General features: G+C 38.7%; 5 protein-coding genes and 1 pseudogene across 7 annotated transcripts in view; 4 read left to right on the top strand and 2 right to left on the bottom strand.

The window, feature by feature from the left end:
* Window positions 1-9,613, top strand: part of LOC311299366 (perforin-1-like) — a 10,768-nt pseudogene extending 1,155 nt beyond the window's left edge. The window contains exon 2 of the transcript in view: window positions 8,593-9,613. The product of the transcript in view is annotated as a perforin-1-like (transcript). The remainder of the gene's footprint in view (window positions 1-8,592) is intronic.
* A 37,731-nt stretch (window positions 9,614-47,344) lies between these two features.
* LOC311299229 (perforin-1-like) lies at window positions 47,345-61,834 on the top strand. Of its 2 annotated transcripts, XM_084422693.1 has the most exons (4): window positions 47,345-47,669; window positions 47,778-47,939; window positions 59,838-60,358; window positions 60,476-61,834. In XM_084422693.1, the coding sequence occupies exons 2-4, from the start codon at window positions 47,802-47,804 to the stop codon at window positions 61,680-61,682; spliced, it is 1,866 nt and encodes a 621-aa protein (XP_084278819.1). In that variant the 5' UTR covers window positions 47,345-47,669; window positions 47,778-47,801; the 3' UTR covers window positions 61,683-61,834. The 2 variants fall into 2 exon arrangements, with proteins under 2 accessions (XP_084278819.1, XP_084278820.1); XM_084422694.1 differs by lacking the exons at window positions 47,345-47,669; window positions 47,778-47,939 and adding an exon at window positions 59,588-59,632.
* Window positions 61,835-62,938: 1,104 nt separating this feature from the next.
* On the top strand, window positions 62,939-67,941 carry thap7 (THAP domain containing 7). Its single transcript, XM_084422785.1, has 5 exons — window positions 62,939-63,050; window positions 63,800-63,879; window positions 64,607-64,762; window positions 64,911-65,039; window positions 65,756-67,941. The coding sequence occupies exons 2-5, from the start codon at window positions 63,800-63,802 to the stop codon at window positions 67,284-67,286; spliced, it is 1,896 nt and encodes a 631-aa protein (XP_084278911.1). The 5' UTR covers window positions 62,939-63,050; the 3' UTR covers window positions 67,287-67,941.
* Window positions 67,942-69,678: 1,737 nt separating this feature from the next.
* Window positions 69,679-71,781, top strand: LOC311300489 (ras-related and estrogen-regulated growth inhibitor-like protein). The gene is made up of 4 exons (XM_084424782.1): window positions 69,679-69,841; window positions 69,926-69,979; window positions 70,080-70,156; window positions 70,479-71,781. Exons 1-4 carry the CDS (start codon window positions 69,727-69,729, stop codon window positions 70,893-70,895), a joined length of 663 nt encoding a protein of 220 aa, XP_084280908.1. The 5' UTR covers window positions 69,679-69,726; the 3' UTR covers window positions 70,896-71,781.
* A 23,489-nt stretch (window positions 71,782-95,270) lies between these two features.
* pex11b (peroxisomal biogenesis factor 11 beta) lies at window positions 95,271-100,318 on the bottom strand. Its single transcript, XM_084422906.1, has 4 exons — window positions 100,012-100,318; window positions 98,556-98,671; window positions 97,473-97,674; window positions 95,271-96,807 (listed from the first exon to the last, which is right to left on the bottom strand). Exons 1-4 carry the CDS (start codon window positions 100,065-100,067, stop codon window positions 96,381-96,383), a joined length of 801 nt encoding a protein of 266 aa, XP_084279032.1. The 5' UTR covers window positions 100,068-100,318; the 3' UTR covers window positions 95,271-96,380.
* A 285-nt stretch (window positions 100,319-100,603) lies between these two features.
* On the bottom strand, window positions 100,604-118,565 carry rit1 (Ras-like without CAAX 1). The gene is made up of 6 exons (XM_084422907.1): window positions 118,408-118,565; window positions 116,348-116,437; window positions 110,615-110,671; window positions 109,407-109,480; window positions 104,709-104,900; window positions 100,604-102,463 (listed from the first exon to the last, which is right to left on the bottom strand). Exons 2-6 carry the CDS (start codon window positions 116,427-116,429, stop codon window positions 102,233-102,235), a joined length of 636 nt encoding a protein of 211 aa, XP_084279033.1. The 5' UTR covers window positions 116,430-116,437; window positions 118,408-118,565; the 3' UTR covers window positions 100,604-102,232.
* Between the last annotated feature and the right edge of the window lie 2,703 nt (window positions 118,566-121,268).

The following is a 121,268-nucleotide window of genomic DNA, read 5'->3' on the forward strand; positions in this document are numbered from 1 at the left end:
TTATTTAGAGAGTAGCTGACCAGGATTTAGATATTTAATTTAATTTATTCTCAACATTTTACTATAAGCTGTGTACAATATGATAGGCTACTCTAGGTTTCAATGTAGTTTGGGACATTGGGACATGTTACTGTCAATTTAAATACAGTAGTACGCGTGAAATGACCGCGAAAAATAACCACAAGCTGCCGTTTTATGAATAACTCTTCAGTTCCCTGAGTAACGTTGAGAACGCAGGCCTTTGCATTGTCGCTGTGTCTGTCGGCGAAGTTTTCGCCATAAATATCTGGTTAGTGATGAATCTTTATTTTTTATTATTACGCAAACTAAATAGTAGCAGCCAGGTTAATGTTAGTTTAGAAGAACTGCCCGCGGCTTATGTTCTATAACGCCTGTAACGTGGATTTCCTTCATGTTGATAGCTAACGTTAGCCTACTTGATTAATAAATGCAATTTTATAAACATAGATTGCATATGTAGCCTCTTATAAGGTCAGAATGATCTAATAATTGTGTTATTTACCATTTTAAGTCGGTGGAAGCGCCTGCGCGTTCATTATTTTATATCATACGGTTGGGAATTGAAAATCGATCATTGTATCCTGAAATCGGATACCCATGGTTAGGATTCGGATTCTTGTTATAAAATTTAATTTTCGATTCCTCTTATTGATTTATTCGCAATTATTTTTGTCTAAATCAGAATTTTCTTTTACACGTCTGTGAAGACCTGACCTGGCGATCTGCCAGGACCTTGTGCAGTTACCTCAGTCTATGTTCATTCATACACTTTTGTTACAAATTGATTTCTATTAGTAACACCAATGGCTTTTTATTTTGCACAAGTGATGGTTTAGAGCCTATCCTATTGTGATGTGACTTATTACAGATGATATTGTGATCACTCTTGATTCAGTTGGAATATATATATATATATATATATATTTTTTCTGTGTATTTACAGGTTTTTTGTCAGGATAAATCCTGAAAATTCTAAATGAACATCACAGTTCCAGGTGAGCAGAAAGAGTGGGAAGGTTGTTCGGAGAAAGACCATGGCCTTTAATCCACACGTTGCATCTTACATCAGGGACTTTGCAGAATATGATTGGCAAAATCATTAAGGTAAGAGTAATATTAGGGATGTGCAGCGGAGCCCATATCTGTAGAAATGATTTGTGTCTGAATCTGTATTTAGAAAAATCCAAAAAGGGTGGAAATGACTTAAACCATACATTTTCCAAATTGTGTCACGGTTGATAATTCATCGTTTCCTCTGTGTCTCGTGTAACTGTTTGTTTACATGTCTGTGAGTTTGCGTGAGTGGGCGTTGTCCCGCTCGCGTGTTTGTTCAGTGCTCCAGCTGTCTGCAATCATCTCATTCCCCACCTCAGCTGTTTCCCATTACCATTCTCTACATATACTCACTCATCTCTCCATTCCAGTGTCCATCCGTTGTTGGTAGTCCTGCATGTGTGTTCGTGTCGTCTTCCGGGTTGTCGTCGTCTTCAGTGGATGTTCCTGTTGTTTCACCGCACCCGAGCACCGATCACCGAGCACCAGACCATCGAAGTCCCTGTGTGACCGAGCTTGAGCGTCTTCCCCTGAGAGTACCCGTCAACAGTGTGGAAAACGAAGCGATTTCGCGAGTGCACCCGGAGAAGGAACTTCCTCATTGACTTTGAGTGATATTCATGTTTTGAGTGTTGAGTCCTAATAAACACTTGTTCACCTGCTATTGCTTCCAGTGATTTATCATGACAGAACGGATGGACCAAGAAACGGGAGCAGCGGGTGATTCATCTGCTTCATTGGAGGAATTCATTCGCGCGTGCATCGGCCGGATGGATGCACAGGATCGCAACCAGGGGGAGACAGGACGTGCTATTCAGGCTCTTGTCACACAGGTGTCCGAGCTCACCCAGCGATTCCATCAGCTGCAACCTCCCACTGCGCCAGCACCTCCGGAAGCACTTGCAGTTCCCCCCACACCAGCCGTGCCTCTCTCCTAGTCTGAGCCCAGATTGCCCACTCCTGAGCTGTACTCTGGTGAGCCTAACTATTGTCGTCCGTTTCTAACCCGTTGCAGTATGCATTTCTCATTACAGCCCAGAACCTTTGAGAGGGAGGAGACAAAGGTGGCATTCGTGCTCACGCTGCTGACTGGGAGAGCGGCGCTTTGGGGAACTGCAGTGTGGGAGAACCAAGACCAGTGCTGCTCCTCGTTCCAGGCACTCGCGGCGGAGATGAGACGCGTCTTTGATCGGGCCGTCGCGGGGAAGGAGGCTGCCAGGGTCTTGGCGGATCTACGCCAAGGAGATCGTTCCGTGTCTGATTATTCCATCGAGTTTAAGACCCTGGCGGCCGAGTGTCGCTGGAACGAGGAGGCGCAGTGGGATCATTTCCTGCATGGGCTGGCCGAACGCGTCCAGAGAGAGATCTACGCCCTGGACCTCCCATCTTCTCTCAATGAGCTCATCGACCTGGCCTTGAGGGTGGACGCCCGACTGTCTCGGATTGGTCAGAGGACGTCACCCAACCCGGTTCGCGGCGGGATGGAGAACCAGCGGTCCAGCGGCCTGGACGCGTTCGGTCCCCACGATCCCGAGCCCATGCAGGTAGGGCGAGCTCGGCTTTCCCGGGAGGAGAGAGAAAGGCGGAGATCCTAGGGCCTTTGTCTATACTGTGGTGGCACCGGACATTTTGCTCATGGTTGTCCGGTAAAAGGCCCAGCCCGATAGTAAGTATGAGGCTACTATCGGGTGGGATCTCCGCAGGAAAGACCTCATCCACTTCCACCATCCTCCCGGTAAGACTGAGATGGTCTACTCACGATCACCACTGCAGTGCACTCATAGACTCTGGAGCCGAAGGTAACTTCATGGATCACCGGTTTGCACTACAGTTACAGATTCCCTTCCGAACACTTCCCCAGAAAATCACAGTCAATGCACTTAACGGACAAACTCTACCTACCATCTCTCAAGCAACCGAAAGACTTACCCTCATCACATCAGGAAATCACGCCGAGACTATTTCATTTTACATTACGGACTCACAACTCACACCCATAGTTTTAGGACACCCCTGGCTGAGCTTGCACAACCCACGTATCGATTGGAAGAGGAGAACCATCTCAGCTTGGAGCACTGAGTGTCATAGTTCGTGTCTAGTGTCTGCTTGTTCTGTTGTTTCTGTCCCTGTGTTTCAGGAGGAAGCAGTGGACTTATCAAACGTGCCCGGGGAGTACCGGGACCTGAGTGAAGTGTTCAGTAAGTCAAGGGCTGCTTCTATCCCTCCGCATCGTCCCTATGACTGTGCAATAGATTTACTGCCAGGTAAGTCTCCGCCTAAGGGCAAGAGCTATTCACTCTCAGTTCCGGAGAGGGAGGCTATGGAGAAATATATTTCTGATTCTCTGGCAACCGGGTTCATCCGTCCTTCCTCTTCTCCAGCGGGGGCGGGGTTCTTTTTTGTGGGGAAGAAAGACGGATCTCTGCGACCTTGCATTGATTACCGAGGGTTGAATAACATCACGGTAAAGAATACTTATCCTTTGCCGTTGATGTCTTCAGCCTTCGAGAGGTTGCAGGGAGCCTCACTCTTCACAAAACTGGACTTGCGTAATGCTTATCATTTGGTCCGCATCAGGAAGGGGGATGAATGGAAGACTGCTTTTAACACCCCTAGGGGACATTTTGAATATTTGGTTATGCCATTTGGGCTTTCCAATAGTCCCGCAGTCTTCCAGGCACTAGTCAATGATGTGTTGCGAGACATGATCGATCAATTCATATATGTTTACCTGGATGACATATTGATTTTTTCTTCGTCTCTCCAGGAACATGTGCAACATGTACGACTAGTGCTTCAAAGGTTGTTAGAGAATGGGCTTTTTGTCAAGGCGGAGAAATGCGTTTTCCATGCACAGTCGGTTCCTTTTCTGGGACACATCGTGTCGGCTGAAGGTATGCTTATGGATCCTGACAAGGTTAAGGCTGTGGTAGAGTGGCCAATCCCAGATTCCCGCAAGGCCCTGCAGCGGTTTTTGGGATTCGCCAACTTCTATCGGCGTTTTATTCGCAATTTCAGCCAACTAGCCGCACCTCTGACTGCCTTGACCTCTCCCAAAACTGCGTTCAGGTGGTCAGACGCAGCTGAGGCTGCGTTTGCCAAACTCAAGAGCCGCTTTGTTTCAGCTCCAATCTTAATTGCCCCTGATGCTTCACGTCAGTTTGTGGTAGAGGTCGATGCGTCAGAGGTGGGGGTAGGTGCAGTTCTTTCACAACGCTCTCCTTCAGACGACAGAATGCATCCCTGCGCGTTTTTGTCACATCGATTATCTCCTGCTGAACGTAATTATGACATTGGTAACCGTGAGTTGTTGGCAGTCAAGCTAGCATTGGAGGAATGGCGTCACTGGTTGGAGGGTTCAGGGGTACCCTTTATAGTCTGGACTGACCACAAGAATTTGGAGTACATTAGAACCGCCAAAAGATTGAACTCCAGGCAGGCTCGGTGGGCACTTTTTTTCGGCCGTTTCGATTTTACTCTTTCCTATCGTCCGGGTTCCAAGAACATCAAACCCGATTCTTTGTCGCGTATTTTTGATCGTCCCGAACACGAATCTACTCCCGAGCGCATTTTTCCTGAGACCCTAATTATCTCTTCGCTCACTTGGGAGGTCGAATCGAAGGTCAAGAAGGCCTTAGAAGGGGTAACGCCTCCGATCCGGTGTCCACCTAACCGTTTATTTGTGCCGGAGGGATTACGATCAGACGTTATCCAGTGGGGTCATTGTTCCAGTCTAGCTTGCCATCCAGGGGTGAGTCGTACCATATTTCTAGTTAAGCAGCGATTCTGGTGGCCTCTTATGGCTCGTGACGTTCACAATTTTGTTTTGGCTTGCTCTAGTTGCGCCACTGGTAAGTCGTCCAATCGACCCCCAGATGGGTTACTTCAACCGCTGTCGGTGCCTTCGAGACCTTGGTCCCACATCGCTCTAGATTTTATCACCGCCCTCCCACCCTCCCAGGGTAACACGGTTGTTTTGACCGTGGTGGACCGATTCTCGAAGGCAGCCCACTTTATTCCCTTGCCCAAATTACCTTCAGCCAAGGAGACAGTGGTGGCAGTCGTTGACCACGTCTTTCGGTTACATGGCCTCCCGACAGACGTGGTTTCTGACAGGGGACCCCAGTTTGTGTCCAGATTTTGGCGAGAGTTTTGTAGATTGCTGGGGGCGACGGTCAGTCTGTCCTCTGGGTTCCATCCCCAGAGCAATGGTCAAACTGAGAGAGCCAACCAAGATTTGGAAAGAACGTTACGATGTTTGGTCTCCAGGAATCCTTCCTCCTGGAGTCAACAACTTTCTACGGTGGAGTACGCCCACAATACGTTGCCAGTGTCATCCACGGGCCTATCTCCGTTTGAGTGTAGTGTAGGGTACCAACCACCTGTTTTTCCTAGTGCTGAATCCGAAGTCGCGGTCTCCTCCGCCCACGCCTTCATCCAGAGGTGTCACCGTACTTGGACGAGGGCCCGAGAGACACTCCTCCAAGTGCGGGAGCGCACCAAGGCCAAGGCCGATCGCCACCGGTCAAGGCCTCCCGTATACGTCGTCGGTTCCAAAGTGTGGCTTTCTACCAAGAACATTCCTCTCCGTTCCGTGTCGAATAAACTAGCTCCTAAATTCATTGGCCCGTTCTCTGTCACCAAGATTGTTAGTCTGGTGGCAGTCCGCCTCAATCTTCCTCCGGCGTACTGGAGAATTCACCCCGTCTTCCACGTTTCTAAAGTCAAGCCTGTGTTTTTTTCACGTATTAATCCGCCAGTCCCGGTTCCCCCACTGCCGCGACTCGTAGACGGGGAACCATCCTATTCGGTCCGTCGCATCCTGGATTCTAGGCAGAGGGGACGCGGATTTCAGTACTTGGTGGATTGGGAAGGTTACGGTCCGGAGGAGAGGAGTTGGGTTCCTGCTCGTGACATCCTGGATCACTCCCTTATCGATGATTTCAATCGACAGGTAAGGAGGTCTGGGAATGCCGTGAGGCATTCCTAGGAGAGGGGGTACTGTCACGGTTGATAATTCATCGTTTCCTCTGTGTCTCGTGTAACTGTTTGTTTACATGTCTGTGAGTTTGCGTGAGTGGGCGTTGTCCCGCTCGCGTGTTTGTTCAGTGCTCCAGCTGTCTGCAATCATCTCATTCCCCACCTCAGCTGTTTCCCATTACCATTCTCTACATATACTCACTCATCTCTCCATTCCAGTGTCCATCCGTTGTTGGTAGTCCTGCATGTGTGTTCGTGTCGTCTTCCGGGTTGTCGTCGTCTTCAGTGGATGTTCCTGTTGTTTCACCGCACCCGAGCACCGATCACCGAGCACCGAGCACCAGACCATCGAAGTCCCTGTGTGACCGAGCCTGAGCGTCTTCCCCTGAGAGTACCCGTCAACAGTGTGGAAAACGAAGCGATTTCGCGAGTGCACCCGGAGAAGGAACTTCCTCATTGACTTTGAGTGATATTCATGTTTTGAGTGTTGAGTCCTAATAAACACTTGTTCACCTGCTATTGCTTCCAGTGATTTATCATGACAAATTGATAGTCTGTTTTAAAATGTAATTATGTTCCCTTCACAGTTTACATTTAACAAATATGCCTTGTATAAGTCAAATAATTTGTATTTTTATATTATAATTGTAACATCTCTTTAAATAAGTTTTAATTAAAACATGAAATGGTAAAAAATAGGGTTGAGTGATATGGTAAAAAATCATCTTGATAAAATGTTTCATATCAGTCTGTATTGATAATTATCACAATCAATGTCAAATATTTATTTATTTTAAGTTTTAAATGTTCTCAAACATACATTAAATAATGAAGACAACAGGTAAAGTTAAAATATAATGAAATGTAATGGGGGGGGAATCTTTTGATTCAATGATTGGATTCAAATCGATTCTTTGGGTCACGATTTGTTTCAAAAGAGGCGGTACTTTTGAAATTGGGAATTCTCTTTTGAATCAAATTTCAATTTGATATATGCATAGAATCGATTTAAAATCTCTGATCAAATCTAAAATCAAATCTATGCATATATCTAAATGAAATTTAATTCAAAATCGAGAATTGAACAGAAGAGAAATGATCAGCAGCTACTGTTAGCCCTAATCAAGCAAGCGGGAGTTATTTAGTTTAAATTATACACACCTCATATCTGCGTTAATTTAATCTAACCCGCTGCCGCGCAGCGTTCACATTCGCCTCTCACGGCGTGAGCTCACGCACGTCTTTTTCATCATTAAAATTAGTAAGCATAAAGTCGACAGACATATACGAAAGGAACTGACTATCGTAAGCATTGTAAGCCTAATTGATCGTAGAGACCATTGGTGGTAATTGCTCTATAATCAATTTAAGGTTACAATACTTTGGGGAAACGCAGCCCTGGTCAGTGGCCGATTGTTTGGAGTCAGAGATATAGAATACGGGCCATTGCCTTCTCAATATTTATTACTTCAGCTTCTGATACAGGACATGTTCATTCTCTTTTATAGAGTATTTGTTCGTTACCACAGAAAACCGCTTCCGTGTCCATGTTGAACGCGTTTCTTATATGTAAAAACTAAAGTAGCCTACCTAACCTATTTTCTGTGCTACAAACTAGTGTTTACAATTATGACAAATTCAATACATCAAAATATCAAGAAGCATAACAAGCTTTTTTGTACAGCTAGAAATAACTATAAGCGGATGATACCGGAAGCCAGACACATTTCATTTATAAATGGCCGTGCCACTCTTCCGTGAAAAATAAGGTGGATACCATAGGAAAAACAAATTCTCCTAAAAAGGTGTTGATAATGTGAGTTAGGTTTTTTCTATTATTAGTTGTTTGTATTATTATTTTTTGCCTCTGATTGATTTGTGCTTATCATTCCTTTGCAGGATTATCAGAAGTGTTGTCGCTCTTCTACCACTTGACACCATCACTACCCTCCTCACCTGGCCTTCATCCTCACCTGTCTTGCTTTCTTTCTAAGTTTCTTTTTTACCTGTTCAGGATCATTTTTGCATGAATTGAAATACATGAATTCTTCACTGATCTTAATTATTAAATATATATTGTTCATTAGTCTTCTTTTAAAGAGATTGTTATTGTTGTATTATATTACATTATTATTATTACTAATGTATTGTTTAAAAATACACAATAAACCTTGTTGTGCAGTTAAAGCTTCAATTGTTCTTTTTTCTATTTCCCATTAACAGTTAAAATAATATTCCTACAGATTTTCTACATATTCTACAGGTAACACAGTAGCCCTATAAAAGTAAATAAAATAACATTTCATAACTGTATAATACTATACAGTATTATTAAAAATCAACGGTGTAATACTGTGTTTTAACGTGGTAAAAAATTACAGTAAAATAATGTATTTAATTTTACAGTATGCTTAACAGTACTGTATTTAGTGTTACAGTAATTTTACTGTTGAATGAAATACAGCATCTACTGGATAATTGTTGCCAGTAAGTTACTGTTAATTTGACAATACATTTTTTTACAGTGTGTCTTTACAGATATCGTCTAGCTAAAAAGCCTCCTCTTGATGAAGAGATTCTTGAAGCAATTAAATCACTCCCTGCATCCTACGATCCAGATGCCTACCTGATCACCACATATGGCACTCACTTTACCACAGGGGCAAATGAAAGCCATGACAGCCATCAAAACCTGTCAGGCAACAGTAAGTGGGCTTACAGACACTGCAGTGAAAGACTGTTTGGATATAGAAGCATCTGGTTCATCACACCCAAATTCCCTTAAGACCTGGCTTGAGTCTTTGAAGAGTCTTCCTGACATTGTGCACTACTCTCTGAAACCCCTCCATTTCTTACTGAGTAAAAAACACCCTGCCAGGAAAGGACTGAAGAGAGCTGTTGAAGAATATATAACAGAAAATATGCCCTCATGAAGGTTTGCTCAGAGTCTTGAAAGATTGGCAGGAAGTGCAGTGCAAGAGACCGATGTGCTTGTGTTTGTGAAAGTAGTCAAATTATAAAGTCTAACTGCTGTCCACCTGAAAAAGGACTTGCTACCCTGAAAGTCTACAGCCTCAGACCCAATGGTCTGTATGAAGATACATTTTTCACAAACCGAAGGCAGTAGCATATGGCACATAAACCAAGCACACTGCGACTATTGATAATAATGACAATCCACATTGGCCAGAAACATTTGAGTTTGTTCCTATTAAGATTAGCATGGCCAATAAACTAACTTTTGAAGTGTTTGATGCAGACAGCTACTGGAACAGCGACCCCCTTGGTACATGCTCTTTTGAAATTAGAAGTGGAGTTGTGAGTGACACTTGTGGTTTTAAACATGACACCTTCTTTTTTACCAGTGAAATGTGCTCCCAGTCTAAATGGCCCACAGTGTAATGAACACAAACCTTCTCCAATGGCTTCCCCTCTGGCTAACATTTTCAGCTCAAGAAATTGTGTTCTGGTTAAAGACATGCCCAGGCTTGAATTAGCTCACAATAACTCAAATAAGTTAAACTTCAAGAGTACTCATGGAAGGCTATTTCTGCTGTGACCTGCATCTTGAATCCATTCTTTCTGCATGAAAAATAGCCTTAATATAGCCTAACAGCACTTTCATCTGCAATAGAACATTTTTGCATTAAAAAGGCATTCTTAAAGATAGATCTGTGTGTTGTGTTCTTTTGGGTTTATTATTATTATTATTATTATAATTATTAGACTTGCAAAATGTAACTTACAATGCACTAACTACAGGCAGCTGATCCTTCCCCAGAATTAATTTTTTATACATTTCACTACACAGTCATATTTCGTTATCACAGTTCACATTTGCAGAAAGAGAGAAATAGGTTGAATTTGGAATAGCATACTTCTCTTACTATTTGTGCCATATAAAAATATGGGAGTTTGCTAGTATGATATTTTGAATTCAGCCACAGACTCATTTTTTTCAATGTCGGTTGCAATGAGTTCTAATATACCTCATTATGATCACTCACATGACACTTCTCAGGTGATGGCTCAAAATACATTTTGGAATTGTACATGCAAAGACAACAACTTTCATCTTGTACATGTATATTGCTAACTAATTTTTGAGATGGAATTAGAATGCTAACAGATAGCTCTCTCCAGATATTTTACATATGCAGCTGAAATAGAATACAAGTTCATACATTTATTTATAATCTTCAACCATTTGAAGAATATTATATTAAATCAATCAAGGACGGTTATGTGGACTGGTCAGTTATGTGGAAGGGATTTGTTACATTCAAGCGCATAATCTTCTGGATGCATGTGCTTTACGATCTTCCTTTGGTTAACAATATTCACAGCAATTATGAAATGAATAAAAATGTAATTAATAAATGATGCTAGTGCTGGATAATTAAGTTTAATTCTCATTACTGTAGTGTTTATATGCCTACTTATGCCTAAAGTTTATGTACTCTGACCTTAGTTGTGCTCCTTAAATCAGTAAATATTATTTAGCTTCATCCATCACATCTCTTTTTCAATGCAAGACAAACCAAACCACTATGCAATTAACATAATTGCTAATGCTCATGTATTAAAACTACAGGATTTCCTGAGCATTTCCAAAAGGCCTGTTGATGTGATTTCCAGTATTTAAGTGTCTGTGGTTTGTGATTAAGTGTGATTCTGAGCTGTGGCATTTCACACATCAGCTGAGCTTAGCTGAAGTGCATTTAGCAACCTCTCCGTATCACGCACACCACTTTAAGACTTAGGCTAAGCTAGCACAATGTTTTTTTGTTTTGTTTTTTTAACTGTGTTCTAAGTGCTAAGAAATACAAACAACCAAATATATGTGAGAATCAATAGCCACACGTGCTCATGTTTATATGAAAATAACTGAGTCTCACAAAAGATTTACCATCACCGAGTTTGATGGCAAATATTACAATGCCGCCTTCAAATGACTGGTTTGTTAGGTTAGAAAGTAGGTAAGCCTACAGGTTTAGAGTCCGGTCTGTTCATCAACATGGCCTTACAATCCTTAAAAATCCAAAAGGAATGCTCACAGATTTTTGTTAGACGTTGGGACCAATCCCAGTGGGATCAAACAAAAGTTTGTTTTATTTTTGTCATTATTTCAAATGTAATAAAGTTCCACAGGGAATTATTTTTAATTGCTGTGGTTAATGCAAGCATATAGCCTATTTCTGTAGTTCCTAAACAACATTTAAAAACCATTCCAAATTAACAAGCCAATCACATGGATTGAGTTGTTTCAACTGGTACAGAGCCACAACATTGTTACGAGCCAGGGTAGTGGGTCTGGATCAAAGACCTCAGACGTAAGGCGTGGAACAACCCGAGGTGGCTGGATCCGAACAACATTCTAATTGTTGAATGATTCTTTTAGTCCATTCTAACAACAAATACAGCAATCAAGGTTGCTGAGCGTGACACATTGTAAGCCCCACCAATCTCCAGCGTCAAGTGGAAATATAGGGGAAATCAGGGTGTACTAGTGACGGCCCTCCTCTGGCAACGAGGGAAAGCCCTTGCTACAGCTCGCAAAGAGTCATTAACCCTCTGGGGTCTGAGGGGTTTTCTGGGCCCTGGAGGTGTTCTGACATGCTCTGACATTTGTGCTTTTTTCAGTTATTTATAAACATGTTAATGGCAAAGGTGTAAATTCACTCTGTATAGCACAAACAGGGCTACCATAATATGTGATCAACATGCATGTATATGTTTGAATTTTTAAGAGAATAATGTTTATGCGTGGTTATTGAAAAAAATAAAAATGAAAGTTGCTGAAATAAGACCACAAAACACATACTAAATATGTGTCAATAAGACTTTTGACTAATGAATGTTGTCGCTTTGAGTTCTGGCTTCAAAATGATGTGAAAATCATCCTGCCTAATCGTTCACATAACACAATACATTGATTTACACTTTGTAAAACATTTTTTTTGTCAGAAGAGGTTTATGCATGGGAGTGGTAATTGCCTATCAATATTAATGAGATTCAGACCAGGGGTGTGACAGACACTCCCCACATTCCTAAAAAACAACAACAAAAAAAACTGTTAGCATACATTATCCAAAGTAAACTGATGGGCAATTAATTGTTATGGACGCACAATGTATGTATATATCTGTTGATGGTCCATAGGACAGAGAAATATCACTGCGAGTATCTGTTTATGGGCCATGACCGCACGTATTTAGTGACGCACGCAATGAACGGATCGTTCGCGAATGACACATCAATACATTTCAAACATTTACACCTGTATTCACAAACATCTGTGCATAAGGCAGTATGGAAGCATGATAAGCAGTGTCATAGTCTAACCAAAACCATACGTTTATATATATATATATATATATATATATATATATATATATATATATATATATAATGTCTAGTATTTAGACAGTAGGCCTAGGCTATCACATATTTTACCGGAGGCTGAAATATATTTAGACTAAATCACATTACACTTAAGCAGATATTCGCAAATAAGCTACATTAAACATAAGGCAGTATTTTAGCATGATAATCAGTGTTATAAGCTAATCAAAACTGAGTGAAATATATTTAATATACAAATATGTTTAGAGAGTAATAGCCTATCACATTGAAAAAGTTTACACTTGAGCATATACACGAATGTTAGGGATATAAGGCACGAATGTAAGGCAATCTTTCCTGTAAGATGTCAAAAGCTAGCCAAAACTAAGCTAAATATAGTCTGAAAATTCATATGAGTTCTATATTATCAGAAAAATAATTATATAACAGTAAAACTTACTCCGAAATTGTGTCCTCGGCGGGATCAATTCGCTCTTCAAAATGCTGCCGTTCGTCGTCCGAGTTACAATCTTCCTCTGAGGAAAAGGTGCATTCTTCCTCGCTGTCCAGAATCATCTGAAGGGCGTCTTTACCGGAGAAGCGTGCCATACTCAAAACGCGATGAACTATCAGTGAGTCTGATGAAGAAACTGTGTTTGTATGGCATTGATCGGGGGGCGTGTGCGATGCATAGATCACCTAAACTATTTACCATGTGAATAGTGCCGGGGGCGGGGCTGTACCTCTCCTTGCTTTTAAAGGGACTACATAAGCTGAGAATATTTGTTTTTTATATAAATTACTTAATTTAAAAGAAGAGATTTCAAGCTTCATAAAGACATATCTCACGTGTCTGTGTGAGAAGTATTCGCTGAGTTATGGTTCATTTTCGGACGCGTTTCAGAATGGACTTAACTGACAGAGAGAAGGCAGAACTCGCTTCGTGTTTATTTTTCTTTATTTGGCGAAAAGCACAACACTTTGTTTTTATTGTGAGTATACACAAAAATAATACACATTTAACAGGATCGATTGATGTATGAAACTCCTATGGAAAATCAAAGTCAACAGAGTATTTATGAGTTTCTTTTACACTGATAAAAAAAAAAGCGAGCAGATCACGCCGGCGTGATTGCCGACCTCAGAGGGTTAAGGTGAAGATGGAGCATTTCAGTCATCTATGGGGCCAACGGGACAACCAGCGCACCTGGGAGCGAATGTGGGCTGACAGGATGTTTAAGTATAGCATATGTGTTGTTATATTCATTAGTGTGTTGATTTTGATCATGTTACTGCTTCTGTTTGAATTTTCGATAGTTCAGAATGAGGGGAAAAGAGAAGTGCCTGTTCATCATGACTAGTCATCTGACACCGACCAGCATCACTATGGGTTAAATTTGTTCTGGAAATTTGCTGATTACACAGCTAAAAACTTGCACCCAACAAAGATTGTTATGTCTGAGCACATGCCTCCTTTTCTGCCGCATATCCGTATCCTCTGTTCCCAGAGCCAGTAGAGGGTCGCCAATTAAAGTGTATTTTGTCTCATGTTGCTGGACCGAAAAGCCCAGCCCTTTTCCGAAAGAAAAGTCCTCTTGAATGTAACAATGTAAGACATCTCAGTTCGGGAAGGCTTTTCTGATCCACAATGCTGTAACTGACTCAATGAACTGGATTAATAGAATCCATTATGAATTATTCCGATTTGCAAACGATGCCCAATTGGCTTTGGCATTTTTGAAAACTGAACCTAAGACAAATGACTGAGAATTATTGATTGCAATTCTTACAGAAGAGGGAGGGAGTTTATGTAAAAATTGTCAAGGAATGTTGTACTTTCGCTAGTATCTCGCTAGCCTGTTAACCTGCCATCCGTGCTTGCCGTCTCATGTGCACTCGCACCTTTTACGAGTCCATCAAACAACTGTGGTGAGTAGGATCAGTCAACAAACACGGTGAGTAATGTCTTCTCCTGTTATTGTCACTTGCACTTCGTGTCACATGTGTAGCATAGCCTTCTCTGTCAGCACAGAGGGCTTTTCATGTGATAAATGCAGGGAGATAATCAGGCTGACGGAGAAGATTTCTAAACTAGAGACACACATTGTTGTGGCGAATTCATGATCTTTGGTTCAAGTGTTCAAAATCTGGTTCAAGTCTCAGAAGAAATCTTTCAGAGTCTAAGTTTCAGGTCTCAGGAGAAATAACTTTATTGACAAACAATAAAGTGAGAAGCCGGCTGGCCATCCGGACATCTGATTTTACAATGGTCTGCATTGGGGTCTTATACCTAAATTTACGTCACTTAATGTCCATTCTGGTATCCAATTAACATTCGTACAGTTATCTTTTTCTCTTTGCTCCTCCTTATCACTTCACCACGATTAGAAACACCTGCATTAATGTCTAATTTCTATTGGTGGCCATACTGGCGCATGCGCTTTATTAAATATGATTTCATATATGGTTTTTTGGGTACTTTTCCACTCTCGTCCTTAGACACCCTTTCACCCAGTTTTTCTGTCCTGTCCTCAGACGACTCCTATCCTCACATACACTTTTGACAGGTTCAGTGTTTCCCATCATTTTGTCCCCTTTAACCTGTTTTCTCTGTTTCCTGTAATTTTGGGCCTCTCATATTTTAGGTCTAGTTCCTTTAATATTAGTATCATGCATCTGGACTCATGTATGAGACAGATGAAATTCTCCAACAACATCCAAACTTTAATCGAGGATAGTAAGAATGCAAGGGCTTTAGATACTGCTTTGGATGTGACTACCTTAGTGAACTCTGTACATTGTTTAGTTCCGGCTGTAGAGCCCGTGCAGCAGGGGAACTGGGTGGCCGTGAGACGCTGTAGTCGCGGGACAAAACACCGCTCTTCCGTTCTGATTACCATAACAAATAGATTCTCCCCATTTAGTGAAACACCCACTGAGAATCCTGTTGAAAGTGCCCTAGTTATTGGTGATAATATTACACGGAACGTGAAAATAGAGAAACCAACCACCATAGTCACATGTTTGCCAGGAGCCAGAGCACCTGGCATCAAAGCAAATTTAAAAGTGCTGGCTAATGCTAATCGTAAATTCTCTAAGATTATTATTCACATCAGCACTAATGATGTTCGACTTCGCCAGTCGCAGATCACTAAAATGAACGTTAAAGAGGTGTGTGAACTCGGAAGTATTATGTCAGGCATTGTATATTGCTCTGGCCCCCTTCCTGTTCGCCGGAGTGATACTTAGTAGACTGTCCTCACTCAATGGCTGGCTGTCTAAGTGATATCCGCAAAATAATATAGAATTCATAGACAACTGGAAAAGTTTTTGGGGCAGACCTGACCTGTTGAAAAGAGATGGTATTCATCCCTCCTGGGATGGTGCTGCTCTTCACTCTAGTAATATGGCACATAGTCTTTGAGCTCAAACATAAATTGGGGCTCAGGTCAGGAAGCAGACAGACTGGCTAAACCGACCGTCTGCTAGCTGTCTCACGTCACTGAGGTGAGATAAATCCCATCACATAGAGACTCTTTCACCTAAATATCATCATAATGAGACGGTGTCTGTTCCCCAAATTAGGAAATACAAAAAACTCCCCAAAACCATTTAAGGGTAAAAATTGTATCGATGTTCAACAAATAAAAAATAGATATAATACAGATGAACAAATGATAAAGCTCGGGTTGCTGAAAATTTGATCCCTTACTTCAAAAGCACTTATTATTAATGATATGATTACAGATTATAACCTAGACATGTTGTGTTTGACAGAAACCTGGCTAAAACCAGACAATTACATTACTTTGGCCATTAAAATTACGACCAGAGAGGGGAATTTGTAATGGATTTTTAAAATAAAATAAAAAACTGTATTATAAACTAATCATAATTTCCCTAACATCTAACATTCTAACACTTGAAAAACTTGAAAAACAAAAATACTCTGAGGCTGATGTGTTGAAACCAGTGGAAACTTTGAGATGCTATAGATAATATCAAGAATATAATAGTCTATAATAGTCCCTGTAGCAAGGTATGTTGTTCAGGGAAGAAGGAGGCGGGAACCGGCAAACGTTTCACAGACTTTAATATATAAACAAACACAAAATGAAAGTAAAGGTGGAAGCCCCTCACGGACAGCTTCCGCACACACATAACATAACATAAATAGTATAGGCCTGGTCCTCTCTCGTCCTTCACTGACGTCACTCCTCCTTTTAGGCTTCCGTGGCTCCTCTTATCCTACTTGCCCCTCCGGGGGGGCCAGTAACGGCAGCCACGGCAACTGGGGGTAAGGACAGACGAGGCGAGAGAAAAGGAGACTGAAGCATGAGGAGCAACAAGAGAGGGGAGAAAAAAAAAAAAATCTTGGTCCGGTTCCCGGACATAATGCTGCTCAGTCCTCAACCAGACGAGAGACTCTCAATCGCGGTGCCATGCAATGGTACTGGACATCCTTTGGTGGACGGCTCGCCGCTCCTCCGCCTCCTGGCGGATGGCAATGGCTCCTCCTCCTCCTCTGGTTGAGGGCAGCTAGTGTTGTGGTTTCTCTCTTTTGTGAAATCACTTCTCAGAGATCTTTGATGCCAGAAATATTAGACTTTATTTTACAACAAAGCCGATCATCTTCTGCAGAAGATGACTCCAGATTTTTGCCCAGCTCACACATATATACCATACATCCTTTTCCAAAGATGGTAACACACCCTATCTAACACACCCTATAGATATTTTTGGGTAAGAGATATTTGTACCATGTGACATACTAGAATAGAATTTTCTGCTGCAAGTAACATTCCAGGCCTTTCTTCAGGTTTCAGAAAGTCAAACCAAAGTCACACCCAGCGGAAATAATAGTGTACAAATATACAGCTAAATTGCTTATTTTCTAAATAATAGAATCTTCTACACTGGCAACGAGTCCCCTGTTCCCTGCTCCTCCCTCATCATGGCGGACAGCAGCAGGCTCCGGCCCATGGCTAACGGGAGCGACTCCTCTGCTCCCTCTCGGACGGCAGCCACCCCTCTTCGACCCAGAAGCACAGTAACAAGCTCTCCGTACCACCTGCTGTTCAATCGCTCCAGCACCACTGCCTCGGGCAGCCACTGACCACCTCAGCACTGCGATCCCCCTCAGCAGTGAGGGCTCCTCGACAGTGTGTCCCTCCTTCCTCCCAGGCTTCGACACCTCCTTTTATGCTTCTGTAGCTCCTCCTCCATAAAAAAGGACTTGCCACCCTGAAAGTCTACAGCCTCAGAGCCAATGATCTTTATTAGGGGTGGGGGAAAAAATCGATTCTTAGATGCATCGCGATGCGGACGTGGAAGATTCTGAATCGATTCACAAATGTCAAAAATCTATTTTCTAAAAATATATATATATTTTTCTAATAACGTAATATTGACGGAACACAAAAGGCGGAACTCTAAAGCGGACGTGCAGTGTGCGAACAGTCTGTGGCGTGCACATAACAGAGACGCACACATAACAGAGATGCATGATGGCTGAGCGCCAAATTCGAACGGCACCCTCTTCGTTAAAAGCTAACGTATGGAAAATTGGCAATTTCATTGTGACCTATTTAGTATTTTCTGTATGAGAGCTGCTTTCTGTATTGTTTAGTTTTCACATCAATATGCTGTAAACCGATCTGTTATACGTACGTTATACGGCACTCCACACTCACAGTGTGTATCAGTTCAATGCCAGTCACAAAAAGTTACATTTTGACTGTGCTCTCTGCAGATGTTCATTCACTGAAATAATGTGAATGAACGATGAATGAATGATGTTTTTGATTGTGGTATACAGCAAACATTTCAAGTCATAACTCTTTATTATTTAATTGTGTATAAGAGCGGCTTTGTATGTTACTAATTATTCAGAATATGCGTCCACAAGCATTATGTTTGTATGAGAGCTGCTGGTACATAATTCTATATTTTTGAACGAAAACTGTTTGTGATTTTGGAACAGCAAAATGTTTTTTTGTCTTAAAGTCCCTGTAAAGTCAAAATTAAGTGTGTGTTCTGAGTTTGTCATACCACCGAAAAATGTGTTATTAGCCACCCAGCCCAATTTCAATGATTAAAAAAGCCGCCAAGTAAATAAAATAAGCTATCAAAATCTCGAAAAAATGAGCAGTAGTCTCAGCTCTCAAACGCTGGGGGCGTGTCCGCTGGCTGCGCTGAAACCACGCCCACTCGCGGGAAATATGACTCGCGCACAGCTCGTGCATGTCGGCGCGACGGGAGGATGAAGGCCGAAGCGGACAGCGGGAGATAGTCGGTTCGGCCCCATTCACCAGTAACAGCGGATTATCAGTGAATTCCAGTTGTCTCCAACGAAAGTAAACTATCCTGATCTCTACAGAGGCGGGTGTGGTGGTGATCATCAGCTCTCCATCAAGGTAACGTTAGCTCTTCACAAGATAAATCCACCTCCTCTTGATATGATCATTTTTCGGAAATTTAAATAAGGACACCGATCTGTTTTCTAAGTGATTGCATCCAGGGAATACGCATTTACATGACGAAGGCATAGCCAGAGCCGTGGGCATAGTAGCTAGCAAACTGTAGGCTGTCTGATAGTAACTCGCGATTGAGCGATAGGCTTAGTGACTCCGTGCGTCATCAAGTAGGGGCCCAATCAAGCTCAGGGGGTCGCAGTGCGTCATCGAGCCCCCGTTTTAGCCCCGCCCAAAAAATCCGGCTCACAGCAAGGGTGAAAAACTGTTAAACGGTCTAACTCCACAATTTAGTACTTCACAGTTCTCAGTCTTTGTAACATGTTTTAGCAATACATTTCTAGCACTTATAATGTGTTTAGAATTTTTTTGTAGAATTGCCTTTACAGGGACTTTAAGGATTATATTGCAACAGGAGGATGTTGGTTAGAAGTCTATTATTAAATGCCAGAGATTCAGAATATGCTGAAGTTTGTAATCATTTACTACAAGTACGCTGCTAGTACAGGCACACATTTATTTTCCTGTTGGTTCTTTGCAATGTTGGGACATGTGCTGGCAAATGTAACCTTACAGTTGACTTGCCAAATCACTTCAATTTGTCTTATTAATAAAATAAAATTAATATAGGAAGTATTGGAAGTAAATTATTTATGGGTCATCATAAATACTTTGCTTTAAAAGTACCAAGTAAAAAAAAAAAAAAAAAAGATGCATCAATAATCGTTACCCTCTAGCCTGACTTCGTCATACTCATATTCTAGTCAGAATGTGAGTCTGATACTGCTCCATAGGGCTTTGATTATGGGGCGTGTCTCAACTGAACCAGAAAAAAAATAAACTCTGTTGGATAGACCTACAACCAATCAGAGCAACGGAGTAAATGACGCATGTTCTTCATTCATATTTTCAACCAACAAAATGTCGCGGCTCTCTGTTCCTCTTTTAAAATGAATGCGCTGTGGATATCTTCTATAACAGACGCGATGGCGGAATCTACACATGATGTTTCATAAACAAAGTTCGGGAGGAGCACGTACAAATAATCAATCCAATATCAACTTGTCATCAAACAATACCATGTCTAACGTTACCCTATATCAGCATGAGGAAGCATATTCACTCTGTCAACTTACCTAACACTCCTTGACAGTTTTTCAGCATCCCTCCACCACCCCGAATCCTCACTCTTGTCTTGGCTTGTTCTCTCACAACCAGGAATACCGGGGGGAGTATGGCTACCGAGCCCACAGCCCTCTCCTCGGACAGCACGTCATATACGCATCTGACTTATTTGTGTGAACTCGTGAAATCTCAATTCTCCAGCGGCAGTCTTCTTTGTTGTAAACTAATTCAAATCAAGCACTCTTTGGTGACGTGGGTGATTACGTAACCGCAGATCATCTGTCCATCATTGATTAAAGCTCGCCCTGGCAATTTGATTGGCCCGGCTTTCTGGGAGCCGAGCATAATTACTCCTCAACGGATCGAGTCCAGACCGAACTTCCCGACCAAAAAATGTTGTGGGCGGGGTTCGGGCTGGCACCCAGGCTAGTTACCCTCTGAATCGTAATCGAATCGAACTGTGAGGTGCCTAGAGATTCCCACCCCTAGTCTTTATGGAGCTAGATTTACGCAAACAGATGGATTTGTATCACTTACATACAGTGGGTACGGAAAGTATTCAGACCCCCTTAAATTTTTCACTCTTTGTTATATTGCAGCCATTTGCTAAAATCATTTAAGTTCATTTTTTTTCCTCATTATTGTACACACAGCACCCCATATTGACAGAAAAACACAGAATTGTAGACATTTTTGCACATTTATAAAAAAAGAAAAACTGAAATATCACATGGTCCTTAGTATTCAGACCCTTTGCTGTGACACTCATATATTTAACTCAGGTGCTGTCCGTTTCTTCTGATCATCCTTGAGATGGTTCTACACCTTCATTTGAGTCCAGCTGTGTTTGATTATACTGATTGGACTTGATTAGGAAAGCCACACACCTGCTATATAAGACCTTACAGCTCACAGTGCATGTCAGAGCAAATGAGAATCATGAGGTCAAAGGAACTGCCTGAAGAGATCAGAGACATAATTGTGGCAAGGCACAGATCTGGCCAAGGTTACAAAAAAAATTCTGCTGCACTTAAGGTTCCTAAGAGCACAGTGGCCTCCATAATCCTTAAATGGAAGACGTTTGGGACGACCAGAACCCTTCCTAGAGCTGGCCGTCCGGCCAAACTGAGCTATTGGGGGAGAAGAGCCTTGGTGAGAGAGGTAAAGAAGAACCCAAAGATCACTGTGGCTGAGCTCCAGAGATGCAGTCGGGAGATGGGAGAAAGTTGTAGTAAGTCAACCATCACTGCAGCCATCCACCAGTCGGGGCTTTATGGCAGAGTGGCCCGACGGAAGCCTCTCCTCAGTGCAAGACACATGAAAGCACACCTGAAGGACTCCAAGATGTGCACTCAGTCTAAAGATCAGTGATCGTGATCAGTTTGAAAAGATATGGCAACCTGAGTTAGCCAGGAAATCCAGACTCAAATCCGAAAGATTAAGGGTCTGGCATTGAATAATGAAAATCGGCCCAACTCGAGGGGCGGCACCAAGCATGCATTTGAAAATCTCACTGCACGCAATTGGATAACATTACGACCAATCACAACAATACACGGGGTGATGAATCCAGAGCGACGGAAACAAGTTTGTTTTGGAGAATAGTTTGATCAACGTAAATGGAGCCTAATGGAAATGGAGCAACAAGACGACTTTTGCCATTTTTTCAAGGAGAATATGAAAATAGTTGGTTTGCACAAATACATTTTCAATCAATTTGGGAAACCAAGTATATCCGAAAGACTTTTTCATGTTGGCGTGACGATAGTAAACAGACCAGTTTCGAATAGGATTTGTCGGCGGTGTGTCACCGTTTTAACAAGACTGGAACGAGATTTGCCTGTGTATAGGAGATGGATAGAGAATAGAGGATGAGAAACACAATGAAGCCTCAACAAGTCGTTCTGATAAAAGAGGCCGAGAGCCTATCCACCCAAAACACCAAGGGCTCTGAAAAAGTTGTGCCACAACTCTGCAAGTCCTGGTAGAGCTAATGTTCGAAGGAATATTACGGAGGTAAGTTTGTTGTACTACCATGTATTTTAACAATTTTAAGGCTAACTGTATAGAACATCCTGGTCTCTATCAGCTTCTTCATAGCAGCCGTTTCGTATTAACCTACTCGTGGTCATGCTTTGTTATGATGGTGTGTTTCACACTCTTCGTCATGTGTGTCATGCGTGTCATGCAGCCCCTTCCGATTATTTAACAGCTAACCGGTTGGCAAAACAGCAAAAACTTCCTTCTTGCAAAGGAACGATTCGAGCGCCACCGTTCATTGTATAACGGCCAAAGCCATTTCAGACAACTGGTGTTCATCCATGGCCATCTTGCAATGTTTACTAATGACTTCGACGTTGCAGTGCTGTCGTCATCTGTTTAGCTCGCCTCTGGCCCTCCTACAGTATATCAGATAACCTCGGCTACAAGGGCATAGTTAATGAGCATCAGTACTCAATGCCAGAGTGACTCGCTGAGCAAATTCAAATTGTACTCTCGCGAGAACTCTGGATTTCCAGAGTAAACCTGAGTCAGAACAGTCTGAAAATCTGAAGTTTGGTGATTGTAGCTTTAAAACTCTATGAGGAGATACTGTTTAAATGTTTGGCTCAGAAGAAGAAGCTTAAATAGTAGATAATTATGCTGGCTTTGTCAAGCACATAGATATATAAAATACATAAACACCTCGTTGGCCCTTGGAACGTGCGTCAGCTCAGGCTGTCAGAATAACAGATAGAGCTAAACCGACTCATCTCTGCAAAGAGGAGGTGTTTTGATTGCTTGTCATCTAATTGTGGCTCATTTATATTTGTTCCCCATTTTAGCCAGGGAAACCAGGACATCACAAACCTCAAGGCTGCCTATTACACACACACACATATTGTTACGGAAGCAGACGGACAACAAGGTAAGTAGTTGTTGAATGACGAGCGGCAAGGCAAAGGTTTGTTTAACAACATATAACTTTACTAGAGGAGATGCAGAAGTTCAATATACAAGCATATAACTTCATCACCATATCACATACCCGCGCATGCGTAGAAAACAGCTTTTACAACTTAGTCTGTTGGATTTAAAGCAACAGAGCACTCTGTTCTACATCCTCCTTCTTTAATTGTGACAGATATTCCTTAATGAAAAGTTCCCTACGAAGTTCCTTAAATTGTAAGTTAACGCAAAGCCTTTATCTTTATAAGCAACACATTTAACAGGTTAGTTAAGCTGAGAGTAACAAAATCTTTTACACTTAACCTCTTTTTTTCCAAAATAACCTCAACATTTACAAATTGAACATTTTGTTACTAAATTGAACTGTTTCCTCTGTCTTTTTTTTCTTCTTCATTCCATGTATTTAGGGTTTGGTTTGCAAAGGCGACCTGCTCTGGTCACATATGGAACTGTGGAAGGAATTCTTGTTGAATGTTCATTCAGCGGCTTTTTCTCGGCTCCTTGTGGGGTGCATTGTTCTTTGACTTCACTTGGAGTGGAGTATTTGTGCTTAGATTCAACAGAGGGGGTCTGGACAAAGGGAAATGTCACATCGCTGTGCTCGAACCGTTGTGGTTGTGGCTCCGCGACAGGAAGGATATGTTTTCGGTTTCGTCTGTATTCTTTTCCTTCAGTCTCCACAAGATATGACCTTGGTTCATCACAGAGCTGTTTGACGAGTCCGATTCTGTTATGGCCTTTTGAAGTTGCAAGTCTCACTATCTCACCTTGTATGAGTGGCCGGAGAGCTCTGCTGGACTTGTCGTAGTATCTCTTTTGACAGTGTCTCTTTTTTGAGAGTTGAGTCTTGACAGCAACGTTGTCCTTTGAGGCTGGCACCAGAATGGACTTGCTGATTGGCAGAGTTGTGCGCGTCTGCCTCGACATTAATCTCTCCGCTGGCGAACCCAGTGTCTCATCGCGTGGAACATTTCTGAGGTTGAGCAAGTTTTGAAACACATCCGAGCCATCCCTTTTGGATTTCTCCATTAGATGTTTTGCACTCCGCACTGCCCTCTCGGCTAGCCCATTAGCTTGTGGATACTCAGGGCTACTGGTAGTGTGTTTAAAATCCCAGGCAGCAGCAAATTCTTTGAACCGTTGGCTTGAAAATTGGGTACCATTGTCTGAAAAGACTTTGTGTGGACTCCCATGAACTGCAAAGTGCCTTTTGAGTTTTGTAATCACTGTACTGGAGGACAGGTCACGAAGCAGATCAATTTCGAACCATCCTGAAAAAGAGTCAACTAGTACGAGATAGTGTTGACCATTCCACTCAAAGATATCTGTAGCTACACTTGACCACGGAAGTTCAGGGATGTCGTGTAAGTGAAGAGGCTCTTTTTGTTGATGGGGCTTCATACTATTACAGACGGAGCACGACAGTACCTCCTTTTCTATGTCTTTGGTAAGAGAAGGCCAGAACACAATGCCTCGTGCCCTGCGTTTAGTTGCATCAAGGCCGGGGTGACCTCTGTGAATTATGGTGATATACTCGCTGCGCAATGATTCTGGAACAACTGTTCTCGACCCCTTCATGAGCACATCTTCATCGACTGTGAGCTCATCCCTGAACGGAAAATACTCACGAATTTCTGCTGGCAGCTTTGATTGGCTAGAGGGCCATCCTGACTTGATAATACTGCAGAGCCGTTGAAGGGTCGGATCTTGTGTTGTGTGAGTTTGAAGCTCTTTCAGTCTGGAAGATGAGATGTGTTGAATTGACATGACCTCGAAGTCAGCTCTGTCATCAGTGTGTTCGTCTGGTGAGTCTCTGGGGGAACGTGACAATGTGTCGGCAAGGAACATATGTTTTCCTTTCTTGTATGTGATTGTGAAGTTGTATTTCTGCAATCGTAGCATCATGCGTTGCAGCCTTGCTGGAGCTGTGTGGATAGGCTTGTTAAGGATGGTTACCAATGGCTGGTGGTCCGTTTCAATGTGAATTAGTTTACCATATATGTAGTCATTGAATTTGGTGCACGCGAATACCACAGCCAGAAGCTCTTTTTCAATCTGCGCGTAACGCACTTCTGTTTGCGTCAGAGTGCGAGAAGCGTACGCGACAGGTGCATCTTCTTGAAGACATGCAGCTCCGAGTCCAAACTGGGAAGCATCACAGGTGAGTGTGACGGGTTTCTGGACGTCATAGTATTTCAAGGTAGGTGGACTGGAAATCCTGTGCTTCAGATCCTCGAAAGCATCCTGATGCTGTTTAAACCAGCACCACTCTGTGTTTTTACAGGTCAGCTCACGCAGGGGTGCAGACAACTCACTAAGGTTTGGTATGAATTTTCCTAAATAGTTTATCATACCCAGGAAGCGCTGCAGTGCAGTAACATTGTCTGGCAGCAGCATTTCTGTGATTGCTTTTGTTTTAGCAGGGTCAGGTTGTAGTCCCTTGCTTGTGAAAATATGTCCAACATAGCTCACCTCATTTAGGCGGAATTTGCACTTTTGAGGATTCAGTCTCAAGTTCACTTCACGAGCACGGTCTAACACTTTCTTCAAATTTACATCGTGTTCCTGCTCGCCGTTACCCCCCACAATGATGTCATCAACTATGACTGCGCACGGGTAGCCAGCGAAGATCTGTTCCATAGCACGCTGAAAGACATCGCTGGCTGAATTAATGCCAAAGGGCATCCGAAGAAATCTAAATCTTCCAAATGGCGTACTGAAAGTAGTCAGTAGGGAAGACTTATGATCCAGTGAAATCTCCCAGAGTTTGGCATCTGCGCTGCCACTTCTTCCACTGTGCGCATAGGGTGATGTGGACGTTTTAGAAATTTGTTCAGGTCTCTAGGGTCTATACACAGTCTTATTTCATCTGAGTTTTTCTTGTGAGTGGCCACCATAGATGACACCCAATCGGTTGGCTCAGATATAGGAGTGATAACGCCGATAGCAACCATTCTTTCCAGCTCTGCTTTTACCTTGTGTTGCATTGCTGCAGGAATTCTCCGTGCTGGACGGACGACAGGTTGAGCTTCTTTGTCAAGTTTCATGCAGTATGTTACAGGAAGCCTTCCTACTTCATCTAGGAAAAGATCTGCATATTCTGTGTTAATCTCCTGCGCAAAACTTGAGCTCTCTTTTAGACTGACCTGATGCACTGCGTTATTGAGAGAAATGAGGCCCATCCGAAGACAGTCATATAGCCCAAGCAATGGCTGTACATTTTTTTTCACCACGTAGAACTGTAGAGAATAGTTCTGGTCACTCAGGTTGCATGACAACACAGTTGAACCCACAGTCTGGATCTCCTCTCCACCATACGCAACAAGCTTCACATGGCTTGATAACTGAAGATTCTCTTCTTGTGAAATGTGCAAATGTCTGCATAGACATGATGTTGCATGATGCTCCTGTGTCGATCTTTAGTTCGAGAGGCTTTCCATTGGTTTGGACTGTGCAAGATATTGCGGTTTTCTTTGACTGTAATGCATCAATTTCTGCCACCTTCTGGTGATTTAAGGAAACTCCATCTATAAAGAATGAGTCTTCACTGCTGTTTGAAGCTCTTGCAACATCAATTTGATTCACAGTCTTTTTTAGATTCCGTGTATGATGAATTTTCATAGATTTGCAGCATTTTTGGAAGTGGTTCCATTTGTTGCACCTGTGACACTGCTGGCCATATGCAGGACATTTCTCCCGTTTTGCCTCATGGTTGCTTCCACAATTGCTGCAATTATTAATTTGTTGTGGGGCAAACTTGTCTGATTTGTGTTTGGGAGCACAACACGTTTTTCTTTTTACCGTTTGTTGAACACTGTCCACATTTGCCAAATTATGCTTTGGTCCAGCTAGTGTTTTAGTGTGCTGATCTGTCAGTTCATGTATTTGACATGTTTCAATGGCTTTTGTCAATGTTAGCTCATTGTCACGCAGCAGGAGTTTTCTCATTCCATCATTGAGTATCCCACACACAAGTCGATCCCTTATCAGTTCCTCTTGTAAATCTCCAAACCTGCAACTCTGCGCCTTGTTTTGTAGGTCGGTTACATATTCTTCTATTGTCTCTCCTGGCCTTTGATTTCTTTAATTAAATGTATGTCTTTCCATCGTTATGTTTGTTTGTGGACTACAAAGTTCGCGAAACTTGCGTTTTAGACATTCCGGGTCCTCACGTGACTCAGCCGGAGTAATTATTCGTCGGTTATCTCCCTCACCCGTGTAAACAGCGGGTGCATAGACGAACGTTCGTTCGCGCTCAATGGCCTCCGAGCCAGCCAGATTAAGCAGTATGAAAGCTTTTGTGCGAGGCTCTTTTTCTGAGTGTGCAGCAGCAATAAATATGTCAAATTCCTGCTCAAACACACGCCAATTTTCGGCGATATTGCCATCAAAGACAAGTGGATCAGGTCATGCTTCAGCCATGTTTTATTGTGCGATGAACGATGGTGGCTTACTGTGTGAATGTTCGTTGGAAGAGTATCTTCTTTTCTTCGCTGCATTCACGATTCCGTGAGGACCACTTCTGACACCATGTTGAATGACGAGCGGCAAGGCAAAGGTTTGTTTAACAACATATAACTTTACTAGAGGAGATGCAGAAGTTCAACATACAAGCATATAACTTCATCACCATATCACATACCCGCGCATGCGTAGAAAACAGCTTTTACAACTTAGTCTGTTGGATTTAAAGCTACAGAGCACTCTGTTCTACAGTAGTGATGTAGAGTTTATTTACAACAGCAGAGTATAAAGATGATTCAACGTGCAGTATTCGGTGAGTATCAGAGTTCAGAGGTGAAGTATTCTTGAGTGCAATTCGTGAATGAATAATCAATGTTTCTTTTGCAGGCAAGGTGAGATGAGACTTCCAGAGTGAACGTGAACTTGAATGAAGAGGATGACGGGCTGACAGCGCACACTCACGCACCACTCGATGGATCAGAAGGCTTACGGCTCGCACACCACTCGAGATGATAACTGGACCGACTGGGACAGACTGGAATCGGCGTAGAGAACTGGTAAGTAAACACAGGTCAGTTTAGTTAGTGAAACTCGCAGAGAGAAGCACTATGTGTCCGCTTCGAATGAACAAGAAATATATGACTTATACTATTATATGATTGTACTATTAACTACTATTTTATTTGCTATTTTTATTCATAGTTATATTACTGCTATACTATACTCATACTCAATTGTATTTTAGGCTATTATTTATAATAATAATATGCTATAGAATAAAGTTCCATACTGTATATTGAACTATTATATCTGACCTTATATTATTTCATAGTTTATTCTGTACTGTAGTTGTACTATAAATGTTTTACCACTGTAACAAAAATTATTACTGGATCCATTAAGGATGATCTTATAATTAGTGGTCCAAGCTTTGATATTAATGTTCCTTTCCTGTCTGTTTCCATGCATTTTCATTTCTATAATTATGGTGTACTGACAGTCAATTTTTTAAATGCTTATGTTTAACTTTTTTAGACCCCAATAATACACCTTTTTTTTTCACATCAAGTTGCCAGACACAATAAAATATAATGCTGTCCATTTAAAATGAAGAGACAATTGTATGTCTTTTTTTACTATATTATAAAACTTCTATAAAGGCATTTATTGTTGTGGAATGAATAATAAAACAAACATTTGTGAGTTAAACTGCAAGCATAAGGTTAGGAGGCAATCAATTATAAAAAATGAAAAGGTAAAGATAAAGATAAATAAGGTTTTGAGCTGCAAATTATCTTTACATTCATTTGAAATTGTCCTGTGACAATTCTATGGGGTGATTGAAGAGAAAAAGTTAAAGGCTCAAAAAGCTAAAATGACAGAAAAAGCCATTTCCACAATTAGAGGTGCACATTTCACATTAAATTATATTATTAGGGACGTCTCCACAATTATTAAACAAAAAAATAAACCAACTCTATACTTGCTTATACTATACTCTATACAAGTGTGCGTTTTCACAATTCCTTTTGACAATGAATAATTATCAAGTTCTAACTAGCGAGATTCTGAGTAGGGGTGAGCGGGGCAGAACCTAACACAGGGCTAGTTGTAACACACATGGTTAAAAACTAAAAACATAGTGTATTTACTAGTTTCCATATTAACACTATATAGAGGAAAATTGCACAAAATTAACAAATCTTTGGAAGATCTCACTGAACATTTATTTAACCATAGCAAAAGTACATTTCTTACTGAAGTAAATTTTTCATCTCTTTTGTTTTGTGTTTATTTTAATATAATATATATCTTATATCTGTTATTTAACAGTTGAGATAGTTCTTTAATGCTGATCTAACCAGCAGAAGACACTAACCGGGTTTAAATCCTAGTTGCGCAGGTTGGGCATGTTGTAACACTGTGTTACAATGTGCCCCTATTAGAACAATGAATTATATTGAGAAACCATGAGAAAAAAGGTCAATGTTCCGAAATGAAATTAATAATTATGTTTTGAACCATGCTGTATAGTTGTGCTTTTTGTGGTGTGTTTGTTGTCAATCTCAACTTGTCTGTCTTTCCATCCATCCATCCATCCATCTTCTTCCGCTTATCCGTGCCAGGTCATGGGGACAGCAGTCTTAAGCAGAGATGCCCAGACATCCCTCTCCCTAGACACTTTCTCCAGCTCTTCCGGGGGAATACCGAGGCGTTCCCAGGCCAGCCGGGAGACATAATCCATCCAACGTGGTGTTCCTTTCCGGGAAGGCATCCAGGAAGCATCCGGAACAGATGCCCGAGCCACCTCAGCTGGCTCCTCTCGATGTGGAGGAGCAGCGGCTCTACTCTGAGCTCCTCCCGAGTGACCGAGCTCCTCACCCTATCTCTAAGGGAGCGCCCAGCCCCCCTTCGGAGAAAGCTCATTTCAGCAGTCTGTATCCAGGATCTTGTCCTTTCGGTCATGACCCACAGCTCATGACCATAGTTGAGAGTAGGAACGTAGATCCACTGGTAAATCGAGAGCTTCACCTTGCAGCTCAGCTCCTCCTTCACCACGACAGACCGGTGCATTGACCGCATTACTGCAGAAGCTGCACCGTCTGTCAATCTCCCATTTCATCTTTCCCTCACTCGTGAACAAGACCCCAAGATACTTGAACTCCACCACTTGAGGCAGGAACTCTCCACCAACCTGAAGCGGGCAAGCCACCCTTTTCCGACTGAGAACCATGGCCTCGGACTTGGAGGTGCTGATTCTCATCCCAGCCGCTTCACACCCGGCTGAAAACCGTCCCAGTGCACGCTGAAGGTCCTGATCTGATGAGGCCAACATAACAACATCATCCGCAAAAAACAGAGACGGAATTGTGTGGTCCCCAAACCGGAGAGAACTAAGGTCTTGCTCCAATCGTACAGAGACCGGACAACCCTTCGCAGAGGGCCCCGGACCCCATACTCCCAGAGCACTCTCCACAGGACGCCGTTCAACGCCATATCCAAATCCACAAAGCACATGTGGATTGGTTGGGCAAACTCCCATCAACCCTCCAGCACCCTGGAGAAGGTATAGAGCTGGTCCAGTGTTCCACGAATGGGACAAAAACCGCACTGTTCCTCCTGAATCTGAGGTTCTACTATTGGCCGAATTCTCATCTCCAGTACCCTGGCATAGACTTTCCCGGAGAGGCTGAGAAGTGTGATCCCCCTGTAGTTGGAACACACCCTCCTTGAAAAGAGGGACCACCACCCCGGTCTGCCAGTCCAGAGGTACTGTCCCCGACCGCCATGCAATGTTGCAGAGGCGTGTCAGCCAAGATAGCCTCACAACATCCAGAAACATGAGGTACTCAGGGCGGATCTCATCCACCCCCGGTGCCTTGCCACAGAGGAGCTTTTTGACTACCTCTGTGACTTTGGCTTGGGTGATGGATGAGTCCACCTCTGAGCCCTCGGCCTCTGCTTCCTCAATGGAAGACGTGTCGTGGGATTGAGGAGATCCTCTAAGTTTTCCTTACACCGTCTGACGATATCCCCAGTTGAGGTCAACAGCTGCCCACCTCCACTGTAAACAGTGTTGGTAGGGCACTGTTTCCCCCTCCTGAGGCGCCGGACGGTTTGCCAGAATCTGTTCGAGGCCAACCAACAGTCCTTCTCCATGGCCTCACCGAACTCCTCCCAGGCCCGATTTTTTGCCTTCACAACCACCGGGGCTGCAGTCCACTTGGCCTGCTGGTACCCGTCAGCTGCCTCAGGAGTCCCACAAGCCAGCCTGATATGACTCCTTCTTCTGTTTGACGGCATCCCTTACTTCCGGTGTCCACCACCGGATTCGGGGATTGCTGCCTCGACAGGCACCGGAGACCTTACGGCCACAGCTCAGAGCGGCCGCATCGACAATGGAGGTGGAGAACATGGTCCACCCGGACTCAATATCTCCAGACTCCCTTGGGATCCGGTCAAAGCTCCGCCGGAGGTGGGAGTTGAAGATCTCTCTGACAGTGGACTCGGCCAAACGTTCCCAACAGACCCACACAGTACGTTTGGGTCTGCCGAGTATGTCCAGCTTTCTCCCCTGTCATCAGATCCAACTCACCTCCAGGTGGTGATCTGTTGACAGCTCCGCCCCTCTCTTAACCCGAGTGTCCACGACATACGGCCGGAGGTCGGATGAAACGACCACAAAGTCGATCATCGACCTCCAGGGTGTCCTGGTGCCACGTGCACTGATGGACACCCTTATGCTTGAACATGGTGTTCGTTATGGACAAGCTGTGACTAGCACAGAAGTCCAATAACAGAATACAGCTCAGGTTCAGATCAGGGGGGCTGTTCCTCCCAATCACACCCCTCCAGGTGTCACTGTCGCTGCCCACGTGGGCATTGAAGTCCCCCAGTAGAACGACGGAGTCCCCAGTCAAAGCACTTTCCAGCACCCCTCCCAGAGACTCCAAGAGGGCCAGATACTCTGCACTGCCATTTGGCCCGTAGGCACACACAACAGTGAGAGACCTGTCCCCGACCCGAAGGCTCAGGGAAGGCCCTCTCGTTCAAACTCCAACACATGGCAGCTGAGCTGGGGGGCTATAAGCAAACCCACACCAGCCCGCCGCCTCTACCATGGGCAACTCCAGAGTGGTAGAGAGTCCAGCCTCTCTCAAGGAGTGTGGATCCAGAGCCCAAGCTGCGCGTGGAGGTGATCCCGATTATCTCTAGTCAGTACCGCACAACCTCCCGCACAAGCTCAGGCTCCTTCAAGGTTCAAGGTTCAAGGAGTCTTTATTATCCCAGAGGGCAGCTGCATGTGACATAAGTAACACACAAAAACAACAACCATACAATCAATAAAAAACAAAATAAATACATACTACACAGAAGTCCACACCTCACATTGACTTATTTAAACAACCTATAGCAACAGGGACAAGAGTTTTTATGTCTGTTTGTCCTGCATTTAGGCAGACTGAATCTGCGGCCCGACGGCAACAAAATGAAACAGCTGTTCAGGGGGTGACTTGGATCAGCCAGGACTGATTGTGCCTTCTTGAGGGTCCTTGTCTCATATATAGAATTTAAATCAGTCAGAGAGTTGTGGGAAATTTTGCCACACACATTAACTATATATTGCAGCCTATTCTTGTTTTTAAGCGTAAGGGGCCCAAACCAACTCACAAGGGCAAAAGAAAGAATGGATTCAATAAAACAACAATAAAACATCCTCATAAAAGTCTTATCGACATTAAAATTATGAAGTTTACGATAAAAAAACATGCGTTGATGTGATTTCTTACAGACAGCGTCAACTTGTGGCTCAAAGGTAAGTTTGTCATCGATTATAATACCAAGGTATTTATATTGCTTCACCACTTCTATAGCATGATCATTAATAAGGGTAGAAGAAAGTGGGGGGTTCTTTCTAAAATTGATCAGCATTTCTTTAGTTTTTGCCACGTTAATGTTAATAATAAAAGACGACTTACACCACTCTGTAAAATCATTCAAAATAGCACCATGTTCAGGGTCCTTGTGTGTCAGCAGCGACACTATTACCGAATCGTCGGCAAACTTAATGATATGACGCCTAGTGTGCTGGCTTTGGCATGCATTTGTATATAAAATAAATAAGATTGCGGAGAGGACGCAGCCCTGGGGGGAACCAGTGGAAGAAAATAGGACATCGGATAGAATACTATTCACTCTCACGCGTTGAGACCTGTTAGTTAAAAAGTTCGTCAACCAACAGATAAGACAAGGATCGATATTAAAGGTACTCTTTAAAATCCCTGCTAAGATATGTGGTTGGATGCAATTAAAAGCGGAAGAAAAGTCAATAAAAAGCAGCCGCACAAAGCTCTTTGCACCCTCAAGATGTGTATAGATCAAGTTAAAAAGAGTACATGCTGCGTCTTCCACTCCCCGGTTCGGTCTGTAGGCAAATTGAAACGGATCTAGTAGATCCTGGACAGAGTTCAAAAGTTCGTCTTTCACAATCTTCTCTAACGTCTTCATAGTGAGGGATGTAAGCGCCACGAGAGGGCAAGATCTGACATGCCATTTAGGGAAATCGGACACTTCTTAGGCTGCATCCCCATCATGGCTTTCACACCCTCCCATGCAGGACGTGATTTACCTGTGCTCAGCATGTTCTCAACTTTGTCCTTATAATTAAGTTTTGCAAGCTTAAGTTCCTTTTTAGCTTGTTTTTGAAGTACTCTGTATTGAGTCATATTACCTTGATTGGAACTAATATTTCGAAGATTAATTATGCTTTTGACAGATTTGGAGACCCATGGTTTATTATTTGGATATATGGAAATGGGTTTACGAGGGATGACTGAGTCCTCACAAAAGGTGATGTATGCGGAAACAGTTTCTGTAAGCTCATCAATGTCTTTACATTCATTTTTGAATAGATCCCAGTCAGTGCATCCGTAACATTCCTGTAGACACTGGATTGAATCTTCTGACCAAACTGGAACCCACTTCCGTTCCTGCTTGTTTCTCTTCAGTACCGGTTTGTAGGACGGAACCAAATAAACAGAGTTATGGTCAGACATGCCGAGTGGAGCTCTGCTGTAGGATTTATAAGCACCTTTGACGGATCCATAACAGAGGTCCAAACTTTTGGTCCGTCGTGTTGCGCAGGTGACATATTGATAAAAATTACACAGGGACTTCCCTGGTTTACAGTTATTAAAATCACCCATAATGAAATTTGGTGCTTCCGGTGAAATGCTCTGAAGCCGCTGCACGCACTTCAACATAGCCCGAGTTGCTAAATCTGCATTAGCCTTCGGATGAATGTAAACAAGTGTGATGAATATCTGTGGGAATTCCCTGGGCAGATAAAAGGGGCGTAAAGACACAGACAAAAGTTCTATATCAGAGGTACACAGTGTTTCTCTGATGATCACCGTATTTCTTACATTTTCTTCCGTTCCACGTCCCTAAAGGCAGTTTCTGTGTCCAGAGATCGGGTCGTCGGGGCCCTTGCCTTCGACTGCCGCCCGATCCACTATGCACCGGCCTCTTACGGTCCCTCCTGCAGGTGGTGAGCCCACGGTAGGGCGGCCCGACGTCATTCGTTCGGGTTGAGCCCGGCCGGGCCCCATGGTGGGAGGCCAGGCCAGGCCACTAGGTGCATGCAAGCCCCAACCCCGGGCTTGGCTCCAGGGTAGGGCCCTGGCTGCGCCTTGCCGGGCGACGTCTCGGTCTACATGCTCAATTTTACTTGCTTCATAATAGGCTTCTTAACAGCTCTTAGTCTGACCCGTCACCTAGAACCTGTTTGCCTTGAGAGGAGCTACCTGGGAAATATATCTTTCATATTATTTATAATAATAATATGCTATTAAATAAAATCCCATACTGTAAATTGAACTATTATATCTGACCTTGTATTATTTCATACAGTTTATACTGTACTGTAGTTGTACTAGAAATGTTTTACCGCTGTAACTAAAATGATTACTGGATCCATTAAGGATGATCTTATAATTAGTGGTCCAAGCTGTTATATTAATGTTGCTTTCCTATCTGTTTCCATCCATTTGAATGGATATAAATGCATTTTCATTTCTATAACTATGGTGTACTGACAGTAAATTTGTGAAATGCTTATGTTTAACTTTTTTAGAACCCAATAAAACACCTTTTTTTGCCAGACACAATAAAATATAATGCTGTCCATTAAAAATGAAGAGACAATTTTATGTCTTTTTTTACTATAATATAAAACTTCTATAAAGGCATTTATTATTGTGGTATGAATAATAAAACAAACATTTGTGAGTTAAACTGCAAGCATGGTTAGGAGGCAATAAATGATATAAATGAAAAGGTAAAGATAAAGATAAAGATAAAGATAAAGATAAAGATAAAGATAAAGATAAAGATAAATAAGGTTTTGAGCCGCAAATTATCTTTACAATCATTTGAAATTGTCCTGTGACAATTCCATGGGGTGATTGAAAAGAAATTGTTAAAGGCACAAAAAGCTAAAATGACAGTGTTGATGACAGAAAAAGCCATTTCCACAATTAGAGGTGCATATTTCACATTAAATTATATTATTAGGGACATCTCCACAATTATTAAACAAAAAAATAAACCAACTCTATACTTGACAAGTGTGCGTTTTCACAATTCCTTTTGACAATGAATAATTGTCAAGTTCTAACTAGCGAGATTCTGAGTAGGGGTGAGTGGGGCAGAACCTAACACTAAACTTTTCACACTGTGGCGAGCACGACGAGGTCGAGGGCCGTGGGAGGACGGCGCGAGGCCGGTGGCGTGATTATTAATGAGCGACACGTGCGCGACGCACCGGTCTCGCATCTCTCACGGAGGAGCGGAAGCATAAAGGAGGAGCGACGACAGTGAAGAGCGAGAGAGGAACAGGCCTGTGTTTTAGTTGATGTTTTGTTTCTGTTTTGTGTGGCCAGCAGTCGTCCGTGAGGGGCTGCTGGCTTTTACTTTCATTTTGTATTTGGTTTATTTTTATCATTAAAATATGTTGAATGTTCGCCGGTTCCCGCCTCCTTCTTCCCATAACATCTGAACCTCGTTACACACACATGCCAGCATGGCGAAACATAGTGTATTTACTAGTTTCCATATCAATACTATATAGAGGAAAATGGCACCAAAATTAAAAAATCTTTGGAAGATATCACTGAACATTTATTTAACCATAGCAAAAGTACATTTCTTACTGAAGTTAATTTTTCATCTCTGTTGTTTTGTGTTTATTTTAATATAATATATATCCTATATCTGTTATTTAACAGTTGAGATAGTTCTTTAATGCTGATCTAACCAGCAGAAGACACTAACCGGGTTTAAATTCTAGTTGCGCAGGTGGGGCATGTTATAACACTGTGTTACAATGTGCTAGCCTGGAAATCCAGGACAAATCTAAAAGATTAATGGTCTGGCGTCAACTAATGAAAATCGGCCAGCTCGAGGGGTTAATCACAACAATAAACAATAAACCCCATCCTGCTGGTACCTGACTTTTCCTAAAAGTGTCTGTATTTTCATTTAAAATGTTTTTCATATAAATTACACATAAGGCAAAAAAACAAATGAACATATTTACCTATTTCGGCCATAGACGGTCATATTGACCGCACTGAATTTCGCAGTATTCTTTTGTTACATTTCCCCCGGTTGACCTTTGTCTCTCAGCAACTTGCAGAGGAGCTGGCACTTCTAGTGTTAAAGGGATAGTTCACTTTGAAATTAATTTTTGATATGTTTTAGCTTACCTCAAGGGCATCCAAGATGTAGGTGTCTTTGTTTCCGCAGTAGTTTCAATTTTGATATTTTTAGGTCAAACCGTTCTTGTCTGTCAGTCATATAATGCAGGTCTATGGTCACTGGCTCAAAACACAAGCACAGAGTCCAAATTAAAACAATTCCCCATCGTCCAAATTAAACAATTCCCCATCATAAGTACACATTGATGGCCTAAGACACGAAACGAGCGGTTTGTGTGAGAAAACGAACAGTATTGACTTATTTAAACAACCTATAGCAACAGGGACAAAAGAGTTTTTATGTCTGTTTGTCCTGCATTTAGGCAGACTGAATCTGCGGCCCGACGGCAACAAAATGAAACAGCTGTTCAGGGGGTGACTTGGATCAGCCAGGACTGATTGTGCCTTCTTGAGGGTCCTTGTCTCATATATAGAATTTAAATCAGTCAGAGAGTTGTGGGAAATTTTGCCACACACATTAACTATATATTGCAGCCTATTCTTGTTTTTAAGCGTAAGGGGCCCAAACCAACTCACAAGGGCAAAAGAAAGAATGGATTCAATAAAACAACAATAGAACATCCTCATAAAAGTCTTATCGACATTAAAATTATGAAGTTTACGATAAAAAAACATGCGTTGATGTGATTTCTTACAGACAGTGTCAACTTGTGGCTCAAAGGTAAGTTTGTCATCGATTATAATACCAAGGTATTTATATTGCTTCACCACTTCTATAGCATGATCATTAATAAGGGTAGAAGAAAGTGGGGGGTTCTTTCTAAAATTGATCAGCATTTCTTTAGTTTTTGCCACGTTAATGTTAATAATAAAAGACGACTTACACCACTCTGTAAAATCATTCAAAATAGCACCATGTTCAGGGTCCTTGTGTGTCAGCAGCGACACTATTACCGAATCGTCGGCAAACTTAATGATATGACGCCTAGTGTGCTGGCTTTGGCATGCATTTGTATATAAAATAAATAAGATTGCGGAGAGGACGCAGCCCTGGGGGGAACCAGTGGAAGAAAATAGGACATCGGATAGAATACTATTCACTCTCACGCGTTGAGACCTGTTAGTTAAAAAGTTCGTCAACCAACAGATAAGACAAGGATCGATATTAAAGGTACTCTTTAAAATCCCTGCTAAGATATGTGGTTGGATGCAATTAAAAGCGGAAGAAAAGTCAATAAAAAGCAGCCGCACAAAGCTCTTTGCACCCTCAAGATGTGTATAGATCAAGTTAAAAAGAGTACATGCTGCGTCTTCCACTCCCCGGTTCGGTCTGTAGGCAAATTGAAACGGATCTAGTAGATCCTGGACAGAGTTCAAAAGTTCGTCTTTCACAATCTTCTCTAACGTCTTCATAGTGAGGGACGTAAGCGCCACAGGCCTGAAGTCATTAAGAGACTCTGGAGCTTTATTTTTAGGCACCGGAACAATAATTGAGTCTTTCCAAATACGAGGAACGGTGTGGAGATGTAAGGACATTTTGAAAATAAAACATAAAATGTCTACCAGCTGTTCAGCACAGTTCTTTAATATAAGTCCTCCAATGCCATCGGGGCCGGGACTTTTCCTTTCCTTTATACCTCTGAAGAGTGTCAGGACCTTGTTTCTATCAACCTGGACTTTACCTTGCCCAGGAGCAACGTTATTAAAAACTGACAGCTCCTCACTAAAATCATGAACATTAAAACGATTATAAAAAGTATTCAGGTCGTTTGAGAGGGCAAGATCTGACATGCCATTTAGGGAAATCGGACACTTCTTAGGCTGCATCCCCATCATGGCTTTCACACCCTCCCATGCAGGACGTGATTTACCTGTGCTCAGCATGTTCTCAACTTTGTCCTTATAATTAAGTTTTGCAAGCTTAAGTTCCTTTTTAGCTTGTTTTTGAAGTACTCTGTATTGAGTCATATTACCTTGATTGAAACTAATATTTCGAAGATTAATTATGCTTTTGACAGATTTGGAGACCCATGGTTTATTATTTGGATATATGGAAATGGGTTTACGAGGGATGACTAAGTCCTCACAAAAGGTGATGTATGCGGAAACTCATTTCTGTAAGCTCATCAATGTCTTTACATTCATTTTTGAATAGATCCCAGTCAGTGCATCCGTAACATTCCTGTAGACACTGGATTGAATCTTCTGACCAAACCGGAACCCACTTCCGTTCCTGCTTGTTTCTCTTCAGTACCGGTTTGTAGGACGGAACCAAATAAACAGAGTTATGGTCAGACATGCCGAGTGGAGCTCTGCTGTAGGATTTATAAGCACCTTTGACGGATCCATAACAGAGGTCCAAACTTTTGGTCCGTCGTGTTGCGCAGGTGACATATTGATAAAAATTACACAGGGACTTCCCTGGTTTACAGTTATTAAAATCACCCATAATGAAATTTGGTGCTTCCGGTGAAATGCTCTGAAGCCGCTGCACGCACTTCAACATAGCCCGAGTTGCTAAATCTGCATTAGCCTTCGGATGAATGTAAACAAGTGTGATGAATATCTGTGGGAATTTCCTGGGCAGATAAAAGGGGCGTAAAGACACAGACAAAAGTTCTATTCACCTTATTCCGCCCCGCCCACTTTTACTTCTGTCCAGTACTTCCGTTGTAAACCAACTTCCGGTTTAGCGGACCCTCATTCAATTTCGAGGAGAACTGCAGAGAAGTCTCACTGATAAAATGTCACATAAGATAAGCTAATTTGTGCCAAATGTGCTATGTACGTGTGTACCAACAGCACAGCAATGCACTGTTTCTCGGGGTAATTTTTAAACGACTTTTAGGTGTTTATATGACCCGTCTGCCTGTCTGATCGCAGCCCGGCCGATGTGTAGTGTTTAGCCTACATTAGCCACAAACATCTAATGTTGTAATGGTCTCACTACAGGACACATACACATGCTATACCTTGTTTGAAAGCTATGGTCCTCTAGAATTCAGTCGCTGGATTTATTTTACAGCCATTACTTGTGTTAGAGATCAAACCATAAGAAATTGCAGCTAGCAGTTAGCTAAGCTAACGTTACCCTCTTGTTCATCTAGTTGAGGCTCTATCTTTCTACACCAGTTCGTGGCTATTTTTTTCTCATCTGTTGGCTATACACTGCAAATGTATCTGGTGATTAAGCAAACAAACTGTGGTGTAATAATGTTTCAAACTTTACATGTAGTAGTGTTTGTGCACATCTTCATAACTAAGTAATAGCTATTAGAAAGACACAGCTATTAAATAATTTGATTGTGGCATTGTTTCAAAAGCTTCAAGTGAAATGTACTTTAGTACGTTGCAGCAGTTGTTAATAACCATAGGCCAACGCATTTGGCTATAATATTATAGTCTATCTACTTATATCAAGACAGATAACAGATTGGACCAGGGCAAACAAAGCGTTAAGTAGCTAAACCAGGAAGTGAGATTACGCGGATGGCGCCACCCAGTGCTACTTCCGGAATAAGGTGAATATCAGAGGTACACAGTGTTTCTCTGATGATCACCGTATTTCTTACATTTTCTTCCCCACCAGAGAGGTGACGTTCAGTGGTGTAGTCTAGTTTTTTGTAGTGGGTATACTGTAATATAAACCCCCCCCCCCCCCCCCCCCCCCCCCCCCCCGCCTCATACTCACCCATCCCAGAGCGTCACCCCCCCCATAAGCACCACCATTGTTTTGGCAAGTTTACTGTTTAAAATTAAAACATGTATGAAAACTTGTGTGATATTCCCTTAAAATAACGTTTTAATAGATTTTATTATTATTATTATTATTATTATTATTTTAAAATTAATTTTACTGTGCAAATTCTTTCTAATTTCTTTGAGTTAGACCGAACTTTTATTTTGGTGGGTTGTAGACATTTGAGTTTCTGTGTGTTTTAATAAACTATTATTATTATTATTATTATTATTATTAGGCCTACTTGAAGTATACTCTGTGCAATAGTAATATATTTCTGTTATAATTTCTTCAAGTTATACCGAACTTTTATTTTGACAGGTTGTTGTGAAGACATTACAGTTTCTATGTGTAGGCTAACTTATGAAACTATAAGATTGAATGACGATAGTTTTATCAAATGAAATGGTGAAATTCTCGTGCAGTGACTCTCATAGCAGCTCTGCGATGAAAGTGCACATGTGTATCCTATCCTACATGTCTCAATACAGTGAAACGCTGAAAAAACCACGAGCGTGAGTCACGCGTGCTTCAGTGTGTGTGTGTGTGTGTGTGTGTGTGTGTGTGTGTGTGTGTGTGTGTGTGTGTGTGTGCAACTGTGCGAGTGCATAGTGGAGCACACATTGAGCGCTCATTCCCAGAGACGCGTAGAACAATTGCAGTCTCTTTTAACTTCAGTATTCACAGACGTTAGTCCATATCGAGATTTGATTCATTGTACAGCCCTACTTTTGATTTATTTATTCAAAAATAGCAAAATTCCGTGACGGTCTGCTTAGCAAGCTCCATTTGTGACTGGATTCCGCGATTCGGTGTCGCTTCACAAACACTGACGGGGTGAATTTATGAATGAAAGTGAAAGTTCTGACACAAAACGAAGTTGTTACGTATCCTCACGATTTTTTAAGTGGGTATACGGAAATCCTTGGCCTTTTCTAGTGGGTATACGGCGTATACCTGCGTATCACGTAGACTACACCACTGGTGACGTTCCACGTCCCTAAAGGCAGTTTCTGTGTCCAGAGATCGGGTCGTCGGGGCCCTTGCCTTCGACTGCCGCCCGATCCACTATGCACCGGCCTCTTACGGTCCCTCCTGCAGGTGGTGAGCCCACGGTAGGGCGGCCCCACGTCACTCGTTCGGGTTGAGCCCGGCCGGGCCCCATGGTGGGAGGCCAGGCCAGGCCACTATTGCATGCAAGCCCCAACCCCAGGCTTGGCTCCAGGGTAGGGCCCTGGCTGCGCCTTGCCGGGCGACGTCTCGGTCTACATGCTCATTTTTACTTGCTTCATAATAGGCTTCTTAACAGCTCTTAGTCTGACCCGTCACCTAGAACCTTGTTTGCCTTGAGAGGCCCTACCTGGGGCATATATCTTTCATATTATTTATAATAATAATATGCTATTAAATAAAATCCCATACTGTAAATTGAACTATTATATCTGACCTTATATTATTTCATACAGTTTATACTGTACTGTAGTTGTACTAGAAATGTTTTACCGCTGTAACTAAAATGATTACTGGATCCATTAAGCATGATCTTATAATTAGTGGTCCAAGCTGTTATATTAATGTTGCTTTCCTATCTGTTTCCATCCATTTGAATGGATATAAATGCATTTTCATTTCTATAACTATGGTGTACTGACAGTAAATTTGCGAAATGCTTATGTTTAACTTTTTTAGAACCCAATAAAACACCTTTTTTTGCCAGACACAATAAAATATAATGCTGTCCATTAAAAATGAAGAGACAATTTTATGTCTTTTTTTACTATAATATAAAACTTCTATAAAGGCATTTATTTTTGTGGTAGGCTATGAATAATAAAACAAACATTTGTGAGTTAAACTGCAAGCATGGTTAGGAGGCAATAAATGATATAAATGAAAAGGTAAAGATAAAGATAAAGTTAAAGATAAATAAGGTTTTGAGCTGCAAATTATCTTTACAATCATTTGAAATTGTCCTGTGACAATTCCATGGGGTGATTGAAAAGAAATTGTTAAAGGCACAAAAAGCTAAAATGACAGTGTTGATGACAGAAAAAGCCATTTCCACAATTAGAGGTGCACATTTCACATTAAATTATATTATTAGGGACGTCTCCACAATTATTAAACAAAAAAATAAACCAACTCTATACTTGACAAGTGTGCGTTTTCACAATTCCTTTTGACAATGAATAATTGTCAAGTTCTAACTAGCGAGATTCTGAGTAGGGGTGAGTGGGGCAGAACCTAACACTAAACTTTTCACACTGTGGCGAGCACGACGAGGTCGAGGGCCGTGGGAGGACGGCGCGAGGCCGGTGGCGTGATTGTTAATGAGCGACACGTGCGCGACGCACCGGTCTCGCATCTCTCACGGAGGAGCGGAAGCATAAAGGAGGAGCGACGACAGTGAAGAGCGAGAGAGGAACAGGCCTGTGTTTTAGTTGATGTTTTGTTTCTGTTTTGTGTGGCCAGCAGTCGTCCGTGAGGGGCTGCTGGCTTTTACTTTCATTTTGTATTTGGTTTATTTTTATCATTAAAATATGTTGAATGTTCGCCGGTTCCCGCCTCCTTCTTCCCATAACATCTGAACCTCGTTACACACACATGCCAGCATGGCGAAACATAGTGTATTTACTAGTTTCCATATCAATATAGAGGAAAATGGCACCAAAATTAAAAAATCTTTGGAAGATATCACTGAACATTTATTTAACCATAGCAAAAGTACATTTCTTACTGAAGTTAATTGTTCATCTCTGTTGTTTTGTGTTTATTTTAATATAATATATATCCTATATCTGTTATTTAACAGTTGAGATAGTTCTTTAATGCTGATCTAACCAGCAGAAGACACTAACCGGGTTTAAATTCTAGTTGCGCAGGTGGGGCATGTTATAACACTGTGTTACAATGTGCTAGCCTGGAAATCCAGGACAAATCTAAAAGATTAATGGTCTGGCGTCAACTAATGAAAATCGGCCAGCTCGAGGGGTTAATCACAACAATAAACCCCATACGCTTAGCTACCAGCGGAGCTAACTGTTAGATTATACTCTTACCGTATCCGGTCGGCAAAACAGCAAAAACGTCCTTCTTGCAAAGGAACGATTCGAGCGGCGTCTTCTGTTCCTGTTTTAGGTAAAAAGCCAAGTCTAACTCGTTCATTGTAGCGGCTAAAGCCGTTTCAAACAACTAGTATTCATCCATAGCCATCTTGCAATGTTTACTAATGACAGCGCTGTCATCATCTTTAGCTCGCCTCTGGCCCGCCTATATCAGATAACCCGATGTGATTGGTGCAGCTCAGATCGAGGGGCATATTTAACACTAGAAGTGCCATGACGGTCATTTTGACCGTTTTGAATTTTATATCTGCAATAACTTTGTTGAAAAAATAAATAAAATCCTGCTGGTACCTGACTTTTCCTAAAAGTGTCTGTATTTTCATTTAAAATGTTTTTCATATAAATTACACATAAGGCAAAAAAACAAATGAACATATTTACCTATTTCGGCCATAGACGGACATATTGACCGCACTGAATTTCGCAGTATTCTTTTGTTACATTTCCCCCGGTTGACCTTTGTCTCTCAGCAACTTGCAGAGGAGCTGGCACTTCTAGTGTTAATGAGCATCATTTCTCGACACCAGAGTAACTCGCTGAGCAAATTCAACTTGTGCTCTCGCGAGAACTCTGGATTACCAGGGTAACAATGTGCCCCTAAAACTATGAATTCTATTGAGAAACCATAAGAAAAAAAAGTCAATGTTCAGAAATGAATAATAATTATGTTTTGAACTATGCTGTATAGCTGTTTTTTTATTATTATTATTATTTTTGTGTGTTTGTTGTCAAACTCAAAAATTACTTTATTTTTAATAATTAAAAATGCCATTATTTTATATGAAAAAGGTAATAATTGTATTTTATTGACAAAATATTTTAGTACAATACTATAATACTTAGTATTATTTAGTACAATACTCTAATACTTAATATATATAATAATTATTATAATACTTTTTGATTAGATCAGATAACATTTTAATTTCATGTTACAATGTTCCCCTCACATGTTACAATGTACAGGGCATGTTGTCACATTTCACTTCCATTCTTTAGGGGTAAATCAATAAATAAAATAAAAAGTATACACTGTATTAATGAAACAAAACCACATAGTTGTAGGCCTACTAGACATAGAAAAAAAATACTCTGAACCCCAAGTGAATTTTACGGAGCCCCTGAGTGGACCTTTGCAAAAAAAAAAAAAAATAATACAGACTTTCGTGTGCGCACGAGAAACTATTGCGTGCGCACGGGAAACTATCGCGTGCTCACGCGTTACAATTTCCGGTTTGCATTATAGCGTCATTAATAGAGAGCCTAAGTCCCTCCCCTCCGCTTCCGGCTCATGGGACCTTATTTCGGAAAAAATATGTATGTAGTCAATGGCGAGAGACAACTTATCTTTTTATTCCGTCTGAACTGTGCCCTGAATTACACATATGATGTTTGTCAATTTAAAAGATAATTATGAAAGTCAAGAAAGTCGCAGTTTGTCATAAAACAGAAGAGTAACATTTAGTTTTATGTGAAAATCGCTCAATGAACTACATCTCTCGTCTCGCACTATGTACGTCACCAACCTGGTCTCATATGTGTGCAGTCTGGTACTAAACACTCAGGCATGACGGCGTAACGTTACGATTATAACATAAGACTATAGAAAAAATGACAGACGTTAGCTACAGTAAAGTTAGCTTCATTCATTGAGAGAAAAGGTATGACGTCACATGTGCGCCTTTTGGGTGTGTAGTCTTTGTAATTACGTATTTTCACAGTCTTATACCTCAACAGTTTTACATCAAACTGCGACTTTCTTGACTTTAAAATGTATCTTTTAAATTGACAAACATCATACGTGTAATTCAGGGCACAATTCAAACAAAATCTAAATATTTGTTGTCTCTCGCCATTGACCACCATACAATATTTTTCCGAAATAAGGTCCCATGGTGGTCAACCGAAAGGGGAGGGACTAATGGTGCTTTTCCACTGCATGATACGGTACGGCTCGGTTCGGTACGGCACGCTTTGGCGCATTTCCACTGCATGGTACGGTACGGTACGGCTCGCTTCGGCTCGCTTTAAATGGTACCACCTCTGTTGAGGTTCCAAGCGTACCGTACCGATACTAAAATGTGACGTGAAAACACTGCATATCACTGATTGGTCAGACAAAATCATCTCTACCAGCGTCATTGTATTTACAACACGAGACACTAAACCCGCTAGATTTAAATAGCCAGTAGACAACAGCCAACGCTGTAACACCTGTTTTAAAAGTATTTGCTAAAAAAAAAAAAAAAAAAAAAGAGTATAAACTTTTAAAAAAAAGAAATGGCTGAATCGTGGTCAGTGGACGAGGTGCAGACGTTCCTCTCGTCAGTTGCCGAGGAGTGGATGGGGAAACACGGAATGAAAAATTCGCATTTAATATGATGTCATGGTAGTAGAGACGGCAACTATATAACGATCACTTTGAAGCGGTACTAACTGCAGTGGAAAAGCAACCGAGCTAAAGCGAACCGAACCGTGCCGTACCGAGTCGAGTCGTACCACGCAGTGGAAAAGCGAAGCGAGCCGAACCGTTCCGCGCCGAGTCGAACCGTACCGAGCCGGGCCGTACCATGCAGTGGAAAAGTGGCATTAGGCTCTCTATACACAAATCCGCCGCGAACTCCATGGGCGCCGCCATCTTGCCTGCCGCCATTACTGCGTGCCTGCGAAGTGTGAGGGTGTGACACTTGCCGGTGTCCTCTAATGACATTTCAATGAAAGCGGATCCTGGGGCTTAAATATTGTGATTGTCAAAACATTTTAGTTACTGAACTGAATTTTATTAGGTTTAGTGACAACATGTTGCAATGTTTATATTAGCCTATATGGTACAATTTCTGGTACGTTTTTTTTTTTATTATTGCTTGAAACAATTTCAGGATTTCAATTCAGTTCAATTCTTGTGATTTGTTTTAATATTGACTAATTTGGGTAAATATTAGGTACACAAGATAGGCGTTATTTTTTCTCAAGAAAAAAATTCTCACCTAATTCTGTAAGTTAAACATACTCTCAGTATTATTTAAGGTTAAAAATAACTCAAATTAAATATAATGTGGTTTTTTTATTATAATAACAAATTTATTTAATGATATAAGAAAACATATAATAAAAATGTAATATAGTACACATATTTAGCAAAATACTCTTTTTTTCTTTCCTGAGGTAAATGTTATGTGACATAATTGTTCTCCAGCTGTTTTGTTGACCCTTTCCGCGGTTAAAAAAAACACTGATTGATCGATATTATGTATGATGAATATACATTTCGGTAAGTTATGGTACTGTTTCTTTTAACATTGTTCATTCGTGTTTATTTACTATTAAGTGATGATCGGTTCACGTGCCATAGGGATCTGTCACGTCACATTTACAAACGCCAAAATATTTATTGTTTGAATTTCATAATAAAATTGACAGAATCTGAGAGCTGAGCTTTTTTTTATATCATAACTAACCTGCTCTGTCTAGTCTGTCGGTCTCCGTGTCCTCTTTGCTTCTCGATTTTTATGTGCGTGAGAAAATGGATGTGTGGCGTGAGAGCGTGTGAAAAGTGTAAATTGCATGTGTCTCACGGTGAAAGCGTGAGAGTTGGCAGCTTACAGGTATTCAACATTATTTTATTAATCATCTGGCATGCGAGCTTCAGAACCTAAAGTACAGGGCATTGATTGAAGGTCAGAATTACATGAGCTCCGGATGGATTGGCCAGATACTTGCATACCTTCGCAGATGAGCTCACATTAAAAGGTGTCGTGCAGTTTTCACAGGCAGTGAACTCGTACCATAATGTGTCAGTAGCAATATAGAGAGAAAACTGCAAAGTTCTCGAAGTAGTGTGTGACTGCATGGCCGGCCGAGGGAAGTGTTGTAGCCATACAGCAGGGCGACTGTACAAAATTAAAGATAAATAGATAAAAATAACATTTCGTACAGCTACATCTGCTACAGCCCCCTACGGGACCAACGCTACTTCCTTAGCAGCAAGGCACGCAGTAATGGCGGTGCTGCTTTACTTCCGTGTTTCGCCGGATTTGTCTATACAAATGTGGAAATACGGATGATGTACGGAGCTTATTTTTCGTAACATCGCAACATGGAAGAAGAAATTTTTTTTTTTTGAGGTCACGAGATATTCCTCAAGATTCAATTGAGAAACTAAAAGAGGATAAGGTAGGCTAAATTGTGTAACAATAATTATAATTAACCATGAGGCCTTGTCAAGACACTCATATGCATACGTTTGTTGCAAATGTATTTATACCTGACCTTTTCTTTTAGATTAACATAAGTGTCATTGCGATCATGACTGAAGACGAACTGGCAAAATATATCGTCAGATATGGAGATCATCTTGCAGTTAGAGCATTTTGCCGTCAAAGACTCGCTGCATGTGAAACCACCAAGTCCACTGTTCTACATTACGAGACAAGATGCAAAGAGGTGCCAGTACATCTACAAATGACAGGGATTTATTAAACAAACTTTCAGGAATCGGCAATAAACATGCATCTAAAGAGACCAGACGACTGGAAATTGGGTGGCTTCATTTTCATAAACAAGAATTTCACCAAATTCGGACAAGACATGGAGGAGGACCGTACAGAGCCCCTGAGGGGATCTTTGCAAAAAAAAAAATATATACAGACTTTCGCGTGCTCACGAGAGAATTATCGCGTGCTCACGCGTTACAATTTCCGGTTTGCAGTGTCATTACTACAAATGTGGGAATAGGGATGAGATGAGAGTGTGCTTGGAGCATGCCTCCAGAGATGTGTCTTATAGGGAGATGAGAGGGTGTCTCTTACCATTGGAGAAAGCGTTTTTCTTACATGGATCACACCTCAGCCGATATGCAATGGCAGTGACGTAAGTGCACGCAGTTCAAAGTTTTATGACAGTCAGTTTCTTGTGGAATATTAGCCCATTGGTCTTGTGAATAAATTTGGTGTTATATTGTAAAGGTACAGTATGACTGCATTGTTTGTGGACTGTGCTTTACTGTAGGAAAAAAAAGCATGAATATCTCTGTACCTGCAAAGTACTAGTCATTGCAGGCAGCAAAAAACTACATTTAAGATTACACTAAAAACTTAATTGTAATTTAATACATATTTAATTAATTAAAAATATTTTTATACCATCATTCATGACAAAGCGTTATATCATCATCATTAAGCACACAGCAGTTGACAAAACACTTAATGTTTTATTTTAATTAAACAACATACAAATATTTATAATTAAATTAATGTTGTCTTTATTCATTAAAATGCATAATATCAGCGTCATATGCATACATCAGTTACAATTCAAGTCTTATCATAACTGGTAAAACCTGAAAGTCAAAGAAAGAAAACATCTGTATTTTATACTTTCTTTAGACCATATACAATATCACTCAATATTACTATTACATGGTAATGTCGCAAATGGATCCTATACCTGTCGCGACATTCCCTTCTTTGCATTCTCTCATAAAATAACCTTTTTATCATAGTAAAATCTACATAGCCTATCATTCCCAACAAAAGTATTGTTTAGCGCAAAACGTGTTGAAGATTAGTGGACTGGCAGTCGATTCATTAAATAAGCTATTTCCTCACAAAGACAGTTCTGCGAAGCCTCTTCTCCATCTCCATTGATATCCATTAAAAAAAAAAACAGACACTGGTCTCCTTTCCTTTTTTTGGCTGAAGGTGGCTTGTCTTCTAGTGGCTTTTATGCATCCAACTGCATCCATACAGTCTCATCTCATCCCTTTTCCCACATTTGTAGTAATGACACTATAACGCAAACTAGAAATTGTAACGCGTGAGCACGCGATAGTTTTCTCATGCTCACGCAAAAGTTTCTCGTATCCCTATTCCCACGCGAAAGTCTGTATATATATATATATATATATATATATATATTTATTTATTTATTAGTAGTAGTATTATTTTTTTTGCAAAGGTCTCCTCAGGGGCTCCGTAGTATTTACACAAACTGAGAAAGTCAAAAAGTGTTGAGAAATGTCAACTTTATTGCGCTTTTTGTCCAGAAAAGCCACACTTCCCCATTTATTTGCTTTTTGTTAAAGAGCGGTCTTGCCCGGATTAATATTTATCACTGCAATGGTCCAAAGCAGCCAATGAGGCATCTATGTATATTATATGTCTATGGTCAAGCCAACACAATAAATAAGAAGGAAGATACACAAGGAATAGGTGAGCACAATTAAAAACAGAAGGCCTAAGGACTAAAAAAAGAGTGTAGCAAAGGGAAACAAGGAGGCGAGAAAAGCGGAGCACTTTTTCAACACAGAAAAAGGCCTTCCAGGGTGGAACCCTGAGACTCACATCACTGCATATTATTTATGATACAAACCTTTGACCAGTGGTGTGCACAGACCTCCTCAGGGGCAGGGGCGGAAGGACCAAAGAGGGCACTTTTTTAATTATTTAATAAATCACCTGTATTTAAAGCAGTACCCATCTTTCTGTTGTGTTTTTAAATATTTTAATGACTTCCTCACAATTAATTGGAATATCTCGCTCGATGGAGAGCAGCAGTAGGTCAGAGAGCCTCTCTTCATTACAAATGAAAATACATTGATACAATTACAATGCATAACACATCAAACAAAAATAGGGAAATGATGATAATATTACTAAATATTATTTACTTTACCAAACAAAACAGAGAATCAAGTAGATAATTATGAGGAATTCATGTTTAGTTATCTTGATGTTATAAATGTTATGTATGTATTCATGAAAGTGTTAGCTATCATGAAATCAGTAACACTCTACAATAAGGTTTCATTAGTTAAATTTGTTAACATGAACTAATAATGAACTGCACTTCTACAGCATTTATTAATCTTAGGTAATATTAATTTCAGCATTTACTGAAACATTATTAAAATCAAAAGTTGTATTTGTTAACATTAATGCACAGACTGTGACATAACATGAACAAACAATTAAAAGTTGTATTATTATTAACTAAGATTAACAAATAGGCCTACAGTAGCCTAACAAATGTTTTGCTCATGATTAGTTAATGTTAGTTAATATGAATAATAAACAAATGAACCTTATTGTAAAGTGTACTATTAAATCAAAGATATAAATTCCTTACAATTTCGAGTTGGACATGGACTTAAAATTTCCTTTCACTAGATGTATTTCCCCAAGCTAATAACACTTGCTATGGCCTTGGATAAAAACAATGACATTGTCAGACTCAGAATGCGGCTGAAATCGAGTAATACTTATATTATTATTAAACATAACTCCTGCTGCCGCAACTTTTACAGTAGCATGGTAGGAAAAATGTAACTTTTCCATATTAGCTTAATGTTACCTGCTGCTCGTAGTTTGAAGACTCGCGGCGAACTCCTGCATATGAGAACTCCGCCCAAATTTTTCATTTAATATTTTTAGGGCCCAAGCCCTGAAAGGGCGAAGGCCCTATTGTTTTCGGTAGGATTATTTATTATTAGGGCCCAAGCCCTGAAGGGGCGAAGGCCCTATTGTTTTCGTTAGGATTATTATTATTATTATTATTGTTCTTCAAGGGTTCGGGGGCTTTTGGGGCCTTTAACGTGCTCAAAAACTCATGAAACTTTGCACGCAGGTCAGAACCCGCGGCCATTAGGGCCGGGCTGAAGCTGGTACCCGGGCGTGGCAGGGGGGCTCAACAGCGCCCCCTAGAACACAATCTTAAATCTTGGACACATACAAGAACGTATTAGTATGAAACTCGGTACACATATAGATCTCATCGGGCCGAACAACTTTCGCGCTCTAAGTTATTAGCTCTGCCCAACAGGAAGTCAGCTATTATGGGTTGTTTGAAAAACGCATGCTGTGGAATTTAATGTACTCCTCCTAGGGAATTGATCCGATCCACACCAAACTCGGTCAGCATGAAGTCAAGATATTGAGGATGCTAAATTGCGGACGGATTTTTGATATCTCGAACGGTTTGGCCGTGGCGATGAAACGAATTTATAGCGAGAAAAGATAAACAGGAAGTGTGTTATAACTTCTGCATACATTAACTGATCTTGATGAAACTTCCGCAGTGTGTTCGTTGTAAGAGGCCGATCACATGGATGTGACTATTGTGAGTCAAAGTTATAGCGCCACCAACTGGCAGCAGGAAGTGTGTCACTTTCAAAATGCTTTGAAATCACCCTCTTATTTTTACCCGATTTGCTTCAAACTTTATGTGTATAATGTAGACACACGGCAGATGTAGACCTGTGAAAGGTTTATTGATATCTTAAATACTGTTGCCGTGGCAACGCATCAAACTTTAATATTCTTTTCAGATGCTTTTGAGACTCTTAACATACTTGAAATTGGATGAAACTCGACAGACACATCACATTTATTAGCCGGTAGACATGTGCAAAGTTTCAGAAACGGGTGTGGTGAGGGGCTCAGTAGCGCCACCTTTAGTCAAAAATGGGGGCTTAGTTTTAAGTAGAGTCACAAAAATCGTTATGTATATTGTTCTCATCAAGCCGGACAACTTTTTAATTTATAGTCATAAGCTGTGACCAACAGGAAGTGAGATATTTTGGTTTGAATGTGATTTTTTGTAGAATTCTCTCCCTCTCTCTCTCTGCCTCTGCGTCTCTGTGTGTGTGAGGGGTGGGGGGATTTGTCTTTTGAGTGAGATTTGTTTAAAATTCCTGTTTTTCAAGGTTTCAGGGGCTTTTGGGGCCTTTAACGTGCTCGAAAACTCTTGAAACTTTGCACACAGGTCAGAACCCTCGGCCATCAGGGCTGGGCTGAAGCTGGTACCCGGGTGTGGCAGGGGGGCTCAACAGCGCCCCCTGGAATGGGATCCGAACACTTGTCCATAAATCAAACACACTTGCATGTAATGATTTGAAACTCGGTACACATATAGATCACATCGGGCTGAACAACTTTCGTGCTCTAAGTTTTACGCCAGCCCAACAGGAAGTCGGCAATTATGGGTTGTTTGGAGAACGCTTGCTGTGGAATGCGAAGTACTCCTCCTAGAGAATTCATCCAATCCCCACCAAACTCGGTGTGCATGAAGTCAAGACATTTAGGATTCTAAATTGCGGACGGATTTTTGATATCTCGAACGGTTTGGCCGTGGCGAGGAAACGAATTTATGGCGAGAAAAGAGAAACACGAAGTGGTATAACTTCTGCATACATTAACGGATCTTGATGAAACTTCACCAGTGTGTTCGTGGTAAGAGGCCGATCAGATGGATGTAACTATTGTGAGTCAAAGTTATAGCGCCACCAACTGGCAGCAGGAAGTGTGTCACTTTCAAAATGCTTTTGACAAAAGTGGGGGGGTTAGTTTTACCCACAGTTTTAAAAATCAGTACGTACATTGGTCTCATCGAGCCGGACAACTTTCTAATATACAGTTATTAGCTTCGACCAATAGGAAGTCAGATATTTTGGTTTGAATGTGGATTTATTTGCAAATTCAGCCTCTGCTTTTTACCCACTCCTGCTAAGTGTTTTTTTTTTTATTCACACCAAACTTTTTTAACACGATGAAAATACATTAAACATGCTAAATTGTGAACGGATATTAAATATTTCAAACGGTTTTGACATGGCGAGGGATTAAAATAATGTCAAAAAAGGAATCAGAAAACATCTCATATATTCTTAAAATTTAATTATACACCATTTATTTTTATATAAAATTATACAAATATTAGAACTAAACCTATTTTATTCTGTTTTTGCAATTCAAAAAGTATGAAAAAGTTAAAAACAGGCTATTTAGTGCTATTTGTTTCAACAAAAAAGCAAACATAGGGCTATACTGCCCTCTTGTGTCCAAAAGGATATCAAAATAGTATATAAAACGTTTTACTAGGTAGGCCTATTGTATTTAAATATAAATTTATTAGGTATATGACTGTGAGGATATTTTACCATCGGTTAAGCGACGTGTGACACGAGCGGGTGCTTTTAAATCGCTAATATAAAAGTGAAAGTAAAAAAACGGACGTCCGCACGGACATTGATAATGGTGCACGTTGGAAAGAATGATACTTTTAAACATAACACTAAACCGCCATTAGGTGTCGCCAGGCGACCATCTTAATGAGCGAGTCATTGATTCATTCGTTCAAACGATTCATTCCAATGACTGAGTCATTCATGATTGAGACAGATGTTTATGGATTGACCATAAATTGTAACTGTTTATTAACCTGTTGTATGAAATCAATGTCACAGTTTCAATCGTGATTGTATTCAGGAAATAGTTGCCTACTCGTCAAGTGAGGTTGCTTAACTCTATCATATGTTATAAAATATATAAAAACTCCATATTTGTAATTTTTATAGTCAGTATGTTGTTAACTGGGTTGCTTTTTTGTGTGCTGCGCTCATTTGTTTACAATTCTCCTGGAGAAGCAGCATGAGCCTCAGCAGTGCAACCTTGTTACCATTGATCAGTAATACATTTATTATTAACTGCTGATTGCAACTTAAAATGAATGTAATGAAATTAGAATAATCTCTCGTTTTAGTGATTCCCAAGTTATTTTTTTTGTTATTGACGTTCTAATCAGGCTATACTCTGGTCGGGCAAGTAAAATTCTCTTTCAGGTAGGCCTATTGTATTTATATATAAATATATTAGGGATGTGACTGTGATAAAATTTTCCCACCGGTTAATCGACGTGTGACACCGCTGAGCGCTTTTAAATCGCTAACTATAGTATACTATATACTAGTAAAATACAGACGTCCGCACAGACATTGATAATGGTGCGGAGTAGAGCGAGCATTTTCAATTTATTCCTCTGGATGTAGGAATTAACTAAAACATTTTATTTATGTTTTTGTGTCCACTTTTCAACCGCAACCGCGTCACACACACACACACATTCCAGAATTGCAATCTTGACATCGCAGCCTGTTCATTATAGCCCTAATACAATATAATAATAAAAATAGTCAACCTAACATAAACGAATTACACTGCTCTGTTTAAATAGTCAGTAGTACAATTTGTACCATTTACAGTAAGCAGAGCTCCACTGTGATGTTTCCAAGCACATTTTTGCGCGCGTGAAGAGGATGATTTTTTCCATCGATATTGGAACACGAGTGAAGTACAAAGCCTATAATAAAGAATAGTTTAGCATCCAAATACATCGCAAATATTGAAACATTTTGATTCTAATGAGAGGGTTACGTGAGACCAACACTGCTTACTTTCGTTTTTATTTTTACATTAAATTTAAAGGATTTGTTGTGGAATATTTTGAGTGTATCATAAAATCAGAATAAGGTAAGACAAGTAATATTTTCTGTCTTATATATATATATATATATATATATATATATATATATATATATATACACGTGTGTATATATATATATATATGTATATGTGTGTGTGTGTGTGTGTGTGTATACATATATAGATAGATAGATAGATAGATAGATAGATAGATAGATAGATAGATAGATAGATAGATAGATAGATAGATAGATATATAGATAGATACCGGTAGATAGATAGATAGATAGATACCGGTAGATAGATAGATAGATAGATACCGGTAGATAGATAGATAGATAGATACCGGTAGATAGATAGATAGATAGATAGATAGATAGATAGATAGATAGATAGATAGATAGATAGATAGATAGATAGATATAGATTGATAGATAGATATTTATATACATATATATATATATATATATATATATATATAGATAGATAGATAGATAGATAGATATTTATATTTATATATATATATATATATAAATATATAAATAAATAAATATAGCTGCGATCAGCGATGGAGGGCCCAAACCGGTGACACCGCCACCCCGGTGGCTTTAGTGTAACTAAAGGCACCAGGGTGGCGGTGCCACCGGCTTGGGCCCGCAATCGCTGCTCGCAGCTATATTTATTATTATTATTATTATTATTATTATTATTTTGTCAACCTTTCGGGCACTTTTGGGGCCCTTAACATGCTCGAAAACTCTTGAAACTTTGCACACAGGTCAGAACCCGCGGCCATCAGGGCCGGGCTGAAGCTGGTACCCGGGCGTGGCAGGGGGGCTCGACAGCGCCCCCTGGAACGGGATCCGAACACGTGTCCATAAATCAAACACGCTTGCATGTAATAATATGAAACTCGGTACACATGTAGATCTCATCGGGCCGAACAACTTTCGTGCTCTAAGTTTTACGCCAGCCCAACAGGAAGTCGGCTATTATGGGTTGTTTGGAAACGCATGGTCTGGTATTTGAAACACTTCTCCTAGGGAATTCACCCGATCGCCACTAAACTCGGTGGGAATGAAGTCAAGACATTGAGGATGCTAAATTGCGGACGGATTTTTGATATCTCAAACGGTTTGGCCGTGGCGAGGAAACGAATTTATGGCGAATAATGGAAACAGGAAGTGTGTTATAACTTCTGCATACATTAACTGATCTTGATGAAACTTCAGCAGTGTGTTCGTGGTAAGAGGCCGATCACATGGATGTGACTATTGTGAGTCAAAGTTATAGCGCCACCAACTGGCAGCAGGAATATGTCACTTTCAAAATGCTTTGAAATCACCCTCTTATTTTTACCCGATTTGCTTCAAACTTTATGTGTATAATGTAAACACACGGCAGATGTAGACCTGTGAAAGGATTTTTGATATCTTTAATACTGTTGCCGTGGCAACGCTTCAAACTTTAATATTCTTTTTTGATGCTTTTGAAACTCTTAACATACTTGAAATTGGATGAAACTCGACAGACACATCACATTTATTAGCCAGTAGACATGTGCAAAGTTTCAGAAACGGGCGTGGTGAGGGGCTCAGTAGCGCCACCTTTAGTCATAAGTGGGGGGGGTTAGTTTTATCAACAGCAACAAAACTTGGTATGTGTATTGTTCTCATCAAGACGGACAACTTTCTAATTGACATTAACTACCTCCGACCAACAGGAAGAGAGATATTTTGGTTTGAATGTGGATTTTCTGAAGAATTTTCTAACCCTCTCTCTGTGTCTCTGTGTGTGAGAGGGGAGGGGGGAATTTGACTATTGCTTTTATATTGTTAATCAAGGTTTCAGGGGCTTTTGGGGTCCTTAACGTGCTCAAAAACTCTTGAAACTTTGCACACAAGTCAGAACCCCCTGCCATCAGGGACAGGCTGAAGCTGGTACCCGGGCGTGGCAGGGGGGCTCAACAGCGCCCCCTTGAACGGGGTCCCAAAACTTGGTCCATAGATCAAACACGCTTGCATGAATTAATATGAAACTCGGTACACATATAGATCTCATCGGGCCGAACAACTTTCCCCCGGTCAAGTTTTACGCCAGCCCAACAGGAAGTCGGCTATTATTGGTTGTTTGGAAAACGCTTCCTGTGGAATGCGAAGTACTCCTCCTAGAAAATTCACCGTGTCCCCTCCAAACTCGGTGTGCATGTAGTCAAGACTTTGAGGATGCTAAATTGCGGACGGATTTTTGATATCTCGAACGGTTTGGCCGTGGCGAGGAATCGAATTTATGGCGAGAAAAGAGAAACACGAAGTGGAATAACTTCTGCATACATTAACTGATCTTGATGAAACTTCAGCAGTGTGTTCGTGGTAAGAGGCCGATCAGATGGATGTAACTATTGTGATTCAAAGTTATAGCGCCACCAACTGGCAGCAGGAAGTGTGTCACTTTCAACATGCTTTTGACAAAAGTGGGGGGGTTAGTTTTAACTCCAGTAAAAAAAACTCAGTTCATATATTGATCTCATCGACCCGGACAACTTTCTAATTTAAAGTCATTAGCTCTGACCATCAGGAAGTCAGATATTTTGGTCTGAATGTGGATTTTTTTGCAAAATCAGCCTCTGGATTTTTAGCCACCTTTATCTAAGTGGTTATTTTATTCCCACCAAACTTTTTCAACATGATAAAAATATATTAATGATGCTAAATTGTGAACGGATAATAAATATCTCAAACGGTTTTGCTATGGCGAGGGATTAAAGTAATGTCAAAAAAGTAAACACTAAAAGGCTCATATATTCTAAAAATGTAATTATACACCATTTATTACTACATAAAAGTATACAAATATCAGAACTTAACTCATTTTATTCTTTTTTTTTCAATTTAAGAATGAAGTTTAAGTTTAAAAACTGCCAGAATGGTTGTTTAGTCTAAACAATAAATAAATAAAGTCAAACATAGTGCTATACTGCCCTCTTGTGTTCAAAATCAGGTAGGCCTATTATATCTATATAAAAATATACTAGGGATGTGACGGTGAGAATATTTTACCACCGGTTAACTGACGTGTGACACTGCTGGGGGCTTTTTAATCGCTAACTTAAAAACGAAAGTAAAATATGTTCGTCCGCACGGACATTGATAATGGTGCGGAGCAGAGCGAGCGTTTTCAATAAATTCCTATGGAAGGAGGAATGACCTAAGAAACTTTGACTCTGTTCTGCTCGTTCCTCGCTGAGGACGCGCACCATTATGAATGCCTGTGCAGCCGTGAGCATTTTAGTTTCATTTTCGGGGCGGATTGCTTGAATGTATTTTAAAAAAGCACAATGTTGTGTTTTATTGCTACTGTACAAAAATATAAGTTAACACTTTGCAGTTTGAATGATGTTCTGAACAAAATGACAGAGTATGTTTTTATGTGTCCACTGTTCAATCGCGCCCTCGTTTTAGTGATTCCCAAGTTATTTTTTCATTTAAGTTTTTTTCATTGTTCTAATCAGGTCAGGCAAGTAAAATGATCTGTCTTATCCCTTACATTTTTATATAATTATATAAATATATAATACACTTCTGTTCAAAAATTTGGCGTCAGTAAGATTTTTAAGCTAAGTTTCTTCTGCTCACCAAGGCTGCATTTATTTGATTAAAAATACAAACAAAAACAGTAATATTGTAAAATAGTATTCCAATTTAAAACAGCTGCTTTCTATTTTAATATATTTTAAACTGTTATTTATTCCTGTGATCAAAGCTGAGTTTTCAGCATCATTATTCCAGTCGTCACTGTCACATGATCCTTCAGAAATTATTCTAATATGATGATTGATGCTCAAGAAACATTCATTATTATTTTAAATGTTGAAAACAGTTATGTACAGTCTTTGATGAATAGAAAGTTCAAAAGAACAGCATTTATCTGAAATCTAAAGCTTTTGTAACATTAAACACTACCGTTCAGAAGTTTGGGGTCAGTAATAATTTTAATTTTATTTTTGGGGGAAATAAATAAATAAATCAATACTTTTATTCATCGAGAATGAGTTAAACTGATAAAAAGTTACAGTACAGACATTTATAATGTTAAAAAAAATTATATTTGAAATAAATGCTGTTCTTTTGAACTTTACATTCATCAACGCATTTTGAAAAAAAATCTGTACACAACTGTTTTCAACATTGAAAATAATAATTAATATTTATTGACCATCAATCATCATATTAGAATGGTTTCTGAAGGATCATGTGACACTGAAGACGGGAGTAATGATGCTGAAAACTCAGCTTTGATCACATAAATTAATTACAGTGTAAAATATTTTAAAATAGAAAACAGCTGTTTTAAATTGGAATAATATTTCACAATATTACTGTTTTTGTTTGTATTTTTAATCAAATAAATGCAGCCTTGGTGAGCAGAAGAGACTTCTCCTAAAAAAAATTTTGTATAATATATATATATATATATATATATATATATATATATATATATATATATATATATATATATATATATAAATATAGCTGCGAGCAGCGATGGAGGGCCAAAGCCGGCGGTACCGCCACCCCAGTGCCTTTAGGTAACTAAAGGCACCGGGGTTGCGGTGCCACCGGCTTGGGCCCGTAATCGCTGCTCGCAGCTATATTTTTGTATTATTATTGTTAGAGGCAATGGTGTTGCCACTAAATGATGTTGACCACCCCTACACCCCCACCCCCCCCCCCCCCACACACACACACACACACACACACACACACACACACAAACACACACACCCCACCCCTTTGACACACAAGTCTACACACGCATCATATAAAATGAGCAGACAATATATTTCAGATTCATTTGATCAGCTCACCCGTGAATTTAATGGTAAAGAAAACTGAAAAATGTATCACATAAATCATATTATGATTTAAAAGAAACCATTATTATTGTTATACATATGTTTTTGTAATATGTTTATAATGTTTAATGATGGCGATATTGTTAATATGATAAATTTTATGATGACATTATCATTATGTAAAATATAATAATTTGACAGTAATGTTGACATTTTCTTATCTCACTACAGATGATGGGGCAGTTCCAGATTTACCTTGTTGTTTTCTGGGCATTGCTTCTCATGACCACTTCTGGAGAGGATGACATAGGTGCATCAAAAGAGTGTGAGGGTGCTCCCTTTGTTCCAGGGCACAATCTTGCGGGAGAGGGATTTGATGTTGTGACCATGGAGCGAAAAGGATCTTACGTGATCGACACGGAGAAATGGGATTTAGGAAACGGCACTTGTAAAATGAGCAAAAACAATTACATGAATGGAATAAAACAGAAGCTACCAGCAGCAGTTGTGTTCTGGAGGACCCTGCCAAAGTGTTCAATGAAAGTCTCCAGTCAGATCTTTGAATCAAGTGAAGCACTGGTCAATGATTCATCATCAGCACTCTCAGTCAGCTGGAAAGTTGGTTTAGATAAGAAGGCTGCTGGATTTACAGTCGGAGGCACTCATTCCAGGGAAGCGAAATTTGCAATGACAAAATCAAAAGAAGACAAATACAGTTTCACCAAACATGAAGTTGCATGCAGCTTTTACAGGTGAGAGAGCTGGGTTGCTTTTCCTCATAGAATGACAAAAAAAATGTTTAACTTTAACTGTAATCTGCTCCCTCTTTGGTCCCACTGAATTCAAGTTTGTTTACTGTTTCTTTACAGATATGGTCTAACTGAAAAGCCTCCTCTTCATGCAGAGTTTCTTGAAGCAATTAAATCACTCCCTGCATCCTACAATCGAGATGCCTACCGCAACCTGATCACCACATATGGCACTCACTTTACCACAGGTGTCAAGTTAGGGGGGAAAATGAAAGCAATAACAGCCATCAAAACATGTCAGGCAACAGTGAGTGGGCTTACAGACACTGCAGTGAAAGACTGTTTGGATGTAGAAGCCTCTGGTTTATACAAAGGAGGAATTATGAAGGCAGAGAACAATATGTGTAAAGAACTGAAAAAGAAGATGGGCACAAATCAAAAGTTCAGTACCATGTTCAGTGAGCGTCAGACAGAGATTATCGGAGGAAACATAAATGGAGAACATCTGCTTTTTGATGGTTCATCACACCCAAATTCCCTTAAGACCTGGCTTGAGTCTTTGAAGAGCCTCCCTGACATTGTGTACTACTCTCTGAAACCCCTCCATTTCTTACTGAGTGAAAAACACCCTGCCAGGAAAGGACTGAAGAGAGCTGTTGAAGAATACATAATAGAAAATGCCCTCATTAAGGTTTGCTCAGAGTCTTGCAAGATTGGCAGGAAGTGCAGTGCAAGAGACCGATGTGCTTGTGTTTGTGAAAGTAGTAAAATTATAAAGTCTAACTGCTGTCCACCTGAAAAAGGACTTGCCACCCTGAAAGTCTACAACCTTAGAGCCAAAGGTCTGTATGGAGATGCAACTACTCAAACAGATGGTGTTGTAACAGTTAAATATGGCACACAAATCAAGCGCACTGCGACTATTGATAATAATGACAATCCACGTTGGCGAGAAACATTTGAGTTTGTTCCTATTAAGATTAGCATGGCCAATAGACTAACCTTTAAAGTGTTTGATGCAGACAGCTACTGGAACAGCGACCTCCTTGGTACATGCTCTTTTAAACTTAGAAGTGGAGTTGTGAAGGACGCTTGTGTTTTTAAATATGGCACCTTCTTTTTTACCTATGAAGTGAAATGTGCTCCCAGTCTAAATGGCCCACAGTGTTATGAATACAAACCTTCTCCAATGGCTTCCCCTCTGGCTGACATTTTCAGCTCAAGAAATGGTGTTCTGGTTAAAGACATGCCCAGGCTTGAATCAGCTCACAATAACTCAAAAAAGTTAAACTTCAAGAGAATTTATGGAAAGCTATTTTTGCTGTGACCTGCATCTTAAATCCATCCTTGCATGAAAAATAGCCTAACAGCACTTTCATCTGCGATAGAAAATAAGTGTATTAGTATAATTTGCTTAGTTCTTCTTCCATTGCTTTTCTTCTTTCTGTGTTTTTGCATTAAAAAGCATTTTTAAAGACAGATTTGTGTGTTTGTGTTCTTTTGGGTTTATTATTATTGCAAAATGTAATAGCAACTTACAGTGCACTCAGGCAGTGCTGGTCCTTCCCTAAATTGTATATATTTATATTGTATATATTTATATATTTATATTGTACACAATCATATTTCATTATCACGGTTCACATTTGCAGGCAGAGAGAAATAGGTTGAAATCTCTTGTACATCGCTAGTATGCTATTTTGAATTCAACCATAGACTTTTTTTCACTGTCGGTTGCAATAAGTTCTAATATACCTCAGTATGACTCACATGACAATTCTCTGGTGATGGCTCAAAACAAATGTTGGAACTGTACATGCATATATATATAAGTAGGCTATATGTAGGACCTAAATTGTGCTCCTTAAATCACGAAAATTTTGCTTCATCCATCACATCTCTTATTCATCAACAATGCAAGAAAAACTGAAATACTGTTCAGTTAATATTTTTTCTCATGCATTAAAACTGCAGGGTTTCCATTGTATTTCTAAGAAGGCCAATTGATGTGATACATTTAAGTGTCTGTGGTTTTTAAGTATGTTTCTGAGCTTCAGCATTTCACACATCAGCTGAGCTGAAATGCATTCAGCAACCTCTCTGTATCATGCACACCACTTTAAGACTTAGGCTAAACTAGCACAGTGTTTTTGTTTGTTTGTTTTTTAATAAGGGGGGTGGGGGGCTGTGTTCTAAGTACTAAGAAATGCAAACAAGCGAAAGGCACACACATGTGCACGTTTATTAGAGACTGTTGGCATTTTAAAATAAGTCTCACAAAAGATTCACCATCACTGAATTTACTGGCAATAGTTCCACAATGCCACCTACAAATGACTGGAATATTTTACATTTTGTAATAAGTAAATAAATGTAATAAGATCAGTATAAACTCAAACGGCATTTGTTTCAAAATTGTGACAGAAACACGGGGTTTTATTTTTAATTGTTGTGGTTAATGCAAGCGTAGTTAGCCTATTTCTGTAGTTCCAAAATAACATTTTAAAACAATTCCAAATTAGCATGCCAATAAGGAAATATCAGCGTTGTCCCTTCAAAAAGGCAAACTTACGTCCTAATATCGCAACGTCAGAGTAATACATAGCTGTGATTGGCTGCTGCCGAAAGGCGGGTCTAATCTACAGCGCCTAGGAAGAAGAAGACGGCCATCTGCGTGAGGTCGCAGGCCTTTGTGGTGAGTTTAAAGGATGATCTTAAAGACAGAAATTGCTGAGAATATTCTTTACTAGAAAAGCAGCCCGCATTTTTATTCTGTAGTCTGGGTTTATATTGTTTTCAAATGAGCAACATGTCAGCTGCTGACTTAAGTATCGGCTGTTTTAGCAGCATGCTATGTAGTTACCTAAAAAGACGACACTGCAGCCTCAAACACATCACATACGTGAGCTGACATCAAGTCACATCGATACGAGCGATCTGTCGCCGATAGTCGGCTGCTTGAAAGACTGCTACAACAAAACAGTTTACGATATAGGGCCTTTTACCACCATATGAACTGGCATGCAATTTTAAGTAATTCAGAACAGGAAAACGTGTTAATTCTGAAAATCTAAAATAAATAATAAAATGACTGATGAATATGATGCATGCAGAATTGAATTTTTAATTTATGTAGTTTTTCCTTATTAATTTATTATTATTATTACTATTATTGGTGTTGTCTTTATTATTATACTTATGTTCATTTAGTTTTATTGTATTTTAACTTGTATTTTGTTTATGGTTTTTTTTGCAATTTACATTTAACCCCATCTTATTGACAGGTGGTAGGCTAGTAACATTTGATAAGTTACATCTGATCTCATTTAATTAAATCTAATCTAATTTAATCAGATAATTAAAAGCTATTAGGTAAATGTGTGTGATTAAAAAAGGAGTAAAAAAGAGTTTTTTGTTTGTTTTTTGTTTTTGTTTTTCCCCTAGATGCCCAGACACTGCTCTGCTGTAGGTTGCAAGTCAAGAGACACAAAAGACGTCCGGAAATCTGGAATCACTTTTCACAGGTGCATATAAATGTTTCCAAATCAGTAGTGGCCATGTTGAAAAACTGACTGAATATTTTATTATTTGCATTCAGACCTTTTTCTTACTTCTGTTCATGACCCTAACAGAACAGACCTGTGACCAACAAGTTGGGAACCAGCTGAACAACTACTGTATAACACAGGGTTCCTCAAACTCGGTCCTGGAGGGGCGCTGTCCTGCAGAGTTTAGCTCCAACCCTGATCAAACACAACTACCTGTGAGTTTCTAGTGATCCTGAAGACATTGATTAGCTTGCTCAGGTGTGTTTGATCAGGGTTGGAGCTAAACTCTGCAGGACAGTGGCCCTCCAGGACCGAGTTTGAGGAACCCCTGGTATAACATGTTTATATTTACACTGACACAGGTGGTTTAATTTTGATTAAGCATTAAAAAGCTGATTTTAAAAATGACAATTACAATAGAAAGTGTATGTGATCTACAGTCTAATAGTTTGAGAACTGCCAACATCTTGGTCAGCTCAAGAGAAACTTTAATGATTAATATCTGCCCCCTAGTGATCAGTTCACTTAACTACATGGGATTGTTAATAATAATTTGCATTGGTCTCAACTTATTGTCCATATTCTTGTTTTGTCTGTTGAAAAAGAGTGTAAAAGAATAAAATATGTCTCAGCTGCAGTTGCTCAAGGGGGTAATTAAATGATCTTAACTTGTCAATATTGTTTATGATGTTACATTTTCCAGGTTGCCAAAGAAGGGAAACCCTCGCCGCACAACTTGGATTATCAACTCTCATCGCAAAGGCCCTGAGGGAAAAGGCCAGTGGGACCCCCAGAGTGGTTTCATCTATTTCTGTTCTAAACACTTCTCCCCTGATAGCTTTGAACTCTCTGGAGTCAGGTCTGCTGCTTATCAGACTCATAACTTTTCATAGAAGCAATGACCAAAAAAACTTTACGTTTAATTCTGCTGTTAAAAATACAATATATTTAGAAGATTAGAAAATAATGTTGATGCCTCTTTTTCTTTATTTTTTTTTATTTTTTAGTGGCTATCGCAGACTGAAGGATGATGCGATTCCCACTGTATTTGAAATTCAGCCTCATGAAAGAGGCACTGCTGGGAAATGTGCAACGAAACGGAGAGGCAGACCTCGAAATGTGGATAAACGTATCAGGTGGGTACCTAAAGCTAAAAAAAAAAAAAAAGATATTTATTGTGCTATAGTGAACTCTGACCCTATGTATGACCCTATGCGTAAGCTTAGGTGAGAGTAGACGCCTCTCGCGGTTCAAACAAATAGGGCTGGGTAACAAATGAAGCTACCCTGACATTTCTCTTTAAAAATTCTCCTTTTAGACTTCTAATTCGTGACTGGTGTTTTGTTTTGCTCTATCCTATGTATGTGCTTCCACGTTCATCGAAAGATCACTTTACCGGAAGCCAGTGATTATAGTTTTAAAGTTATTAATATGAATCATTTTCTTACAAAAACGCACGTTTTTAATATGTACTACAGGTACTTGATTTTAACTATAATGTGTTATTCAATATTAAATGTAATAAATTGCAACTTCATCATTACAAATGTGTAGTTACAAAAAAAAACTGTAATATTGTTAAATATTATGCCAAATTAAAATAACTGTTTTCTATTTTAATATATTTTCAAATGTAATTTATTCCTGTGGTCAAAGTTGAATTTTCAGCATCATTACTCCAGTCTTCAATGTCACATGATCCTTCAGAAATCATTCTAATATGCGGATTTGATGCTCAGAAAACATTCATTATTATTATCAATGTTGAAAACAGTTTCTTTGATGAATAGAAAGTTCAAAAGACAATAGAATTATAAAAATGACATCTAAAGCTGTGCTTAATTTTTTTCAGTGTCAAGAACTCCAATGATAATGAAGGATCAGAAAGCCATGAGATCTTCAACAATGAGACTGTGGTGCAAAAAGTAGCAGATAATGAGTGTGAAAAAGGCGAAGGGGAGGATAAGCATGGGCAGCCTTCATCTGAGGCTCCTCAAACTTCTGAAGAGACATTATTAGATGAACAATCTCCTGACCCCTCTTCTCCTCAACCTTCTCCACGTCCACCTTCTCCATCCTGTTACATGAAGCGTCTCCCCCCGCCTCCTGGCTTTTACTTGCCGAAAGAGCACAACTACGCTCAGTTGTGCCCTCTAGTGTGGCGAAAGCGCTACGACAAAGCAATCGACAGCTTGGAAAAAGCGTTGCGTCTTCTGAGTGCCGCCCGCCGGCGGGAGAACCGCCTGCGCCACGCACTGCTGCGCCTCAGAGAGAACCGACTTAGGAGTACCCTATCTCGCTCACGAGACGGGGTGAAAGGGAAGGAGGCCCGAGGAGGTAGGTTTTCAAGCTGGGCTGCTCAAAAGGGACAAGGGACGAAGGTGGAGAGAGGTTGCAATCTTGAGGGATTGGAGGAGAGTGCAAATGAAGGCACAACTGATGAAATAGATCTTCTCGCTGAGGGATGGAACGGACAGGGACAGACGAGGGCAAAAGTCACAGCGGAAGAAGAAGAAGGGTGCTGTTTTTATTGCGGAAGGGACAATGAAGGAAACAAAATAAGTGGGTACAAAGATTCAACTCTAGGACCTGATGAGGTTCAAGGATCTCAGGCAAGACATAAACCTAAGAGAATCCAGGAAGTCAAAAGGAAAGCAAAGGTGCTCAAAGAACAAAAGCCAGAGAACTCTAGGACTGATGTGGCACCTGTGGAGCAACAAAGCTACTACTTATATTACTGTGAGAGCGCAGAGAATGAGGACACAATGCAGATGGTCACCATGGAATTGCAACCGCATCAATTGAACACAGAGGAGGAAGCATCTCTTGAGCTCCACGATAATGCAGAAGCTATCCAGGAACTCGCTCTACTTCATCCACAGACTGACATGCACACTGCGCCTGGACCTATTCAATACTCGGCAACAATACAGGAAACTTCTTCACCATTCCAGCTACAGCAAATCCAAGTGCTTCATCCGCATCAACAACTTCTTCTCACTGACCCCGCCACAAAGGAAAAGAGCGAAATGGAAATCGAGCAGGGAGAGGGACAGCAGTTTTTCTGGGTACAGGAAAAGACTGATGATCATGTCCTACTGATGCCAGTTGTTACTGAAACAGGGGAAAGGAACAGAGTCGACGTTGAGACTGTGCAGCCTCAGGCCATATTGGATAGATTTCATTCAAAGGCCACCGAAGAAAGGGATGGAGTGACTGTGAAGTGTGATTCCATGATACTGACATCTACGGGGTGGGAAAACGGACAGCTCACACACCAGTCGGACCTGAGGCACACAGCAGTGGGGGGAGATGTCAGGGAGAGACTGAAGGAACATTTAGAGGGGTTTCAGCTTCAGCTTAGCAGCGAGTTTATTGACTGATATGTCTCTCTTGTTACATTACTATCTAATGGTTTTATTCTCCACTTACAGAACATGAACGGACTCTTCAGTTGACTTTGGCTAATATGTATGAAAGACATCAGCATCATTTTCATATGTTGGCAGAATGTTGATTAATAGACATTTAATACAGCGGTATTTTAATTGGAAAGTCATAATTCAATAAAACTCTTTGGCTACTAAATGTGTATGTTTGGAAATGTTTAGTAATTGGATTCAATAATACAGATAAATAATTTTTTCCTGACATTGACTGTGTTCAAAAAGGCTAAAATTACAGTTAAAAGCTAAAAGAACTTGGGAACTAATTTGAATTCAGGTTTGAAACCTACTCCATTATTCTTCCCAGTCACATTCATACCCATGAACACCCATTATGTAGTAGGTTTTGAAACAATTGTTTGTTCCCTCAACTGTAATGATCAAGTTTTGCTTTCATGAAGAATAGGAAAAATAAATGCAATTTTTCTACTTTCTGTTTGTCAAACATCCTGAAAAATGTATAGCAGCACAACTATTTTCAACATTGATAATAAGATTTTTTTTTTTTTTTGAGCACCAAATCAGCATCAAATTGGAATAATATTTCACAGTATTAATGTTCTTTTTACTCTGTTTTGATTAAATAAATGCATATTTTGAGCATGAGGTGAGCATGAGAGACCTGAATCTTACCAATCCTAAACTTTTCAATGGTAACATAAACATCTTATAGGGAATATTTTTCATTGACAATGTCGCCTTTGGCCTATAATAAGGCAGACTTAATTTTCAGGTTAGTGATAAAGTAAAAAGCCTCCCTAATTTTGTTCTTCAATTCACAAAGCAAGAGAGGGGCTGGGTTGACTTATGTGATTAAAAAAATCAAGTTGTTTCTATCATTCAATTTACATGTTTTTCTGCTGGTAGTTTTTTAACAATTGAAGTTCCATTATTTTGCAACGTGTTTGTTACTTTCTCACTCAGATACTGAGTATTTACAAATTACCTCAAATTATAATAAAACCCACAACCACTCGGGGATCTTCTCTCTCTGCCCAGGTCAACATCTCAGCACCCAGCTTTAAATTTTAAACACTCCATTATATTATTATCACCCCAGCAATTTTTTTTTATCTCAGTTAAACAGTATTAGGCTGTAGTCCAAACAATCTGATGATATATTATAGGCCTTTTTTTAGTTGAGTTGTTTGATGTGGAGTAGGCTTGATTCTGTTTTCTTCAGAATTCTGTGAATACTGTCCATCTGCAGATGCTGAATAAAGGAGATAAAGCATGTCTATTTCACTGAAGGCGCATATTGCACGTAGGACATGGTGACCGTAAGGTCAATTTAAATGTAACAATGGACAATATTACCATAATGGCCCTTATTACCATAATGTGAATTTCCTCTCATTAAAAAAACTCACTTGCAGTATAGGCTAATGTATTTTAGACCAATTTAGATCTATTTGTTCTGTTGCAGCCATTTCTAAAATGTGCTTTATTCCCCGTCATTTGTTAATGTGACCACCAGGAGGCTACTATACCCAGTATCGTGCTTCTAACTGAAGTAGAAATGTTCGCACACACCACTTGGCGTCGCTCTTTAATAATTATCAGAGTATGTTGATGTAAAAAAAAAAGAAATTGACACAGAGTTTGCAGATAAACGATCAAAGAATTCATAGTATGCTTACAGCAATGAGGTTTAGAGCAGGATCTGAACAATGTAATTTAAAGAAAATTGTCATTTATCGGTTAATGAAGGCCGTGGCAGCTGAAGAACTACTTATTGTCATGAAAAAGCGTTTGCCATGGCAGATAAAGAAGGGCTATATGTCTGTGTTGTATTGCTAATTTAATGTAGTCGTAATTAGTTGCTAAAGATCATCTCATTTAGAAGCATTTGCAATTCATAGCCCTTCGCTGGATTGGTGTCATGCCTTGACAAGAACCTCAGTTGCTACTTACAATGTTGCTGAAATATGATGAACCCTGAGTTATAATTATAATAATTAATGTTATTCACCAGTCAATGTAGCCTATTATTGTTGATATTTAAAAAAAAAAAAAAAAAAAAAACGTGCCGTCCGCTTCATGCATATTTTATAGCCTATTACTTACTTCACAATGGTACATTCGATACAAATGCTTTTTTTGCTTTTTATTTATCTTAAATACTGAACTTGTAAAAATAATGTTTTCCTGTGTTGTGCGTAGAGAAAATGTATTCTACTAAATTGTGAGCCAAAATAAAATGTATTCTACTAAAAGTGAGCCAAACACAACAGACGCTCTTCGCTCTGATTGGTCAGTCTTGAGAGGAAGCCCCGCCCAGGCATATTGAGCCTATTTAACCACGCATCTAGTGCGCTTCGGTACGCTCAACACCTGCACACTGTGGGACTCTACCGACAGCCTGTACTATCTACCAATGGTTGTTCAAGTGAAATCACGCATTCGCCACAGCAGCAAAACAATGGAAGGCAACCAGCAGAAAGTGGAGGCCAACATTTTGTTACTTGGAGCTGAGAACGTTGGAAAATCTGGTAAGTTCTGCAGCAACCATATTTCCTGTACCTTAATTTACAGTCTGAATTGCAGCTCTAACCATCTCTGTTTATTCTTCACAGCCCTTACCGTGCGCTTTCTAACGAGGCGGTTCATTGGAGAATATGGAGATATAGGTAAATAGCTTAATGATTATCACTCTCTTGTCTTGATCCACATTGTAATTTGCAGTAAAATACCATTCGTTTTGCTTAACTTATTCTTTTTCTTTTACAGAATCAATATACAGCCATACTGACAAGATCGACGGACGTGATATTTGTTTCAACATATGGGACTCGCTTTGCCATCAGGTAAGCATCTTTTTGCCAATTTCAATGATTGAAAGTTTTTTGCACGGCAGTAGTATGGCAAGCGATTTTAACATTTATTCCTTAAAACTACTATCTATCTAGAAATACAGTTTATTAAATAAATCAATTGCAACTATCAGTTGGGATGTATATGTGTAGGCTACTAGCATCTAAAAAAAATACTAGCCTAATAAATGACTAATTAGAATAGTAGCTTTTGGGGATAGTAACTAAGTACCTACTGAATAGTTGCTGATAAAGCTGAAATCTGCAATTGGAGTAAATAAGTGAATAGAATTAATTGATAAATCTCTTATTTCAGAATGGAGAGGAGTCAGGATACATTAGCGACAGACAGCTGCAGTGGACGGATGGCTATATCCTTGTTTACAGCATCTGTGACCGCGCCAGCTTCAATGTGGTGCGGCAACAAGTGCAGTGCATACGACAAGCCAAGCAAAAACTGGCCAGCACAGCTCAGATCATCATTGTGGGGAATAAGAGAGACCTCCAGCACCGACGTACAGTGTCAAGTGAGGAGGGCCGGCTGCTGGCGCTCTCGGCGGACTGTGGGTTTTTTGAGGTCTCCGCTGCTGAGACGTACCACGGAGTGCTGATGGTGTTTCACGAACTGTTTGAGCTCATCCGAGAGGCAAGGGCACTCAAGAAGGGCACCGCAGGCTTCAAGGGTATCGTGAGGAGCATGTCGGCCGTATTTGGAAGGAAGAGGACTGAATAGTTTCACGTTTCCCCTTTAAAGCGGTGGAAGAATCATGGAAAATCCCTTTATGAAATCCATATTGGAACAAAGACTGATTATTGATCTCAACTGGATTTTTGCAAGTTGACAATCTTAGGGGCCATTCACACGGTGTTCCATCTGTGCTGTTTTTGGTTGGCCTATGTATGGACAGACATCTTTGGCCATTATGTTGCTGTTTTTTTGCCACCTCACACCATGAGCATCACTTAAGGCACGTGTCAAGTTAAAAGTAGCTCAACAACAAAAATGTCTCTAGACCCCTCATGTTTTATTGCTTCGTTCTGTTTTTGAATGAAGAAACGTGTCTTGTGTGAAAGGCCCCAAATTCCTGAATGTTCTAAGAATGTTCAAGGTAGATTTAAGAATACTAATAGTATTAGGTCTCATTGCTCACTCTGTTTGTTTTTTATATATCTATATCTGACAGTTCTCTCCTTGTACTTGTAGCTAATAAGTGCAATTGTTGGCTCAGTGCTTCTTAGGCCCTATGCAATTAAATGAGACGGGTTGTAAAATGTGGCCTCCAACAAACGATACATGAATAATGTGACAATGTAGCATTTTTTTTTTGTGTGTGTGTGAAAATATTCAGATTATTTAAGTTGTTTTGTTTCTAAGTCCATGGATAATGGTCAAATAAAGTGCTAAAATTTGAAGAAAAAAATTTCTTTCAAAATTATGCCCACTTTTACCATGGTTGATCCTTAACTGTTTTGAGTATAATGTATTTTTAAAGTCCTATCAGTTTCATTTGATACATTGGTGTTGCTAACTGTCAAACACACAGATGATTGTGTATATATTGCAAGTGTAAAACCATATGCTAATATTGTTTTATAATAAAACATGACAAATATTTGAATTCTGTTGCCTTTTTAGGTATAGTTACAACACAATGTGCTGTTCTGTTAAATAAGCATGTGATAATGCATCTTGCCAAATGTAATCCCAATAGCAGTAATGCAGCCTTTAGAATCTGCAGTTTGAATGTGTCTTAAACTGGCGATTTGCCTCGTTGCTTCCAGTTAATAACTGATTCTAGTTACTATTTAGACTATTGACAAATACATCCTTAATATATTATTTCAAGATTGTGGTGCTGGACAATGTCTGTGCTCAATGGATAATCGGCAACAGCACACACATTTCAGATGTTACTGGATTCACTGGTATCCACAAAGTTGGCAAGCAAAAATCCTGGAAAACAGACCTTGTGATTGAAATGTGTTTAGAACCAAATTGTTAACAGGGAGCAACCTAGTAGACTAAATAAGGACTGACACTCAATCTGCTTGCAAAGACCACATGCTGTCAGTTTTATTCATATTAATATTTATGCTTACTATAGCTGACCTAGTGTGCACTGTATTTTTCTCACCTGTTAAATACGTTTTTTGTAAGATCAAGATCATCACACATTATGTGTATGACTTAGGGTATAAAATTAAGGATTAAAGAAATGAAACTACAAAAATTCAATCTTCAGTCTTAAACCCTAAACACGAATAAGTGACCATGCTCAGTCAATCTTAATCTTAGTTCTGTGAAGTCACTTCCTCTTGTCACCTGAGCACTTTTGTAAAACTACCCATTTTTCCCTTGTGTAAATAAAGAGGTAATCTTCCTGGCCCTATAATGGAAGTAAAGCTGTTGTGTCCCAAGTTCAGACACCTGAGCATCACATTCATTCACATGTAAGCAAGCTTGGAGCGGATCAGATCACATGTATGGCCCATTGCTGGCAGTTATGTGCATGGGACTCTGTACATGACTTTACTGTTCCTACACAAAAATATGACTAATCAACACATGATACACATTGGTAATGACACCAAAAATTAGTGCAATGAAAATGTGTATAATATAAACCAGACTGTGGCCAATATATTGACTCTTAAATATATATATATATATATATATATATATATATATGAAACCTAAAGCATAAACAGTACTTATGCACGTTTTCCACATTTCAAAGGCTTCGAGGAGGCAAAAAGAACCAATTTGCTTGTCCACGCTTTAGAAAAAAAACAATTTGTAATAGTGAATTAGAGTATGACTATACTGAAGAAAAGGGAAAAGAAAGAAAAGTGGGAAAAAAAGATTGAGAAAGAGAAAGGGGCAGCTGGGTCTTTCTGACATTGCCCCCCTCTAGGCAAGTGGGCGCTTTGCGGGGGAGCTGACTGAGACTGTGAAAGCTGTTGCTATGAGCACCACAATAACCCTCGTCAGTGATAATGACATCACTAACACAGACGTGTCTCCGTCCATAGTACGCCTAGTGACACACCAGCCTGAATTCCTCCTACAACCATGTGTACGCTAACGTTTACACACAAGCATACGCATGAATATTCACAGTGTGCCATGGGGCATCATTTTCTGGCATATTTCATCATGCTTTCACAGCAGAGGCAACAATAAGTGGGTCTTTCTCAGGAAATGGTGCCATTTTTTAACATTTTCTCATTTCATTTTTTTTAAAGGTTACCTTTGAGCTTTCAGGAAATCATATTTTCCCACCTAAAGCACAAAGTGCCAGGGCTGTAAGCATCAGAAACATTGGGAGTCCACATCTGGGGCTTTTCCGGACAGATGAACGGACACATCTGGACAGCAGGCCAAATACACATTAAACTTTACCCCCTCAAACTGTATGTAAGTGTGAACTCGTGAATAACAATTCATCCATGCGTATGTTTCCTTTAAAAAAAAAAATCCTTGTAATTTTTTATAAAAATGTCATTCCTCAATCTTCTGGTGCAATAGACTTCTCTATGGTGACATATGCAGTGGTTTAGTCCACTTAAAACTTCCACAAATGACTGCAACCATCAACATTTTGTTTTCAGTAATCCGTTACACTCAGGTGTATATCACAATACAAAAGAAAACAGAAGAAAACTTCCGGTTCATTTTTAAAACCTTTACCTACCTTAAAGAACACCATTATTTCAGCCCCATCTCAGTGTGTTTGGAATTCACGTTCTTAAAAGGAGAATATATAACAGTAAATGCTGATCATATTAGCCTTTTACTAAATCACACATTATAACTGTGAATTTTGAATTTTCTTATTCAAAACTCTTTTCGCCAAACGTCTTCAAATGTTTTGGACTGATAATGTCAGTGCACTTTCATAGCCTGTGTTCATGTTTTGGCATTTAAACTGATAAAATCTCTAAAATCTCTCTCTCTAACGTAGAAAAGCCCCGATATCAAGGCCATGTCTGCATCCTCATTTGCCCTTACGCGAGATAAAAACATCTCAAGGTTCCCGACCATGGAGGCAGGGGAACAATGAAGATTGTCTCTTCAACTCTATCTGTCTGTCTCTCTCTCTCTCACTTTGTCCTTTTGCTGCTCTCCCTAATTTCATTTTAAGAGATAAAGAGTGCCTTCGGGCTTTTGGTGGTCTCGTACCTCAGCGCACGGTGAAGTGTGTGAGGTGAATCAGGGACAAGAGGGATTGTGGGAACAGACAGGCTCTGAACACTGTGTACATGTGGGATCCTGTACGTACGCATGAAGAGCACGGAGTCAAGGGCTCTTCAGGAAGAAAGAGTGCTTGAATCAAGCACAACTGCTACTGCCCATGTAGAGTTACTTAGAGCTTGTCCCAGTTTATCTGAGGAAGATTCAGGGTGTGTACACTCTTGTAGTTCGGTTCTCTTGGTTCTTTTGGTCCGGACCAAAAAGCGTATTTTTAACACCAAACCTAAAGATACATAACAAAGATTAGATTTTATGACATTTATTTTGCGACAGAATTTACCAAACATCCAAAACATTGCTGTGTGCTGGGCTAAACGCGCTTGTTGTTTGTGTGTAAATATGATAGTATTTTTACCATCTTGATGTGTAAAATGTGTAAAGGAGTCAAAACAGCACCAGGAATTCCTCCGTTGCACATACAGAAGATGGTGGTTCTGACGCCTGTACCGAACTGTAATGAGCAATATCTATGACTAGATAAACCAGGTATTCTTGAGCATTCTGTCCTATTTAGGGTCACATCTTGTGACATCTAGCCTGGTAATACCAAACTCTTCTACTTCGCTTTGCTTCGTAGACAGAGTCTGGAAGGGCGTAATTGAAAAGCGTTTTCTTTCTCGCGGGGGGGCGCTTGTCTGAAGTTTAAAATCATTTGGTTACCCGTAAGCCAATCACATAACGTTTGGTTATGACGTGTGTTATGCGCTGGCTCAGCCGCATCAAACTTCCACTGTAAACACATGTATGATGCGAAAACAAAACCATCGAGTGAAAAACCGGAGTGAACATGGCTGTGAACGACTTTTGCAGTGAAGTAAATCTAAGCATCCACGGTACAATCAGCGTCTACGTTACGGCTCTCAGCCCGCCCTCTGTTCGTTGATTGGCCGGCTGTTTTCAGGCCGGAGGAAAACGGGGAGATAGGTCGCTATCTCAGACTGAGTACAGAAGCGAACTGGAATTGAGCGGAAGTACGAAGTCTGACGTAGTCAGGCTATGTGACATCATGCTCTGTTTTTACTTTGTTTAGATGTCTTCCCTCCGTGTTGCATTCATATTTAAGTTAAACCGCACCAGAGTTCGCTTGGAAACTTATTAAGACCCCCTGAAAAGATGGGACTCTGTCCGTTTGTTTAGTGCATGCCAGGGTTCAGATGACAGCGTTCACACTTATTCAAATGAACCGCACTAACAGAGCAGTCGCAGCAGAGTGTGTTTTAATCGAACCAAACAAGTCGTGTGAACACACCCTCACTCTGATCTTCATCATATGGTACGATCTGAATAAACATCATTGCATGAACATCTAAAATGCTAAATTAACAATAAATAAACAATGCACAATTTACAATAGTTTATTTGTATAAATCGCATCAAACCTGTCCTAGAAACTGTCATGCTCATATTAACTACAACAGAAGGATGTAGAAAGAAGGATGTAGAAAAGATGTGTGCAGTACATATATTGGATTTGAAAGGTTTAATTTAATAAGAGGGATGAGATGGGAGAGTAATTTGCGTGATGGCATTACAATGAGGCCTGATTACCGGATATTGTGCTTCACTGTAAAATGTCTTAACTAATGCTGATGTCTGCTCTCCATCTTATTCCACTCTTCGCTCCTGCTCTCCTGTCTTCTAATCAGACTCTCCTGCAACCCATTTCAGCTCATTATGGACTATATCAACTCCTGTGCATTACAAGTCTCACCATGGACTAGTGTGACTGCTCCCTTGCATTATTTACCTGAAGTGTATCCTACTTCGTGTGCTGTATGAGCATAACCTGTGGATAACCAACCTTGGATCTTACCAGTGTGCTTCTCTGTTCATCTGCATCTTTCGTTGTGTCTTTCCATCCATTGAAGTATTAGTTTTCCCTTATCTTAAACTGTTCTGCTGTGTTTGTTTCTTGCCCTGTGAATGTCTACAATAAAGCCTCCAACAGTTGGGCCCTCCATCCTTCATTGTGGTTTGCGTCCATAAGAGCTGAAAAGAGGAAGACTAGTCTCTAGAAACGACGTGTGCATAATTTCCTTTATGCTAATGAATAAGCAAATTAGGATGTGTTTTAAATGTCCCAAAAAACAAAAACAAAAACAAAAACAAAAACAAAAAGGTTGTTGCTTGTGGCCTGTGGAATGTTGGTCCACTCCTCTTCAATGGCTGTGCAAAGTTGCTGGATATTGGCAGGACCTGGAACACGCTGTCGTATACGCCGATCCAGAGCATCCCAAACATGCTCAATGGGTGACAATATATATATATATATATATATATATATATATATATATATATATATATATATATATATATATTTCAAGGCATTGATCAAATCACAAAATTATTGGCACCCTTATATTACAAAACAAAACACGGTTTTACATGTAACATTGACATTAAGCATATCTTTTGGCATCCACTTTGTAATAATATCAGGTTAAAAGGTTTACTTTAAAATACATTTAAATACATTGTTTATTGTTTTCATCTTTTGTCAAGCTTTAAAGAAGTACACTTATTTTAATGTTTTTACAAGCAAACTAAAGAACATGCAAAGTAGTTGATTATAATTTGAACTCTAGTGTGCAATTCGATATAAATATTAATGTAATATGATATTAATTTAAAGTTAATGTATTTTAAACATACTAAATTGCAACTTCATTAAAAAATTGTAATTACAAATATATTTAAATATTTAAATATGTGGCATTCAAGTGACATACAAAAAAAAGTAGCCTATAATACAGCAGTATATGTCAGTATACAGCAGTACACTTTAACCATATTTCAAATAGAAGTAATTTTGTAATAAGATATACAGATGTACTTAAGTCCTTAAGTGGGTTGGAAAATACTATAAAGTTTAGCTAAATGCATTTAATATCAAATTAAATGGCAATTAACACTGAATTAAGTGTTTGAAAAACATTGCATTCAGTTCACACTTTAGTATATTCTTTTAAAGTATATTATTTCTGATATAATTACTAAAAGTAAAAGTATGCTATTTTCACAAGGGTAAGCTTTAATTAGGGGGGTAAAACACATAATCCATAACTCCATAGTGGCGATGGTATGCAATGGGAATTAGACCTGTACTCATTGCTGGCTACAGTCAAGTGTTTGTTTTCTACCATTCCTAAGTGTTTTTAGGGTCACTGCCCTGATGTAGACCTATGACCTTTGACATACACATAACTTTATGATGCTGGGTTTAACTTTGTGCTTTAAAAAGCTTTAGTAGTGATTTCATTAATCCATTAATATATTCAAGGCAACATACTCACAAAAATGAAGACTGCAGACCACATTTAAATTAGTGATATTTAGAAGTCATGAATGTTATCAAAATAAATGTTTGTGGAGTGGAAACCTGATCCTAGTTCTATAAGATGCTATGAGAATTTAGCCCTGACCTTTGACCCCAAGTGGGAGGCATATACGTGTAAACATTTTTCACCTTAGCCTTATGGTCATCGTATCCCCTACATACATTGACTCACAGGAATGTGATAGGAATTTTGACAAAAGCTGACCAAATCAAAGGTTGTTCCTGTTAGTCACGTCATTGGAGTGCCATTAGCAGGGTGTACTTGGGCTTGGGTTTTTGCTTTGTAGTGGAAAATTACTGAAAACACTTCTGTGTAACTCATTAACAGCCACCAGGGTAGTGTGCAATGGACTGGTATTGCTCAGGAAGCCCTTGAAAACAATTTTGAAAAACTTTTTTAATTGGTAAAGTAAACTAAAAGTAAGATTCTTGAATATCAGAGCTTTATGGCTGTTGTTGTACAGTAATTGTAACTGTTATCACGGCTGCATTTCCATTTTCAAGTTTGCTGTGCAGGTCAATTCAAAACATGACTGAGGTGATCAGGAAATAGAAATATATTTAGGGTCCCATAATAAAGCTTCTGAAGTCTTCAGCTCAAAGCCATAGTAAATCACCGGAGTTCATTGTGTTAATGTTGATTCAGCTATAAATCTTGCCCTCCTGAGAGTGTAATGGACCTCAAGCAGCGTGAACTAATGATTAAACTCCATGCTAAATCCTTGGGAATGTAGCAGTCAATACGCAAATACAACACAATAGGAAAAAGTCAGATTACTAAAACATTTTTAGAAGAACATTCTGGGTTTAGAACAATCTAACATGCTGTTAAATATCATATTTTGACATCCTTTGGTTTATAAAAAGAAATGAAATCGCATTTGCATTAATGCTATTGACAGAGCTTAACATGTATTGGACCTGGAACATTCTTTTAAGGTCTTAATCATTAGTCGTGAAAAGGAGAAAGGCAATTAAACCTTAGCATCCAAATTTATTTGCAAATTCACAATTGAACAAATGTGGCTATGCAGAAAGAAATTACAGCGTTGCTAAAGCCGCAGTGTCCCTGTCACAGGGTCACCCAGGATATACGGTTGTGTCCTCAGAAGTCTCAAGGTTTCTATTTTACCCATCGTTTTTTATTATTGTGGTGTCCTTTCTTCAGGACTCCACTGAGAAAGGAAGCAGGCCTGAATGAATAGAGGGATTTGGTTTCTTTATCTTTTAATACTAAATATACTCTCACATCTTTTCACCAGCATAGGGATCTCACTGATCTACTGCCAGCAACCTTTGGATATCTGCCTCTGCCACAGCAATATTCACTGCAGAATCATTACATCTTCTACATTTTCAATTTGCTGTGTGGCATCCAGTTATTATTTGAATAATAAAAAAATATATTGTATGCATTTTGAATTTAAGTTTGAGTAAAATGTTTTATTAATTTGGCAGTCTAATCAAATAATCAGTTAAGAATTAAATATTACAAACCAGGGCATGGCATTCCTCAATGGAAGATCCAAGATCACATAGAGCACATTGCATCATGGGATACAGAATTCTGTGCGATGTGCTTCTAGGTTTTCTGTGCATACTGTGCAGATTGCAATATTATACTTCTGTTAAACTTTGTACAACTAACTAATAATGTCAAACTCCAGACTTCTTAACCAATTCTCAGCATGTGAAGACTTCTATGAACTTGAGTCGAACTCATTTATTGGAGGGGGGTACATTTTCATGCATTTATTATGTCTGTCTGTCCCATATTCAGCTTATTCATGGGTGCCCCCTTTTAAGTTTAACCAAATAGTGTCATTTTCTTCCCAATAACACCTAAAGATGGCATTTGTAGATAAGCTCCAGCTGACTGTTTAAGTGTTTAAGTGTTTTGTAAAGGACTGACTCTTTTGGCGTCAGTGAGGTCATAATGATTTGACTTAAAATAGGAAGCATTCCATTCATTCCATGCTCTGCTGCAATTCTGACGAAATTCCAAAGCCTTCATCTTGCCTTTAAAGCAGATTCATATTAGCTGAGAACTGTTGCACTATGCCCCCTGTCAAACTACGCAGGGGATCCAAACATTTCATGTTTAGAGTTTGACCAAGAAATTAATAACCAACCGAAAAAAGATTCTCGGTCAAGGTTTAACTCAACAGCCCTCTAACAAAGAATAACACCCTTAAAACTACAGTTACAACCACATTATTAACTTGAGCCTGCACAATGAAATCAAAGTTCACATCAAACCAGACTTCAACTACACTTCCTTGCTGAGACATTAAGAAATCATGAGTATGACAAACATTAAGAACCTTAACCGTGACAAATTCAAAAGGCTCTCTTGTGAAAAAGAAGTGTGATTTATTGTACTGAATGTGCACTTAGAGTGTACTTAAAAGTATCTTAAAAGTGTATTTAATTAAACAAAACTACTGGCAAATAGTCCATTTGAAGTACCTTTGAACATTTGACAGTTGAAGTACACTTTAACCATATTTCAAGGACAATAGAATATATATTAGATCAGATCCTAAAAAGACTGTACATTTTTATTTAATTGCATGATACATTCCTTTCAAGTATTTTATTTCCATAATAAGTAGGCCTACTGTTTAAAATTTTTTACTTAAGTGTACTTCTTTTTCACAAGGGCTCCCATTCAAGACAAAAATCATAAATGGTATCTCATTATCTCAAGTCTAAATAGACATCAAATGGAAACATTTTCATTAACTGTCATGCTTTTTGGGGGTTCTCAGAGAGTGCAGGGTCATATCAAAATAGCAGAAATGTATACTTATTTAGCTGGGATGGAAATGTTTCATGTTTCTGAACATGTTTTTAGTTTTAAGTCCATTAGGTCTCCTGAGCCATTAAAGAGCATTCTCCTCTAGGCTGTGACCTCCACAGTGTCCGCCGAAACCGAGATGTAATTTTATTGCAAGTAAAAACACACCTGAGGCCTACAGTATGTGTGCACACACTGAGGCACTGTAGGCAGGTGTGTGCTGAGATGGTATTTGAGACGGGCATTCCTGGCATTCCACCTCTTCCCCCTCCGATCCAGAATTCCATTCATTTTAGCCCAAATGCTGTACAGAGCGAGGCAGCACAGCACAGAGCTGGCTTCTCACCAGCCCGTGCACCTGTTCAACATGACAGCTCACTCCTCGGTGCACCTGTGCTTCTGATCGCCACCGCTGATTGCTAAATTAAACTCACGTGCGAGATGTCCTCCTGCTGTCCGATTTTAATTTGATAAGAGAGTGACCTGTAACAGCTCAGTCTGGAGTAACTCATAAGCAGTAGGCCAATATCAGCCCCGTAGAGAGGTTGACAAGTGAAGCTAAACGTTCATATGCTTCACTGATTCGACATATTAGAACACTGAGGCAGCGTAATATCCAGCATGTTGTAGGCCTGCTTGTACATGGCAGAGCCACATGCAAACTGTCTTTGAAGTCTATAGACTATAATGTTTTTGGACACCTTATAGCACGTTATTTGCAACTGAATAAAATGTATAGTAAATGCAATTCATTTTTTCTTCAATTGCTTTTTTGACTCATTTAATTAGGTCTTATTTATGCATAATTTCATAATTACCCCTACCCTTGAAATATAGTCTAGTTAAAGTGTACTGCCGAACATACCGACAAGTAATTTTGGTGAACTACAATGTACTTTAATGTACTTTAACGCCCTCCTCCAGACCTTCTTCAGACCCTAACCATATTGAACAGTAAAAGTATCCTTGAAGCAGGGGTGTTTCCCACGAGGAGGCAAGGGAGGCAGTGCCTCCTCAGAAAACTGGATGAGACAATAAATCCAGATTACGAGAATAAAACAACGCAAATATTATAAAATGTGACTTTAAGAAGTGTTTAAATCACTTGTTTTTGTAAAGTAACACTGTCCAACAGTGACACCAGCAGGTTAAGTTACAGCGGGAGTCCTCGTCTTTCTTGCCTCCCCTGAGCCCAATGACTTTTAACAGACTCCCTAAAGTGTGCGGTGGGTTCAGTGGGGGGTAATTGAGAATGAATGGGGGAAAGTCAAGTGAGAGGATGCAATGCCTCCATCGCTCTATGATTGGATATGATTGGTTATGATTGGATATAATTGGTTTGTGCGATAAATCCCGCCTCTTGTTCATGAATCAGTCTATTATGATGGTGTTTATGGGAAGACTAATTAAAAAGTAAACAACTCAGCCACTTAGATATTACCGAGATCACATCAAAATCAAACAAGCATGATGACTGTGGGGGGTTTTAGTGAGCATTCAACATGGTGAAATTAAAGGTACATCTTTGTGTCTTTTGACCGGTGTTTATTGTGCTTGATGACTGATGGTAATTTGACTATTAAAAAGAATAGCTGAACATCAGTTCACAAATAAAATATATTGTTTAAATTGATAAAAGTACACTTTGAAGTATAATCTCAGTAAGCTTAGTAGTTTTATACTGCACGTATATTTATAAGTTCACATGCTTAAATTTAGGAACATATCCGTTGTCTTTATAAATCTTAAGTTATTAATCTAAAGTCTTTACAAATAAATTTTCAAACAAATCTATTGTATCCACCTTATTTTTCAATGTAGAAGTAAGGTGTTTTCTGTGAATGTGCGAGACATCCGATTTATTATCCACTATAGGGAAATAACAAGAAGAATATATCAAAGTGCAGTAAACTGTAAAATTATGTGAAAAAGTATTTAACCGGCTTCTCAATCAAAAGAGAAAACACAACTACAAGCCAAGTATACTTAAAATACTTAATTATACTCAATCAAAAGACTGACTACAAGTATATGCCAAATGTACTTAGACTTTTCTGTTAGTGTAAGTCAAATATACTTAAATGTAAGTTTAAGTATATTTCTGAAAGGTGCATTAAGTATATTTCTGAGATGTAGCTAGTAGCTCCATATATAAAGTAGATTGAAATTATACTTTCTTAATTGCAGTTTAAAAGAAGTATACTAATAGAACACTTGAATAAACGTCTTTTTTGTAAGGGTCAATATGGCCGACTTATCCGTTATATTGATTAGATTATATAATAACGCTTTTCTCGACACTCAAAGTGCTTTACATATGGAAGGGGGAAATCTCCTCAACTACCACCAATGTGCAGCATCCATTCGGATGAAGCGACGGCAGCCAGTGTGTCAGAACGCCCTGCAGACACACACCAGCTCAAAAGCACATAGTGACCCACGTGTATTTGTGTGAAAGCAGCGTGAATAATGTTACCAACTCCAGCTGACCTGCATTTGGACAGATGTGTCTCCGCATGGTTCTCCAGCTGAAACGTGATAGCAAAATCAATAAAGCTATGGCTGGCAGATTTAACATTGCATTCTCACTCCAGTTTGCCACCAGCATGTCTTACACATGTCTTACACGTGCAAGATCAGAGCATTGTCCTCAGTCTGAAAAGCATTTATGTTTCGGTCCTGCCTCCCTAGAGAGAAGTGTCGTCTACTACATGTGCTTGTTTTGTTCACCTAGGATCATTCAGGAAGTTTCTAAGCTGAACTCTGTAACATTTCTGTCTGAAATAAAAAAAAATGTATGTACAGATATCTTATGTAAATTGTTTTACCTTTACTTTACCTTTACCTTTATTTTTTTAGAATATATTAATTAAATGTATTTTGTACAATTTTTTTTTTTTTTTTTTTTAAATGTTCTATACTAACATAACCCATGCCAAGTCAATTTTCAATACCAAAAAATTTCCACTGAAAATTAAACCTCCTGTTTCAATGGAATAATATAACCCAACCTGCACTGTAAAAAATTTGTAACACTCCCCAATCAAAAATTTCAATTGACTGATAACATCTAAATTTTTCAATTGGCCCAAGTGAAAATCTGTACATTTAATTTTAGAATTTACAGAATTTCACTTGGGCCAATTGAAAAATTTAGATGTTATCGGTCAATTGAAATTTTTGATTGGGGAGTGTTACAAATTTTTTACAGTGTGATGTTTAATACCTTTCGATACCTTTTCCTCGAATCTGAGCCCACTAATCCATCGTCTTAATTAGTGGTTTACAGTTTAAGTGATTATCAAGCCCTTTGCGATTGTTTACCTTGCCTTCATTCTGTGGTGAACTAAAACTGACATAGCTAAGACTACAGGGTGTTGAGTCTACAGAATGAAAGCTTCTAAAGTAGGGCTTTAATGCTGAACTTGAACATGGGACTAATGTCAACCAGTTTATGCTGAATCTTGTCTTTTTCCATACGATCCCAGACCCTTCTGACTTGATTCAAATGAGGGGTCACATAAAGTGTCGACGAGGCCACTCACGTGCTGCTATAAAAAAAAAAAAAAGTTTACAGCAGGAATAAGTAGCCATAAGTAAATATTAAGGTAGGAACCAGATTAAAGGCATTCCTGCTGCTGTAAAATCCAGCAAAAGTTAAAGGAGTAAAGAAAGGGATAAAGCAGTAGTTTTTGTAATCCTCTTAGATGGTTAAGTGTTTCAGTTATTAAACCGAATTAATAACTCTGCATGCTGAGGAGAGAAACGTGACTCTGATCTAAACATCACATTCATGGTCTTTTTTAACACTGAGATTTTTATTTATTTAATTACATTTCATTTTTTGATTTTATCAAGAATTATTGGGCAACAATGTTAAAGCTGCCCATATGAAAGATAAATTGGAAAAGCAAAAGGCTTCAGCAAACGTCATAATTTGTTCTCCATATCATGGAAGCCTATTTCTACCACCTAAAGAAAAAATTAGATAAAAAGTCAAAATTATGAGTTCCTAAGTAATCATATTATTATAATAAAGTCATAATTACAAGTTCAAATGTTTAAACTATGACATATTAAGTCAAAATTATGAGATAAGTTAAAATTAAGACAAAAAGTCAAAAGTATGATATAAAAGTAATAATATCAGATAAAAATTCAAAGTTATGAGATAAAAAGTCACAATTATGAGATAAAATAGTCAAAATATGTGATAAGTCAGAAGTATAACATACTGTCATAAATAAAACTCAAAATTATGGCATACAAAGATTTAAAAAATCTAAATTATGAGCCGTAATTATAAGATAAAATGCTGAAAATATGACTTAAAAAGTCATCAGGAGATGCAAAAAAAGAAAATTGGTATATACTACTATGAAATACTGATTATGAAATTGACATTGAAATTCGACAAATTGTAAAAAATGACACAAAAAGTAATAATTGTGAAAAAATCACATTTTGTCATAATTATGGCTTTTTATCTGACAATAAAATCTTAGTATGTAACCATTTAAGTTTTTATCTCATATGTATGATCCTTATTGTCATAATATAGACTTTTTGTCATAATTTCAATATTTTTATATCAAAATTATATAAATTAAATCATTAAATTAAATTAAAACTTTCTTCAAGCAGTCATAAAAAAAACTGTTTACTTGCTATTTCTTGAAAACAGTGCATGCACTGTAAAAAATTTGTAACACTCCCAAATCAAAAATTTCAATTGACCGATAACATCTACATTTTTCAATTAGCCCAAGTGAAATTCTGTAAATTCTAAAATTAAATGTACAGATTTTCACTTGGGCCAATTGAAAAATTTAGATGTTATCGGTCAATTGAAATTTTTGATTTGGGAGTGTTACAAATTTATACAGTGTGGGTTTTAATACATTCCAGCAATTTTCAGCAAAATGTTCCATCTAAAAATTAAATGGCAATTGAATGTACATTGAGTCATTTCTGCTCCAGCTTGCTAATGCTATGTGATTAGTACATACAAATCTTTCAAAAGATAGGGCATAACCTCCATATTAACACCAGCTTCTTGATGTCCTTTCACAAACATTTCAAAGGGATTTCAAAATAAGAATTCTAATCACCTTAGTTTCGGCACATGACCATATTATACAGTATATCCCACTGTCCAATCTCTCTCTCTCTCTCTCTCTCTCTCTCTCTCTCTCTCTCTCTAGTACAAAACAAATAAACTTTCTATGATAATCTGGCATTTTATTGACAAATGGGGTCTGGTAGGGTAACATCAGCTGGGGCTGGTTGCCTGGATCATGGGAAAGGAACAGTTTGTGTGAGGTCACCCTTTGGTGTGATCAGAGAACAGAATTACACTAGCTCTTAAAATATACATAGGTTAAGGTTTGAGTAAATGAAACTGGGTCTGGAACAGTGCAAAAAGGCACCTCATTCCCAGGAAACAGAAATACTTCCTTACTAAATATAATGGAGATGTGCGTAATGTTTGTGTACTATGAAGTACGTGCACTCTGCCACTGTGCTGCCAGCGGATATGAGCTGTTATTGGAGAGAACGTTGAACAAGGATGTTTCAAAAATATGTGCATACAAAGTCAAACTTTAATTGCATGGACAGAAAAAAAAAAACAACAATTGAAACATTGTTCTTTTGTGCTTCGCAGATGAAAGAAATTAAGGTTTGCAAAGACATGAGGCTGAAGGTAAATGATGACAACTTTCATTTTTGGATGAACTGTTTCTTTAAGACAGAGGCCTGAGTTTGAATGACCACCATAGCTGGACCACCCTCAGCTGAGCAGTGCTGTATAATGTAATCACTGATACTCATTAGAGCCACCAGCCTCCTGACCTGCATCTCTTGGCTGCTTTTCATAGTTTTCATTACTGCTCCCAGGTGTCCAGTGGCTGCCGTCCTTATTTTCTATGAGCCGAGCTCTGGAAAACGAGACAATAATGGCTTTTTCTGTGTCCCTGTGTAACATGGAGAACAGCAGACAACAGCACATTCTCAGATTGCATGAGATCTTTGATTTGTGCAACACTGTGTGTGTGTGTGTGTGTGTGTGTGTGTGTGTGTGTGTGTGTGTGTGTGTGTGTGTGTGTGTGTGTGTGTGTGTGTGTGTGTGTGTGTGTGTGTGTGTGTGTGTGTGTGTGTGTGTGTGTGTGTGTGTGTGTGTGTGTGTGATCCAGACCTCTTTGCTGTTGGTCCTTTTAGGGCTTTCTGCCCAGCCATGCCAAAGTATCTGTGCATTCAGGGGTGGTGAGGCTGAACCGTGTGGAGCTGAGTTAAGCAGACAAGAAAAACGGCTATGAAACAAGGGATAAGGAACAGAAAATGAGAGAGAATGAAATATACTGTTTGTGGAAGTCCAATGCAGCTTTACATCGATTAAAAAATGGTCAAATAAAGCTAAAACCATCACATCTCATGGTTTTTACAGGACTGTCTTTTTTTTTAAATCATTCCATTTTTGTCTGTGAGCTCCACTAATATTCTTAGTCAATGTTTGTTTTTTTCCAACAACCACAGTCATATTTTAGTTTTACATGACGATTTTCCACCTACTCTTTGCCCTGAGGTTAAAATGAGCCATTTTTTGCTGTTGTGCCTTCACACTATTGTATAAACATTCTAAATATGTGAAATGAATTACTCATGGGTTGTAGGTTTGCTCTTCCTCTGAAAGCCTTTGAGAAAAAGAAGTGCACTTGATTGTACAGAATGTGCACTTGTCTTGTAGTGTTCTCCAAATCTTAAGTTATATTTTATTAAACTGTATTTGCACATAATATTAATGAAATAAAAGGCCATTTAAGTGGAGTTTGCTCTCATGACTATGTTTCTTAACACACTTAAGTACTCTTTTAAAAAGTGCACTTTGTAATGTATATAAAGATGCATTTAATACAAATTAAAACTGTAACATGTCTGTAAAACGTATAACAAAGTGCCTGCAATCTTTAGCGTCCTTGTCAGCACGCCCGCCTACCATGCCGTCGACCCGGGTACGAACCCCGCTCAGTGCAGGTCGAGTATGACCGGTTACATTTGGTGCCGTGACCCGGATGGAAGTTAGGCTTAGGGGGGTGAGTAAGCCTTACGTAGGCCAGTAAGAGCTGTGTGTGAAAACCTCACTCCTCTGGCCTCAAGATGCACCTGCGATCTTTAGCGGCCTTGTTAGTGCACCTGCCTCCCATGCCAGCGACACGAGTTCGAATCCCGCTTGGAGCGGGTTGAGTACCTTAGGCCACATCCTCAGTATTTGAGATTGTATATTTAGTTGTCTTTGCTCTAATATGGACATCTACTGTATTGCACTGCATGTATATTTTCCTAGTATGATCCAGAGTTATGAGGTTTAAGATTTGCAAATGTGTAAATGTCAAATGAATATGAACAGTATAGCTCTAAGCTGATGTTAAATCAACAGTCATTAAGCATCTATACAGAGTTTCAGCTCAGTGGCACCATTGCCAACTGCAGTGAGAGTGCCATTGGCAGTCCGTCTGTTATCTCCACGTTTCTCCTCTCCTGCTTTATCTCTGAGTCTCTGTTCGACAGCGCTGAGCCTCAGACCTCACGTAGGCAAAGCCAGGCTTTCATATCAAGCAGTATATCATTCTTCACCCTCACACAGACCTCAAAGAAGGCTACGTTGTTTATCAAGATTAGTGACAAAGGCCAGCTGGATGCACAGAACACCAGAACATCCTTTGAAAAATAAAGTCTTTATTAAAATCTGCAGGGAAGAAAATTAGATTTTTATATGTTGTATTCTGTCTGTTTGTCATACCAAGCTACTATGTATAAACTCTTAATATTTATTTAAAAAAATATACACAAATTAATAACAATTATTTTAATAAATTATTACATTTTAAATTAATTAACCCTTAAACTCATACCTCATCTCTTTAGTGACCCGGGACGTCATTCACTACCCTTCTCATTCATTTTTTAAAGTTAGACATCAATCTTTTTTGAATATTCTTCAATCAATTCATTATAAACTATACAACAAGAAAAGAAATTATAAAATTATACAAGAATGGCTGTTTTCCCATTAATTTTTTGTAAAAATTGTATAGGGTCACTAACGACCCGAGGTGTGTAACAGTGGAAGTATATTTCTGCACAACAATAATTGAATCTTTGACACCTAAATAAGTGCAATTCACCTTTATTCCACAAGGTGGCAATGTCTGATACACAGTGATTAAATGACATTTCACTCATAGTACCCGCAGGCAGAAAACAAAAGAATAGGAAGCATCATCAGCAAAACTTGAAATGGCTCAGCGATTTACTGCAGAGCAAGTACTAAACACAGTCAGATATTAGTGTCACTGTCACTTGATGGTGGATCTGGTGAAGAAGCTGTCAGCGATCAAAATATTGATTTGGAAGATGTTTAAAATGATAGTTTTGAGAATGTTCGAGATCGTGAATATAAGCCAGATGCTGAATGTACTGGGAAATGAGCTCTGATGAGGACAGTGATGATGATATAAAACATCTGCTCAAACTGAACTCTTCCAGGCTCCAAAAGGTAACAAAATATGCTTTATTTTATTCTTCTGTAATTGTTACTCTAATATGAGGAGAGTTTTATATTATCACAAAAGGTAGAGATCCATCTGTGTTAGATATAGATCCGCGTCGTTAAAGACCCGAATATGTCATAGATATTAGTGAAACATTCATGCATTTAAGGGTTAAATCCATTAAAATTAAACAGTAAAAATGGAATTTAAATTAAAAATGACAAATTAAATTCATAAAAAAGAATTAATTCATTTAATTAATTAATAAATAAAGCAATAAAAAAATGCATCTTATCTGTTTTAAACTGGAACACTTGCTTGAATGTTTTTCATTTAATTGCATGCATTGTATATTGTTTTTGCGTTGCTGATTTCCATGACTGTTTATGCCCAAACTCTGCCCTATGAAGTGCAGACACTACATCCAGCCATACCCAGACTCTCCCAGAGGATTCTGGGACACGCTGCATTGGAGAAGGAGGCTCGGCGGGCAGCACGTAGCTGCAGTATTTTTACTCCCCCGTGACAGAAGGACAAGCAGGGTTGGGCATATTTGGTCTTCACTCCCCTTCTTCAGTCCCAGAGGGATTTCTACTGCCGGGCCAGGCCCACACAGGGACCCGAGGCCATTTCGTACGTCTCATAGCAAACAGCTGCCCTTGTAAACCCACGGCCCACAACAGCATGGTTAGTATTTGAATGTTTCAGCTGCAGTTCATTTCACCATGTGGGAAATAAGGAAATTTAAATATTCTGCATAGTGATTCTGATGTAGTCCAGGAAATGAATGAAACACTTGTTATGGTGATAAAAGCAATGGTTTATACCATTAGCCGTTGAAGCCATTCAAATAGGAAACAGCTTAAGCGGTTCGTCTTGTCTCAGTCTAAACATGTCACCCTGCATGTTTTGCAATTCAAATGTCATAAGTTACTGTGACAGTACCATGGTACAGTTAAGGTTTCAGATAATATTACTTTGATATACACTATACCATTCAAAAGTTTGGGAACAGAAAGATTTTTGACAGAAATCACTCAAAGCTCAGACCAAAGCTATATTTAAATGATTCAAAAAATATAGTAAAGACAGTAATATTGTGAATTAATATTACTCTTTAAAGTAAGTTTTTTCTATTGTAATATATTTTAAAAATGTAATTTATTCCTGTGATGTCAAAGCTGAATTATCAGCATCATTACTCCAGTCTTCAGTGTCACATGATCCTTCAGAAATCATTCTAATATGTTGATTTGCTGTTCAGGAAACATTTCATAATAATATCAATGTTGAAACCAGTCATGCTGCTTAATATTATTCCGGAAACCGATAATTTTTTAAAAAAGATTCCTTGATTAATAGAAAGTCTAAAAGAACAGCAATATAAATCTTTATAAACATTACAAATGTTACATTATAAATGTCTTGCACTTTAATGCGTCTGTAGGAGCCTAAATGCAGTTAACTGATAAATAATTTCATTTATGCGTTAAATAGTAATTTACATGATTCATTTATGTGGAGGAAATTGAAGGGAATATTTACAGTATTTACAGGTTGATGCAGTTAATATTTACGGTAATGCAATGAGTTAATTTTGTAATTATCTAAAACGTGTGTGGATAATTTAAAGTGCATTTATATTACATTAGTGATATTTTGGGAATAGAGGACTGTTATCGCATTTTTACCTTTAACTGCATGTACCTTTAATTGTTTGGAATACTCTCGCGAGAATTGTAAAGTTTGCTGAGTTAACAGTCAGGCAAGCAGAGAGTGGAGCCTCACAGTTTTTTGACCTTTTTTCTCTATCTCCCTTTATTTTTTGTCGTTAATTTATCATTTCATTTTCTGTAATATTCCTGTGCTGATGTTTTTGTTGCTAACTGAGTAAACGGATACATTTTTTCACGAGTGGTTCTGTGGATTTATTGATGTGGATTCTGACGAAGGGAGTGGACAAAGTGTCAATCTAGGGCTTCATTAAGTGGAAACCTACAGCGTCCTTGCTGAATAAAAGTATTAATTTATTTCAAAAACAACAAATCCTACTGAACCCAAACTTTTGAACGATAATGAACCTTGCATCTATAATGAATGACTTATAATGGACTATAAAGTATATAAAATAGATATGCCCTATTTGAATTGCACAAACTATATTATATAAACCATAAACAATGACATGTTGACCTTTCCAGGATGGTGATACTGTTGATGTATCTTGATCAGCTGAATGTGGCAGGTATTCATATCACTTCACCTGACATCCCCTTTGTCATACAGAGTTTTGCACAATGGCGTCCTGATAATGCCACAGCGCTGTGTTTATCTTCTGCATTGAGATGACAGAATGTCAAGCACGACCCGTGCCCTCCCCTCTCCCCCCTGTATTCCACTCACCCCTGCAGCACGTATCCGGTTCATATGCAAGCACAAGACATGAGGGCTGATCCGAATCATCTCACACATCTGATAGGATTGTGTGCATAATAAAGACACATGATCCGTCCACTGAAACACTTTCTGTATGAATCAGCTCTCGACAAAAGATAAACCACAGACCTCAGGGCTGATTATTGTTCAGGACGGATAGATAATATGATCTTATAGTACAATATACAGTGTGTGGTGGGGAAGTCCAGTCAAAGAAGTGTATCATAAAATGATCTGTGTAGGGAATACTCATGGGAAGGAAATTCTTTGGAAAAAAGTTAGTTAAACAATATTTAGGGTTCTCGGATGTATGGATGGATCAATTCCTGATTAAATAAGTTAGAACTGAGCATAATAGAAAAACTATACATACGCATATATATATATATATATATATATATATATATATATATATATATATATCTAGAGAGAGAGAGAGAGAGAGTATTCATTTTCATATTAAACTTTTTAATTTAGAATCTTAACACTAAACTAAAATAAAAACTTGATTTTAGCGATTTATGATTACAGAATAAAGGAGGATTTGTTAAATGTGTATGTGTATGTATATGTTTTGAAGTAAGTAAATAAATATTTTTTTTATTGCACTGACAAAGAGCAATTTCTAGATGATAATATAATTTCAAAGCTAAGTTTTAGTAGAAGAATTTTTTTTTTTAAATAATTTCCATAACTTGTTTTCCTTGACTTGTCCATGAATTTAGTCCCTTTAGTCCTTTTCAAACAAACCCAAAAAAATCAAATAAAATACAATGAATGAATGAATAATCATTTTATAGATATTGCACTGATAAAGAGCAATTTCTAGCTGATCGAATCATTTAGAGCTGAGTGTAACAAAAAATAAAAAAATTATTGATATTGATTTCCATAACTTTTCCATGATTTTTTTAAATTAGGATCTTAAAATTGATTTAAGATTATTTAAAAATTGCAGTTCGTAGCCTTAAGTCCATGGTATTGGATTTCGAACCACTGTCAAAACATCTTTTTAATGCCCATTTATACAGACAGTATTTTTGGGGGATAGACCACCTTGTTTGGCGATAATGTGATTGGTTTAAGAGGTCAAACTTGAGCTTATGTAAGGAGTTCAGAGACAATCAGTTGTCTATTAACACAGTATTAAGCTCTTGGCACAGATTCATGAAGACTTGCACTGTTGGGACGAGCCAAACATTACTCATCCTCTCTCTCATCATCTTTATCAAAAATGGTGTGTGTCCTGGTTTAATGTTACTGTCTGCGGCACTGTGTGTGTCCAGATCTTTGCTGGTGGGGTGCAAATGTCTGAGACTCAGACCTGGACCTCACTGGAAGTCGTTGTGTTGATCTCAATCACATTCAGTGTCTCTATGACTACCACATTTTGGGAGCCTATAACACAATAATAGTATATGTGGTCCCATGTCTTTGAGTAAAACAAAAAAAAAATTTTGGTACGATGTATTATTGTGTATGTTGTATACAATAAGTTGGTGAGGTGAGAGGCCTCAGAAGAGAAGGTTAGTGACAGGTTTCGTGGCATGGTTAGGTTTAAGAGGGTTTAATGGTTGGGCTAAAGGGTTGAAGGGAAAGGTCAACAGTGTAATACTCTTAAACATAATGGTTCTTTTATTGGCATATATGATTCCAAGAACCTTTCAAATCCATGGAACCTTTTAATTCCTTAAAAGGTTATTTATAGTGGAAAAAGGTTATTTTATAGGGTTAGTTCACCCAAAAATCCCATAATTTACTCACCCTCAAGCCATCCTAGGTGTATACGACTTTCTTGTTTCAGCCAAACACAATCGAAGTTATATTTAAAAATATCCTGGATCTTGCAAGTTTTATAATGGTAGTAAATACAAGTTTTTGAAGTTCAAAAAAGAGCATTCATCCATCATAAAAGTAATATGGCTCCAGGGGGTTAATAAAGGCCTTCTGAAGCAAAGCGGTGTTTTTGCAAGAAAAATATCCATATTTATAACTTTATAAACTATAAACACTGGCTCCCGGTAACAGCCGTTCACGAGTCTAGTTTAGAGTGACCTTTGACCCGATGTATGATGTAGGATGTTGGAGTAGCGTAAGCTTAGGTGAGAGCAGACGCCTCTCATGGTTCAAACAAATAGGGCTGGGCAACAAACTCAAGCTCCTCTGACTTTTCTCTTTAACAAAATTTTGTTTTGCTCTTTCCTCTGCACTTGCGCGTTCATCAATACGTCATGCGTCAGGTCAGAGGTCAATCTTCTGTCGGAACTCAACTCGCGTATGGCCGTTACCAGAAGCCTGTGATTATAGTACTTTTATGATGGATGGATGGATGTGCTTTTTGGAGCTTCAAAAACTCTGACTCTATTCACTCCCATTTTAATGCTTGGAAGAGCCAGGACATTTTTTAATATAACTGATTGTTTTAGGCAGAGAGAAGAAAGTCATATGCACCTAGGATGGCTTGAGGGTGAGTATTCAAGATTATATGGGATTATGGGATATATTTTCATTTTTGGGTGAACTAACCCTTTACCTCTTTCAGAACTGTTCACTGAATGGTTCTTTGAAGAAACCAAAATGGTTCTTCTATGGCATCACTGGAAGAAAAAAAACTTTTTTGAACATTACTTTAAGAGTGTGGATGTAATAACATGCAGGCATAGTTGCACTATGTTAGTATATTGTATATAGTATATTGGAGTTAAAGACACTTAATAAAAACAGGGTCTGTTTATGTACCAGTAAAAAGAGAAAAACAAAACTATAAAGAGTGTAGCCTACTAAGCAAGGATGTAGAATGAGATATAAACAGAAACCGAGAGAGCGAAAGAGCATCTGTTGTGGGTGACTGTGGGTGGTTTTGATGACCACTCTTACCCCCTTCCCATCCTGGTCATCATTTATGTCATAAGCTTCCTACTGAAAACACTCAAAATCAACACAAAAATCAAGACACGTGTACCTAGCATTTCATATAACTGTTCCACCAACTCTCTGAGAATCTACATGCTGCCCAGCATAGCAGCAAACATGTAGGCTTCTGGATAATTAAAAGTGATTTTGATCCTGATAGAGAGAACGAGAGGGTTGGGGGGTAATGCAAAAATGCAGCCATGTGGGAGTGACACAGCATCTGAATCAGTGTGATGTAACTAATGAGAGAGTAGGAGGAGGACAGACCCCCACCGCAGCTTTCACAGCAGGAGGGAAAGTGCTTTCAGTCTGTGCCATTAAACACATCAATTACAAACTTCCATAAGGACAACGCATAAGCATGTGATCAACATTAAACACGATAGCAGTTTTAAACTGGTTTAGTTTGGATATTTTTATACAATTCGTGAATTCAGGACTATATTTTCACACTTAGCAATGCTTATCTTAATCATTTCACGTCAACAAAACCGTCTCAGTGTTCTCTAACAAAAAGTATTTGAGGTCGGTCGCGGCTATTTGGTTTATTTATCTTATACTGGCTGATGCCTACTGAAACGATTTCATGTTTCCGGTAGTAAATGTTGAGTTATGTTTCCCTCTAGTGGTGAGATGCTGCATAGCAAGAAACGGAAATGCAGTGATTTAACACAAGAACAGATTAATCATTGATGGGCTTCAAATAGCAGCTTTGACTCTAGCCAGAAAGTTCAAGGAACTTTGATTCGATCAAATATTTAAAATGGTTTAGATTTAATGCACAGGGGAAACTAGGGGAAAGTCAGAGTAGAGAAGAATAAAATTCAAGGCATTATTTATTTCAAAAGTTAGATTCACAGCTCCATCATGTCGACATTCAGTGGTGCATAGTATTAACATTTAGGAAGTTTCAAAATATTGTTAAGTTTAAAAGAAAATAGTCCATAGGTCACATGTACATAAGCTCCTGGCTCAAGGCTCACAATAAAAAATAAAAAAAGATGTGTCAGTGATGTAGTTTTTATTCAGTTAAGAAAAATTATGCAATAACCTAAATTACTGTATCATTTTCAAATCTTTTTTGGTTGATATTTCGTTAATCACAGCAACAAAAAAAAGTAGTAAACTCCTAGTTTTGAAATGAGTTTGGTAACAAAATGCCGAGGTTCACAACTGCAGGAAGTGAAAAGCAAGAAACAGCTTCAAACAGATCCAAATTTAGAAAGAAAAATATTATATTATATATGTAAAATATATTGTACAATAATGTTTGGTAAGCACAGTTTTTGACACAAAAGATTTCAAATGCTCTGTAATTTAGGGTGAATTTCATGAGAACTGTAAAAAATAACAATAAAAAAAAATAGCTGGGTGATTATTTATTTTTTAAACAAATCTAAAGGAAAAAAAAAAACATGGGAATGAACACTAAGTCTTACTCAAGGTTAATACTTATTTTTTTTATTCATTTTTTATTTTTTTGCTTTTTGCTTTACATTTGTAAAGGTCATGATATTATTGTACTAGATTTAATTTATAAAACTTTTATACATTTTTCATTTCATCAAAAACAGTTTTCATTTTGGGATGAAATATGACCGTTACATTTCTTAACGTGATTCACCCTTAAGAGAAAGGTATGATTCTGAATAGTAAGTATAGCAAGCGTACCAATTTGTAGTTCTGTGCTTTAACTACACTAGAACTGAAAACTACACCATTATATGGTGACAGACCAGGACATTTTCAGACTTACATTCCTTTAAACAGACTTTAATAACTGTTTAACAAAGCTTTTTTGTTTGTTTTAATCAGATTAGGCCAGATCTTGTTTTTAGTCTTTCCACACAGAGAAAAACGGTTTTGAAAGTGCAATTAAACTTCTCTTTAGAAACAAAGCAACAGGATATGTAGTTGTGATGTGTCACTCAGGGCTTGAGTTTGAGCCAGGGGTGAACTATAGTGAGAATGGACAGGATAGAGGACGTGAGGCCGCAGGCTCCCACAAAGCCCGACCCCGTGGGGTACAAACCTAGCCGGTCCAGCGGTATGAACACGTCACACAGGTTCTTCAGGAGGTCCAGGAGCAGCGGAGGGTTGTTGCGCAGCACAGTGATCAAGAGACAGAACTGCTTGTTGAGCCTGGCCGTGAGCATCGGGAGGGGAGGCAGGGGAGACATCGCTGAGGAAGGAGACGGAGTTAAAGGGAACTCTCCGTTCTCTGGGGTCGGCGCGAGGGAAGACGGACTGGAGTTAAAGCTTTTAGCTGAACTGCCGCGGGACTCTCTCTCCATCAGCAGACGGATTTCATACGCGTCTCGGGTTAAATTGAGGATGAGCGCGAACAAATAGTATCTGTTTACATGAAGTGAGAGAAAGTCAGGTTATTAAATTAAAAAAATTACATAAACTTATTTATATATATATAAACATATACATATACAGTATATATATATATAAAAAAAAATTTTTTTATTAAGGTTTATATTCTTATTTAAGTAAATAAAAATGTATAAAAACTATACAGGCATAAAAAATAATAATAATAAAAACTAAAGACAAACACACACAAAAAAATGACTAAAGGTCCTTGCACACTGAGTCGTGGCTCATTCTTGCACACATTCGGTGGCTCTGAATTGTCAAAACACCTCTCAAAATGCTTGCTATGGATGCGAAAAACGCAGAAAATCGAACCCGATCCAAAAAAATGTATGACGGACGAAAGTTTCGGAAGCAGTGTGTTAGTATTTATTTTTACGCGAAATTCGGACTCAGTGTGCAAGGACCTTAAAACTAAATAAAATTCAAATGAAAACAGAAAATATAAAACTAAAACTAATTCAAAATATTAATAAAACTATAACAACACTAACACTAAGATAACACTAAAATTACACACATACATATACAGTGTGTATATATATATATATATATAGATTTAACTATTTATTTTTTAATAATAGGAAATAGTTTAAAAAGTTAATTTTGCAATGAAAACAAATGAAACTTGCACTAACCTAAACGACCTCTGGCTCCATTTGTTTTGGTCCAGTTCGGGCAGCAGTCCTGTTTTGCCGGCCCACAGTACATTATCACAGGCAAAATACATAGCTCTGTTGAGATGGGCCACTGTGATGCAGAGACGCAGCACGCAGTCGGACAGATGCACAGAGCGTTTCGCTGCTTCCAGAGCTTCAGCGGAGTTCCCTAACCGCATCACTGAGACAAACACACGGACAGACTGCATCAATCAAACACTGAGCCATATTAACGTAACTAGATTCTGTGAGTGAAAAGACATTAGTCAACAGGGGACACTTTATGGAACCACTTTATTACTATTAGTATTAGTAGGCATAATAAGTCTAAATTAACCCTAAGAGACTTTAATATATTTAGGAAGATATTAGCTATATTTCATTTAGGCAAAAATTACATTGGGGCTTTAATGTAGAAATAAATTATGCAAAATTGCAATGCTGGGTATTTAGGGTTGTAAAATGTCATTGATACATTGATACACATACATAAACACATGCATGCATACATAAATACACACACACACATATGCATGCATACATACATAAACACATGCATGCATACACGCATACATACACACACGCATACATGCATACGATATCAATTACTTTTTTTCTATTACAAATAGATAAATTTGATAATGGCAGTTACTGCAATATGCAAACCATTGTAATACATTTCTGAGTGTCAGCTACTGTTACGTGTGGTTTAATAGCAGCGTTTGTAAAAAGCATTTAAATAATACCCATATTTAATAAAAAATTGGGTATTATTTAAATGCTTTTTACAAACGCTGCTATTCTGCTATGCTGTGTCTCTCAGGGTTAATATGTTATTAATTATATTTTAGAGCAAACTTGCATTGGACTTTCTCTTATGAAAACTTGTGATTGAGCTGAATTTCTTTAAATTGCAATTCAGTAAATTCCACCCCTGCCATTCCAATCCAGCATCCTGTCAATTCAAATTCTCTTATCAAAACCCATAATTCAAAAGAGAACCAGTTGTGCCCAACCCCCATTCTTCTGTCCACTGCCTCTGTCAGAAGAGCTCAAACGTACACTTTCTGGTCAGGCTCATGTGGGCTTCCAGCTGTTTAATGGTGCTGAGCAGCTCTGCTCTGGCTCCTCCTTTCTGCAGCGTGTAACCCAGCAGTGTGCAGGCGTACTGGGCAGCCCTGTTCAGACACAATCAATTATTGAAAATGAGCATTTACACTGCACCAACATTCATCTGGACAGTTACATCCTTACTAATGTCTGAATATCTTTGCATTAGATCAGGGGTTTTCAAACTTTTTGATGCAACGGACCCCTAAAAATGATTTTCCCTTTGTGAAGGAATTATACAAATACAGTTCTGATCATAAGTTTACATAGCTACCCTTGCAGAATATGCAAGATGCTAATAATATATATATATATTTTTTTAATGAGGGGTCATATTCTTTTTGTACAACCCTGAATAAGCTGTTTTACATAACAGATGTCAAAATATAGTCCACAAGACAAAATAATAGCTGAATTTACAAAAATGACCCTGTTCAAAAGTGTACATACCCTTGAATCTAAACACGGTTAGTTTTTACCTGGATGATCCATGTCTGTTTTTTGTTTTTTTTGTGATAGTTGTTCATGAGTCCCTTGTTTTTCCTGAGCAGTTAAACAGTTAGAACCCTTCTATCGAAAAATCCTTCAGGTCCAGCACATTCATTGATTTTCTACCATCTTCTGTATATTTGAACCCTTTCCCATAAATGACTGTATGATTGCTAGATCCATCTTTGCACCCTGTTGACAACTGAGGGATTCATACATAACTATTAAAAAGGTGAAAACATTGACTGATGCTCAGGACGGCAAGATGATGCATTAAAGAGGACCTATTTTGTAATAATTATTTAGTTTTAGGTAACACTTTATTTTACAGAGTCCTTGTAATATATATGTTACACATACTTATGCATAATTACATGCAACAACTAACCCTAAACCAAACCCTAATCCTAACCCAATCGTAAGTACATGTTGTTAATTAATTACTCAGTACTTCAATGTTTAATTGCACTGCAAGGACATCTAAAATATATATTTTATTATTATTATTATCAGTTTTTGTATAATTTTTTTACTGAACTTTTTTGTGGACCCCCTGGGGCCGAGACCCCAGTTTGAACAAGAGCGTCTGCGTTCTATTTTCGTTCTTTCTTTGTAAACAATGCTTTTATAGTATATAATTACAGTACACATGTACACAAATTTGAATTGAATGAGTTTTATATCCATATACCATATTTACATGGAAGGCACAATACCATAACCAAAAACATGTGAATACCACTGTGCTTTGTTGTTAAGTTTTTCTAATTGTTAGATAGATGGTGAAAACAGTATAGACTCCAACTTCCAATGCAGCACTTTCAAGTATCTAAACAGGCTGTCAAGGAAACATGTAGTAGGTACATGTAGTGGTCGTGCTGTAAACATGTAAGCATGCATGTAGTGAGTGTTTGTGTACCTGAACACGCGTTCTTTGGCTTGACTCTGCGAGCTGAATCTCACCCATGACTCCATCGTGCACACACTGGGCCTGTGCGTCCTTCACGCGCGTCTTCACTGATATTCACGGCGCCAGATACAGGTTAACCAATCTGACCGTAAAGATCCTTGATGTTTTCAGACAATACGTACTTTTAAGAGCAGTCTGGTGCTGGAAGTATGTTGCATACTTGCTCTGTTGCACTTGATGTTTTTGTCGCTTTGACAGTTCGTCCGTGAACGGCAGCTGAAGAGGGACACGCCGTTCGCGTTTGGATTGAAATCGCATCATGCACTTGTCCTCGAATAACACGGTGAGTCGCATTTTGACAAATGGGGTGGAGATGGCAAGAAATTAACCGGTAAACTGTCTATTTATTTTGTATTAAACTAGATAACTTTAATATGTAACGAAAAGTTAAGCTATGCAAAACAAAAGCTTTATGAATTCACTGTCAGTTTCTGGCGACTAGACACCAGGGGTCGCCAAAATTAAAAGGTATAGATTTCAAATTAAAGACCACAACTATAACAAGAAATAATAATAATAAAAATAATCAGACTCTTTAATAGATTGGTAAAGTGATTTTTATTTGAGAATCTCAGATGACAATAAATAAAGGAAAATATAGTAAAAAAACATTCTGGTTAAAAATTAAAAATAAAATCTAATAATCACCAAAACAAAGTATTAACATGAATTTTCCATGAAATGCCAAAATGAACAGACATACCATTCAAATTTGATGCGTAGTAAGTGCACAGCATGTGAACGAGGAAATCCAGATAAGGACTCACCTTCACAAGCCACATTAAGGTGTTTAATTTCCGACATTGACTACAGAAACCACTGGAATAAAAATTACCCTGTGTAAAAAGGAAACAATTTTGCTTTCCATCGTAATCAAGTTAGTAAATCTGTTAATGTGCTTAAAGGTGGACCTGAATTTTGCCCAGCAAGATTTCACAAAGTCATTCATACAGTGTATTTTGCAGCTACATCATGCAGCTTAGTTCCCATCAAACGCACTGAATCTCACAGAACCTTCAAGAACATGTCCAAGTCATATTTCAGATAATAAATTATATTTTGATTCAAGATTATGGCTTTTTAGAAGCATTTTTGCATTGTGACATTATTTTTATGACAATAAAGCAATTCCCCCTTTTAAATTTGCATTACCCATAATGCAAAAAAAATTCTCGTTACTGTAATATGAATGAAATCTATATTTAAATTGTACAATATTACTGTATTACAGTAATGAGAATCTAATACGAATCTCCACTGATAATAATGAGAATTATAAACTCAAATGTAAAACATCCCGGCACATTAAGTTAATGAGAATTGGGAGGGAAATGTGCTTCCAATTATAATGAAAATATTTTCACAATGCAACCAATGGTCTAAATGATCTTAAACAGTTCTTAATGATCTTAAACAGGCTACTTTTTTTTATATATACATTTAAAATGTGATCCAGACATGTTATTGTGAGATGTAGTTTTTGAAAAGCTATAAATAAGAGTTCAAATCAAACCCTCATTTTAATTTTAAAACTACAGCAATTTTTTTTTTAAATGCATCTAACAGAACTACAGCCATGTTAAAGTATTGGTTTACAGTACTCAATATACTAGCAGATTAATATTTCTGCCATAAACCCTTGCCTATTTACCAACCTCTGCACACACTTCGCTCTTTCTTTCTACTCTGCACATGCTCTATGCTCTCTTAAACTCATTTGACCTTCATACTTTCCTGCAAGCAAATCTCTGACATGATGACCTTACCTCTCTTCACTTCAGTCTTTTCAAAACACATATGGCAAATCCCTCCATGCCCTGTTTCTTACATTCCCATCAGTTAAAATGAGGTACAACATTCCCCCTGACATTCACTTTCACAAAGTATAATGCTGTCTAAAAAAGAAAAGAAAAAAAAAAACTACTGTCAAGTTTAACATTTCTTTCTTAATCTCTAATATCAGTAAATCCTGCAAAGTGAGTGTGTCCTGCACAGTGAGGGTTGTAGTCTAACCAAAATGATTGGGAGTGCATCATTGCAAACAATCAAATATGAACTATAAATACAGTTCCCAAACCATCTGAAAGAGGTGGGACTAATACAGCTGTAGGTGAGAGAACCATCATCTGGAAGGCCACGGTTTTCGAACATGCCCTTCTCTGTGGCTCTCTCAGTGCTCGGACTGCTGTTTCTTATGGAAGGGGGCTTTGAGGCGACTCCAGAAAGAATGGCTGCGTCGGGTTTTCCTCTCGCTTCCCCGCACCATCTCGGCCTCACGCTGGCGGATCTGACGCACCAGTGCGGCAAACACCTCGTCGATGTAATAACGGAACGCTGCGGAGGTCTCAAAAAACGGGCACTGGAACTCTCTCGCCAACTGTTTGCCCTCTTCGACAGACACCTGAAAGTGTAAGGACAAAATAAATAAATACATGTAGAACAATAGTAAATATATATGAAAAAGTTTATAAAAGTTATATATGACAAAAGTTTGGGCTCAGAGTCTCTTTTGCTCACCAAGACTGTATTTATTTGATAAAAAAAAAATTATTATTATTATTTTTTTTATAACAACATTTTGAATTAATTTCAATTAATTTTTGTGTAAACTCTGATTCGTTTTTTGTTTTTGTTTTATTCTTTGATAGCTAAAAAGAACAGCATTTCATTTAAATCAGAAACCTTTTATAACATTATTGATGTCTTAATTTCTTTAAAAAATCTTAACCTTAAACTTTTGAAAGGTAGTATACAGTGTTTATATATACTATACACAAAAGTACAAAAATAGGTTACACTTTCTTTTAAAGTGTCATTGTTATAGTGTAATTATATATTTAAGTACTGAGTAATATTAAGCAACTACATGTACTTACTTTAGGTTTAGGGTAGGATTAGGGCTTGTTTGATGGGTAGTTGCATGTAATTATGCATAAATTACTGTTATTACTATAGTAAGTACATGTAACATATGTAACAAGGACACTGTAAAATAAAGTGTTACCCAAAATTATATGAGTACTATAAAACACTTTCACAGCATTTATTAATCTGTTAATCTTAATTTTCTCAACCACTATCTAGCAACCACACAGTAACGCCCTCACAATCACTGCGGTGGCGATTCTAGCATTGGTTGTTCAGTGTGAAGAATAAGTTATTAATATGTGCTTTATAAGTACTAACAAACAGCCAATATCCTAGTAATATGCATGCTGGTAAGAAACTAGTTAGTAGTGGGACTTGGACCCTAAACTAAAGTGTTACCAAATCATGTATACAGCCAATAAGAACCTTTGTAAGAGAGGCCATCAAGAAGCCTAGAGCGACTCTTTAGAAGTTACAGTCTTCCATGACAGAGATGCTAGTACGAAAGAGTGAAGAACTCATGGTATCTTGGCCAGAGTTTGCCCAAAGGCATGTGAAGGCAAGGAAGATTCTGTGTTCTTCTCATACAGCACAATGCTAGACTGTGTTTGGCGCATATTAAACAGAGCACATCACAATGACACATCATCCCTACAGTGAAGCATGGAGGTGGCAGCATTGTGCATTAGGGATTCTTCCCTCTGGCAGGCAATGGAGACATCATAAAGACAGAAAGAGCATGGATGGAGCTGACAACAGAAAAATGACCTTCAGTGCAATGACTTTGAAAGATGACTTAAAAATTAAAAAGATTAAAGTCCTAGTCAAAATACAAGAATCCAATACTAAGCACTGGTGGAACAGTTTAAATTGCTCCTCATAAATGGTACCGTTCCAGCTGGATAAGAAAAGCTCCCACTCGTTTTTTTGTTGGCCAAAACCTGTAAATGAGTTGCATTTGAGCACTTCCGGTTCCATCGTCCTGAAGTCAATGAGTTTTTTAAATATTTTTCTTTTGTTTTTTTTGTTAAATGTCTGAAATAAGGTATGTGGTTAACACAAGCGAAAGATTTTTTAATGTTTAATTCTACAACATAAAATACATCTGTAATATCCCTTTGTGATTGTACTTGTCTTGAAAAAGACAGTTGCTATCAAATGTCCAAATGGGACTAAAGAGGTTGTCTGGGACATTAAACATCATCACGTTGAACAGCTTAAACTCATTTACTCACTAGTCCGCTTTTTACAGCCTCGTTGTGTTTATAATCACGCTCTTGTTATATTCCAATTCACACTTTCAGGGAAAATGTTTTGAAATGAAGACTGAAAGAGAGTGACTTAGAAGTCATGCAACCGTAGTGTAGTTCGTTCAGAGCCTAGGTTTAGCTTTTTACTTTAGGATTCAAAATTCATTAAAGTTGTGTTCATTTGTGAAGATTATCATGAGTAACAAAATTCTATGAATAAGAATCATAAACTTATGTTGGTCACAGAGCTTATGTTCTGCAATAATGCAAAATCCAATTGAAAAAATCCAATTGGGTTTTTGTTGAGGAACCCAGGTGAACTTACATGTTGGTCTACAAAAATATGTCATCACTGCAGTGCTCTATAACTGCTGCCAAAAATATCTATCATTTTATAGCCTATAGTATTTTGTGTTGATGTGATACATCATGGTTCCATAACGTAACACAATATTATGCAACAGAATCTGATATTTATATAAACACTATATTTCTATAGGTACAGGGGTTTCCGGTAAATTTTCTCACCTGTCTGAGATGGACCAGGTCAGACTTGTTTCCCACCAGTACGACGGGGGTTTCCACGGTGCGTCTCACACGGTAGATCAGCTGCTTAAAGTGCCGTGCCTCTTGGAAACTGCGGCGATCCGTGATGGAGTACGAGATGATGAAACCTTCTCCTGCTCGCATGTACTGATCACGCATCGCTGTGAACTCCGCCTGGTTTAAGACAAATACATGAGGCCTTGTCCATCCACCTACCCATGAATATGACAACATCAGTTGATAAATTATAGAAATATTAATCCAAAGATCAATGCATCAATCAATGCAGCTCAGTCAAGAGCATTTATGGCATGTTGTCGATTACCACAGACAGTTTCAACTCCTCCCTCAAGTTGTAAACCAACAAAAATCATGTTTATAGTTATTAATTTACAATGGAAGTCTATTGGGTAAATACATCTATATTCATTAGATTAATCTCATATTAACCCTGTAAACCTAACATAAGAAAAATCTTCTTTTTTATATATAAATGGAACCGTTTGTTGAACCTCTAGACAAAATATATAAAAGCATGTTAAAAGAAAAGTTTGGTCATATTGTTTTTCTTTGAGTATTATATTTGATACATCATACATCAACATATAGTATGATATAGTGAGAATATGGAGCTCAGAGGCTCTAACATGCAATTTGCTGCAGTTGCTGATATTTATTTGGCCAAAAAGTAAGATGAAATTCAGATAGCTTGTAATGTAAATCAATGAGATACTTTCATAAAATAAATTTAAATATCAGTTATCAATTTATATCTCCCAATAGGAGATATCATTTATGTATTTATTATTATTAGGCTTTATAGGGTAAATTTTCCTTTACAAAAATATGAATTATTAGAGCTATTTGAACAGGAACCACTGTCATAGGCATGTGAACATCTGGTTACATTTTATCGATGTAATTCCTGTGGAATTTTCTTTAAAAAGTCACTGTCTTGTATCTTTGTACATACAGTATCATGCAAAATAATAGAATTCACTGGATTTACATTGTCATGAAAGCCAGTGCTCAAAATGGGTAAAAAAGTGCCAGCACTCCCGAGGGTCAAGAAGTGCAGCCCACTTCAAGCACTGATGACAGGAGTTGAAAGATTATATATAACTTGCAATTTTACCACATTAGTATGGAATTCCAAAGCTGAGATAATAATAAATAAATACATAAGTAAATATATGAAGAAATGTAAAAAACAAAAATACATAAATATATACATAAATAAATGTCAAAAAAATAAATAAATACTATTTATACTTTTATTTCCACATTTATGTATAATTGTATTTTATATACATATTTATTTATGTATATTTGTATTTATGTCTACATTTACTTATTTCCATAGTGGATAATTTCACATGTGTCGAAATATCTGTTATCAGATCTGTTGAAGATGTGGTTTCTGTTCATGTGTGCCAAGCCATTTTAGAAATCCCAACCGGACAATGTTTTACGGCCATGTCCAGGATAAAGAGTATGTATGGTCACCCAATACACATACAGTTAGGGTGATATTAAATTACTTAAACCATGATATAAGATTTTGGCCATATTGCCCATAAGTCATTCATTTCCTATGTGACTTGCAAAGGCTCGCGTTTCGTTTGGTCACACCACAAGGTTTCACTGTGGCCTCAAAGCTTCAGCATTGCCATTCTGTTCTTGATTGCTATGTCTAAGGTAAAACACGCCCCCCTCATTACCATACGGACAAAGAAATGTAGAAATAAATAAATCTATAAATAAATGTGGAAGTAAATAAATGTAGACATAAAAACAAATATACATAAATGTGAAAATAAATAAATTTGGAAAAAAATACAATTATACATAAATAAGGAAATAAAAGAATAAATACTCATTTATTTTGGTATATATTTTCATATATATTAGGGGTGTCGCAATATACCGGTATTGACGATAATCGTGATATTCAAAGCATGAAATATCGACATCGTGTTAATTTAGAGCAATACAATATACCGGTATTGGCGATATTGGCGTTTTCTAGACGCAGCGCTCGTCCGCGCTCGCGCAGCTAGAGTGAAACACTCTGTCCACACCCGAAAAAAGTAAGCTGAGCTCGCCAGTATTAACAACAGAGTTCTTCGGCTTCAAAGAAAACAGCACCTTAGAGGTGGTCGCACACCGGACGAGAAGCGCAGCGCCACGTCTTTAAAATTCGAACACATTCTGTATGAGTGTACACACACCGGACGAGAAGCACAGCGCGGTTCTATTCGGCGTCTGTCCGCGTCGCCCAGCAACGGCTCAGGACCTTGTTCAAAATCCTGCCGCGACACAGAGCGCAGAAAAAAGTGTTCAGATCACAGACTCAGCAACTATTGTATTTAATTGTACAGTATAATCATAACATAGTACAGACATTATCTCAATTCCATAATGTCCTTATACATAATGATATTGCTGGCCATAAACTGAGAAAGTGCGTGTCCGGTGTGCAATACCTGGAGTTGTCATAGACGCGACGCGGATATTATTTTACTAGTCATCATGGAATGGGAAACGTGACATTAAAGGGTTAGTTCACCCAAAAATTAAAATTCTGTCAGTAATTACTCACCCTCATGTTGTTCCAACCGCGTAAGACCTTCGTTCATCTTCGGAACACAAATTAAGATATTTTTGATGAAATCTGAGCCATGTTTCACTCATCCATAGGCTTCCAGTGTGACCGAAACTTGCTGGCCCAGAAAAGTTATTAAAGAGATCGTTAATATAGTCCAAGTGACTCCAGTGGCTCAATCTTAAGTATATCAAGCGACGAGAATACTTTTTGTGCGCAAAAACAAACAAAAATAACGACTTTATTCCACTATTCATTTCCTTCTCTCTGGATGTCTAGTTGGTTTGCGTAGTGTTTTTGCGCAGCGCGTCTGTGTTACACGTCACCACGTAGGCTCACTATTGGTCGACGCCGGTCATGTGAGTGTTGCGTGATGACGTGCAACACAGACGCGCAGCGCAAACACACTACGAGGCCCAGAGAGAAGGAAATGAAAAGTGGAATAAAGTCGTTATTTTTGTTTGTTTTTGCGCACAAAAAGTATTCTCGTCGCATGATAAACTTAATGTAGTGCCACTGTAGTTACTTGGACTATTTTAACGATGTTTTAATAACTATTCTGGGCCGGTGAGTTTCGGTCACACTGGAAGCCTATGGAGGAGTCAAAATTCTGTCAGATTTCATCAAAAATATCTTAATTTGTGTTCCGAAGATGAACGAAAGACTTACATGGTTGGAACAACATGAGGGTGAGTAATTACTGACAGAATTTTCATTTTTGGGTGAACTAACCCTTTAACTGTTAACAGGGGGTTTCTGTGTTCATATATTTATTACAGGGTGATTATTAAAATTAAGAACCCCCGTTTTCTTTACTCATCTTATTTTTGTATTTGTATTTGCACTTGATTTTTTTATTCAAATCTGCTATCTGCATGACTTTATTGGCGCCAGTGCAACAACAGGTTTAAGAGCTTTTCAGTTCTTCAGGAAACCTTCAGACAGTGTTTTGCTTCAGTTTGAAACCAGATAAACTTCACATGCTTGTCTTCCTTCACAAAATCCCCCCCCCCCCCCCCCCCCCCCCCCATAGATTCTATAGATATCGCGATATATCGATATCGTGAATTCTTTTGGCCACAATAACCGTGGTGTGAAAAATCTAACATCGTGACAGCCCTAATATATATATATATATACTTCGTATATATTTATTTATGTATTTATTATGTCAGCTTTGGAATTCCATACATTAGCCTCATGTTGCCACATAATCTCACATCTAAAAGCCCATACACACCAAAAATGATAACTATAACAATAACTATATTAGCATCCACACCAGCAGATGATATCATTCTGTTTATTCTAAGCGAGTGCTTGTCTGTCACTTTAAATGCTCCAGCGTGTAACAGCAGGATGGATTCTGATTGGCTGTCAATGTTTTTATCGTTCATCAGCTGGATAAAATTGTTCTGTAAGTGACTCCAACGATATTGTTTCCCTGTGCCGTTATTGTTATAGCAGTGGTATGAACTCTGCTATTCTTTAATATTGAAAAAGATTTTTTGAACTACATATTTTCGTTATCTTTATAGTTATCGTCCTTGGTGTGAACAGGCCTTAAGTCTTGTGTCTATACTTTTGGCCTCATAGTGCATTCCTGTAAACAAGGATTTATTTTTTTATTTTAAGTGATTAGTATAGGTCAAAATTTTTGACTTAATTGACATTATGCCACAGATGCATTATGAAACATTCCTTGAATCCTATGTTCACAATTGAACCTTAAACTAGATTATTATACTGTAGGCAAAATTTCATTAAACACGTGATGAGATGACTAATGTATTTTATAACAGTGCTGAGTGATCCAATAAGGAAAAAGCAGCTGACTCAGAGAGAAACATTGTGCCTGTGTATGTCTTGTGAAGTGACGGCCGCAAAGACGAAAACAGAAAAAGGGAAGTGAGACATATTGTTGAAAGAGAACGACCCTCTTATAGTCTGCAAAATAGAGTTTTAAGATGACTTGACTTCACTAAACTTTGCAACAGAGGTTGTTGCACTTCACTGTCTGTCTCTTGTTTTGTTTTCCATGTGCTCATCTTTATCACAACACCCCTCCCGCCTACCTGTCCTGCTGTGTCCAAGATGTCCAGGTTTGCTGGCTCATCATCAATGCGGATCTGTGTTTTATAGGCATCCTCTAAAAACAGTAAAAACACATGCATGAACATAATGCAATGGTTGATGAGAGATCGCAACAACATTAAACAGCTCAACTGAAAAACAAAAAACCTCAAAGAGGTACATTTAGTAAAGACAGAATATGCACAACTGTTCAAAAGTTTGGGGTCAGTAATATATATATATATATATATATATATACTGTACATATATTAGGGCTGTCAACGTTAACACATGTGAAGTCAGGAGTTTATCACACTGAGCATCTACAATGGCGCAAGCACCTGTAACTTTGGTAGGAGGACATTTTTTTATTCTAAACTATTTCTATTCTTTTCTTTATTTCAATTTTTCTTCTGTGTTAAGTTTTCAACGCACATTGACGCACTGATCACACATTGTAATGTTTTTTTATTCATGGGTGCTTTGGTGTGCATAAATTTATGAATTAGCTATTTGGACTGGATATATCTGGATATCATTTGCTTTTTTGGTGTCCTGTTGGAGTCTCCAGGTGTCCTTTTTTGGAAAGACACCTAAAAAAACTTGCAGAAAACACAGTTTTGTGAGAATCACCCTTCAATCTAATGGTTTACTTTGATGGATATATACATTTTGATGGATATAGCAAATGATGACAAAATGAACATGTTAAAAAGATGAATAGTGTATGCTTAATTCCACCATAAGTGTGCGATTTATGCAGCCTTGGTGAGCATTAGATACTTCTTTCTAAAATGTAAACAAATCTTACCGACCCCAAACTTTTGAACGGTGTATGAGACAGAGACAGCAAAATAGATTCAACATAGCAAAAAAAAAAAAAAGCCTTATAAAATACCCAATTTACATTGTAAAAATAAATTTGACATCACCTCAAACATAACATTTATCATTTCTGTGACCAAAAATGACTGGTTGCTCAGGTTGCTCATTCAACTTGGATTGCAGAAAGTATTACAACCGAGTCTTAGTGAGGCTAAGACTCACTGGGCCACTTTTTGACAGTCATCCTGAATTCACCGTAATTCTTTCTGAAAATATTTTGCTCATCTATACCAGTGAGGTCACAAAAATGTAACACAATATCAATATGAAATGTAATATAATAATTAACTTTTAAGTTAAGACGACATGTTAGATATTTCCTCACCGATAGTAGGGTCATGATCCTCTGGAAATCTGTGACTTATGAACTGCATGATGATGGCTATGAGACAAAGAGAAAGAGAAAAGCAGAGTTCTTACACAATTGTGGTATCATGAAATACAACAAGAGGAGTGTAAACATCTCCTCCTCCTCCCTCATGCGGAGCAAACACACCCTGCTGTCGGCATGTATTTGCTCGTTATGCGCTCTCTGCTCTGTTCCCATGGAGACAGCGATATAAAGAGAGAATATCAGTCACCCTAAAGAACCTTCAGCAGTGCACTCTCAAACAAGGAGAGCAAAGCTCATGCATCCTCACTAGGTGACCTCCTGCTCATCTCCTAGGCAACAGACTCCTGGAGGCGAAGGAAGTTGCTAAGCACCTGCGCCTTCATAACGACCAGACTGAAGCACTGAGCCAACACCCACACTTTTATTGTCTGCCTGCCAGGGACTGTATGTCTACAACTGTAAACCAGCCCACTGTCTGACCACAATAATGGGCTGCAGTGAAAGAGAACGGAGGAAAATATCCCAATCAAAGAGCATGAAGAAATTAGACACAAGGATCAATCGCATAAAAACATTTCATGTTAAATTCAAAGGAAGAAATTGTATGAAAATGTTTCATTTTTTTCATAATTTCCATTATTTTAAATTATGATCATATCAACTTGCCAATGCTGTAATATAGCATAGACAATCAGGGCTAGACATTAACTTTTTGTTTCTCACCAGCCACTGTGGCTAGTGATTTTCCCAAAGTTACTAGCCACTCAGCATTTTCACTGGCCACAATTTTGACATCGGTACCATGGGGAAAAAACTGCCATATAGATATTTTGAATATTCTCGCATTATTTGGCAGCAGGTATATTAGGCTGCTGTCACTTTAAGACCTGACGCACGGACCCATTATGATGTATCTCTCTCAACTGTTTACGTTCTTTTAAAACACAACTGACTGAGTTTACGTGAATACTCGCCAAGACCGGCATTTTGACATTATTTTGTGTGTAATTGACTGTTTAAGTGCAATAAGCTGCGAAAAATAACTCAATTTAGTACTGAGAGGTTGCTTTATGTGCGTGCACGAAATTCAAGCCCTGTAACACCAACAATTTTGACCCGGAGCAAATGAAACGCGTGAGTGAGGGGAGGCGGGTTTATGTGCCATCTCGCTGTCGGAGAGATGAGAAAACGCAGCTGGTATCGTGTATCTATTCTGTGGAAAATGAGTGTTGGAACTTGCATTTCAGATATTTCAGTATCGATATGTATCGAAAAAACTATATTTTTGACAACAGTACATGCACTTGGTTTATTTCAGATGCCTTTTTAAAAGACTACAATTGAAAAATATATATATTATATATAATTCAACCCACCAAAGTGGAAAGTAGGAGTGACTGCGTTACACGCCATTGCTGAAATCCACCAGAGGTTGGCGGGTGTTAATGTCAAGCCCTGTAGACAATTATAAGCAAGCCACTTGATTTCCCCAAAAAGTGTGAAAATTGTGATTTTGCAGCACTTTCAACATTGCTTTTTGTTTGAGCATTTCAATCAGTCTGACCAAAGAGGTCCATAATATCTGAAGAGAGTTATGGATTAGCATTCTCAGTGGTCAGTTGCTCAGCTTCAAATCTGACATCTTTGCATACAGTCCCAAACCCTATTATGAACTGTGATGTCACAGACAGTAGTTCAGAGAAGCCCAAACTATTTTTTAAGAAGAGCCAAATGGTGTCAGGGTCCTGCCCTAACAGTCTTGTCTGTTTTGTCACTGTTTAATGTTTCCTTGTTTGTCTTGTGCCTGAGAACATGGCTTTGTCTTTGTTTGTTTGTGTGTGTGTGTGTGTGTGTGTGTGTGTGTGTGTGTGTGTGTGTGTGTGTGTGTGTGTGTGTGTGTGTGTGTGTGTGTGTGTGTGTGTGTGTGTGTGTGTGTGTGTGTGTGTGTGTGTGTGTGTGTGTCTTCCCGCCTCCTTGTTTCCAGTTACCACACCCCCTTGTTTAGTCCTTGTCTAGTCCTCATTTGCTTGATTGTGTGTACCTGTTCCTCATGTGCTCTGCTCCCTTTATATTGTGTTTCTTTCCTTCATATCTTTGCTGGTTCGTTTTGTGTCCTATGGTGTGTTCCTGTTCGCTTGCATGTGTCTGCAGTTTATCTATGCTCTTGTTCTAGTTGTGTATTCGATTGTTTCTAGTTCTAGTGTATCCTTGTTGCTATTTTGTAGCGATGGCGAAGTGAAGCTTTCTGAACCAGCGAAGCATTCAACACAATTGTATCGCCAAAGGTTCGTTGCTCAAAGTTTTTCAAATCAGAGCTCGACAAGGACCTCAGCTGGTGAAAGTGAGGGAAAACGCTGTGTCGCAAAATGTTTAAAAACCGACCAACGCATTAATCTTAGAAGCAAAAATTAATTAATTAATGGATGGATGAATAAATTAATGAATCAATATATTAAATACATGACAACAATCTGTTCCATTGCATATACTAGGTAACTCAAAACAATAAAGAACACATTTTGCATTGTGGATGTGGACATTTTTCCTGTTTGTAAACAAATAAAACTCATGAATAGAGGAAGTAATTAAATGCAGGTGCATACACACAAAGACACACACACACACACTTTCACACGATTATCGTAAATCTGTAACCTACTACAGACCAACAATATATTGTAGCCCAGATGGGCAAGGCTTATAGCAGCTTTGTGCTTAATGATCATTGTGTTCTTTAGAATTACTGGTGCTTGGGGAGAGGGTAGTGCTTAAATAGTTTTGAACTGGGACCAGTGTGGTCCTTTGAAACAGTGGGAGAATGTATGTAAATGACAGTGACACTGCTTTAAGAATTGCAGTCACAGTGGAATGGGAATATTTTATACTGCAACAATAAACTCTTGCATTACAACTAACAGTTCAATGCAACGCAATACACCTTAACAAACCACGAGGGCACGCCCTGTGTCGCGCATTTCTGAATCCGATTTTGAAGCAGTCACATGGGTGTGTGAGAAACGAAGCTTCGGACGTCATTGGTCACGTGATTTTGATCAAGCATCGATACAATGTTTGAATGAAAATCGTTTCATTATTTTGACACACGCCTCTGAGCTTCAGTTTCACGGCTAACATCACTACTATTTTGTTTTTTCTTTTGATTTCATTTTTTTACTTAAGATTTTCACCTCCAGTATCTAGTTTCCTGCAAATTTGTTCTTTTTATTCTTTGTTTGCGAGTTCCAGTTATTTATTTCTAGTTTTCTTTTTATTTTATTTAGTTTATCTAGCCGTAGTTATTTAAATCAGGTTTTAGTTTGCCTCTTGTTTCATTTATCTTCTCTCTTGTCTTGCTTTATCTTGTTGTGTCTTGTCTTGTTCATTGTGAGTCTTGTTTTTCTCTGCCCTGCATCCTGAGATTTCCTGGCCACTGACCCTCACTCTCTGGCAGCTAGACTGGGGTAGTAGTCTGATTCTCAAGTGTCAAGCCTCTGGTTCTGTGAGCCTCTGCCTGGCAGTAAGACTGGTGCTACTTTGAAGAGATCATTAAGCCTCTGGTTCCTTGTGTTCTTGCCTTGTCTTCCTCAACATCATCCCACCTGGTGCTGCCTCTTCCTCTGCAGTCCTCAAGCCTGTTGTCACCCAGCCAGGACTGGTCTCAGTGGTCATCCTCCCTGCCTGTCATCGTGTCGTCTGCCTGCCCTATTGTTTGAACTGTCACGCCTCACTCTCCTTGTAGTGCCCTGTTTACAATCTTGTCAATAAAACATCACTGCTCATTCTGCGTCTGGGTCCTCTCTCTTTCTCTCTCTTGCAGAACCGTGACAAATGGGGGTTATGCTCAACAAACTTCCATAGTCTCTAAGACAGGTTGCATCGCTTCCGGTTCAGGTCTTTTTGTATGTGCAAAAAATAATTAAAACAAAAAGATCAATTAGAAATGAAGATAAGCTTCACCCCAACCCCCCACCCTACCGTTTGGTGATATATATATATATATCTTGGCAGGCTAAATCAAAGTCATCGCCCACTGAAGTAGACAATGAAAAATGTTATGCTTTTGAGAGCCTCCACAAAATTGACACACAAAAAAAAAAATCTATAACATAATGGATATTTCATAGTGCTTTAAAAAGTTTTTTCAAAATTGTACTTTTAAAGCTCCAAAAGGTAGGGAGACCAAACCGACACCAAAGAACTAGCGCTTGAAAGCCAAGAAAAATCTGTGCTTGAACACACCGAAAGGACTACAGGCGACTGTCAGCTAGAATGCGCGTTCTATGCCTGCGTGTGAAGAAGGTAACTCTATTTAAGCAGATATATTCGTCATTCAAAAAGGGAAAGCAAATCTAAGACTGCAGCAGGTATACAAACCATAAACAAAGCAGCGCTTACCGTTTTGAATATCAATCATGCTGATCACTGCTATTGTTATTTTGAAAATATTCGTGCAGTGGAATGCTCAGGTAAGATGAGGTCAAATTAGAACAGCCTTCTGTCTGTGCCGTCATGACTTCTGTGCTCGCTTTCATAATTTTTGCTCTTATTCTCGTGCACTGACTCGTTCACTAAACTGAACAGCCAATCAGAGTTCTCTCTCTCACCGACGGCCTGACGCCGATTCTACATGTTGAATCGGCCCAAAGAAAACCGACGGCATCCGAATAGAGCCAATGGTGCGCAACACACTGAAAAAACTATGTTGTCGATCAACGCTCAAAAACGGCCCGACGTTGCCTGACGCCCGATCGTCGGCTTGGTGTGTCCCTGGCTTCAATATGTTCCTAAACACACAGTAGCATTTACATATCCTTTATGAAAACACATAATTTCTTACAGAGGAAAGTTTTTTAATATGAAGGGAGATAGAGGGAATAAAGTGGGGGAGAGATTTTTTTTTCTGCCACTACAGTCAAAATGTCATTCCTTGCCACAGTCACCTCTGACTTGATCCCTGGTGGATTTAAGCATTATCAAGTGACTTTCTACTAGTAGCTCCCTATTTAAGCTACTTAGAGGTGGGCTATTTGACCAAAATCTTTAACACAATATGTGTAATTTTCAAGCTCAGTAAGGAAAGAAATCACAATGTAGAAATTATTTCTAAAATATATTTCTATACTGAGACATCACTTAAAAGCATTTAAGGGATAGTTCACCCAAAAATGAAAATTCTGTCATCATTTACTTTTCCTCAAGTTGTTCCAAACCTGTATGAGTTTCTTTCTTCTGCTGAACACACAAAAAATATATATTTTGAAGGATGTTGGTAATCAAACATACTTATGGAAGTCAATGTTTACTGTCAACTGTCTGGTTACCAACATTCTTTTAAATAGCCTATCTTATTTTGTGTTCAACAGAAGAAACTCATTCAGGTTTGGAACAGCTTGAGGGTGAGTAAGTGATGACAAAAAAATTATTTTACTATCACTTTAATGCATTACATATACATAGACATGTATAGCTGCTTCATAGCTGCTTCAAAACAATGTATTGTGTGTGTTGTGAAAAGCACTTTACAAATAAATTTGACTTGATTTTGGAAAGAAAGAAAGAAAGAAAGAAAGAAAGAAAGAAAGAAAAAAAGAAAGAAAGAAAGAAAGAAAGAAAGAAAGAAAGAAAGAAAGAAAGAAAGAAAGAAAGAAAGAAAGAAACATCAACAACAGAGAGACAAACAGAGAGAGAGAAGAAGAGAGGGGGGGAGAGAACTACGTTACTTACCACTTTTGCCCACACCACCCTCTCCTAACATCACCAACTTGTACTCGCGGGAGTGACCCCCTGTGCTCCGTGAGGACTCCATCCAAATCACTGAAACACACATCACACAAAACAAAATATTGTTTAAAATAATTTGAAAAACTTTACGTTTAAAGGTTCAAGTTTAAAGTATGCTTTAGAGACGAACAGACAGACAGACAGACAGACAGACAGAGATAGGTAGGTAGGTAGGTTGGTTGGTTGGTTGGTTGGTTGGTAGGTAGGTAGGTAGGTAGGTAGGTAGATTGATAGATTGATTGATTGATTGATTGATAGATAGATAGATAGATAGATAGATAGATAGATAGATAGATAGATAGATAGATAGATAGATAGATAGATAGATAGATAGATAGATAGATGCTCCTTGGTGATTTGTCAAGTCATCCTAACAGACAATAGAACACTCAGTAACTAATTCCACAGCTGCACTGCTGTAGCGGAACATCAAAAAAACACCCAGAAAAAAAGCACTTGCCGAGGCTGCATTTGACACCCAAGCTTCTGTTTGATGGAGAAGAGGAAGTGAGTCATTCTGTCGAGCTATTCATGTGACAAAGCGAAGCATCCACAGGGTGGGTGTTACATTAACCACAGTCAATAATAGATTATCTGCCAGTGTACCCCTGCCTGATGCATTTTTCCATTGTCATTGACTGCGATGCTGCATTAGTTACTTTAGAGCAGGCAGCCCTTCTATGTGATTTCCAACAGTGGAAATAACACTAGACCTGAGTAGCATATTTTACGTTTTGAGCAACTCTATTTACTTCTGTGTGTTTCATGCAGCTCCCCTTACTCTCATTTTGTATATCCATATAATGTTTGTTTGATCATATTTTGTGTGTTTGAGTTTTCGCGTTGCTGTCGTAATTGATTGTCATTGTTTATGGGAAAGCAATCGAAAACTGTATTCATGAAAGAACAAGTTTTGAGCTCAGTTAAATGGCTCAGCAATTTATTATCGAATCAATACCAAAAAGGGTTTAAATTATTTAAGTTGACACAATCATTATTCTACAGCCCCTATTACTGTCACTTTAAATCAGTCATGAGAATCATAAATTCAACCAATTGTTTCCAAATTTTGGCTGGTATTGGACATTCTGTTGCCCCTTATTTACCATGGTAACTATAGTGGGGTACCAACCATATACGTTATATATCATTTATATAATTTACACTTTATAATATCTAATGTTTATTGTTAGAAAATTGCAAAAACACAAAAATATGAGTTTTAAACTATTCAGATATGATGCAAATGTTGGTAACAATGTTGAAAAAAATAAACATCACAGAAAATTTACAGAAAATAAAGCAGCTAAACTTAGTTCGGCCTCGAGCTTCAAAATCAACTTATATAATTTGCTGACAGTTTTATTGTAGCTACTAGATTACTGTAACTGTGTAACTGAAACTATGGTTACTATAGTACGTTTGAAAGGGAACTTTAAAGGCCTTTTGTCATTGAGTGGCACAAATGAAGCTCGAATCCACCGCGTTAAATATGTCCAAGTTAAAAGGAAACCTTGCACAACCACGAAAAAAGAGTATTTTAAACTACCAAAAGATGAATAGCTCGTAATTATTTCATGACCGACTTTGAAATGAACAGCACGACAGAACTGGATTAACTACAATGCAATAGTTTGTGATATTAATAGACAGAACGCCTCGACGACATTCCTTGAGTTAACCTTTGACAATGCATCATATATATGTATATAAATAACTTTATTATATATAATTGCAACGTTTATTTGATAAACTTTTAGTTCGCCGCGAAACTTTTAACACTCTTTTGAAGTTGTTGAAGAACAGCCCACAATTCATCGATGTGAGTAAGCTTATATACTGCAGCGACAGTTTATTAAAACAAACACGTGAGTCGTTCAAATAAAATAAACTAACGAAACATAGTAGCCGCCGCCGTTACAGTCATTTCGCTTTTAAAAAGTGTGAATCTGTACATGACAAAAACAATGTTTAGAAGCCGAGTGAGTTACTTGGTGGCTTACCTGTGTCACAGGATCTCTGTCTCCATTGGGACCTTTGTATCGATGCAAATTATGTTTAAATATTTGATGTTAGAAAATTCCTGCCATACAATTCTCACTGTAAACATACAAAGCCATGGACGACTGGAGCAGCGTGCAGATGCTGGGTCCTAAAGCCCGCAATATTACATACAGGCCACTGACAATGACAAAGTAGAACCCCTAACTAATAAGTAAAAAAAAAAAAAAAGAAGAATAAAATAGATATTCCAAGGCACTCGATTAGTGTTGAAAAAAAGTTGTAAAATAAATATATGGTATATAATCTTCATATTAAGAAGCTTTATGAATCATTTTTATCTTGTGTAAATTGTTTTTGATGACAGAGGCTAAAATACTGTGTTGGTACCATGGTACAGTCATATGGCACATGATCAAAAGATCTATAGTACTAAATGATTACAGTATTCAAGGACTTGTTGCACTTTATTTTACAGTATGTGCACTTTCAATGTACTTACAGTGTACTTACACACAAAAGTAATGAGTAAGGTAACTACATAGGTTTAGGGGTAGGTTTAGTACCTAGTTTAGTACCTAGTTATTACCCAGTTAGTGTCATTACTACAATAAGTACCAAGTATGTTCATGCGAAACAGGACTATAAAATAAAGTGCTGCCCAAGTACCTATACTTACAGAGTTAGTTCACCCAAAAATAAAAATTCTGTCATTTCTCACCCTCATGTCATTCCAAATCCGTAAGTCTTTCGTTCATCTTCGGAACACAAATTAAGGTCTTTTTGATTAAATCTGAGAGATGTCTGCTCCCCCATTGACAGCTACGAAACTAACTGCTTCAAAAAGTTCATAAAAAGATCGTAAAACTAATCCATTTGAATTGAGCAGTTTAGTCCAAATTTTCTGAAGAGACATTATAACTTTAAGATGAACAGATTGAATTTAGGCTTTTATTCACATAAACATTCATCAAATTTCACATCAGTTGTGGTAAGCGAAAGTTCAAGCATGTTCGCTTGACGTGCGAGAACCAATTAGGTTCATTCTCGTGTGTTACGCAACACACGCGCTAGCCTCTGTTTATGTTTTTGTTCTAGCAAAATAAATAAAAGCCTAAATTCAATCTGTTCATCATATAAAGCGATCATTTCTCTTCAGAAAATGTTCTCAATTCAAATGGATTAGTTTTACAAGCTCTTTATGAACTTTTTGATGCATCAAAGTGGTAGTTAGCTGTCATAGCTTAGCATAGCTGTCAACAGAAAGCTCTCAGATTTCTTCAAAAAAAAACATTCATTTGTCTTCTGAAGATGAACAAAAGTCTTATGGGTTTTGGAATGACATGAGGGTGAGTAATTAATGACAGAATGTTCTTTTTTGGGTGAACTATCCCTTTAAGTGGTGCTCAAAGGTATTTCATAATGTATATGGATGTCCCAAAACATGGTTAGTGAACAGTTTTCTTGTAATGTAACTACAGAGGCCATGTGTGTAAACACAGCCACTATGTTTAAGATGGCATGAAACGGAAGCTGCCATAGTTTTTGTGATGTATATGCGAGTACAACAGCTTCTCAAACAAGAAAAAAAAAGGTCTGTCGGGAATTGACTGGATGGTTGTGGTTTGCTTTTGCTGTGATCTCATGCGAGTGACAGGTTGCCCCGCCCTCACACTAGTAAACATCAGAGAAGAGATGATGCTGCTAGATGGAGGGCAAGTTATTTTGAAGAATATGAGGGTACATTGATTAAAATATGCACGACTAAATTGTTTATAATAAATACTGCAATATTCCATTTAAAAAAAAAGGACAATTTTGATTTCATGATGACTTTAAGTCTGTATCATAAGAACTAGTCTGACCAACTAGCAGTTAACCAAAGGGTAATCAGTCTTACTTTCCGGATTCAAATGAGACTAATCTATGTTTTTATGTTACAGACTAAAAAAGGCTACGACACAGGTGACTAACTTGTAAGACTAGTCAAAGCAGTTTATGCAACCAGCAACAGCTTTGTTTGTCAGGTGTAGCTGTTAGTTCGATGGATTACAAATCAGGTTACAACTTGAAATGATTTTGACAATGTATCTTTAAAGCAGAGAAAGAGGTGAAGATCTGATCTAGTGTATCAGTTTTTATTTTATTTGCACGTCCATTGTGTTAACAACTTCAACATACAGTACAAGTCAGCATTAGTGTAACATACTGTATTTAGCATAAACTCACAGCAGTATGCAGATAATTTGCCCTCAAAAGCATTACACTCCCTACTTTATGTTAGATGTCCCTGAAGATCATGTAGTGAAATGAGCAGTATTAAGCTAGATATGTAAAGTACATGTTATTACACTGTACTTACATTATACATAGACAACTTATACTTACAAATATTGAAAAGGCCAGGTAACAACATGAATCACACTACAGTTGTGGTGAACTAGTGCACTGTTGATCATCTAGGTCGTTTTAGGGACACCTAAAATAAAGCTGAATCACTAACTTCACTCCACCTTCACATATCGACATTGCGGTATCCAGATGGACTAATATATTTATTACAATAATTTTCTTCTCAGTTCATTTTCTTCTTTGTTCAGCTTTCAATGTATTTGTACAACACACAACAGCAAAAAACTGAGGGATTGTTAGGGACCAGTGGCAGAGAGAGAAAGAGGGGCAGATAGTACTCCATAAAAAGATGAGGTTTACACAAAAAGAAACCATTTCCATTCCAAGTAAACAGTTAGATACAAGAAGAGCAGAAAGTGCTACTGCCCACCAGTGCATTGGAACAAACACTCATTTACAGATAGTTATATTCTTCTTTATGTAATTATTGATATAAAACAAGCTTTTTATG

The sequence above is a fragment of the Rutilus rutilus genome (genome assembly GCF_951802725.1).
Source record: "Rutilus rutilus genome assembly, chromosome: 11".
NCBI classification, from domain to species: domain Eukaryota; kingdom Metazoa; phylum Chordata; class Actinopteri; order Cypriniformes; family Leuciscidae; genus Rutilus; species Rutilus rutilus.

Bases quoted from the DNA above. Each gene is read 5' to 3' on its own strand.
- thap7 (XM_084422785.1), top strand. From the start codon at position 63,800: ATGCCCAGACACTGCTCTGCTGTAGGTTGCAAGTCAAGAGACACAAAA. The intron at 64,763-64,910 runs GTCTGCTGCTTA...TTTATTTTTTAG, and splicing joins TTTGAACTCTCTGGAGTCAG to TGGCTATCGCAGACTGAAGG. The intron at 65,040-65,755 runs GTGGGTACCTAA...AATTTTTTTCAG, and splicing joins AATGTGGATAAACGTATCAG to TGTCAAGAACTCCAATGATA.
- LOC311300489 (XM_084424782.1), top strand. From the start codon at position 69,727: ATGGTTGTTCAAGTGAAATCACGCATTCGCCACAGCAGCAAAACAATG. The intron at 69,842-69,925 runs GTAAGTTCTGCA...TATTCTTCACAG, and splicing joins TGAGAACGTTGGAAAATCTG to CCCTTACCGTGCGCTTTCTA. The intron at 70,157-70,478 runs GTAAGCATCTTT...CTCTTATTTCAG, and splicing joins GGGACTCGCTTTGCCATCAG to AATGGAGAGGAGTCAGGATA.
- LOC311299229 (XM_084422693.1), top strand. From the start codon at position 47,802: ATGACTGAAGACGAACTGGCAAAATATATCGTCAGATATGGAGATCAT. The intron at 47,940-59,837 runs GTGCCAGTACAT...ATCTCACTACAG, and splicing joins ACGAGACAAGATGCAAAGAG to ATGATGGGGCAGTTCCAGAT. The intron at 60,359-60,475 runs GTGAGAGAGCTG...GTTTCTTTACAG, and splicing joins GTTGCATGCAGCTTTTACAG to ATATGGTCTAACTGAAAAGC.
- rit1 (XM_084422907.1), bottom strand. From the start codon at position 116,429: ATGGAGTCCTCACGGAGCACAGGGGGTCACTCCCGCGAGTACAAGTTG. The intron at 110,672-116,347 runs GTAAGTAACGTA...TTTGTCTCATAG, and splicing joins GGGTGGTGTGGGCAAAAGTG to CCATCATCATGCAGTTCATA. The intron at 109,481-110,614 runs GTGAGGAAATAT...TACTGTTTTTAG, and splicing joins GGATCATGACCCTACTATCG to AGGATGCCTATAAAACACAG.
- pex11b (XM_084422906.1), bottom strand. From the start codon at position 100,067: ATGGAGTCATGGGTGAGATTCAGCTCGCAGAGTCAAGCCAAAGAACGC. The intron at 98,672-100,011 runs GTACACAAACAC...GTGTCTGAACAG, and splicing joins GCCAAAGAACGCGTGTTCAG to GGCTGCCCAGTACGCCTGCA. The intron at 96,808-97,472 runs GTTAGTGCAAGT...TCATGTAAACAG, and splicing joins TGGAGCCAGAGGTCGTTTAG to ATACTATTTGTTCGCGCTCA.